Raw genomic sequence first — 118,702 nt, forward strand, 5'->3', positions numbered from 1 at the left:
GTCAGTGCCTCCATAAGGCTACAGAAAGATGACATTATTAACCTTAGTGTTCTAATTATCAAAATAAAAAGCTTTTGGATGAGGGCTTGCACAAATTTAGGCAACTGGTGAAACATGGAAATATGGCCACAGGGACCCCTTGATCAAAAAGGTGGGAAACTTGTCAGCCATCCTATGATAAACCCGGGGAGGCTACCAGGAGGAAACAATTATTTACTTGATACTTGAGAAATATTTCATGTTATCATCAAGGACATATTGGTAGAAATTGGCTCTGTCTGCTACAAAATGCTTAAGAACATTTCTGACTAGAGAATCCTGGTTGCCAAGTTTCTGAGTGAGGCATGGAAGGGTTGGCAACATTTATGGAGTCAAGGACCCTCTCGGCAGTCTAGTGATACCCACGGAACCCCTCCTGAGAGTGATGTTCTTAAATGCATAAAGTTTAATGCACACTGTTGGAAAAGAATCTTATTATATTAAAGTGTGTGTTCAGTCACTCATTCATGTCCGACTCTTTGTGACCCCATGGACTGTAGCCCTCCAGGCTCCTCTGTCCATGGGATTCTCCAGGCAAGAATATTGGAGTGTGTAGCCATTCCCTTCTCTAGAGGATCTTCCCAACCTAGGGATCAAACCTGTGTCTCCTGCACTGTGGGTGGATTCTTTACTGGTGAGCCACTGGGAAAGCCCTCTTTATAATAAAATACACTTCTGCAAAATGTTTTAAAAGTTTAATATAGTACTACACGAGGTGTTTTAAAATTATTAAATAATAAGATTTAACTGTGGGTCTAATAATGTCAAAGCTTCAATGTGATGAACAATATTTTGAGGTATTTACTACAGTTTCTTAATGTGACATGAAAATATTATTGATTCTGTTTTTGAAAAACTCCTGTGCACTAGTAAAATTACTGCACCCCTCATAATCTAAGGAACTTCAGTTAGAAATTGGTGAAAAAAGATATATTTTCCCCATCTATGTTTACAGATTCCTAAGTTATACCTTTTGGAGTTCTGGGGACACCGGTTCAAGAACCTCTTGAACTTAAGGCACGCCAGCTTCCCAGACTTTGGTTCAGCAACTCAGACCCTGTGTAATTGTGACCGTTGCAAGACTTCCCAAGCCTTAGTCTGTCACCTTCTCCTGAATTCATGCATCCTTTTGGGTTTTAAGCAGGCATATGGACATGAAGACATTTAGTCTGGAATTAGAAAGATTCTGAATAGCTCTAGAAAAGGAGATCGGTGGGGTATTTGGGTCTCGCTTAGTTTCTCTCTCTGGAGCAGAAAAGAGCAAACTCTTTTCTGAGTTTAAGGTTGATCCCACCTTGCTCCATAACAGGGGTTAGGTCTGCTGATCAGGGCATTTTGTACGGCTTTTGTCTGAGTGAGAAAATCTCAGAAGCAAGCTTTAGGGTCAGGGACTTGGTTAGGTCACGTTATCACTCTGGGATGCTGTTTACTTCCTTATCTGCAAAATACTGGTGTTAGACTAAAGCAGTGACTTCCAGATGATGGGCTGTGCAGAGCTTTGGGCTCTTTCTTACCCTCTGAGAGTGGGGAGAAGGCAGAGTAGCAGGGTTCTGAGTGCCTAACTCTGGCTTTGGTCATTCACTAGCTTACATACTGGAACTCTAGTTGAACAAAGGATTTTAAATGTATATTTAAATATAATAAATATATATATATTTATTTACATACTTAGTATATGTTATATATATTTAAAATCTTTAAGTGGAGTATACATGCATGCATCCTTATATATAGCACACATATCATATATATGTAAAAAATTTGAAAATCAGTGTACCAGATCAGCAGTCCTCAAATATTTTGGTTCCAGCACATCTTTACATTCTTAAAAATGATTGCGGATTCCCAGAGCTTTTGTTCATGGGGTTGTAGCTATTGATAGTTATCATATTGAAAATTAAAGTAACTATATTTTCCAAAATAAAAACATTTAGTCAGAAGAGTTGTATAATTTTGCATTTTTACAAATTTCTTTAAAATCTGGCTCAATGGAGAAAAGAAAGAATTCTCACAGCTGCTTCTACATTCAGTCTTTTGTGATAGCACATTACGTAGCCTCTGGAAAACTCCACCATATGCTCACGACAGAGAGTAAGACAGGCAAATAGCTTCTCGGTGTTTTTATGAAAATAGTTGTACCTCACAAAACTCCTGAAAAGGTCACTAAGACCTCCCAGAGGTTGATCCCTGGCCCACACTTTGAAGACTACCGCACACAGAGCCATACATTTGTGGCTACCCCAGAGCAGCTCCCCAAACATGGCCCTATGCTTATGACTCCGGTCAGCTATGAGGGAAAAGTCTGGGGTCCTTTTGACATATTCTGTCTTCTACAGGTCATATAATTTCATCTTTTCATGTATGCCAAAATTAAAAATAACAATCCCAAATATTTTTACTTAAAGAGGAAGAAAGTCATTCTTTTCTATTAAGAGCATCCTTGTTATAACATCAGTGACTGTAGATACCTACAAAGACAAGCTTGTGTTGACCTTGGCAGGTATGGTCTGGGTCTCACCAACATCTGTCCCCTCCTTGTCTTGGCAGCAATGTCACTGAGAGTTTGGCATCTGGCCTTGGAGGATGGGGTCATACATATTGTTGGTTTCTGATCTGAAGATTCCCACCATCGGTTTGCTTTTATCTCTTTCTGAGAGAAAAGAGTTCTGCCAGTATTCACTTTCCCATGCCTTCTTATTAATAAGCAATGGGAAGATGTTGGCTAACAAATTTGTCTCTTCCCTTCAAAATGTTTGTTACTTTTTCATTGGTCAGCACAAGCATGTGACCCAGGATCTTGCGGTTGCTAGTTAGCAAAAAGGGATGGCAAAGCTCGTTGTTTTCTGCCCTTTAGGAACAGATGATAGCTGGGATCATCAGTTAACGTTTAGCATGAAAGATGTCACCAGTGGGCATGGGACGTGGGGAGTGAAGTGTAAATGACCACACAAAGAATAGAAAGATCTTGCGTAACAATAAATCTCTTGGCTTGATCTTTTGCCAGGATATTGTCCCAATTTGAAATGGGATCCAGGTGCTATTTCCTCTAACAAAGGCTCTCCTGTTTTAAAGCAAAAGATAAGGTGTATACGTCATTTCAGGAATTTATAGAGGCAGAAACCAACCAAGTTTCTGTGTGTGTGTGTGTATGTGGGTGTGTAGTGGTCATACACTGAACATTTGAAGCAAATAAACTGCTATGGGTACTATATTACTTGTGTGTTGTGTGTGTTCACTCTTTGCAACTCCAGGAGCTGTACTCCACCAAGCTCCTCTCTCCATGAGATTTTCCAGGCAAGAACACTAGAATGGGGTGCCATTTCCTTCTCCAGGGGAATCTTCCTGACCCAGGAATCAGACTCATATCTCTTGTGCCTCCTGCATTATCAGGCAGATTCTTCACCTGTAGTGCCACCTGGGAAGCCCTTAGTTATATTACTTGGATGCCCTCAAAAGATGGTATACCCCTGTATATTGCTACATATAGAATATGCAATAGCCTCATATGTTGCTGGTGTAAAGGTAAAATGTTGCCACTACTTTGAAAAACTTCTAGAATTCTTCAAAAAGTTAAAGCTAGAGTTGCCATATGACTCAGAAGTTCCACTCCTAAGTATAACCCCAAGAGAACTGAAAATACACATTTACACAAAACTTGTACATGTATATTCACAGTAGCATTGTTCATAATAGCTAAAAAGTATAACCAAACCAAATGTACATCAACTGATGAGTAAATAAACAGAATGTCGCTACAATCTGTATCATCCAGCCAGAAGAAGGAGTGAAGGGGACTTCCTTGGTGGCCCAGTGGTTAAGACTCCATGCTGCCAATGCTGGGGGCATGGGTTCCATCCCTGGTCAGGGACTAATATCCCATATGCTGCATAGTGTAGCCAAAAGAATAAAAAAAAATAATAATAAAGTACTGATACCTGCAGGTACTGATATCTGCAACAACATGAATAAACTTTGAAAAAGTTATACTAAGTGAAGTCAAATTGGCCACGTACTGTATGAGTCCGCTTACACGAACTGTTCAGAATAGGCAGATCCATCAAAACAGGAAGCAGACTGGCAGTTGCAGGAACACAGGAGAGGGAAGGATAAGGCTTCTTTTTGGTATGAGCAAATGTTCTGGAATTACATAGTTGTGATGATTGCACAACTTTGTGAATATTCTAAAAAATCACTGAACTGTGCACTTTAAAAGGATGAGTGTCATGGTATGCAAATTATATTTCAAATTAAAAAAAAAAAAACTACTTTAGTTAGTGTAAGAAGAAACAAATTTTTAAAAAGATATTAGTGACTCATTGACGCTCCAGGAGGGCTAGAGTATCATGTCTATAAGCTATGTGGTCAGAAAACAGCCACGATTACCTAGTGGGATACTCTATTGCCATTTCTCTTACCACATGTCTGGAAATTTGTACCCCGGATCTGGGCATAGGATTCTACTAGGTCCCTGTTCCTGCTGACTCTGAAATGTGTCTCTCCACCATCTTGGATTCCACATGACACTTCCCTCTTCCCTCTACTTTCTTCAGATCACAGGCATAGACCATTTGCCACACCTAGGCTCCTCGCCTCTACCTTGGCTAGAAGGAAGACTGTGAAAGAGATTGTCTAGCATCTTCTCAAGATGGGAAGCCTGAAATGATACAGAAGCTTTTTAAAAAAATATTATTATTATTTTATTTTTTACCATGCTGCATGGTTTGTGGGATCTTAGTTCCCTGACCGGAGAAAGCAATGGCACCCCACTCCAGTACTCTCGCCTGGAAAACCCATGGACAAAGGAGCCTAGTAGGCTGCAGTCCATGGGTCACTAAGAGTCGGGTACAACTGAGCGACTTCACTTTTACTTTTCACTTTCATCCATTGGAGAAGGAAATAGCAACCCACTCCAGTGTTCTTGCCTGGAGAATCCCAGGGGTGGGGAAGTCTGGTGGACTGCCATCTATGGGGTCGCACAGAGTCGGACACGACTGAAGCAACTTAGCAGCAGCAGCAGCAGTTCCCTGACCAAGGATCGAACCTGTGTCCCTGCAGTAGAAGTACTGAGTCTTAACCACTGGACCACCAGGGCCAGATCTCTTGACTAGGCTTATAAAGATGCTGAGCAGTCAGAGAGCATAACAGATATCTAGTAGCAGTGCCTTCCCACTTGAATTAATGAAAAACTGAGTTATACCACGAGAAGCTGGGGAGATAAAAATGGAGAGAGAAACTGATGAACCAAGTATTATTCATTCTTTCGCTTCCTTACTCAACAAAGAGCTGTATATTTAAAAATATCAGTGGACATTGGGTTGAATGCTAAATACAGGAGATACAGAGCTGAAGAGGATGATTGAGACCCCAGCTCTTAGGCTACATGGACAGACAAGCGAGTATAATAGAAGGTGACAAGCAGGAAATCGGATATGAACAGGAACACAGAAAAGACAAACTACTGGAAGAAACCCCGCCTTCCCCCTTTTATTTGCAAAGGGAGCTTTCCTCCTGTCACAAGGAAAATGAGGGACTTTTTATGGTCTTTTGGCAACTGCACTCATCTCCTCCAATTGCCACTCACTTTATAGGGCAATAAATCGATCTTGGCAGAAGCTGACTACATCAGACTGATCACCTTTGCTCAGTGCTCCTCAAGACCCACTGAAGGACAGACACAGCACATAAAAGATACGGCTATGAGGTGAGTGCTTTTCCCTATGCAGGTCATTCTTTGAACAAGCAGTGTCCCTTTCTTCTTGTACTGGCTGGAGAGGAGAGCTGTGTGTGAGAGTCTGTATGTATGTGTGTGTGTGTGTGTGTGTGTGTGTGTGTGTTTGGGGGAGAGTCTCGTGTGAGAGGGTCCTCTCTCCTGGAGAGAAACCAAAGAAAGGATAAACAGATGGGCTCCTTCTGGTCTCTAGCTGAATGTGGTATGGATTGGGAGAAAGGTGAACTTGTCTCTTTGGGCAGAGAGGGAGATGGTTATTCAATCCTTAAGGGTTTTGGGAAAATAGCCAGGATTTTTATTATTCTAAAACGTTGTTTGATACAGAAAAGTAACTTTGGGCTTGGAGGGTATCTAAGCAGGGAAGAATTTCTACCTTCAGGAATCCCTACTCCTACCCTCTGCGTGGATGACAATGGTTCCAATAGCTGGAAAATTCCCAGGGTTGTCCCCAGAGTGTCTGAACCTCTGGGAATTACAGGTGCTGAAACTGCTTCTCCACAAGGATTAAGGAGCTATGGAAGAGGTGCTTGCTTTTGGTTTGAGGAGGCTGGAGAGAAAAATCTCCCCATGGAGAGAATTAAGAGAGATTTGGAGGAAGAGGCTAACTGATGGATAGTGTGTTCACTGTGGTAGTGAGTCCTGGGCGGAATGGAGGAGGAACTAGTCAGGTTATTGTGAACATGTGGGCTGGGTCATTCAAATTTCTCTTCCTGCCTGAAATTCCACCATCGGAGAGTTGGCCTCTAGAACTTCAAGCTCTTCAGCCTAGGAGACATTGTGGAGAGAGTAAGACTGTGCATCTGCGCTCTTGGTTGTGTCTGACTCTTTGCAACCCATGGACTGCAGCCTGGCAGGCTCCTCCATCCCTGGAGCTTTCCAGGCCAGATTACTGGAGTGGGTGGCCATTTTCTTCTCCAGGGGATCTTCCTGACCCAGGGATCTAACCCAAGTCTCCTCTGTCTTCTGCATTGGTAGGTGGATTCTTTACCACTGAGCCAGCTGGGAAGTCTGAGAGTAAGAATATTCAAATTCTAATTTAAGAAGTGGGGCATTTCAGTTTTTACATCAGTTCCACAACTAACTGTGATTAGACAAAGTTCCTTAACTTTCCCTTATAAAATAGGAGTCATGACGCCTGCCTGATCAACCCTGACATAAGAATTTTATGGAAACATAGTCATAGGAGATGTATCTTATGGGACTGAGAGTAACTCTTTGAATAATTTAGGCCAGTGGCAGACACCTGACAAATCTAGGCAACTAGGAAAGAATGGAGAATAAAGAATCGTTAATAAACCCCAGCTTCAATCCCAAACCCCAGTCCTCAACTCCATGTTGGCAAGTTGGCTGTAGATCTTTGCTCCTCACTCCCATTTCACAGTTAAGGTGCTTCTTTTCTTGGCTTATTAACTATTAACCTAAAGGTAGACTCAGATGAAAAGTGAAGCTATACGCATAAGAAAGTGCTTGCAGAAATGGTCATGGCATTGGGCTGGGGTTGAGAAGAGCAGGGGTGCGAGGGAATGGAAAGTTAAAGGAGAGGCAAAGTTAAAAAGAGAGAATTCTTTATCTCTATCAATTTATAGATTGTCACTGCATAAATGTTGGTTTGGTGCAGCTGAAACCCAGGGAATGAAGAGGCTGGGGGGCTGGGCATGGGAGGTGTCATGAAGACCTTTGGTTACACAGCTAAAGAATTTGTATTGTTTTCTGGAGAATCACTGAAGACTTGAATACAAGAGAATAAAACGATTTTGTTCATGCTCTAGAAAGATCAGTCCGGCTGCAGTGTGTTCAACGGATTTCAGAAGCAGGGAGAGCGGAAGTAGGGGGCTATGGGGAAAGTGGTGGTGACAGTTCAGGCCAAAAATGATGGTCTGAATAGAGTGTTCCCAGTAGGAATGGAAAGGAAGGGATATTTGAAAGATATCGGTAAAGTATTTGACTGAACTTGTAGCTGGTTGGGAGAACTAACGGGAGAGGAGTCAGAAAAGGTTTCCAGGTTTTTGAAGATGTGATTCTGTTCCTTAAGGTATTAACTGTTTGAGAAGGAGCCAATTGGCAGAATTGGTGAAGCTAGGACTGGGCTATGGGGAGAGATGATTTCATGTTTAAACAACTTGAATTTAAGCTTGTGGGAAATCCAAATGAGACATCTAACAAACAGCTGAATATATGAATCCAAATCTCTGAGCTAGAAATACAGGTTGGATTGTCCTCAGATATTATACAAAGTCACAGGAGCAATGAAAATCACTAAAGGAGAGTGAGCAGTGGCTCCACGATGAAATACAGGGAATGTCGCATTTCACAAAATAGGAGACTACAAAGAAAATTGAAGAGAAGCCAGAAGAGTAGGTAGGAAATTAAGATTGAGTGATATCAAACGATCCAAAGCCGAAGAATTTTACAGAGGAGGAAGTGGTTGGGAGGGCTGGGTGATTAAGACAGGGCTCTTTGTATTCAGCAGTTAAACCCCTAGTGATCTTGGCAGGAGCAGTTTTAGTGGAATGTGAGAAACAGAATTCATGCCATTAATATGAGAGGAAGGTAATGCAGAATGTGTGGAATTATCATTTTGGAAAGTTGCCAAGAAAGGAAAAAGAAAGCTATAATGGTCTAGAGAAGAATACAGAGTCATCAACAGAGTTTAAGGTGAACTTTTTGCCCAGCCTAATATTTATGAGAGGAAAGAGCAAATTCAGAAGGAGAGGTGGATAATATAAGAGGGAAGACGCGTACCTGGTAGAATAAGAAGTTTGAAAAATTCAAAGGCTCTGAGATCTAGGGAATAGATACTAGGATTATACTGAGACAAGAAGAGGAAAAACTCTTTCATTGCAAAGAGAGAGAAAAGGACCAGAACTTACCCAAATATGGATAATTTTTATAGAAAAGCTCGAGTTGAGAAGCAGGGAGATAAAATAGTTGCTGCAAAATAGTTATCTTGTCTGGAATGTTGGAGATAATATGGGAAATACACATCCAAATAGTTGAAATACCCATCAGTCAGTATGAAAACTAGGATAAGAATGTGAAGTTCTTTGATTCCTAGTTCAGTTCATACCCTCTAAAATACCAAATATTTTAAAAGTTGTATCTATGCCTGATGTTTAGAACTTGGATCTGGGCTCAATATTTAGAGCTACTGTGAGCCACTACATTTACATGGATTTGTGTGCCCTGACCATACAAGTAAGCATTATATTGAAGATCAGGACTAGTTTCATTTCTGTTACCCTATTCTTAAAAGGCTTAGTGAGCTCTAAACAGTTAAACACCTCAGCATCACCGGCATAGGAATTGGAATAAGAAGACCTGGATTCAGGTTTTGTTACCTTCCCCCTCCCTGAGTGGACCTTCGTTTCTCTGCCCAGGGAGGGTGTGAAGATCAAAGTGGCTTTTGGAGCCATCTCAACCCTTCCTGTCTCTCCCATGCTCTGTTCCACTCCTCCTTCCCTCCCTTCAGTTCTTTATGTCTGATGTATTTTTCCTTAGACAGTAATCGATCCCTTTGCAGACAAAAAGGACAAGAGTCCTACATGTGTTGGATGCACTGACCAGAGTTTCTTGGAGACACTGTGATGACCTGGAACAGATACTTCTGGATTGCATAAAGAGGAATGCTGATAATCATGTCAGCTGGCAAGGAGTTGGAGACTAATCAGGATGCCTACCTATTTTTTGGAATGATGGGGTTTTGCAGTTTACTTTAATCCTGTTGCCTGTGTTCATCTAGATGGCGAGGAAGCTTAGTGCATTGGAAATCCTCCTGATCATCTTCATCATAATTGTACTTGCTGTAGATATCCTCTTTCTGATGCTTCTGTTGGAGAAGCCTTCAGGTAAGGGAGATGCTTGTGGCTATTGGATTGGAAGGAGTGAAACAGAAGTCCCCTCAGGATGCCAAAGACATCCTTTTATTTCTTTATTCCTCAGCATGCCACCACATGGCATTATTCACAGTCTATATCCACAATTAATTTAGATAAATTTCCAAATGCTGTGTTCTTGTTCTACAACTATACCTAAAATGAAATGCTAGTAATATTCAAGGTCTTCCAAGTCCCATTTGATGTAATTTTAGCAAAATGCAAAATGAGACTCATCAGAAGCCTGTCCTTCAACCTAGAGTCATGAATGAAATAAAAAAGTCTTCAAGAAGAATAGTTAACAGTGCCCAGTCCCTTTACATTATGGAGAAAGAAATTGGGCTCCAGTAGAGTTAGGGACTGATTAACTTGACCTAAATATGTCAATTACAATTCGCCTCCAGCCCATGTTCTGATAAATGCCTATGATTTCTTCATGGATACATTTGAAATTCTTCTCTCATAGAAACATCCCACAGAATGCCTTCTTTCCTTCATCTGAGCCACCAGGGAAGCCTTCCCTGCACACATTGTACTCCAAATAATAATATACACAATACAAAAATCTTTTCTTAAAATGAGTTTGAGGTTTACTCTGCTTGATAAAGCTCACTATATCAATATAGATTTAGTGTGTAGTGAAAAGAACCTGTACCCACAGCATAATCCTACCTATTCATTCTTTTCACCACTCTTCACAGTAAACATTGAGGTATTTTCTAGGAACAACTATGATTTTGTAAGATGACATGAAAATATATACAGGCCTTCTTTCCATGGTGTAGTGGTTATCACATTCACCTTATACATGAAAGTTCCCCCTTCCAAGGTGGCACTAATGGTAAACAATCTGCCTGCCCATGCAGGAGACATGAGAGACGAGGGTTTGATCCCAGGGTCGGGAAGATCCTATGGAGGAGGAAACGGCAACCTACTCCAGTATTCTTGTCTGAAAACTCCCATGGACAGAGGAGCCTGGCAGCCTACAGTGTGTGGGCTCGAAAAGAGTCAGACACGACTGTAGCAAGTAGCACATGAAAACTATAACTCAAAATGGATCAAAGTTCAAAATGTAACAGCCAAAACTATAAAATTCTAAGAAAAACATAGGCATAAATATCAATATTTGTGACCTTGGGTTAGGCAACAGTTTCTTAGATATGATACTCAAAAAAAAAAAAAGCATAGCATCCAAAAGAAAAAAAAAAGAGCAAATTGGACTTCAAAATAAAAAAATTTTGTGCTTCAAAGAACACTATCAAGGAAGTGAAATGACAATCCACTAAAGGAGGAACATATTTGTGAATGATGTGCATGAAAATGATCTAGCGTTCAGAATACGTAAATCTTATGATTCAAAATTAGAAGAAAAATAATCAAATTTCTAAAATGAGCACAGGAGTTAACAGACATTTCTTCATGGAATGTCTATAAATGGCCAATAAGCCATGAAAATGACAGTCAATATCATCAGTTGTTTGGGAAATTCAAGTCAAATGAAATATCCTTTACACCCACTAAAATGAAAGTGCAAGTTGCTCAGTTGTGTCCAACTCTTTGTGGTCCCATGGACTACACAGTCCATGGAATTCTCCAGGCAAGAGTACTGGAATGGGTTGCCATTCCCTTCTCCAGGGTATCTTCCCAACCCAGGGATCAAACCCAGGTCTCCTGCATTGCAGGCAGATTCTTTACCAGCTGAGCTGCAAAGGAAGCCCCTTCCCTTGTGGAAGGGAACAGTCAGTAAGTTGAAAACAACCCAAATGTACATTAACTGATGAGTAGATTTTAAGGCAGAGAAAGAAATGGCACCCCACTCCAGTACTCTTGCCTGGAAAATCCCATAGACAGAGGAGCCTGGTAGGCTGCAGTCCATGGGGTCGCTAAGAGTCGGACACGACTGAAGCAACTTAGCATAGCATACCATAGCATAGATTTTAAGAAGTGTTATATTCATATCATGAAATATGATCCAGCCACAAAAAAGAATAAAGTACTGTTAAATGCTGCAACATGAATGAACCTTGAAAATATTACACCAGGTAGAAGCCAGATGTAAAAGGCCACATATTTTATGATTCTGTTTATATGAAATGTTCAGAATAGGCAAATCCATAGAGACAGAAAGTAGATTCATGTTTACCAGGAACTGGGAGAAGAGAGAAATGGGAAGTGACTACTAATGAGTATGTGGTTTCTTTTGGAGTGATGAAAATGTTCTGGCATTAGATGGTCATGGTGGGACAACTTTGTAAAATATTATAAGCCGTTGAATCGCACACTTTAAACACGTGAATTTTATGGTATGTGAATTATGTCTCAAAAAACTCCCAGCAAAACAAAAAGTAAACGTGTTGAACCCTTGGAGAAGTGTTAAACATTCTATGCAAATGTAGATCCCAGTTACTAGCGATTAGTGACTGGAGAATTGACTAAAGTCTAGGACTGTTTCTTCCCTAGGACTGTGAGTACACACCACATTTTCAGTTTTGTCCTTTAATTTCTCTGCAGGTGCTTCATTTGTTCCAGAGTGCCCAGAAATCCCCGAATCAGAAAGGATAGACTGTGCCCCTGGCCAGGAGGTGACAGAGGTCAGAGAAAAATGGTCCTTGCTGTGGGCCTGCTGGGTTTTATTGAAAAGAGGAGTATGTGCCGTGGGGAGAGGGTGGTGATAGAGTGGATTATGGGCCTCTTGACTTATTTGGAGTACTTTCTTTCTTGCCTGATGAAATGAACAGCTGTTGCTGCTGCTGCTAAGTTGCTTCAGTCGTGTCCAACACTGTGCGACCCCAGCAGCCCACCAGGCAACACCAAGGAAATCAGGGAAGCAGCCAGGGGTAAAAGCAAGAGGAGGAGGAACTAACAAAAGGGTTGGCCATGGGGTCTGAAGTCCAGAGTAGAGGGAGAGTTCTCCATGTTGCTGAATGTATCCTACCGTGATTCCAAGGAGTCATGGAAAGGTTAATGTTTGAGGGCTTGAATTCACATTCCTTGAGAATAGAGGCCATCAAGCATATATAAATGACTGAGTTGTTGTAGAGCCCAAATGACTTGTTATAATAAGAATCTTCTGAAATCATGTTATTGGCAAGTCATCCCAAAGAACATATGTTAGAAAACATAGATTTTCTACTTGAGTAGTTTCCATAAGAATGTCAACTATTGGAAGCCTTCTTAATTGTAACTTAATGACTTTATCATAAAGGTATAGATATTTAGACTGTATTTCTTTATCTCATATTCTATATTCTACATCCCATAATTAGGACTGCATTAAATTTTAGGTTTAATTTAGGTAACAGTGACATAATTTTAAACCTTCTCATTTTAAAAACATGTTCAATACAACCTCTTTTCATTTCAACTCTTTTATACATATATGCATATTTCTCAACTGTTTTCATATATATTTCGTTCAGTTCAGTTCAGTCGCTCAGTCGTGTCCAACTCTTTGCGACCCCATGAATCCCAGCATGCCAGGCCTCCCTGTCCATCACCAACTCCTGGAGTTCACTCAGACTCCTGTCCATCGAGTCAGTGATGCCATCCAGCCATCTCATCCTCTGTCATTCCCTTCTCCTCCTGACCGCAATTCCTCCCAGCATCAGGGTCTTTTCCAATGAATCAACTCTTCCCATGGGGTGGCCAAATTACTGGAGTTTCAGCTTTAGCATCATTCCTTCCAATGAACACTCAGGACTGATCTCCTTTGGAGACAGGGATCAAGACCATCACCATGGAAAAGAAATGCAAAAAAGTAAAATAGCTGTCTGAGGAGGCCTTACAAATAGCTGAGAAAAGAAGAGAAGCAAAAACAAAGGAGAAAAGGAAAGATATAAGCATCTGAATGCAGAGTTCCGAAGAATAGCAAGGAGAGATAAGAAAGCCTTCCTCAGCGATCAATGCAAGGAAACAGGAAAACAACAGAATGGGAAAGATATATTTCATTACAGATGTATTATGAAATATTTTTCCTAGATGTTGCATATACAAGGTTTTTGTTGTAAATATAGTTTATTATATTTGCTAACTGGCGCTTCTTTTATTACTAAAGATTATTTTATTTTTATCAAATATTATTTATAGTAAATATTATATTTATTAAATTTTATTATATATTATATTGATATAATATATTATGCTATAACATATTATATTAATTATACAATTTGACCAACTTAAATTTCTCATTGTTTCTAAAGTGGTTTATATAGCTCATTTTATTGTCATTGAGTATATATTTATATGGGCTTCCCTGGTGATTTAGATGTAAAGAATCTGCCTGCCAATGTAGTAGACCTGGATTCTCCCCTGAGTCGGGGAGATCCCCTGGAGAAGAAATGGCTACCCACTCCAGTATTCTTTCCTGGATAATCCCATGGACAGAGGAGCCTGGCTGGCTATAGTCCATGGGGTCGCAAAGAGTCAGACATAACTGAGAGACTAGTACAGCAACCCTTATAGTTATACCCTAGGCAAATAATTAAACAATGAAAAATCCAGTTCATAGGATTTTTATCTTAATTATCTTCCATGATAATACAAAAATGTTTTCTCAAAGTATTTGTACCAATTTACATTCCCTCCTGAGTTCATTTGCTCTATATCCTAACCTACTCTTTGTATGTTTTTCTTTTTCAATATAACTGTTCTGTGGCTTTAATTTGTTTGTTCCTCATGACTAATGAAGTTAGACACTTTCATACCCTGATTGGCTAGATGGATAATCATATTTGTGAAGGGTCTTTTCCATTTCTTGTTTTTGTCTAGTTTTTTCTATTGGGATATTCATATTTTTCTTATCACTTTGTAGTATTTACATATTTTGGATACAAATCTTTTGTCATATAAATTTTAAGTATTTCCTTACACTGTGGTTTGACTTTTAACACTCTTCATGGTGACTTTTGATGAAAAAGTTTTTAATTTTAACAAACCTACTTTATAGTTAGTGAATTTTGTATTCTACTTAAAAATTCTTGCTTACTCCAAGGTTAGAAAAATGTATTTCTATTTTTTTTTCTCTAAAGGCATTGTTGTTTTTATCTTCCACACTGAGATCTTAAAATAAGTCTAGAGTTGACTTTTGTGTATGGTGTCAGGTAGGAGTCCAGAATATTTTTTTCCTTGAATTTCTAATAGACCCATCACTGCTTACTGAAATTACCATCCTTCACCCTCTGCATTGTAATGCCACCTTTACTATAAATCATATATCTTTGTTTATGTTGATCTATTTCTAGAGTCTCTTATTTTGTTCCAGTGTTAGTCTGTCTGCTGTTTTGCTAATTTCACATTACCTTCATTACTGTTAGTCAGTCGTGTCTGACTCTTTGTGACTCCATGGACTGTTGCCCTCCAGGCTCCTTGTCCATGGGATTCTCCAGGCAAGAATACTGAAGTGGGTTGCCATTCCCTTCTCCAGGGGATCTTCTGGATCCAGGGATAAAACCCAGGTCTCCTGCATTGCAGGCAGATTCTTAACCTTCTAAGACACCAGAAAAGCTCTTTATTATAGCTTTATAGTAAATCTTGGAGCTTCCCTGATGGCTCTAACGGTAAAGAATTTGTCTGCAATGTGGGATCAGCAGAGATGCGGCTCGATCCTAGGTCAGGAAGATCCCCTGGAGAAGGAAATGGCTATCCATTCCACTTTTCTTGCCTGAAAAATCCCATGGACAGAGGAGCTTAGTGGGCTATAGTCCATGGGGTCACAAAAGAGTCAGACCAGACTAAGCAACTGAACAACAGCAACATAGTAAGTCTTGACATGTATTTGAGTAAGTTCTCCAAATCATTATTTTTCTTTAAGATTGCCCTGCTTATTTTTGACCCTTTAGATTTCTGAATTAATTTTAGAATCAGCCTGTCAGCTTCCTCTCAAAACCCACCATAAATTTGATTCTGATCACATAAAATTCATAGATTAATTTTGGGAGAATTGACATCTTTATAAGTGAATATTCTAATCCATGAATGCAATATATTTTTCTACTTATTTATTAAGATTTTGGTTTTGAGATTTTTGGTACAGAAGACATAAGTTTTTTCCAAAATTTTTCTAAGTACTTTATGTTTGATTTTATTTAAATATTATTTTTAATTTTCCATTTAGCTGTTGTTGGCATATAGATTTAAAGTTGATTTTTTAAATATTTGCTGGTCTTAAAACAGAAATCACACTAAATTTACTTATTAATTCTCCTAGTTTGTCTATGGCCTCTTGGATTTTCCTTTTACAACAGTGTTACCTGCAAATAATGACCATTTAAGATTTTTTCAAATGTACATTTTTCTCCTTGTAACACTAAGGATACTTTTTCATTCTAATTTTTCTGTATACTTTGGGATATGCAGCTATAGTAGGTTTTAGAAAATGGAGACTGATTTTAAATAATATAAGAAATAACATTTCAGTAAACATTAAAAGTAAAAGTAAAATATTAACTCTAAAGAGGAATCTCTGATTTTGAAAGAAGTTGGCTACAGATCTTTCACAGAATTAAAGCATCCATCAGAGACTCTACTGAAAAAAAAAATCCTTGCCTCAAATGGAAGTTGAATAAGATAATTTCCAAGCCTATTTTCAGTTCTCAAGTTCCATTAGTCAGTAATTTCTGAGGGCAAAATGACATAAAAGTCTATGAGAAAGACAACTGAAGAGTACTCTTTAGAAAAGTTTGGTGCTAAGGAAAGCATAGAGATAGATTTGTTATGAGTCAGTTGCCATAATCCAGGTGTGAGTTTATGAGGATCTGTGTTATTGCATAACTATGGAAACCAAAAAGGCCGTATGTATATCTCAAAGGTTTCACTTCACTTCTGGTGTCTGGGATACAGGAAGTGCCTTAAAACTGAGACAGGAATGTTAGGGCAGACTTCATGCAGAAGTGCTGTGTTTATCTGACTGTATTGGATTTCTTGTCTTACCTGTTTTTTTTTTTTTCTTTTTTTAATAGAGGTTGGTAGACTTTGGAATGATTTATGGCAATGTAACTGATCTTTTGAACTCTAAAGATCTCAGCCTCAGAGGTAGCAGGGCTACTTAAATATCTGTCTCAGAGTTAGGAAACTCAACAGCCTAGAAGTTACCCAAAATTCCCAAACTTCTCCACTGATCCCTTCCAACCTATTTTGTATTTAAAGAGGATGAAGCAGGAATATCAGTTATATATTTGGAGAATTAGTAAGTACTTTTAAGGAGATTGTATGGCTATAATCTAATTTTTGTTCCATCTAAGTTGTGTCTGTCCTTTATCGAGCCCATCTTTGCATGAAATGTTCCCTTGGTATCTCTAATTTTCTTGAAGAGACCTCTAGTCTTTCCCATTCTGTTGTTTTCCTCTATTTCTTTGCATTGATCCCTGAGGAAGGCTTTCTTATCTCTCCTTGCTACTCTTTGGAACTCTGCATTCAGATGCTTATATCTTTCCTTTTCTCCTTTGCTTTTGGCTTCTCTTCTTTTCACAGCTAAGGCCTCCTCAGACAGCCATTTTGCTTTTTTGCATTTCTTTTCCATGGGGATGGTCTTGATCCCTGTCTCCTGTACAATGTCACAAACCTCCATCCATAGTTCATCAGGCACTCTGTCTATCAGATCTAGTCCCTTAAATCTATTTCTCACTTCTACTGTATAATCATAAGGGATTTGACTTAGGTCATACCTGAATAGTCTAGTGGTTTTCCCTACTTTCTTCAATTTAAGTCTGAATTTGACAATAAGGAGTTCATGATCTGAGCCACAGTCAGCTGCCAGTCTTGTTTTTGCTGACTGTATAGAGCTTCTCCATCTTTGGCTGCAAAGAATATAATCAATCTGATTTTGGTGTTCACCATCTGGTGATGTCCATGTGTAGAGTCTTCTCTTGTGTTGTTGGAAGAGGGTGTTTGCTATGACCAGTGTGTTCTCTTGGCAAAACTCTATTAGCCTTTGCCCTGCTTCATTCCATACTCCAAGGCCAAATTTGCCTGTTACTCCAGGTGTTTTTTTACTTCCTACTTCAAGAAAATTAGAGATACCAAGGGAACATCTCATGCAAAGATGGGCTCAATAAAGGCAGAAATGGTATGGAGCTAACAGAAGCAGAAGATATTAAGAAGAGGTGGCAAGAATACACAGAACTGTGCAAAAAAGATCTTCACGACCCGGATAATCACAATGGTGTGATCATTCACCTAGAGCCAGACATCCTGGAATGTGAAGTCAAGTGGGCCTTAGAAAGCATCACGACGAACAAAGCTAGTGGAGGTGATGGAATTCCAGTTAAGCTATTTCAAATCCTGGAAGATGATGCTGTGAAACTGCTGCACTCAATATGCCACCAAATTTGGAAAACTCAGCAGTGGCCACAGGACTAGAAAAGGTCAGTTTTCATTCCAATCCCAAAGAAAGGCAATGCCAAAGAATGCTCAAAATACTGCACAATTGCATTCATCTCACACGCTAGTAATGCTCAAAGTTCTCCAAGCCAGGCTTCAGTGATATGTGAACTGTGTACTTTCAGATGTTCAAGCTGGTTTTAGAAAAGGCAGAGGAACCAGAGATCAAATTGCCAACATCTGCTGGATCATGGAACAAGCAAGAGAGTTCCAGAAAAACATCTATTTCTGCTTTATTGACTATGCCAAAGCCTTTGACTGTGTGGATCACAATAAACTGTGGAAAATTCTGAAAGAGATGGGAATACCAGACCACTTGATCTGCCTCTTGAGAAATCTGTATGCAGGTCAGGAAGCAACAGTTAGAACTGGACATGGAACAATAGACTGGTTCCAAATAGGAAAAGGAGTATGTCAAGGCTGTATACTGTCACCCCGCTTATTTAACTTATATGCAGAGTACATCATGAGAAACACTGGGCTGGAAGAAGCACAAGCTGGAATGAAGATTGCCGAGAGAAATACCAATAATCTCAGATATGCAGATGACACCACCCTTATGGCAGAAAGTGAAGAGGAACTACAAAGCCTTTTGATGAAAGTGAAAGAGGAGAGTGAAAAATTTGGCTTAAAGCTCAACATTCAGAAAATGAAGATCATGGCATCCGGTCCCATCACTTAATGGCAAATAGATGGGGAAACAGTGGAAACAGTGTCAGACTTTATATTTTTGGGCTCCAAAATCACTGCAGATGGTGACCGCAGCCATGAAATTAAAAGACGCTTACTCCTTGGAAGGAAAGTTATGACCAACCTAGATAGCATATTCAAAAGCAGAGACATTACTTTGCCAATAAAGGTCCATCTAGTCAAGGCTATAGTTTTTCCAGTGGTCATGTATGGATGTGAGAGCTGGACTGTGAAGAAAGCTGAGCGTCGAAGAATTTATGCTTTTGAACTGTGATGTTGAAGAAGACTCTTGAGAGTCCCTTGGACTGTAAGGAGATCCAACCAGTCCATTCTAAAGGAGATCAGCCCTGGGTGTTCATTGGAAGGACTGATGCTGAGGCTGAAACTCCAATACTTTGGCTACCTCATGTGAAGAGTTGACTCATTGGAAAAGACTCTGATGCTGGGAGGGATTGGGGGCAGGAGGAGAAGGGGACGACAGAGGATGAGATGGCTGGATGGCATCACTGACTCGATGGATGTGAGTTTGGGTAAACTCTGGGAGTTGGTGATGGACAGGGAGGCCTGAAGTGCTTCGATTCATGGGGTTGCAAAGAGTCGGACACGACTGAGCGACTGAACTGAACTGAACAGAACTGAAGTTGTGTCTGAGTCTTTGTGAGCCCATGGACTGTAGCATGCCAGGCTTCCTTGTCCTTCCCTGTAATTGCTTTGTTTATAATAAGCGTGAAAGATTGATCTGTTATATTTACTTAGTTATTTTAATTTAATTAACTTTTAATTGGAGGATCAGTTCAGTTCAGTCGCTCAGTCGTGTCCGACTCTTTGCGACCTCATGAATCGAAGCACACCAGGCCTCCCTGTCCATCACCAACTCCCAGAGTTCACTCAGACTCATGTCCATTGACTCAGTGATGCCATCCAGCCATCTCATCTTCTGTTGTCCCCTTCTCCTCCTGCCCCCAATCCCTCCCAGCATCAGAGTCTTTTCCAGTGAGTCAACTCTTCGCATGAGGTGGCCAAAGTACTGGAGTTTCAGCTTTAGCATCATTCCTTCCAAAGAAATCCCAGGGCTGATCTCCTTTAGAATGGACTGGTTGGATCTCCTTGCAGTCCAAGGGACTCTCAAGAGTCTTCTCCAACATCACAGTTCAAAGGCATCAATTCTTCGGCACTCAGCCTTCTTCACAGTCCAACTCTCATATCCATACATGACCACAGGAAAAACCATTGGAGAATACTTGCTTACAATATTGCATTGGTTTCTGCCATACATCAACATGAATCAGTCACAGGCATACACATTTATACTGTGATTTTTCAGAGCAATTATAGTAGATGTTGTTGCTGCTGCTGCTGCTAAGTCGCTTCAGTCGTGTCCAACTCTGCTCGACTCCCACCAGGCTCCCCTGTCCCTGGGATTCTCCAGGCAAGACGACTGGAGTGGGCTTCCATTTCCTTCTCCAATGCATGAAAGTGAAAAGTGAAAATGAAGTTGCTCAGTCGTGTCTGAATCTTAGAGACCAGCATCTAAAATACTTGCTAAATGAGTAGTATTGTGACATATTCTTTTGTTTTTTAAATCACAAAATCTATACTTGGATATATTCCTTTAGTATGAAAGATTCAGACATTATAGTTATGTACAAAATAAAAATAGGAAAGTCCATATTTGTAATGCTTTCTCTTTATTTCCAAATCACCTCCCCAGAATCAGGTCAAGAGCTTTGTATGTAGCCTTCCCTTGAATTTTCTAAGCTTTTGCCTATGTTAACACAGGTATTTATATATTTTGTACATATATTTATATATTTTTGGTTTTGTTTTCACCTGAATTTAGTTGTTCTCTATATCTTATTTAATAACTTCCTTTTAAAATTTGGGTCATTTTTATATATTAAAAAGTGCTTGAGATGATTATATAATTTTTTTTTGTCAATGTTGTGAATTATACTAAAAAGATTTTTTAATTTTGAACCACTGTAGCATTCTCTTGAGAATCCTCTCTTGACTATTATGAGTTAATTCTTTTAATACCCTAATGAATTCAGATTGCTAACATTTTATTAAAATTTTACATATCTATCTTTTTATTTTTTTTTTTTCTTTTTTCCCCAGGTTTCCCTTTTCTACCTATAATCCCCTACTGGGACTTTTATAACTACCTGTATAACTATTCTATTCTATCTCCATTACTTGGGCAAGCCTCGAACTCCTTATGCCTCTGTTTTCTCATGTATGAAATGGGTATAATAATAGTGCATATATCATATGTTATTTATACTATTTATATTTCTTAATCCCACATAGTACTTCTCCCCTCTACTGTCTCACCTCTCCCCCTGTCAGAGAGAGAGAGAAAAATTCTCACCACGGTCTTCTTTTTTTTTTTGAAAATATGTACCATGAGGTACTTTAGTTATTTTCAGTATTCATCCCACTTGCATAATATCTAAGACAGAACTATGTCATACCATATTCTTTGTTTTTCTGAAAAATTTCACAATATAATGTTGATAGTTTACCATGAAGAAATTAAGAAAAGAGAATAGTTTCTAATGTTTATCCATGTATTGACTGTTCATAGTGCTCTTTACTCCTTCCTGTATTTCCCAGTTTTGTTTTGATATTATCATCATTCATAAAGGACTTTATCATTTTTTATAGCTCGTGCATGCTTCCTTAGCTTTCATTTCTCTGAAGGTGTTTTCACCCCCATTTCAAAAGATACTTTCAATAAATATCTATTACAGAATTGACAGCTTTAATTTTTCAGCACTTTATTATTTTGTTTTTATTTGATAAATTTAACGCCTTTTATTGCCATACCTCATTTTACTGTGCTTTGCTTTAGTGAGCTTTATAGATACATGTTTTTTGTTTTTTTTTTTTTCCTTGTTAATTTTCTGTTTAGTTGATCTATCCATAAGTGTGAGTGGGGTATTAAAGTCTCCCACTATTATTGTGTTATTGTTAATTTCTCCTTTCATACTTGTTAGGATTTGTCTTACATACTGCGGTGCTCCCATGTTGGGTGGATATATATTTATAATTGTTATATCTTCTTCTTGGATTGATCCTTTGATCATTCTGTAGTGACCTTCTTTGTCTCTTTTCACAGCCTTTGTTTTAAAGTCTAATTTATCTGATACGAGTATTGTGACTCCTGCTTTCTTTTGGTCCCAATTTGCATGGAAAATCTTTTTCCAGCCCTTCACTTTCAGTCTGTATGTGTCCCCTGTTTTGAGGTGGGTCTCTTGTAGACAACATATGTAGGGGTCTTGTTTTTGTATCCATTCAGCCAGTCTTTGTCTTTTGGTTGGGGCATTCAACCCATTTACGTTTAAGGTAATTACTAATAAGTATGATCCCGTTGCCATTTACTTTATTGTTTTGGGTTCGAGTTTACACACCATTTTTGTGTTTCCTGTCTAGAGAATATCCTTTAGTATTTGTTGGAGAGCTGGTTTGGTGGTGCAGAATTCTCTCAGCTTTTGCTTGTCTGAAAAGCTTTTGATTTCTCCTTCATACTTGAATGAGATCCTTGCTGGGTACAATAATCTGGGCTGTAGGTTATTTTCTTTCATCATTTTAAGTATGTCTTGCCATTCCCTCCTGGCTTGAAGAGTTTCTATCTTCAAAAGATACATATCTATCTTTTTAAAGTGAAATTGGCTTTTATATTTTTATTTGATTGTTTGCTTGGCCTCTCCTTATCTAGTTTGTTGCCAGGATTATTCTAGTTTAATAAAATTAATCAGAACGCTTTTTTACCTTGTTCTTAATATATATATATATATATATATATATATATATATATACACATGAGAATATTCTATTCCTTAAATCATAAGGGCAAAATATAATTGTTTTAGGGAAAGGCCTTTGACTACTTTTTACAATTTTCATGGTTAATGGTCATTTGATTTTTTGTCTCTTCTAATCTAATCTTGATTATCTAATGTTTCACTATTTTAAGATTCAAATTACAGTTTCCCATTCATTGGTAAATATTTGTGCAAACAGTTTTCTCTTAATTCTTATTTATGTTAAGAAATCCTAGTATCTGGTGTCATTCTGCATTTTTTTGTTCCTAATCTTGTTTGCTCCCCTCCCTCTTTGTCAAAATAGGACTTGATAATGTTTTCATATTCTTAGATCTTTTCAAAGAGTCTCCTTTAGGTTTATTGATCTGCCAAACTAACACCAAAACATGTCTTCACACTATAATAATTATCAGTGTGGAATTATAGCAGGAATTGATATGTACACCATTAGAATATAATAAGAAGTCCCTAAACACATATTCATATTCTCATATTTGTACACTTAAATTTAGTTTATAATAAAAATAGAATTTCAAAGCAATAGTAGAAGCTAGGTCTATTTCATGGGGATGTCTGGCTTACTTTACAATGCTCGCTGACAACACAGTAGCACATATTCTTAGATTATTACCTGGAAAAAAAATTTCATGTTTTGAATTGACTGTAGGTACTTGCTTCTTTTCTCTTTCATTAATTACTGCTTTTACTTATTAGTTTTTCATGTAGCTTTTATGGCTTTATTTTGTTCTTTTCCAGTTTCCTGTGTTGTATATTAAGTTGCTCGTGATATATAACATTACTTTCTCTCTTTCCTTGGTTCCCCCTTTCCTCCTCTATTTCTCTTTTCACCCCTTTTGGAATCTTCTAGCTGAATGTTGCTCTGTGAGTCCATTGGCCACTTGACTTACCCTTTCTACTTCCATTTATTTATCTTTGTGTATTATGTTCTTGGATAATCTTGAATTGAATTAAAACTATTTTCTTGCCTTGATGCTTCTTTCTTTTATTGTTTCCTTTTTGTTATTCAGTACAAATACTGAATTTTAAACCTTGCTGTTAGATATCTTCACTTTCAGCACTATTTATTGCTTTTCTTAATGGAAGCAACTGCTGTGTGCCTGTGTCTGAAGGTAGTAATTACATTTATTTTGAAGGCTAATAATATTTTTTCTATCAACTGCTTCCTCCAATTTGTTTATTAAGTTTGGTCCCTTCCTATCATGATGTTCAGTTCAGTCACTCAGTTGTGTCCGACTCTTTGCAACTCCATGGACTGCAGCATGCTAGGCTTCCCTGTCCATCACCAATTCCCAGAGCTTACTCAAACTCATGTCCATTGAGTTGGTGATGACATCCAACCATCTCATCCTCTGTCGTCCCTTCTCCTCCTGCCTTCAATCTTTCCCAGCATCAGGGTGTTTTCAAATGAGTCTGTTCTTCGCATGATGTGGCCAAAGTATTGCAGTTTCAGCTTCAGCATCAATCCTTCCAATGAATATTCAGGACTGATTTCCCTTAGGATAGATTGGTTGCATCTCCTTGAAGTCCAAGGGACTCTTAAGAGTCTTCTCCAACAGCACAGTTCAAAAGCATCAATTCTTCAGTGTTCTTTTTTGGGCTCCAAAATCACTGCAGATGGTGACTGCAGCCATGAAATTAAAAGATGCTTGCTCCTTGGAAGAAAAGTTATGACCAACCTAGATAGCATATTAAAAAGCAAAGACATTACTTTGCCAACAAAAGTCTGTCTAGTCAAAGCTATGGTTTTTCCAGTAGTCATGTATGGATTATGATGTTAGTTTCTCTCAAATGTTGGGTGGCTTGACTGTCATCTTTGTATTTCATTATCTATGACTGCCTGCCCTATTTGCCTTAGCTTATGCTGAGAATTGAGGAGGAGAGGGCTGCTGGAGAGAAAAATGGATACTTATCTTGGGGTGGTGCTGGTGGCCTGTGTGGGGGCAGTTTATTAGCTGCTGCGTTGCCATACCTTCTGGCTCCCAGCATGTCTCCTCACTCCCTTACTCAGTTGCTCAGTTATGTCTGACCCTTTGTGACCCCATGGACTAATAGGCCACCAGGCTCCTCTGTCTATGGAATTTTCCAGGCAAGAATACTGCAGTGGTTGTCATTTCCTCCTCCAGGGGGATCTTCCTGATCCAAACCTATGTCTCCAGCACATCGTGCATTGGCAGGCAGATTCTTACCACTGAGCCACCTGGGAAGCTCCCTCAGTCCCTTAACCTATGAATAAACACTTTCAGATGCCCACCCATTAGCAGGAGCTAACCAGTAGCTGTGAGAGCTTCCCAATTAATCATCCAGGGCTACATCCCAGGTTTCTCTTCCACTTCTTCACACCTACCCAGCTTGGAGCAGTTCTTTTTCTTCTCTTGTGTTTTAAGCTATAAATATGTGTTTTCCCTAGAGCTGATAAAGTTGATTTTCTGTGTTTCAGGAATTTCATAACTTTTCTGGTCTGCTGTACTGAACTATATTTTGCTGTTTTACAATGGAATTGTAATTTCTTTCTTAATGATACTTCTGTCAATTCATGTAGAATCAGTTGGGTGGAGAGGTGAATACCTGTGCTTATTTCAACATTTTGGTTCAACTTGCCATCCATTTAATTTATTATAACAAAACAAATTTTTATGTAAATTAATCTATCATTGAAACATGTATATTATCATATGTGAAACAGATTGCCAATCCAGGTTTGATGCATGAGCCAGGGTGCTCAGGGCTGGTGCACTGGGATGACCCTGAGGGATGGGATGGGGAGGGAGGTGGGAGGGGGGTTCAGGATGGGCAACACATGAAAAAGAAAATTTGTAGGAACTTTAGAAAATACATCTCACCAAATGATAGTAATTTTTAAAAAATCTATAATCAAGGCACTGTGAAAGACCAAGTGTGGTTTATTTTTTATCTTGTGGACACTGTAAATTTGTTTGACATCACTGTCTATCCTAGTTTGATCTTAACTTTCTCTGTGTTCCTTTGCTTTCCTTTTCTTACTTCTTAGAAATGCATTTCTTCATGCCGTGTGCATGCTAAGTCACTTCAACTGTGTCCAACTCTTTGCGATCTCATGGACTATAGCCCGCCAGTCTCCTCCATCCATGGGATTCTCCAGCCAAGAATACTGGAGTGGGTTGCCGTGCCCTCCTCCAGGGGATTTTCCCAACCCTGGGATCCAACCCAATCTCTTATGTCTCACCTGCATTGGCAGGCAGGTTCTTTACCACTAACTAGCGCCACTTGGGAATCCACATATTGTTAGCTATTTCCATGACTCTTCCTCGTGAGAAAGTCCATAGTGCTTGGTCCAGCATTCAACTCACTGTTGGTATGGATACTGTGAGCCTCCAGTCTCATTTCTCTCCCTTGGTATTCTTGGCACAATGAACTTACAGATTTACTGAGTCTCTTGCGCAATGCTCCTTTCTCTGCTTGGAGTCCTGCTCTGCTGGTCACGTGTCTAACCCCTCCTAGTGAATTAGGGCTGGACTTTCCTTTCACTTACCTGGAATCCCACCCTACACCCATCCCCACCCCAGTCTTCTAGGCTGGACATTGTGGCTGGTGTGTGTGTCCCCTCAGCCCCTGGGCACACCATTGCAGCACTCATCATATTGTAAGTACCTGGATTTACAAGAAGATTGTAAGTTTGCTAAAGGCAAGAACTGGGTCTTATTTATCTGTATTATTATTAATAGCTCCTTGTTGAGTAGGTAATACATGTATATTGGATGGCTGGATAAATGTATGAATAAAAGAAGAATAAATACATGACTGAATGGAATTGTGCCCCATCAGAAATTCTTCTTGGCGTAAAATTTGTTACAAATAAATAGATGACTAGTATTTTCCTTCATTTCATGTAATGCTCATTCTGTGATGTTGTTATAGGATGTCTGCCGACAGAGATATAAGTGCTGCTGGAAACCTGTGCCAGATACTGCCATCCCCTGGTGCTTCTTCCCCAGGAACTGGGGCTACGAAATCAGCAATTTGGTTAAAAATACAAGCACAGGTGAGCACTGCTCTAATGTTGCCCCCGGGATCACTTTATATGGACCAGATAAGTTAACTGCAAAATAAAGACCAAATACTTCTCTCTCCTTCCTTGACGTCTAGAGTATGAGGCCCAGTTGAGAAGGCTGCCATCACCATCTCTGTTTGGATATGATGTAATCGACACCCTCTTCAGAGCTGAATATCAGACATCCAATCGTTTCCATTTTAAGGTTAGCTTGATAGTTATCACTGAAGACATCTCTGCAGAGAGCGGAGCCTCCATGCTGTGTTCAGATCATTCTCCTTTATAAGCTCTGAAGGCAGGAGGTGCCTTTGATTCTGTCTGCAGGAATTTCCTGATAGGATGGGCAGACTGATGTTTATTTGATGGGGGACTCGTGATTTTTTTATTTCCTTTTCAAATCAGGAAACCAAGGGTCAAGAATTAGAAGTTGTCATTACTGGGGGTTATTTGAGAGTGAAAATTTTTGTAGAAGCTCTAAAAGGAAGTCTCCTTTCTGTTTTCCGTCCGACAGATCACTGATTTCAATAACATGCGCTATGAAGTCCCCCATGAAAATGTTAAGCTCTTTGATGGGAATGCTGATGCTTCCAATTTGAGCTATCATCTAGAAGTCATTCACAAACCCTTCAGCATCAAGATAATGAGGGCCAGCAACAAAAGAGTCTTGTGAGCTTTTCAACCTTCTTTGTGTACCTTTGAATATACCTCCCAGTGAGTGCAATTCATTCTGACTTAATTGCAGGTAGTTGAAGAGATGAGTATGACTTGGGAAAATGTTTGAACCTCAAAAATGTCAAAGCTCTTACCGTAAATCATTAACACTGGTAATCTGTCATGATCGCAGAACAAAGAATACTGAAATGTAATGTGCTCATTTGCTCAGTTATGTAAATACCCTTGTGATTCATGTATGTTTTTAAAAGTGGTAATGTTATTCTTTTAGATTACCATTTACACTGGAACTCAACTTCACTATTTATCATTCCAAAGTATTATTTCCTGAAAAATTTACCAGTGAGCACCTATCAGCAGCTTAAACTTAAACCAGAAAATGTACTGGAGAAAATATAAGGATAATAATGTCAGTGAAATCTATGCAATCTTGTCACACGTGAATTACCACTCAGCTGTGTGATCCTAGGCAAATTACCTCACCTCCTCAGTCTCTGTTTCCTTGGAATCAAAACAGCCACTGCTGCTGTGTGTGCTGAGGTGCTATTTATAAAGCATCCAGAGTGGTGCCTGGCAGGACGCTGATGGAAGTAGATGGGTGAGGTTGCACTGAATAGCTGGCCTCATATCTCCAGGGCTGTGCTCCTTGAGAATCAAAGAATCGGAGACACCCTAGAAGGGCCTTCAAAGGTAGCATATAAGCAGATGATGGTAACACCTGAAACGGCTGTTCCCCGAGTGGACAGGCAGGGAAGCAGAGAGATTGCTGGCACAGACAGCTCTTACTCCATGGCCCTTTCTCCAGGTTGGACACCAGCATTGGGCCCCTCCAGTTTGCCCAGCAGTACCTGCAGCTCTCCATGCGACTGCCCAGTGCCAACGTGTACGGGCTGGGCGAACACGTGCACCAGCAGTACCGCCACAACATGACCTGGAAGACCTGGCCCATCTTCACCCGGGACGCCACCCCTACCGAGGTGAGGCTCCCAGCCTCCTGCCGATGGCTCACAGCAAGCAGTGCTTGCTCTTCTTTCCAGGAAGTAACCCACAAAGTAAAGTAGACCATCAAGTGATGTAACCTACGAAGTTACATTGATATTTTGCCCAGTTTATATAGATCTGTTTGTGTTGAAGAATATTTGTTCATAAGGTTTATAAACTCACAATCAGTCATATACAGATTTTGGAAAGCATCTCACTTTTAAAGGAAAATGTAGTTTTTTATGAGAAAGTTTTCTTACTTATTTATGGCTGCACTGCATGGCATTGGTGAAGGAAATGACAACCCACTCCAGTGTTCTTGCCTGGAGAATCCCAGGGACGGGGGAGCCTGGTGGGCTGCCGTCTATGGGATCGCACAGAGTTGGACACGACTGAAGCAACTTAGCAGCACTGCATGGTATGTGGGAATCTTAGTTTCCCCACCAGGGGGTCAAACCTGTACCCCTGCAATGGAAGCGTGGAATCTTAACCACTGGACTGCCAGGGAAGTCCTAAAGGAAAATATAATTTAATGATTATATTATAGCCTAATGTATACTAGAAAAAACATCTGCAAAATACCTTTGTTTGTCTTCAGTAACTGAGTAGTGTCTAGGGAAAAGCTTCAGCGGGGGCCATTCTCAGTAAAACTTTGTAGACTAAAAAAAAAATGCCTCTTTTGGCTGCTTTGTTATGCTGATTGACGTGTATTCCAGAGACAGTGAGGTTGGCATCACCTGGGAGCTTGTTAGAGAAATGCAGAACCTCAGGCCTTAGTCCAGACCTACGAAGCAGAACCTGCATTTCAACAAGACCCACAAGTGAATCACATGCACATTAGAATGGGAGAAAAGCTGGTTTAGAGCAGTAACTTATTTGTAGTACAGGAGCCCTTCCTCCATCCCTCTCTCCCTTCCTTTCTCCTCCCTCTCTCCCCTTCCCTTTCTTTTCTCTTTCTTATCTTCCCTCATCCCCTCCACCTCTCCTTCTTTCTTCTTAATATTTTTAAAAACATAGCCTGTTTTCTCTCCAAGTGAAGCTTCCCTGATGGCTTAGTTGGTAAAAAGTCTGCCTGTAGTGTGGGAGACCCAGGTTCGATCCCTGGGTGGGAAAGATCCCCTGGAAAAGGAAATGGACCCACTCCCATTCTTGCCTGGAGAATCCCATGGACAGAGGAGCCTGGTGGGCTGCAGTCCATGGGGTCACAAAGAGTCAGACATGACTGAGTGACTAACACTTTCACTTTCTTTCTATCCAAGCACTGAGTCTTCCTGGCTATAATTTCAAAACCAGCCTAATTTTGCATAGGCCTGCTGGCCTTCCGTCCTTTGCATATCATGCTCACTCTCTTTCTCCTCATTTCCTGGAATTTACTGTAATCAGTTCTGTACCAGGGGCTAAGTTTGCCACATCATACCGGGAGCTTTCATTAAGCTTTCTGTGTGTTATAATCTCAATATCTTCTATTCTTATAGCACTTACATTTATACACAGTCTCTCTTTTTATATCAGTGCTCATCACAGCCTTGTGAGTGATACAGTATCCTTTTTAAAATTTTAAACTTTTGTATGTTATTTATAGAAAAATTGGAAAATAGACATAAAGAAGAAATTCAAAATTGCTCATCATATTCTCTTCTTCTGCCAGCATTTTATTGTGTGTTGTTGCCAGTATTTTCCAATTAAAAAATAATTTGGTGGTGGTTGTTGTTTAGTTGCTCAGTTGTGTTCTGCTCTTTGAGACCCCATGGACTGCAGCACACCAGGCTTCCCTGGCCTTCACCAGGCTTCCCTGGCCTTCACCATCTCCTGGAGTTTGCTCAAACTCATGCCCGTTGAGTCAGTGATGCCATCCAACCGTCTCATCCTCTGTCGTCCCCTTCTCCTCCTGCCTTCTATCTTTCCCAGCATCAGGGTTCTTTTCTAATGAGTCGGCTCTTTGAATCAGGTGGCCAAAGTACTGAAGCTTTAGCTTTAGCGTTAGCCCTTCCAATGAATATTCAGGTTGATTTCCTCGAGATACGATTTATAACATATTTATCTGTTGAGTGTATGGTTTAATAACTTTATAATTTAATAGTTTTAGTTTCAGTGTACAGTTTAATAATTTACTGAGTTGTGCAACCGTCATCATAACCCAGTTTCAGAACATTTTCGTTATCCCAGTAGGATCCTCCTTCTCTTTTAGATTTAATCCCATCCCTATCCCAGTTGCCTGCTCCAGCCCCAGTCACTAATCTGCTTTCTGTCTGGATAGATTTGACTTTGTTGGATGTTTTACATGAATAGAATTGTGTAATATGTGGTCTTTTGTGTCTGTTCTTTTCACTTACCATAGCGTTTACGAGGTTGATGAGACTTCCCAGGTGGTCCCGTGGTTAGGACTCTGCACGTCCACTGCAGGAGGCACAAGTTCAATCCCTGATTGGGGAACTAAGATCCCACATGCTGCACAATGTGGCCAAATAAGTAAAATTAAATTTAAAAAATTCTTTCAGAAAATTAGTTTGGCCTGGCTCGGTCAAAAAGAAAACAACCAAAAAAAAAAAAAAAAAAACCATTTATGAGGTTGACACTTGTATCATGAATCAGTATTTCAGTTCTTATTTATTACTAATAGCATTCCATTGGATGGACGTACCATATTTTGTCTATCCATTTGCCTGTTGATGTTACCATTGCAAAACCTTTTTGGTACAGTATTAAACTACATCAAATGTTGACAGAGTATCTATTGTGCATGGCTTTTGATTTTATTTTAGGATGAGTAAAAATGCTTTCAACAGGTACTACCATTATTTCTTTTTGTTTTTGTTGTCAGGGCATGATTAATCTATATGGAGCTCACACATTCTTCTTGTGCCTAGAAGACACCAGCGGCTTCTCTTTCGGGGTTTTTCTGATGAACAGTAACGCCATGGGTAGGAAACATCTCTTTATCTTAGCAGCAATATGTCTTGGAATGCTGCTTTTATAAAAATGGTTTTCATAGTGAGATCATTCTTTAAAGTTGAAGGTATTAATATACTAGACCTATAATATATTTCTATAGAAACTGAAACTCAAACATAGATTAACCTGTTTACAAATCCAGTTCAAGCTGGAAGCTATTTTCATTGAAAACTGATTCAGTATTCTCTACTGATGCAAGTTACCCATAATATTTTATAGATAATAGACTCCACTGATAAACACCTTCCAAAGATACCTGTGGATTTCAACATCAAACCATGCTGTCTGTTTGTATACAACAAGGCTGTGTTTGGCAGGGTTTCTCATAGGCCACCCCATCTGTCTCTAGTTTCTGCACTAATGGTACTAGAATAAGAGTTCATTTTTATTTTTTAACTGTAAGCTCATCTAATAAGGTTTTAAAAACTTTTCCTTCAGGCTAAATCACTCACAGATCCCAGGCATTTGTATTTTTATATGGTCAGATAAGAACAGATTTTGTCCTTCTTTCTCTTAAAAAATAAATTCATTAGTATTTTATTCATTTAATATTTTGATATTCTGGTGAACTGAATATTTTGATGAACTGATGAATTGATATTTTTATGGGCTGAATGTTTTGATGAACTGATGAATGATATTTTGATGATGAATATTTTGATGAACTGAAGAGCCTCTTGATGAAAGTGAAAGGGAAGTGAAAAAGCTGGCTTAAAACTCAACATTCCAAAAGCGAAGATTGTGGCATCCAGTCCCATCACTTCATGGCAAATAGATGGAGAAACAATGGAAACAGTGACAGACTTCATTTTCTTGGACTTCAAAATCACTGCAGATGGTGACTGCAGCCATGAAATTAAAAGACACTTGTTCCTTGGAAGAAAAGCTATGACAAACCTAGATTGCATATTAAACAATAAAGATATTATTTTGCCAACAAAGGTCCATCTGGTCAAAGCTGTGGTTTTTCTAGTAGTCATGAATGGATGTAAGAATTGGACTATAAAGAAAGCTGAGCCTTGAAAAATTGATGCTTTTGAACTGTGGTGTTGGAGAAGACTCTTGAGAGTCCCTTGGACTGAAAGGAGATCCAACCAGTCCATCCTAAAGGAAATCAGTTCTGAATATTCATTGGAAGGACTGATGCTGAAGCTGAAAGCCCAATACTTTGGCCAAGTGATGCGAAGAACTGACTCAGTGGAAAAGACCCTGATGCTAGGAAAGATTGAAGGCAGGGGGAGAAGGGGACAACAGAGGATGAAATGGTTGGATGGTATCACCGACTCGATGGGTGTGGGTTTGAGCAAGTTCCGGGAGTTGGTGATGGACAGGGAAGCCTGGTGTGCAGCAGTCCATGGGGTTGCAAAGAGTTGTTAGACTGAGTGGCTGAACTGAACTGAGTATTTTGGTAAACTTCAGCAACCATCCAAAGAAAAGAACATGTGTGATTTTCAACTCTTTAAAAATGAGACTGAGCCTGTTTTGGATAACTCAGGCATTCATATTCCAGAGATGGGTATATTTCCAACTATAACATTCTAAGAACTCTTATCTTACTGCTTTCAGAGGTCACCCTTCAGCCCGCTCCTGCCGTCACTTACCGCACGATCGGGGGTATTCTTGACTTCTATGTGTTCCTGGGAAATACTCCAGAACAAGTGGTTCAGGAATATCTGGAGGTACGGGCTTGGTGTTTAGATAATTAGAAGGTCGCATGGAGTTGGACACGACTGCAGCAACATAGCACGCCCACATGCACGCACAATCTTTATTGCTGTTATCTCATACATTCATTATAAATTAACAGGAGAACAATTAAAATTGTGAGTGAATTATGGATTCCGAAAGCTGGGACTGCGAGTCTTTCATTAGATGGAAGCATGTTCATTTGTTTGGCTGTACCAGATCTCAGTTGTGTAATGTGGAATCTAGGTCCCTGACCAGGGGTTGAGCTTGGGTCTTCTGCACTGGGAGCTCAGCGTCTTAGCCGTGGGATCACCAGGAAAGTCCCAGCTCTTCATTTATTTTGATGCACATTTATTGAGTGCCTTCTACATGCTGAAGAGGCACTGTGCAAGCCTTGAGAAATGCAAAACTAAGTTAGCTGCCATCCTGTTCCTGTTTTCAAGGAGCTCAGAGTCCATCTTTGTATGATGAATCATTCCAAAGATAAGATCTAAGGCCACAGATCAGCAAAATCTATTCATTCATTCAACAAATAAAAAAAATTAGTGAAAAGAAACTGTGTAAAAGGAACTGTGCTACTTACTTTTGGTTCAAACTGTAGGGCAGGAAGGAATTTTAGACACCATTTAGCCTAAACTTTCTATGCTACAGACAAAAAGCATCAGGTACAGAAAAATGAGGTGATTTGTTCAAAACGGCACAATTTATAATAACAGAGGAGAAATATAACAAAGGCTGAAATAATAGTAATAGGAAACACCTTATAATTAGTGCTACTAATAAGATGCATATACACTGCATGGGGACTCAGCGTGAGAGAGCCTCCCTGCTGAGGCGACTCTCATAAGGAAGGACAAGACAGTGGCTCTCAGGGAACATTTAAGACAGAGCTGTATGTGAGATCTTCTCAGAATGTTGGCTTGAGCAACCTATAGAATTGGATTTTAAACATAGTCCATTATTTCTTCATCCATCCCATTCAATATTAGTCCTGATGCTTTATGCCTAGCACTTATCGCTGTCTGAAATTAGACACTGATGTGAGAGCAGGAATCACTTTTGCTGTATGCCACTATATCCCAAGTGCCTTGTCAATCCTTTGCCACAATATCAACACTTAGAAAAGATTCACTGAATGAATGAATGTTGCTTCTTTCTTTCCCCCAATATTATACTGTGATTCAAGCATTACCTGCAAATCCCACTGTTTTCTGATGTTGCTGTTGTCAGGAATACATTTAGGCAGTTAGGTGAGCTGTAGAATTTTGCAAATTGCCCTAGGAGGTTACTCTTGGCTTCAACATTTTTAGATCTGAGGGCTTAAGAGAAAATGAAGTGAAGGGAGTATTTTCTGTGTCAGATGTGGTGCTACAGTGTGTATTCTAAATGCTTAGACACTTCTTTATTTATTTTTGCAGCTTGTTGGACGACCATTCTTGCCTCCCTACTGGAGTCTTGGGTTCCAGCTTAGTCGCAGGAATTATGGTGGTATTGATGGATTGAAAAATGTTGTAAACCGAACTCGTGAAGCTGAGATCCCTTATGTAAGTTGGAACTTCTCTTATCAACTTAGAAGAACTTCATATGTTTTGGAGTATGTAGTAGGTTGGAGAAAAAATAGCATCTGGAATCCAAGAGCCTATCAACAAAGCCCCAGTCGACCCCCACAGGCTCATGCACCCATGACTTTAAATGTCACTTAACCCCTTCACATTTCAATCTTCTCATTAAGAATAACACCTATTTCTCATAGGATGGGATGCAAACACAAAACATACACATGCATGAGAGTTTGGTTAATTAAAGTTCTATGCTTTTGTTATTTATCTTTGTTAATTATTACTCTGGCAGTTTTAGGGCAAGAAGACCAGTTTCTCCTCTTATCATCTATTCTAGTTCTATGTTTAGGCTCCAAGTTAGAACATGGTTATAACATTACTAATATACTCATTCAAACACACTTTAAAGAGAACTTGTTTTATGTCAAGCATCCAAGTTCTCAAGTTACAAGGATGAGCAAGACCCAGTCCCTACCTCAAGTTCTTCTCAATTCCTCATGACACGCTTCTGTTGGTATGAAAAGGCAAACCTGCAATCTGAGAGTGCTGGTAATCTTTCAGAAAGAGTTTCTTTACTCCTAGAATATAGCCAAGTCTGGACAGTTCTGGAATCGTTAAGAACTATGGCTTCAGTTTTAATCATCAAGAACCAGAGCTATAATATCTTCCATCAGCATGATCCTATTTCTCAGTTGGCCAGCCCTGTCTTTCAGGATGTCCAGTACTCTGACATAGACTACATGGATGAAAAGAAGGATTTCACTATTGATGGAGTGGCCTTCTCTGGTCTCCCAGGTTTTGCCAAAGAGTTACATAAAAATGGACTGAAATATGTAATTATTATGGTACGTTCAAACACTTATTCTGTTGCCTAATTTTTCCTTTCAAAGTGGAAAAAGTTACTAAACAGTACTTGTTATTATATTCACTTATTAGAATCCTGGCATCTTAAATAACTCTGACTACCAGCCTTATGCGAATGGAAGCAGAAAGAGAGTGTGGATCTTGGGGGACAAAGGCTTTGTTGTTGGGCAGGTAATTTCTCAAGAAAATTGGAGTAATTATAATCATTTTGGGAAGTTTGTACTTTTGGTATGAAGATGAGTAGATAGAAAACAAGTTACAGTATCATTACTGTTTTAGTGGTTTTTTTATTATTACTTTTAGATCAGTAGATGGAATAATAGAATGATTAAAATTCTGAAGGATTTTTTAGTTGAAATATATATATATATATAAATAATATGTATAAGTTTAAAGTATATAACAGGTTGATTTGATCCATTTATATAGTGCAATGTGACTGCTGTTGTAGTAATAATTAGTATTTCTATCACTTCAATATTATGATTTTTTTATTGTGGTGGGAAAAGCAGAGCTAGTCTAATTAAAAAGCTATATCCTGACTCTCCAATACTACAGATGATTGAGAAGAAATACTTTTTAGGATTTATTTGTTTATTCTATTTTTTGGCTGTGGTGAGTCTTCGTAGCTTTGCACGGACTTTAGTTGCAGTGAGTTGGGGCTACTCTTTGTTGCGGTGTGACTTCCACTGACCAACAAATAACACGAATCATTTGATCTAGGATGTTGGCAGAGGTAGTCATAGTGGGGGTGGTTGGGTTCATTATAAAGGCATTCAGTTAGAATAAAGTTTGCTGGCCCTGCTCTGGGTGGAATGTTGCTGCAAGAGACTTCTTTGCCTCATGTCTGTCCCCTGAGGTCCAAAATTATCTCTAATTATGATCTGCTGTCATCACCTAAAACGAAGGACCAGGAGTTCAGTCCACTTAAAGGAAGGACTTCAAGCTCTTATCTTGAGTTTTAAGAAACTTCTGCATTATAAATATATATTAATTGTATACATTATATTACTTGAGCATAAAATTGTCCCTAAATTACAATCTATACATTTGCTGGGGAAATGAGCAAGAAAGTATGCACAAAAGCTTATATCTCATAAATTCATAATTTACAATAATTTGGCTATAGCTGTATCTTTGTGCTACTTGTAGAAAAGGTTCAAAGCTACACTTTGATAGGAATAGATAGGAAGAGAAGATAGGGTGAGAAATAACTGGGCCTGAGTAAGAAGCATGAAGTTCACTTAACCACTTAAAAAAGATTGCTTATATGCTGAAACCAGTGTATTAATAACACATTAGAGAAATTTAATCATTCTCTCCTAAAATATTATCTAGTTAGATTTCCAGTATTTTAAACAGTTTTTCTCCCAACTGGCCTGACATAATGAAATTTTACCTTTTTTTTTAATAGGAAAAAGACATTTGATGGCTTCTTATCTATTTAATGACTTATTTTTCCTTTTCTTTTTTCTTTCCTTGGCTCTTTGCTCCTATTTTACTATTAAATTTTAGGAAGAGAGTCACAAATTTTGATTCTTAAGTGATAAGATGCATGGGGCTTCTTGTAGAAGAAATGGTAGCCAGAAATAAATCCAAAGTGAACCATTGAACAGACTAATTGCCACAGCCTTCTTTCTTCTCTAGGCATATCCTGGCTGGACAGTTTTTCCTGATTTTACTAATCCAGATTGTACTGAGTGGTGGAAAGAGCAGTTCAGTGAATTTTATAAAACTCTGGAGTTTGATGGAGTGTGGATTGTAAGTTGTTATTTCAGGATCAAACTTATTTTGGGAACAAATATTCCAAATTGTGAGATAAACTTTGACTCTGATCTGTAATAAAATAGTTTGCTTGACCTAGTGGTATTTAAAATCCTTTTACTTAATGCTGAATTTATATGCAGTAAGTTAGACTCCTCAAAACTCTGGGAAGTTTAACTCTGGATCTGCCACTAACTGGTTATTTCTTTTTGAGAAAGTCCTTTGTTTTCTCGTGGCTTCAGCTTTTACCTCCATTAACTGTATTTTAACTTAAAAAATACTGTTTTATGAGAAGCTATTAATATAATTATTGTCACACTGATTCATTAAAATTTAAAATTAATTATTAGAGAATTATTTCACGAGCATCTTTTATTTTTTAGGTGGGGATAGCTGGTGGGGATAGTTCTTTGAAATATAAAAAATTAACTGTTTATAAAATCAGGCATCACCTACTTTTAGTCCATATTTAAAGAAGTAGATAGAAAATTTGGGGCTTCTAATTCAGTAAGCACTACTCAACAGCTAACTGTGCATCAGTAACCTTTTCCATTTTGTGTATTTTGTGTTTTTGTAGGAAATGGATGAAGTATCTAGCTTTCTACAAAGTTCTGATCAAGACTGTGAAGTAAACAACTTCAACTTTCCTCCTTTCAAACCTCGTAAGTTTCAACTTGTTTCCTAGTGATGGAGGGATGAGAGGTGTTTAAAAGAACCTCAAGTACTTGGTGTGGCCAAGAGCAATCTACTTCCTGTTCAAGGGACTCCCCATCCAAACACCCTGACCACCCTGACCACTCTTTTGCTGGGGACCTTACTTCATTGTTTGGTCTCTGATTACCTTTTTGTTGCCATAATCCATACCTCCTGTAGTTGTAGAGTTTTGCATACTTCCACCCTGTTCATTGTCTCCAAACCCTTCATGCAAGTGGTTCAATATTAAACTTTATAATCAGAGAATATCAGAATACATTAAGGTACAGATTACCTGCCATTAAAGTAAATCTTTATTTTGTTAACTTTTTTCTTTTTTTAAAAGTTGTTGTTTATTTATTTTTGGCCATGCTGGGTCTTCACCGCTGCGTGCAGGTTTTCTCTAGTTGTGGGAGCAGAGGCTGCTCTCCAGTTGTGGTGCATGGGCTTTCAATCGCTGTGGTTACCCTTCTTGCAGAACTCAGGCTCTATGAGTTCAGGCTCGGTAGCTGTGGCACACTGGGCTCAGTTGCCCCATTGCATGTGGGAGCTTCTTGGACTAGGAACTGAATCCTTGTCTCCGACGTTGGCAGACAGATTCTTTACCACTGAGCTACCAGGAAAGCCTTTAAAAAAAAAAAAAAAAAAGCTCATTAGCAACAGTTTAGAGTATGATTCCTTTTAGGTCCTTCCTATTTTTAAGGCCTTCTCCTAATGAGTTTTCCAATCTCTGATTTTGAAAGAGTGTAAGTGTGTGAGAGAGACGAAGAGGGAGAAACAGTGTTTAACAGATTATGCTGGAATCTGGAAACAAGTGAACATCTCAGTGGATAAACACAAGTTTATTCACGTAGTACTCTCATGTGGGACGTGTGACTCTCATCCAGCAATGGTTCAGGGATCTAGTTATTTCCACAGTCTGTCTCCCATCCCAGGGTCCTTTGCTTCCAACTTACTGGGTGAAAGAGAGGGTAGAGGGACTCTTATGGACACTCCTGGAAGTGGGGTGTATTTAATATGCTCACATTCCTTTGGCCAGACTCCAATAACGTAGTCTCAGCTTAATGTCAAGTGAAAGCGTGAAATATTCTCCCAGGAAGAGAATGCAGGCCTGCTGAGCCGCTGGCCAACTTCTGCCACTTGATTCTGATTTGTCCACTTCGTGTGCACCCTCGCACCAGGGTTTAGCCGTTTCGTTAGTCCCTTTTGGTCACTGCAGGAGTGGAGAAGTTTTCAGGCAGAGTCTTGACTTTCAACCATTTAACTTTTTGTAAAATCTACTGTTTGCTTCTCTCACTTATTATTTTTCCTTAATTAAAAATTTTTTTAGCCATGCTGGGTCTGCATTGCTGCTCTCGGGCTTTCTCTAGGTGCGGTGAGTGGGGTCTACTGTTGAGTGCCTTTCAACGGGTTTCTCATTGTGATGCTTCTCCTGTTGCAGAGCAGGGGCTCCAGGCAGGCGGGCTTCAGTAGTTGTAGGGTGTGGGTGCAGGAGCTGTGGCGTACAGGCTTGGTTGCCACACTAAGTAAGTGAGGTCTCCCCAGACCAGGGATCAAACCTGCGTCCTCTGCATTGGCAGGCAGATTCTTAACCACTGGACCACCCGGGAAGTCTCACTTCTCCCTAATCTCATCTTCATCCTACTTTGCTCAGTCTATGTTCCCTCAATTTTTCTTCCCACTCTGAATCAGCTTATCATGTTTCCCTTTTAATCTCTTAATTTTTTTCTTGGCCCAAACCGAGTGTTTTCCTCTACAGGAAATGGCAGTCCTATCGCCTTCTACCTGCTTCTGTTGAGCACCACATTCTCTACCGGCTGGAGCTTAGTCGCCCTATGTGTATAACCAGCTGCTTTGTCTCATAGCTGGTTTGCTTCTTGGATTTTCAGGACTGGACAGTATATATTAGTGTGATAAAGATTTAGGTAAATTAACTTTGACCCTGGGAAAATTTTAGGGTCGTTTTTTATAATTGAAGTCGTCGTGAATCTCATTCCACGATCTGAACTGTGCCAGAAACAGAATTTTCTTTATTTCTGAAAAAAACTTTCTGAAACTGTGCCTCATATTGAGGTCCTATGTGCAGACAAGTCTTCATGAAGAAGGGTCCCCAGTCATCAGTCTTCAAGGAGAAGGGAAAAGAAGCAGGTGCATAAATTAGGAGTTTGGGATTAGCAGATACAAATTACTTTGTATAAAATAGGTAGCCAACAAAGTCCTACTGAATAACGGGGAGTTAGATTCAATATCTTGTAATAAACCATAATGGAAAGGAATATATATATACACACATATACACATATATATATCTGAATCACTTTGCTGTATACTAGAAATGAATACAACATCATAAATCAACTATATTCAATAAAAGCTAATAAAGAAAAATTTTTTAAAAAGGCAATTGCAGATAAGGCAGAAAATACTGAGTATCTTAGGCATGAGAAAGGGAAAATACAGAAATAGTAGTGGTTTCTAGAGGCAAGATCTAAATATTTATTCATGAAACCATTCCACTATCTTATCTCACTTTTAAAAGAAAATCTAACTGGGGTGTGAATGTCTACAATATAAAAGTGAAAACGTTCACACTGTCATACCTGTTCTCTATTCTTCTTGACAAAATACATTGTTCATAAATGCAAGTGCTTTGTTTGTATTTAAACTCAGATGAACCATTGCTCTGAACACGTTTTCTCACTTGCCTAAGTAGCATTCTTTGTGAGCTGATGGAAATGCAGATTAATTTTAATGATCTAGCTCAGGGTAGGCCCCCGGTGCGTGTGTGCTCAGTCGTGCCTGACTCTGTGACCCCATGGACTGCAGCCCACCAGGCTCCTCTGTCCATGGGATTCTCTAGGCAAGAATACTGGAGTGGGTTGCCATTTCCTACTCCAGAGGATCTTCCTTACCCAGGGATCGAACCCACATCTCTGGTGTCTCCGGCACTGGCAGGCAGGTTCTTTAGCACCAAGTCACCTAGGAAGCCCAGGCCCCAGGTAGGAAGTACCATTTAGGATATTTAAAATCTGGAAAGGATTTTCTCAGGTGGAGACTGTCAGGGAAGGTCAGTAACCAGGAAACAAGTGGTTGGGTAGCTCTTTTGTTACAGTTGGTGGACAGGGATATGCCTCACAGATGGGTGTTTTCCCACAGGAGTTCTGGATCACTTGCTTTTCGCAAGAACCCTCTGCATGGACACAGAGTTTCATGGGGGCTTTCACTACGATGTCCACAGCTTGTATGGCTACACCATGGCAAAAGCCACAGACTCGTAAGCATGGGTTTCCTCCTAATTCCATCTGGGGAGGTGGGAGGTGAAGCGTTTCTCTTGTCTTTCATCATTGTATATTTCAAATATTTTTGTGGTTATAGGCATATGGAAACTCAGATCTTACAGTACACTTAAGAGGTTTTCCTCATATCCCAGGTTTTTATGCAGGATTTCTTTTGATTGGCTTCATTATTTCAAAGATTGGCTTCATTATTTCAGGAACTTCATTATTTTGAAGACACTCAAAGGCAATAACATACAAGGTATTTAGAGGTCCCAGTTGGACATTAGTACTTTCTTTGGTCCTATTACTGAATGTACTAAGATCACCACTCTAAGGTTGCCTGATTCAGCCAATAAAAATACAGGCTACCCAGTTAAATCTGCACTTGTTGTTATTATTGTTCAGTTGCTCAGTCGTTTCTGACTCTGTGACCCCATGGACTACAGCACACCAGGCTTCCCTGTTCTTCACCATCTCCCAGAGTTTGCTCAGACTCATGTCCATTGAGTCTGTGATGCCATCCAACCATCTCATCTTCTGTCATCCCTTCTCTTCCTGCTCTCAATTTTTCCCAACGTCAGGGTCTTCTCCAGTGAGTGACTCTTCACATCAGGTGGCCAGAGTATTGGAGCTTCAGCTTCACCATCAGTCTTTTCAGTGAATATTCAGGGTTGATTTCCTTTAGGATTGACTGCAAGGGACTCTCAAGAGTCTTCTCCAGCAACACAGTTCAAAAGTATCAATTCTTCAGCACTCAGCCTTCTTTACGGTCCAGCTCTTACATCTGAACAAGACTACTAGAAAAACCGTAGGTTTACAATATGCTTAATGTGCCAAAATCTTATTATTTATATATATATTTTTTTTCTTGCTGGACTGTCAGTTTTTAAGATTAAAGGTGCCCATGTATCCCTAGTGTACAAACTAAAAACATATTTGTTGAATGAATAAATGCTGGGCCTGAGGAAGAGAAGATCAGGATGGGCCCCTGAGGGACCCAATTCTAGAGGCAGAGTCTGTGTTGACTTTGTCTTCCAGCACCATTTTGCCATCATGACTTTTTATTAATGCTGAATCATCCAGATGAGAGTAGATCCTTGTCTAGTAAATGAAAAAGTGTTTATTTCAATGAAAGATACGCTTCAAGAAGGACACATATTTCTGATTTTCTGTCTTGTCTTTTCTGGCTTCTTTTTCTCTTTCTCTACCTTTCATGAGAAATAAACTAGATGAATAAGACTCAGTTTCCCCATCTTTGAAATGAGAGACTTGGATCAATGTTTTCTGTAGCAGCAATAGTGTTAGTCACTCAGTCATGTCCGACTCTTTGCGACCCCATGGACTGCAGCGCACCAAGCTCCTCTGTGCAAAGAATTCTCTAGGCAAGAATATTGGAGGGGGTTGCCATTTCCTCCTCCAGGAGATCTTCTAGACCCAGGGATTGAACCTGAGTCTTCGGCATTTCAGGCAGATTCTTTATTTACTGTCTGAGCCACCAGGGAAGCCCATGTTTCCTATAGCACCTTCCTAGTTTATCTGTACACTTAGATGTGCCAATCTAAGGATGGAAGGCAAGAGGGAGAGGGCATAAATGGCCAGGGCAAAAAGGAAGAGTAAGGAAGGGTAGTAGGAAGGAAAGAGACTTTAAGTTGCATTATTGTTAGTGTCTCCATGTGACAAAGTGCTTTAACATCATGATGGGGTTGATTAAAACATTCTACTAGCTGTGGTTGAGAGTTAAAAGGTAACTATGACTGAGTAAGGAGTAAGCACCCTTCTAACTTCCCTATGTCAGGCAGAATGACCTAAATTTCCAGAGAACTGTGGAAATAACCATAACTTAGCCTTCAGGTTGGGGGCAGAGATGTCTGGAAAACAAATGGGATCTGGGCATCAGGAGAACTTAAGTCTTGTGGCTTCCCTGGTGGCTCAGAAGGTAAAGAATCTGCCTGCAGTGCAGGAGACCCGAGTTAGATCCCTGAGTTGGGAAGATCCGCTGGAAAAGGGAATGGCTACCCACTCCAGTACTCTTGCTTGGAGAATTCCATGGACAGAGGAGCCTGGTGGGCTGCAGTCCATGGGGTCACAAAGAGTTGGATACAACTAAGCGACTAACACTTTGACTTCCACACTAAGTCTTAGATATAATGAGTATTTGGCTCCATCTTAGCTGGCAGTCCAGTCTGGGGAATGTGTTTGCTGATATACCCAAAGGAGGAAATTCACTTCCATATAGGCTGAAAGCAGAAGACCAGATTCTCTCAGAGATCAGAACCTGATCATAAATAAGTCAAACTTGAATGGTGGGAAAGAGAAATGAAAAGATCTCTGAGCTGGGAAAAAACAGTTATCTCCTCTGTGTTACCTTAATGGCCCAGCTTAAGTAAACTAACTGCAGATAATGTCATCCCTGTTTGAGTTTCACTCTATAAAGCTGAATGTGTTTCTTTCATGACTGATGACTGCAGAAGGCAATAATCCCTCTGACCAACAGCAATAAGGGCAAAGTGTCCGCCAATCTAGATCAAAAGAGAGACAAGGACGAGAATTGAAGAGTGTGTCCTCTCCTCCAACCTACTCCCATCTTTTGGTCATTGAATTGTCAGGATGGAACACGTCTTTTTCATGAATCAGCCTCCTAATTCAGAATTTTCCTCCTGTTGTCATTATAAGTCATTCTGCACGTAGAGACTCTCCATAAAATCCTTAGGAATGTGAAGTAAGGAAGCATTGGTGGTTGTGTTGGTGTCTATGAGGAATTACTTGATGCCTGGTGATAACTTTTTCTCAGACCATGTGTTGAAAGGAAAGATAAAAGAACTGGCCTGCAAAGAGCTAGCAGCAATTGTGTTTCTATCAAGTGTTACTGTCTTACAGTTGTATTATTGTTCATTTTTGGAGTCTAAAGGAAGGTGTGAACTATTTAGTGTGAAAGAAGAAAGATGGCAGAGGCCTTTTAGTAAAGCACCTACGTAAGAAAGTATGCGGAATAGAAGCTAAGAAAATAGCCTACATCTAAAAAAATATATAAATATTTTCCTTGTATTACATATAAAACATGTAATAAAATATTACATATCAAATGAAACTATATAGAAAAGACAGCAAAGGAATTAAAAACAGAATTCAAAGATAATAGCTTCAGGATTTAGGGTGGGATAATATATAGTTAATAATATTAACTATATGCAATTATCTTTCTGAATTCTGTTTTTAATTCCTTTGCTCTCTTTTCTATATAGCTTTATTTGATATGTAATAGTTTATGTGTAATACAAGGAAAATACTTTATATTTTAGTTGTTTTTAACGTTATAAAGAGTGCCATATATCATTTCACTTGTCAGTTCATTTGTTTCAATTATTATTTTGTTTCAATTATTATTTTGTTTCAATTATTATTTTGTATAGATTACAAATTTCTTGTATTGGACATTGCTAATGATAAGTTGTGAAGCTTCAGAGGAACCAGGTGCTTGGAGCCCAGCTGGTGTACACACTCTCTTCTTGGGCCAGCAGTGGGTACAGGGTTCCAGCCTGAGCTGGTGTTGTCCTGAACAGGATTACTGATGGGCAGCAAGGCATGGGGCCAAGGAACACTGAAGAAACCTTGTCTAGAGGGAGGAGATAGGGCCAAGAACCCCAAACATGGCTGCAGGGTAGTTTTGACCCAAAAGGCAGAGCACAATGAGTTCCAACAAGATAGAGAAAACATAATCAAGAGGATAGGAGCTTAGAGAAATTCCTTGGTGGGGGGCTGATCTGTAGAGGTTTGTAATGTCATGTGAGATCTGAAACTTTATCCAGAAGAGAGAAAGAAGCTCTTAAACACACTAAACTAGTTTGCTTTCCTGATTCCTGACACTTTGGTGTTTTTCTGAGTTTGATTGGAAAGCCCATTACTGCCCTGGGGGTAGGGGAGTCCTAGTCATTCCAGTTTACTTACCTGTATTCCTTTTAAGGGCCATGGAGAATATCTTCCGCAATAAGAGACGCTTCATCTTATCACGTTCTACTTTTGCGGGATCTGGCAAATTTGCTGCTCATTGGTTGGGGGACAATGCAGCCAGATGGGACGATCTCCGATGGTCCATCCCTGGTATCCTGGAGTTCAACCTATTCGGCATCCCCATGGTGAGTTCCATTCTGAAACAAGGAGCTTTCACCATTTGTCCTTTGACATTGTTTTCATCACCAGACTTTGAGGGTGTCTGAAAACCAAGGAGCATGTATTTCACTGTCATATGTATTGGGAAAAATCAATTTGTTTTTTGGCTGTGCTGCCTCTTCATTGCTGTGTATGGGCTTTCTCTAGTTGCCATGAGTAGAGGCTACTCTCTAGTTGCGGTGCTCGGGCTTCTCATCTCAGTGGTTTCTCATTGCAGAGCACAGACTCTAGGCCCGCAGGCTTCGGTATTTGTGGCTTTCAGGCTCAATAGCTGTGGCGCACAGGCTTCATTGCTCCACGGCATGTGGGATCTTCCTGGACCAGGGAGCAAACCCACGTCTCCTGCATTGGCAGGCAGATTCTTAACCACTAGACCACCAGGGAAGCCTGGGAAAACCAATTTTTATGTGCCTTGTGAGCTGTCTTTGGAAGGTAGAATGGTAAACGTAACACATATTAGTGTCACAGAAAATCCCATCAGCAGAGCATCTATGAATGCCAAACCTTGAAAGTGAAAGCTGAATGTTGAAGAAGAGTCCTTAATAAGACAGTTTCTTCTTGTTAGTAGATTTGCCATGCATACTTGTTTCTTTCTCCCATTTGGCTCCAGCCAAATGGGACTTCCTTATGCATGGAAGGATGGAAATAAGAGATGCTATTTTTCCTTATCATATAGGTACCCAGCCAATGCTCTCTCTTCTCTCACTGACCATGTGCTTGTGTGTGTGTTAATTCTCCAGGTAGGTGCCAACATCTGTGGTTACAGAGAGAATGTCACAGAGGAGCTTTGCAGACGGTGGATGCAGCTGGGAGCATTTTATCCACTGTCGAGGAATCACAACGGGCCTGGATTCAGGGTAAGGTTCCAAGAGAAATGATGGAGACTTCTTGAATTTTATGATCTACTTATACTCAAAGAGAGATTGAAGAAAATCCTACAGGGTGGCCCTACATGCAGAGGCAGAATAGATAAACCTTAGGTAATAGGCTTCAAAAACAGGGTGTGGGGATGAGAGTATGTGGGGAATAGAATGTATGTAACTAAATGGTTCCATTGCTGGAGACTCACCAGTAAGGTGAGAAGCATCGTGAATGTGTCCATGGCGCTTCTATTGCTTCTGCTGTTTGTTGCTGTTTTGTCTCTAAGTCTCGTCTGACTCTCTTTCGACCCCATAGGCTGTAGCCCTCCAGGCTCTTCGGTCCGTGGGATTTCCCAGGCAAGAATACTGGAGTGAGTTGCCATTTCCTTCTCCAGAGGATTTTTCAGACCCAGGGATCAAACCCACATCTCCTACATTGGCCTGCAGATTCTTTACCCCTGAGCCACCAGGGAAGCCCTATTGCTTCTGTTACTACCTTATATAAGTTGAGACAGAGTCCACTGGGTTTTTCTTCGTTAATACAAGGGAAACTCCTCCAAGATAAGGGACACTGGGGAGGAAGGATTTAGGGAGAGACAGGCCAGGGACTTGAACTTTGTTTTCACCTTGTTACACATTCTGTCTTTCTACGAATGGTTCGTGAGACCACCCCACTGCTTCTCATGACTCATCATACTTTTAGCCTCTTCTATATAAGGTCCTATTTTTGATGGGCAAGTATAGCTATAGGTTTGAAGTCCCCTTTTTAAAAGTATATTAAATTTTATAATATAATATTATTATAAATAATATAATATAATATCATTATATATTATTATTATTATATGTTGCCATTATATGTTGCTAGACTGTTTTCCGGAATGACTGTAAAATTGACATTTCACCTAGTAGTGTGTCTCCTTTCCCCCTACATTCCACTTTTGTCTTTTTTAAAGGTGGAGTACATTTGATTTACGATGTGGTATTAGTTTCAGGTGCCCAGCAAAGTGGATCTATTATACATATTCATATACCCACTCTTTCTAGAATCTTTTCCCATATAGGTCATTACAGAGTATTGAGTAGAGTTTCCCGTGCTATACAGGAGGTCCTTGCTGCTGCTGCTGCTGCTGCTGCTAAGTCACTTCAGTCGTGTCCAACTCTGTGCGACCCCATAGACGGCAGCCCACCAGGCTCCCCCATCCCTGGGATTGTCCAGGCAAGAACACTGGAGTGGGTTGCCACTTCCTTCTCCAATGCATGAAAGTGAAAAGTGAAAGTGAAGTCGCTCAGTCGAGTCCGACCCTCAGCAACCCCATGGACTGCAGGCTACCAGGCTCCTCCATCCATGGGATTTTCCAGGCAGGCGTGCTGGAGTGGGGTGCCATAGCCTTCTCCTCAGGAGGTCCTTACTAGTTGTCTATTTTATATACAGTGATGTGTATATGTCAGTTCCAATCTCCCAGCTTATCCCTGCCCCCACCCCTTCCCCTCTCATAATCATAAGTTTGTTTTCTACATCTGTGACTCTATTTCTGTTTTGTAAATACATTCTCCAGTACCATTTGCTTAGAATCTACATATAAGCAGTATCATATATTTGTCCTTCTCTTTCTGATGCACTTCACTCCCTGTGACAATCCCTAGATCCATCCATGTTGCTCCAAATGGCATTATTTCATTTTGCTCTGTTTCATGGCTGAGTAATATTCTACTGTGTATATGCACCACATCTTTATCCACTGCTCTGTCGATGGACATTACTCCAAGTGCCCCTTAAGGAGATGTCTTTGGTGATGCTAAGGATGAGTACTGTGGGATGCTCTTTCTTTTAACGACCTCATCCGCAGTTTTCATTTGAGTGGGTTAGCTCTTAATAGACTAATTAGAGTAACGTATTGATGGTCACTTTAGTTTCCATTCTCTATTTTATCCAATGACATGTCTCTAACCTGGGAAAGACTCACAGCCAAGTATTTTATCCCTGGCCTTTCCTAGCTATTGGTGATCCATAGAGAGATAGACTATTTCTGGACTTCTAAGTAAGGGGCTGGGAGCAGGTAGGGTGGGCTCACTTTCTGAAGAGATGGCCTGGAAGCACTTAATACAGAGAAGTGCACTCAGAGCTCTTAGGTTCATGGGTTCCAGAGCCTTTTTCCTTTCCTCTCAACGAGTGCTGTTCCATAGAATAATAATGAGAGCCATACAGCTACCTTTAAGTGTAAATTTTTTTTAAATGAGAAGAAATAGGGTCAATTATTCTTAATATATTTTATATAATTCAATATATCCCTAACATTATAATTTCAATCTGGATTTGACACATAATATTAATGAGCTATTTTATATTCTTTTTTTTCTACTAAGTCTTCAAATTTAAGTGTGCATTTTACATTTGACAGTGCATTCAATTAGGATGCTAACTTTTCAGTAGTTGGAGTTAAGCGTAATCCTACCAAAATAATAATGTTTAATGGAAAAAATATTTTATGTTGATTCCATTTTTAGGTTTATATTTAAATGGGTTAAAATAAAATAAAATGAAAAGTTCTATTCTTCAGTCTTACTAACCACATCGCAAGTGTGGAGTAGCCCCATGTACCATGTAGCCACCATAGTGGATGGTGCAGCTCTGGACTTTCTCTGTTGGAGACCAAACTGATAGAGGCTATGGAGTGTTGTTTTCTTTGGTGTTTCGCCTTAGGATTTTCATGAGTCACACACTGGGGCAACCACACAGAGGTCTCACGGAATAGTTCTATGCGGAAGGAGTGAAATGGGCATCTTAGGGACAAAAGAAAAAATTTAAACAATTTTCTCTAAAGCAAGATGACTGATCTAAATATGGCACTCATATCTTTCACATCTTTCTAGTTATAGTGAGAATGAACATAACGACTGCTCATCATTAATGGAAAATTTCTGTTTCTGGGAAGCAAATTAGATTTTTCATCTAAAGGGTTTTTTGTTTTTGTTTTTTTTTTTTGGTCTGTTCTTGGATAAAATCTACTAGGGGCTTCCCAGGTGGCTCAATGAGCTCGCCTGCTCAGCAGGAGACATGGGTTCGATCCCTGGGTCTGGAAGATCCCTGGAGAAGGAAATGGCAACCTACTCCATTGCTCTTGCCTGAGAAATCCCATGGACAGGAGCCTGGCAGGCTTCAGTCCATGGGATCATGAAGAGTTGGACATGACTTAGTGACTAAAAGACAACAATATCTAGTAAAAGCTGTACTCATGATTTTTTTTTAACACATTGTATATTGAAGAACAAACAGAGGTCACTGTCTTTGGAATAGAGAAAATAAAACATATTTTGATGGTGAAAACATTACAGACAAAACCAGGCATAAAGTTTAAAATTGCAAATTTCTAAAACTGTAAGGAAGGGGAGAGAAGGATTGCACATCATGGTGGTAGGCAGTGTGGCTTAAGGCCATTGGTTTCAAATAGTATTTTAGTAGGAGTGGCTCAGATGGGAAAGAATCTACCTGCAATGTGGGGGACTTGGGTTCAATCCCTGGGTTGGGAAGATCTTCTGGAAAAGAGAATGGCAATCCACTCCAGTATTCTTGCCTGGAAAACTCCATGGACTGATCAGCCTGGCAGGCTATAGTCCATGGGGTCACAAAGAGTCAGTCATGACTGAGCAACTACACTTTCACTTTTCACAACTTTATTGCATTATATGCCAAATGAAGTATTATCAGAAACCTTAATAAATAACATACATTACAGCAACAGCTCTAGGGGAGCAGGGCCCACTTTAGCCCCTTTATCTCCATGGCCACTTTGAGGACCTCTCGATTACCCTGAGGCTGCAGATGCGTCATAGATTGGCAGATCTATCAAATTTAAACTCTGCCACTCGCTTACAATTTGACATTGGGGAAGTCATGTAATCGTTGATTCTATTTTTCCATCTATAAAATGAAGAAGGAGAACCAAGATCCTTGCAGTTCTAGAAATGCTTTGACATCCTCTGAATGGGGAAACATGACTACTTTCACTTGAGAAAGCTTCTTATCCCAAGAGCGCTTCAGAGATTTGATGGAAATATTTAGTAATTGCTTACATTTCCTTCTAGGACCAGGATCCTGCTGCCTTCAGTGAAAACAACGCTATGCTGTTGGAATCCTCCAGATACTATCTGAACATCCGCTACACCCTGCTGCCCTATCTCTACACCCTTTTCTACCGAGCTCATACCCTGGGGGAGACCGTAGCAAGGCCCCTCGTCCACGAGTAAGCCCCCTGACCTGCAAAGACTCCCCTTCGGATCATAGCGTCACTGGCCTTGCTAGCAGCAGCAAGGTCAGCTAGGACCCTGCTGCCCCACCATGTGCGGCTGCTTTGTATTCAGGCTTTACCTGCCTTCTCTGTTTTCCAGGTTCTACCAGGACCCAGCCACCTGGGAGGTGCACGAGCAGTTCCTCTGGGGGCCTGGACTCCTCATCACGCCTGTTTTATATGAAGTGTGTTTATAATCTGAACAATGGGGTGGACTCTCCCACTTGTTCTCGTGGATTTACAGCTGAATAAGCTGGGGCCCGAGTGTCTGTGTTTAAAGATAAATCCGACTACAAATAGGAGGGAGAGAGCACGAAAATTTGGAAATTAGAAAAATAGTAATTATTGATCTCACCCTCAATTTGCCAAGCCAAACAATCTCCATTTTGCAAAATTACCTTAAAGCTTGTTTCCTTAAGCATGTGGCCTTGGTACTGATGGGGGCTTTGAATATCTGAGAGTTCAGGCCGATCATCTGTCTGTGCTTCCTGTTCACCACAGGGGCTGTGTTTCTTAAAGTCAGGGTCGGGGAGGAGAAGAGGTGGGGAGAGGAGTGTGGAGGGAGAGAGGGGTGCTGGGTACGGGGACAGTGTTATTCTAGAGTCCCTGTAGGAAGGACCAAGTAGAATCAAGGGCAGGGGTGAGTAGGGAAGAATAGGAGAGGGGTCAGGATTATGCTGATCTGTTTATAAACATGAGAGATGGCTCATGGACTCAAGTCAAAGGCCCTTGGAGCTGACATTTTAGCCCCAGCATCTCATGGTAGGTCCTGCTGGCTCACAAGTAGTCCTCCTGCAAAGCTCTTCGGAGGGCCTAGCTGCTTCATTCTCCTCCTATCAGATTACACAAGGGACTCAGGGAATACACTTTCTCTGCTTTTCTCAGCAGTCTCCAAGCAAAACAATCTTCACTTCTAGGAACAGCTCTGTTTTGGTTAATCTGCCCAGTTTTTCTGAGGCAGCTTTCTCTCAGGAGTGTTGCGATGAGGACGTGCCACCATGGGTGAGGGTGTTGTGTAAACTGTAAAGGGTTGTGCCAGTGTTGCTCACTGTTATGTTTCCCCAGGGTTTGAACTATGCAAGAGCATACATACCTGACGCCATCTGGTACGACTATGAAACGGTGAGTGAGTGAGTCCTGGGTGCTTGGGGTAGGCTAATAAAACAAGGTTTTACATTTTGTTGCTTACGGGTATGTTCCTGGGAAGAAGGCCTTTCCTGGGGTACAATGAAATAATTTGAATAACTAGAGTAGGTTTATGGAAATTTTCAGTCGATTTGACTGGCTATTCTGCAGCTATGTGGACTAGTAGTGGGCCTTAGGTTGTGATGATCTATAGAATTAAACCCCAGTGGGAAATCACACACAGCATGGTGTAATATAAGGAAATAGGATTTCCTATGTGCTTTGGGGAAGTCACTTCACTTTGGGAGGTGTGGTGGCGGGGCTTAAAATGAAGCAACGGAACTAGATAATTCCAATGTCACTTGTAGCCCAAACAACGTATTTTCTGGTCTTTTCCCCTTTTGTTGGCTAGCAAGTAGCCATAGAATGGAGGAAACAATTTGTGGAGATGCTGCTGCCAGGTGATAGGATAGGACTTCATCTCCGAGGGGGCTACATCTTTCCCATCCAGCAGCCAAACACAACCACAGAGACCAGGTAAGCTCCTCACTCTTCTGAGGGTGCAGAGTGTTATGGGAAAGAGAAATTGGAACTAAAAGTGGATCAACTAAGGGAAAATAGCTTCAGTAACTCATCTTTCTCACTTCCTCTCAAGGTCAGCCCAAAATTGGCATCTTCATTTAGCAGGGGATAGCTGTAGCCTCAGTTCCTTTACGTTCCCATTGTCTTTCACTTGTAAATTGCATCAAATTGCAAGGATGGTCAAAATAATCACTCATGAGGATTCCCCAGGTCAGAAAGTATCCTCAAGTAGATTTCCTTAGGCATGAGACAATGCAAGTTAATGGAAGGTAAGAGATACCATATGAAAGTCAACATAGGTTTAAGGTCAAGAGCCAGAAAATTTGGGTTCAAGCCTCAGCTCTGCTACATACAAGAAGCGTTACCACGGGCAACTTACTTTGTGTATCTCTGCTCATCATTAGTAAACTGGAGATGATGGTACTTCAACTTCTTAGAGTTATTAAGAGGCTCAGATGAAATAATAAATATGGTTTAAGGCATATAGGATGCTTAGAAGATTGCCTGCCATGTGGAGAGCATCCAGTAAGTACTAATTGTTAGTATTATCACAAGTGCGGTTCTCAGCAGGAACTGCCTCCATCTACTGTTCTTCTTAAGCTCATTCACTACTCGCCTCTGCTGTCTACCCACACCCTGCTTTCGTGTTTTCAGATAGCATCAGTATTTACTTAATATCTGAGATTGACTCCAAAATGGTCTGTCCCTGGGGCACGAAGGGGGCTGGCTTAAGACCATTCTATCTTTTCTTTATTCTCTGAAACTGAGAATTGCTCCTTTACAGCCGGAAGAACTCTCTGGGACTCATCATTGCCTTGGACTCTAAGCGAGAAGCAAAGGGAGAGCTGTACTGGGATGATGGTGTCTCTAAAGGTAGACTTCCTTATGGTACCATCACTGCGCTTCTCCTTGGCAGTTCATCTAGGCAGACTGCCCAGTATGGCACGAGCTTTGTTACCACTGATGCTCATTTCTATAGCTTAGAATCAATGCATTCTTAAAGTTCCACTAGCCAAGCACATACATTAAAATAGACTTCAAATGAGCAACTTGTGTGTTATTGACTCTACCAAAACAAAAGATATGACTGGATTTAGTTTCTTCCTTTCTCTGGATGTCATTATTAATGTCAGAATAATACATTACATTAATGTGTATATGTGCTCAGTTGCGTCTGACTCTTTGTGACCCCATGGCCTATAGCCTGCCAGGCTCCCCTGTCCGTAGAATTTCCCAGGCAAGAATACTGGCACAGGTTGCCATTTCCTACTCCAGGGGATCTTCCTGACCCAGGGATCAAACCTGCGGCTCTGGTGTCTCCTGCACTGGCAGGCAGATTTTTTACCACTAGCACCGCCTAGGAAGCTACAATTTATTAATAGATTGTAAAATATTGCCTTGGTTGCTATTGAGAGGCAAGTATCTAATTTGTGTGGTGTTTTTTCACATATGAGTATCTCACATAAGCTTTGGGTCTCATTATATAAAAATATGCCCTACATAGAATTAGCATTTATTAATAGTTCTTGGCTATTTATTATTGCACTGTGTGCAGGGCCTAAACTTCCAGGTGACTCAGTGGGTAAAGATCCCACCTGCAAATCCAGGAGATATACGTGATGCAGGTGCAATCCCTGGGTCGAGAAGATCCCCTGGAGGAGGGCATGGCAACCCATTCTAATATTCTTACCCAGAGTATCCCCATGGACAGAGGCACCTGGTGGGCTACAATCCATGGGGTCACAGAGTCAGACACGACTGAAATGACTTAGCACACAAGACATAGCCGTTGCCCTTGAGGAAGTCCTGGTCCAGAGAGAGGGAGGGCATGTAGATAACTACAGATACAAGTCAAATGTTTTTTTTTTTTTTTTTTTTAATTATTTGTTTATTTATTGTACTGTTTATTTTTGGCTGTGCTGGGTCGTCATTTTTTTTTTAATTATTTATTTATTGTACTGTTTATTATTGGCTGTGCTGGGTCGTCATTGCTGTGTGGGCTTTTTCTCTTGTGACAAATGAGGGTTACTCTCCAGTTGTGGTGCATGGGCTTCTCATGGCGGGGGAGCACAGGCTCTAGGGCACGTGGGCTTCAGTAGTTGTGGCTCCCAGGCTCTAGAGCACAGGCTTAGCAGTTGTGGTGCATGGGCTTAGTTTCCCCATGGCATGTGGGGTCTTCTGGGACCAAGGATTGAACCCGGATCTCCTGCCCTGGCAAGCAGATTCTTTACCACTGAACCACCAGAGAAGCCCCCCAAATGCTTTAAACCTGACAAAATGGTTCCACCTATGCCATGGAGTTCAGAGGAGGGAGTAGTTACTGGTGGTTGGAGTGGTCCAGGAGACCTCTGTGGAGTCTGCAAAAAACCAGGTAGAACTTGGGTGAGCAGAGCTAGTTGGCAGAGGTGTTCCCAGTGGAGAGAAGAGGATACCCAACTGTTCTGCTTCCTGTAGTAACTGTCCCTCCTCCATCTTTCTCTTTCAGATGCTGTAACTGGAAATAATTATATTCTGTATAACTTTTCCATCACCTCTGTAAGTACTGTTTTGGGGGAACCCACAGTGCATGCTCTTTTTTGTGACTGCTTTTTTGAGTTTTGGGTTTTCTGAGTTGCTTGCTTTTGTGGGCAGTGCCTCATTGCCACAGCCCAGAAAGGATTAGCATTAAAATGAAAATTTTTAATCTGTGTTAGAAACATTAACCAATAGAAAATCAGCATGAGTTTGGTGAAGAAATTGTCTGTTTTTCTGGGGAAAAAAAAAATCACTGTTTTTGAGTTTTATATGATGAGTCTGGGCTTCCAAGATGTGTCCTTATTTGAGAGAGTACAAGTGGGTGGGGGTGTGGATGGGGGGTGATGAGGTATGTAGAGCCTTTTTGAAGTTGTTCCATCAAGGAACTTCCTTTCTAGCCCCTAAAGCTTGGCCTTGGGCACAGGTATTAAGTGGTGGTTTTGAGAGATTGGGAGATGCAGTGCATTACTTGCCTGGTGTCTGCTTCCCAAGGGGACCAAGAGGAAGAATGGCAGTAAGGCTGGAAGGGGATGGGAGAACCCTGAATTGGTTTTCTTAGATGTCTGTTTGTGCATGGGCAGAACTTTCTTGTGTGGGACTCTCGCTCCCTTATTTGTTCTTTCTTTTAAATTCATATTGCCTTTTATTTTTTAAATGTTTATTTATTTGGCTGCATTTGGCCCTAGTTGCCATGCATGGGCTTAGTTGCTCCATGGCATGTGGGATCTTAGTTCCCTGACCAGGAATCAAGCCCTCATCCCTTGCATTGCAAAACAGATTCTTAATAACTGGACCACCAGGGAAGTCCCATGTGCTGAGTTACTCAGTCCTGTCTGACTCTTTGTGACCCCATGGACTCTAGCCCACCAGACTCCTCTCTCCATGGAGATTCTCCAGGTGAGAATACTGGAGTGGGTTGCCATGCCCTCCACCAGGGGATCTTCCCAACTCAGGGATCGAACCCAGGTCTCCTGCATTGCAGGTGGATTCTTTACCATCTGAGCCACCAGGGAAGTCTGGGAAGTCTTGGTTTTTAAATGATACTTTTTATGTTGACATAATTATAGAGCCCCATTTTAGAAGAAATAATACAGAGTTCTCTTGTACTCTTTACCAAGTTTCCCCTAATTGGAACATCTTATAAGACTATAGTACAATTTTACAACAAGAATATTGACGTCTATATTATTGCAAGATTGTTGCTGAGCTGTGAAAGATGCCGGGATTCTTGGCCTCCAGAGGAAAGGAATTCAATCTGGGGCCAATTCGAGGCTTGATCACTTAGAGCTTTTGTGTATTAAAGTTTTATAAAAGTATGAAAGATATAGAGAAAGCTTCTGACATAGATATCAGAAGGGGGCAGAAAGAGTTCTCCCCCCGATAGTCTTTAGCAAGGAGTTATGTAGCTACTGCTGCTGCTGCTAAGTCGCTTCAGTCGTGTCCGACTCTGTGCAACCCCATAGAGGGCAGCCAACCAGGCTTCCCCGTCCCTGGGATTCTCCAGGCAAGAACACTGCAGTGGGTTGCCATTTCCTTCTCCAGTGCATGAAAGTGAAAAGTGAAAGGGAAGTCACTGAGTCATGTCCGACTCTTAGTGACCCCATGGACTGAGCCCACCAGGCTCCTCCGTCCATGGGATTTTCCAGGCAAGAGTACTGGAGTGGGGTGCCAGCTACTAGCAGTCTGCTAATTAGAGAAAAGAAATGTCTCAAAACTCAAGAGAATGGCACCAGGCCCCTCACCCACAACATGTATTTTGAGATAACATTGGCACAGGTGAGTCATCCCAGGCCATAAAATGATTAACATGAATCTTGAAGAAAGTCAGGTTTTCAAGCAAATACATAGTCTCATTAACATAACTTAAGACAACATTTGCATGAGTAAAACACACTGGTTTGTCAAGTCGGTTGAGTCTTAGGCAGAACCAACTTGAAGAAAGACAGTCTAGGGTACATACGTAGTTCATTAACATAGCTTAAGAAAAACATTTCCATAAGAAAAACCTCATTGGTTACCTCAAGGTTTGAGAAAAGTCAACTTCAGGTGGAACCAGGTGTTGTCATGGCAACACAGAATTTTAAGAGACACCTCCTTTTAATTTTGTATATATAGAGAGACAAAAAAACATCTGACACTTGCAGCCTATTTCCTCCCTTTGGAGACCCCTAGCCTTCATGCATGTTACCCTCTCACTATCAAGATGCAGAATATTTCCATGGCCAGGAGGATCCCTCCTGTTGTCCAATCTCCTTGACTCCACTTGCCCCAAGCCTCAACCTCATCCTTAGTTCTTGGAAACCACTAATTTGCTCTCTATTTCTATAATTTTGTCCTTTCAAAAATATTATGTAAATGTAATCATACAGCATGCAGCCTTGGGGACTGGCTTTTTAAGTTCAACATAATTTCCTCGAAATTCATCCAAGCTTTTCCATGTCAAAGGTCAGTTTGTTTTTATTGCTGAGCAGCATTCCAAGATATGTTTAACTATGCCCTTAAGTAAGGGCATCTGGGAGTGTTTCCAGTCATGGGTTATTACAGATAAAGCTGCTAGGAACAGATTTTTATGTGAACACAAGTTTTCAATTGTCTGGGATAAATGCTCAAGAGTGCAGTTGCTGGGTATTATGTAAGTATATGTTTAGTTTTATAATAAACTGCCGAATTCTTTTTCAGAATGGCTATACTATTTTACATTTCCACCACCGATGTATGTCACCCAGTTCCTCTGCATTGTAACCAGCATTTGATGTTGTCACATTAAAAAAAAAAAATAGCCATTTTGATAAAGGTGTAGTGATAGCTCTGGAGGAGGCACTGGCACCCCGCTCCAGCACTCTTGCCTGGAAAATCCCATGGACGGAGGAGCCTGGTGGGCTGCAGTCCATGCGGTTGCTAAGAGTTGGACACAACCGAGCAACTTCACTTTCACTTTTCACTTTCAGGCATTGGAGAAGGAAATGGCAACCCACTCCAGTGTTCTTGCCTGGAGAATCCCAGGGACGGGTGAGCCTGGTGGGCTGCCATCTATGGGGTTGCCCAGAGTCGGACACGACTGAAGCAACTTAGCAGCAGCAGCAGTGATAGCTCATTGTGGTTTCAATTTGTTTTTCTCTGGCATTTAATGATGTTGACCATCTTTTCATGTATCTTTTCATTAGCCAACTGTATACTCTCTAAGATAAAATGTTTCAGTTCTTTTGCCTATTTTCTAATTGGCTTGTTTAACTTATTTTTCTATTCAGCTTTGAGAGTTCCCTTCTTGGCTACATGGTTTGCAAAATTTTTTTTTCTTTCAGTCTGTAGGCTGCTCTTTTCATCTTCTTAACAGTCTTTCTCAGAGGAAAAATTTTTAATTTTCAAAGGTCCTAATTTATCATTTTTTCCATTTGTAGATCGTGTTTTTGGTGTCTAGTATAAGAACTCTTTATAGTTCTTCAATACTTCCATTTTTTCCTAAAATTTTTGTAGTTCTGCCCTTTATATTTAAGTTTATTACCTATTTTGAGGTAATTTTTTAGATTAAATTTAAAAGAAAACTTTGGGCCACACTGCAGGTCTTGCAGGACTTTAGTTCCCTGATCAGGGACTGAATCCAGGCCATGACAGTGAAAGTGCCAAGTCCTAACCACTAGACCCCCAGGAATTGCAAATTTTGAGGTAATTTTTATATGAGACATGAGGTTTAGGTTGAATTTCACGTTTTGCCTATGGATGTCCAATTGCACCAGCATCATCTGTTGAAAAGCCTGTCCTTTCTCCATTACATTGCTTTTGTTAAAAATCATTTGGACATGAATCTGTGGGATGCTTAATTTTTTTAAACATCAAAGTGTCCCTTTTTTTCTTCAGTCATCGGTTCTACCTTCTTTGTCATAGCTCAACTTTGTCACTTTTGAACTGTGGTTCCCTGGATAGGTTTTCCACATGATCCTGGCTTTAGGCTCCTCATCTGAAGAGCGGGGATCATTCGAGCCTCACCCTCATAGTTTGCTGTGAGAATTAAATGAGATGATACCTGTAAAATGCTTAGCACAAGGTCTGGCACACAGTGAACATTCATAAATTTTAGCTATCATCATTATCATTAAAAGAAAAAATAATTATTTGGGCATTATTTTGTATGTGTATGAATGTGTATATCTTTGCGTGACTATGGGTCTCCTTTTGTACGTGTGTCATCTTGTCTGTTTGAGAATTCCATGGTGTCAGCAACATATTTTCTGAGCAATAGAATCAATAAAGAACCAGTAAACTAAAACAAATACATAATATTACTAAAAGATTACTTAAAGACTGTTACGAGTCTTACTTGAAAAATTCCCTGGGGATGACCACCTGGCACCATTTAGAACCTCAGAGGTAAGGGATCTCTTGGGATCTCAGAAAGATATGGAACGGTATTTGGACACAATCAGAATGAGATATACCTGCTCTCTAAACTGACTTCTTTTCCCCACAGAACCGTCTACAGGCAACGATTATACATGCTAATTATACAGACCCTGACAAACTCACATTTACAGATATCATGATCTTGGGAATGGACAAGGAACCTACTAATTTTACTGTCTCCCTAAATGATGTGACCACCTCCATTTCAAATGTTGTCTACACAGAATCAACAAAGGTGGGATATTGTTCCTTGCTGTGGTGCCCGTCAACAGCCCTCGCCTGAGCTTCTGATAGCCAGCTTGTTCTTGCTCTGTTGACTTTGGGTGGGCACAGAGACAACTGGCTTGCTGGGGAACCATGGGGAGAATGTAGAAGGAGAAATCTGTGCATGCTCGATATGGACCCTGGAGTTTTGCTTGCATTGGGATTCTGAGGCAGGTGGTAGGAGTTGATACCCTTGAAGAAGGCAGTTCTTCTCTGGGCTATTTAAAAGTAATTGTGCTAATGTCAGATGTGATAGAGAAAATATGATTCAATGCATTGGCCTCGTTCTGGAGAATATGGACATCTGTGTTCTCATTCACATTTAGGACTTTCTTTGAGACAGTTGCTATTTTTCCTTCCTATTCTAAACTATTTTTATACCATTTCAGAAAATGATAACTTAAACACAAGGAGTTTTTATTCTTTTTGTTCTTATGGAATGCTTCCCTTACACGATAATCTTTGAAAAAGAAAAGTCCCAATCATTAGCTAATATTTCAAGCACTGGGAAATTCACTGTTCCTTATGGCAGACCTTTTTTAATTTTATTTTTTAAAACTTCTTTTGGCCGCACAGTGTAGCATGCATGATCTTAGTTCCTTGATGGGGGATCAAACCCTTGCCCCCTGCATTGGGAGTGCAGAATCTAACCACTGGACCACCAGGGAACTCCCTGCCCCCTTGCACTTTGACAACACATATAGAAAGGGACAACAGCTTGCTTTTTAGGATTAGGCAGAACAGGGTTCTAATCCTAGCTCTGCTGAGCCCTAGCTGTGAGATCTTGAGGAAAACAGTAAACCTCTCTGAACTTCAGTGTTCTGATTTGTAAAACTGAGATAGTTGTATTATATTAAATATATATAATAGTATATATAATATATTATTATTTGTATATTATAATAGTATATATTATTTATATTATATATATAGTACTGACTATAATATATATAGTCAAATATATTATTATTCATAGCATAGGATTGTTTTACAGGACTCATAGAGATAATGCATATGAAGTGGTTATCATAGTGCTTGACAGACTCAGTAAAGTTTAGCTCTGGTTATTACTGCCATTGTTAGTAAAATGTCTGAGCACCATACTCAGGGGGCAATGAATCTGAAATGCCCGCCCTGCCTGTGATATGTGTTCCTTAACATGACTGAAGCTCTTTCAATTCAATATCCCACATTGGCTCCATGAGATCAGAAAGGTCTGGAGGAAGTCAGATTCATTTTCCTGACAGAGAGGTCGAAAGACCCAGAGGAGAAAAAAGAGGATTACGAATTTTCCACATCAAAGTGGTGTTGGTCAAAGGGCTGGTTTCCCCTGTCCTAACTACATGACCATCAGAGAATGACATTATCCAGGCAGCTGCACCTCCTCTCGTGTGTCATCATGGCCCTTTCTCTTTCCTCAGGTGGTGAACATCACTGACCTTGAGGGACTGGTACTGGGACAAGCATTCTCCATTCAGTGGGATCTTCCAGTCAGTGACCTGCAGAAGTTCAACTGCTTTCCTGAGCAGCCCGCTGTCTCCGAGGAGAGTTGCAGGGAGCGGGGGTGCCTTTGGGAGGTAAGGACCAGGAGCAGACTGCCTCAGTGAGCAGGAAGCTGTAAAAAGTGTCCCGCAGGTAATTGGGCACCCAGGAAACATTTTCCAAATGTTGATAGATTAAACTGTAATCATCTTCAGGAAGCAAATGATGCTATGGCAGCTGATGAGGTGTTTTTATCAGTTACATGTGATAGGCGATCAGTGTTTCATTCAGAGATCTGAATAAGGATCAACTCACTGACTCTTTCCTATAATCACAGCATTTCAAATCCCACTTTGTTCTGAACATGGCTGTAATGCAGTGGGAATGCACTGAGTATTTTAAGTGATTTCGCCCCCCCATCTATTGGAGAGTCCAAGCAGAAAGGTAAGGTAATGCTGTTTCTCTCCCTTTGAGAAATAGAGAGAATGAAGGCCAGAGAAAATCATTGATTTCCTCGAGATCACAATAAGGGACAGTAAGGACATGGGGAACAGAGCCCTGCCTTAGGACTCAGTTTCCAGATAGGTCTCATGCCAGCCCTTCACCATTAGATGAGGCCTGTGTGTGTGTGTGTGTGTGTTTATTTTCTCTATTTTTATTTGTTTATTTGGTTGTGCTGGGTCTTAGTCGTGGCATGTGGGACTTTTAGCTGTGGCATGTGGGATCAGTTTCTCTGATCAGGGATCAAACCCAGGCCCCCTGTATTGGGCGCTTGGAGTCTTAGCCACTGGACTACCAAGGAAGGCCCTGTGTATGTTTAAATGGATATATTCATTTGCTAGGGCTGCCATAGCCAAGTACAACAAACTGGGTGACTTAGAACAACAGATATTTATTATCTCAGCATCTGGGAGCTGGAAGTCTGATATCAAACTGTCTACAGAGTTGGTGCTTTCTAGGGGCCAAGAGGGAAAATCTGTTTTGTGTCCCTTTCCTGGGCTCTGGTGGTTTGCTGGCAATCTGCAGTGTTCTTTGGTTTGTACAAACATCACCCTGACCTCTTCATCTTCACATGATGTTCTCCCCAGGTGCATGTCTGTGTTCACTTTCCCCTTTTACTAAGGACACTAGTCATATTGGCTAGCTCCGTCCCAATGACCTCATTGAACTTGATCACCTGCAAAGATCCTAGTTCCAAACAAGGCACCAGGTACCTTGTTCACAGGTACCAGGGGTTAGGCCTTACCATGTCTTTGGGGAATATAGTTCAACTCATAGCAATGGACATAGGGTAAGAGACTGAGTCTGGTTTAACCACCTTCTTTTGTAATTAGAGTCTCAAAGCGTGGTTCAGAGGCTGACCTTGAAGTCCTCCTCTTGTTCCAGCCCACGACTGTTCCTGGGGTGCCCACCTGTTTCTATGACACCATCCCTAATTATGCTGCCAGCAACATTCAGTACCTGCCTACGGGCATCACTGTAGACCTCACCCACCTGACAGCCTCAGAAGCTGGACAAGCTACGGTGCCAGCACCATCATCACGGGACAAGCTATCCCCACCTGCAGCCGCAGCGAAGGCCGCCTCTGCCTCTGACACTCTCTCTGCAACCATCGGCTTTCTCCGCCTGAGCGTGACCTACCACACAGAGAACATGCTGCAGTTCAAGGTAATCCTATGTCTCCATGGTTGGAATTCTTAGCTGACAGCTCCATGCAGTTGGAAGACATTGAAACATCTTTAATCCAAATCCCTCATTCTACAAGTGGGGCTGCTGAGGCCCCAAGAGGTGAAGATCAGAAAGTTAGGAGAGAGTTGGGGTGGGATGTAACCTTAGATCACTGGGGGTGGTAATTTCTTATAACAGTGAGTACTCTAAGTCATGAACATCCTTAAAGAGTCCTTCTTTAGCCCTGAGAAAAGTGTGTCTGCTGTGTGGTAAGTCACATAAGTGGCAACAACCCTCTTCTGACATCAGAGTTATTTCTCTAGCTGTGGTTCTTAAGCTTTAGCACCTGTACCTATATCAGAATCACCTGCAGATCTTGTTAAAAGATGGCTGGCCTGACCCCCCAGAGTTTCCAACCTGAGGATCTGCACTGCTAGCAAGTTTCCAGGTGGTGCTGATGCTGTAAGTTAAGAGGTCACTCTTGGAGACCTACTCAGCTCAGTTCAGTTGCTCAGTCATGTCTAACTCTTTGTGACCCCATGGACTGCAGCATGCCAGGCTTCCCTGTCCATCACCAACTCCTGGAGCTTGCTCAAACTCATGTCCATTAGCTGGTGATGCCATCCAGCCATGTCATCCTCTGTGATCCCCTTCTCCTGCCTTCAATCTTTCCCAGCATCAGGCTCTTTTCCAATGAGTCAGTTCTTCGAATCAGGTGGCCAAAGTATTGGAACTTCAGCTTTAACATCAGTCCTTCCAATGAATATTCAGGGTTGATCTCCTTTAGGATTGACTGGTTTGATCTCCTTGCAGTCCAAGAGACTCTCAAGAACCTTCTCTCTGCTCTAATAGAAATGCAGTCTGAACCACGGTTCTTCATTGCCACATGTGGGGTCTTTTGTTGTAGTACACGGACGCTCTAGTTGTGGTACAGGGGCTTGGTTCCATGACCAAGGAAGGAACCCACATCCCCTGCAGTGCAAGGCAGATTCTTAACCACTGGACCACCAGGGAAGTCCCCACATGTTTTCTAATAACTATAGTTTTAAAAATATATTTGGAAAAAAATTAATGAAATTTATTTTAGTGACATTTTATTTAACCAATATACTAAAATATTATCACATCACCATGTACTCCAAATACATTTTAACCATACTACGTCTTCAAAATTTGCTGTGTGTTTTGTACTCATAGTGAGTCTCAATTCAGACAGCACATTCAAGTGCTTCAAGGCCACATGTGGTGGGTACCGCCTTGGACAGGTCAGCTCTAGATGTTGCTTTTCACACTTTAGTGTTTGATGAGTCACCTCAGAGATCTTACAAAAATGAAGAGCCAGATTCAGAAAGTCTGGGGTGAGGCTGAGATTCTGTGGTCTTAACAAGTTCCCTGGTGATCCCGTTTAACATTGTGAAACATTGTGAAAGCTGCTTTTGGCTTGACAAACACAATATTGAGAAGCAAAGCTTTAGAGAAAACTTGTCTGAAACAGGAGGGAAGAGGACAGGGCATAAAACAATAACAAAACCTGCGGACAGGACATAAACTGATTAGATCCAAATGGGTCCAAAATGGCAGACAAGGCAATTTCCACTAGACTTTGAGCCTCAATATAGGATCCTTGTAACACATCAGCAAGCTAAATGACACCCACAGGCACCATGACAATTCTGAGGCTGACTATAAAGGGCTGAAAAGTGGGCGGTGGCTCAATTCATGGAAATCCCTGCCCATTCCCTGAAATAGTTGGAATAATCCTCCCACTCATTAACCTATGAAATTACCCAGCCCATAAAAACTAACCATGCCATATTTTGAGGTGGTTCTTGCCTTCTGAGGTGGCCCACACTCTGTCTGTAAAGTGTGTTTCTCTCTAAATAAATCCACTTCTTACCTATCAAGAAAAGAGACTTGTCTGAAGTGTAAAAAGTTGACTAATAATATGATAAGGAAGAGGATGCTTGCTCATCCTGGCAATACTCCAGGGCTTCCAACAACACTCTTCCCTTCTCTCATTTTTCCCACACATTTTTCTCTGATTTTCCTACCTGTCAGGTAGATAGGAACAAGCAGTGAGTACAAGAGAGCCATCTTAGGGATGGAAAAACTGTACAACATCTGGAAGTTCCACCAGTAAGAAGTCCTCAGTGTCCATAAGTAAATTCAATTCTCTAATTTCTAACATATACTCATGTGCTCACACATAAGGTACTGTATACACATGCATGTTCCCATACCACACCCTCATAAATACACACACACACACATTCTGTCCATGAGATTCTATATCCTTATATCACAAATTTTTTAGAAGTGCCCTTGCTGGCTTTGAATAGGTCATATTGAGGCATTTTTGGAGTTCAGGCTCCCTCTTGGGCACAGTAGGTGTGTAGGCCTCACAGCTGTTTGTTTCAGGATATTTGATGCCTCCTGGTATGATTCAGACCAGCCAGAAAACATGGAAACTGAATTGTATTTGATATAAGCTGGCACAAGGAATTGTAGGCCCAAGATTCCATGAAGAAGCTTCCTTCTCTCTTCTTGGCAGATCTATGATCCCACTAATAAAAGGTACGAGGTCCCAGTGCCTCTGAACACCCCTTCGTCTCCAGTGGGCTCCCCTGAAAACTGTCTGTATGATGTCAAGATTCAGAACAATCCTTTTGGGATCCAGATTCGAAGAAAGAGCTCCAGCACTGTGATGTAAGCACTCTTTATTTGGTTCTAATTAGAGTGGTTCTAGATCTAATTGTAGTGGCTCTCATGAATGCAAGTGAAATATTAATTTTAGAGACTCTATGTCAATATGTTCAATGAAGAATGTATCTATTGCCCCTACTTCAATAAGGATTTTATTTTCCACTAGACCTTAACAAGAAAAATGAATCAACCAAAGGTTTGCAAAAGCTAATTAAGTGGTGCTTGCTTTTAGAGAAAGGAAAATACATGTTCTATTTTTTGTTCCTGTTAAGTAGGACGGGAAACTCTATTTAATAAGTATGGCATAACCTGTGATAGAAATCAGTTCTATATACCCTCATTAAGAAATAACAGAAGAGTCAGGAGAGAAGGACAAAGGTTACTGTGGAGGGCAAAATGGCTTCTTACAGTCTTTGCCTCTATTGACACTCGAGACTCAAAGCCTCTTCACAGTGTTAAGCATGAAAGGAGTTGTCGTCTCTCATCCCTTGCCCTGCTGCTGAGTGGAATGGAGTGAAGGTCTAGATTTTGCCTGGGGCTGAGGTTCCCCATCCATGTAGAAACTGTGACCGGGGTGTGCACGTGTTCTTTCAGCTCTCTCTGTATGTCTGACTTTATGTCTGTTCCCTTATTTGGTAATGTCAGGCGAGTGTATGCTCCTCGGTTTCTGTCTCGTCCACAACAAAGATTTGGAGTGATGGACATTAAAGCCCTCAGCGTGTCACAGCTCTCGGGTCTTGGACAGACCAGGTTACAGCTCTCAGGTCTCAAACGGACTGTGTTATAGCTCTTAGACAAATCAGTGTTACAGCTCCGTGTTACAGCTCTATTTTAATTAAATAATAGCAGGAAAATCCATCTTCGAGGCGTAAAGGCATGTTGACCCAAAGACGTGAAGAGAAGAACGCCCCAGCATGCAGGAGGAAGAGAGAGAGAGAGAGAGCCCTTTGGCTCCTCTTTTTATATGTTTTTTCCTCCCCCTGGGCCTGCCCTATGCAAATTGGGCTAGCCAGAAGTGCTGTTTGTTCTCCCCGAAGTCCTCACTCTGGTCCTCGGACCTTCCTTTGACCTTCCTTTGTTCTATTTTTGCTGGCTTTTCCCTTCCTTGTCTTTTAGCCACCACCATTTTGGACTCCTGTTTCCTATTCTAACTACCTAACAGTAAGAAGTTCTTTGGCCAATCCAGAAAACCATTCTAAGAGTATCACATTTTCTGCAGAAAAATGTGCTTCTTTCTTATCCATTCATTCATGCATTTATTCAAGCTGATATGTTGGGCAAGGAGAAGTAGAAATACAGAGAGGAGGGGGATGTGGTCCTTGTTGTCCAGGAACCCAGGACCAAGTAAAGGAATTCTCAGCCTTGCAAAAGACAGATAACAAATAAACATGCCAGCACAGAAGCTTGGAAGCAAATTATGGCCCTTGTTATGACCTGAGTCGTCTCACAGTATTTGAACATGGATCCAGATATTCAGCCACTCAGGAGGCTTCAGAATTGATCCCCATGGAGCTCGTGTTTGTGCTGGCCTGTGTCCAACTCTGAACCAAGGTCTGCTCTCATGTTGCAGTTGGGACTCTCAGCTCCCTGGCTTCACCTTCAGGGACATGTTCCTTTCCATCTCCACACGCCTCCCCTCTCAGTACCTCTATGGCTTTGGGGAAACTGAGCACACAACTTTCAGAAGAAACATAAGCTGGCACACATGGGGAATGTTTGCCCGAGATGAGCCACCAGTGGTAAGCACAGACTAAGATCATCAATATTTTTACTGTGTATAAATTTAGTTTAATCCCTGTATATTCTGCTCTCAAATGAAATACACCATATTTAAGGTTTTCTTTCCTTTCTCTGTCTAAACTACCTATTTATATATATTTCCTGTGGACTATGGATTTTTTGTATTTCATAAACTTTTATTTAATATGTTCTACATGTCAGGCACACATAGAATGAGACAGTGTCTTATTAAGATACTGTCTTTTTCTCCAGATGCTTATAAACTAGTAAAAGAGAGAAAGAGAGAGAGGCAGAAACAATGGTAATGCAGTGTAACCAGTGCTACAATAGATTTGTATAGTAATAAACAAGGAAGGCATAGGAGGAGAGGGCACTTGGGTTTTCACTTGGGATGGAAGGAAGGGTCAAGGAAGTCTTCACAAGAGACATGACATTGTACTGAATCTTCAATACTGCACAGGAGTTTGCTGTTTGGGTTATGATGTGAAAATGATTTCTTGGATTTTCTCTTCTTGATTATCCACCTGCTCTTCCCACAACTCTCCTAGTATAAGAAGAACTCCTATGGTGTCCATCCCTACTATATGGCACTGGAGGAGGATGGCAGTGCCCATGGAGTGCTCCTGCTGAACAGCAATGCCATGGGTAAGACAGATACACAATCCCTGTGTACCACCAGAAACATCTGTGACCACTTGTGGTGATCTGGAATATCAACAGAAATAAGGAAAGTCAAGGGCAAGGGAAATGAGACAGATAAACTCATCTACCATTCATTCATTTATTCAAGTTTTACTAAGAGCACTAGGCCAGGTTTAAGGGGTACAATTTTTACTAAACACAGGGCCTATCTTGTATGACCTTGTTTTACTGTACACTTTAGCTCTTTTTCACAAAGTGATGTAAGATGTTGAGACTGAGATTATGTTTGAGGTACCTGAGTATCCCTCTCTGATTCCACTGCATGGGAAACAGCTTATTAGAGGAGGTGGGCATTAAAATAAGAACATAAGAAAATGAAAATAGCAAAATGTAGGGCAGAGTCCCTGACTGGGTGATTTGTAGTTCCAGGGATACTCCTCACCTTCTTTTTTCTTTCTTTTTAACAGATGTGACATTCCAGCCTACTCCTGCCCTGACATACCGCACCACAGGAGGCATTTTGGACTTTTATATGGTTTTGGGGCCAACCCCTGAGCTTGTAACTCAACAATACACTGAGGTTGGAAGTTATTCTACCCATCAATATATCATCCAATGTTTGCTGGGTATTGCCATGTTCTTAGCACTGAGAAAGGCCATTTCCCCCCACTTAAGACTCTTAGATGTCCCTAGTACATTATTGCTGTCTTTTCTGAAAGTCAGGATTTAGTGTTTAGGGGCTCTACAGACATATTGATATGCCATACTTCTCTTAACTATTTGCCTTTCTGAGAATTTCAAATCAGTGATAATCACTGAGTTCTCAGGTTTCCTAGAGTGGATACTGTTTACAGAGAGACTTTCTATCATTCTGCATCTCTATGGTTAATCCATATTTATTTGACTTTTTTATTTTTCTTGAGTGAGGCCTCTTAGATGAGATAGCTTCATAGAAAAGCTCAAGTTGCTTCAAGTAGAAGCCAATCATCTTTTCTTCCCAAAGAAATGTACTTGAGTCTATTTTTCTTTTTTATTTTAGTTGATTGGTCGGCCAGCAATGATTCCTTACTGGGCCTTGGGATTCCAACTGAGTCGCTATGGATACCAGGATGATTATGAAATCTCCAGTTTGTATGTTGCAATGATGGCTGCTCAGATTCCCTACGTATGATACCCTCATTCAGTCTGTGGTTTAATTAGTGGTGGGAATTTGTGGCTAAGTATAGATTGGAAAATCTTCATAGAAATTCATTCAAGTAGTGATGACTACTTTAGCATGAAGAAAAAATGTAGCTGTGGAGCTAGAAAACATTACCTTTTAAATTCATTTCAGGCAACCCTTTAAAATCAAGGGTTGCAAACTCAGAGTTGCATAAATCCTTCAGCAGTTTGAGGGATGCTGGGGGATACTGTTCCTGCCTCTTGCCAGGAATATCCTGCAGTAGCCATGGCTGGGCTTTGAGACATGACTTTTGGGACCTGAAAATCATCTCAAGATTATAGCCATTTTAGGAAATTGTACTGTGGCTATTCTTGGAGAGAGTGGATATAAAAGGACAATGTGAATGAAACCAGTTAATACTAAGCGTTCACTTTTTCTTAAACACACACATACACATAAGCATATCCTACAACTACAATCTACCCCCTAGATAAAACTCTGGAAGTGCAGTCATTTGCTGTCAACAGGCAGAATTCCATAAATAGCGTGCTCTTTATCCTCTTGTAATGATCAGTTTCTCATCACGCAGTTGTTTTGCTCTCAATTCACCTCCTAAGGTTTTGGAGGACAATTAATGATTGGCAGCTGAGAATAAAATAAAGCATTACGATATTCTCATCAAAGATAATTTGAAACATTCATCCAGGCTTAATTTTTCTTTTTATAGACTGCTATTTTAGATACTTATTAAACATAAATTAGAAAAGATGGGAAAATTAAAAGATTTTTAAAAATCCATGGATTTACCTCACAGAGACAATTAATGTTAATAATGTATTGATTCATTCTTTCTGAGTTTTGGCCTATGAACAAAATCTCTCCTCCCTTGAAGAAGTTTTACTTAAAGTCTTAAGGCAATACAGGTGGTTATCACTTTCATCTCCCCACCAGGAACTGAATATTAACCACTTGACGTCATTATCCAACAATCAAGGATTAAGGCAATTTCATGTGCCGAAACCTGAGTTGGCGCTTTATAGAGAAGAGAGAAGACAAGGTTCTCACTCCAAGGCTCATCCAGTCAAATGAAAGTGGCAGAAATAAATACATTCTAGAAAACTAGAAAATAATGTAGTTCTAAATGTGAATAAATTCAGTCAGGTTTACTGGAGGGGAGGGGGAAAGACACAGATATGTTTCTCAGGCAAGTATGGCTTTCTACCCTTGAACATTCAACCAGCATTTTGTTTAATAGTCTCACTGAGTTTGAGATCTGAAGACTGGAAAAGACATAAATTGAGGGAAGGAGAGGGAGGAAATACAGTTGGAGGAGCAGAATGAGAAAGAATGGGGACCGGTGAGCTGGATGTAGGGATCAGAAAGCAATTTCAATCAGCAGAATTGAAAAGTCAGTCTAGGAGAGTAACAGAGAAAGATTTCATGAAGGCCTGGTCTGGAGTCTGCAGGCAGCAGGGCCAGAGCCTGGCCAAGCAGTTTGTGTCCCCTGAGGAGCTCCTGCTGCATGGGCCCAAGTATCCTGCTTGCTTCCTTCTACAGGATGTCCAGCATGTCGACATCGACTACATGGACCGGAAGCTGGACTTCACTCTCAGCCCCAGCTTTCAAAATCTTGGCCTCCTGATTGAGCAAATGAAGAAAAATGGCACAAGATTTGTTCTTGTTCTGGTAGGTGTTTAGAAAGATTAGATCTGTTTTCTGCTTCTATAGTTCAAAACTAGTACCGTTGAGGGAATCTGGATGAAAAATACAGAAGACTTCCCTAAACATTTTTTGTAACTTATGAATCTATAATTTTTTAAAGTATTAAAAAGCAAATAAGCAAAGGAAGAATGAATGACAATGGCTTTTAAAGGTGATGGATTGCAATATTTATTTTTCATAACTGTGTTATTGGGAGGTAATTTATTATTACATTCTTTTGGTAGAGTTAGAAAACTGAAATACTAGTTAATAGCCAAAAATACAATAGAGTGTGTAACACTAGATATAGCCTCCAAAAAAAAAAACAGTAAAGAAAAAAGAGAGTGTGTCTCACTGTTTCAGGCTATGCCTCAGAGAAAATAGCTGTATCTTAATCTCATTTTTCCCTTAGGTGCTCAAAAACCTTTTAAGTTACCATTACCAATACTCAACAATGGTGAGATTTAAGGGACTTATTTCTTCTTAATTAAATTCACAAACAACTGATTTAAGATCCAGAATATCAGTTTATTATTTCATATTGGGGGCTTACCAGGTGGTACAGTGATAAAGAATCTGCCTGCTAATGCAGGAGACAAGAGGCAATGACTTGATCCCTGGATTGGGAAGATCCCCTGGAAGAGGAAATGGCAACTCACTCCAGTATTCTTGCCTGGGAAATCCCATGGGCAGAAGGAGCCTGGAAGGCTACAGTCCCTGGGGTCACAAAGAGTTGGGCTTGACTGAGCAAGTGAGCACACATTTTACATTGCAAGCTGTATCTTGTCAAACACAGAACTAGTTACCTACAAATGATCCTTCCTTCTAGCTTCCAGAAATTACAGCTTTATTTTCTGACTTTTGTTCATTCATTCATTCAAGTATTGACTAAACATTGGGTCTTTGAAAATCACTCTACTAAAAAATGTATTTATAATCTAAGCGAATAAGATGTCCTTTTTCTTACAGAGATTTTATTCTTTTGGAGGGAGACCCCCAATAAATAAACATTAAAAAAAAGAGAGTTTCCGATAGGTAGTGACAATTTCTATGACAGTTGTGAAATATGATGCTATTTAGAGAGCAGTTGAGGCAGGTATGAGATAGATTGAACTGGGAAGGGAACTTGAGATAGACAAGCTGGGTCACAGAATAGAAGAAAGGAATTTCATGTTCTTAAGGACTATTGCCATTACATTGTGGAAACACAATCAGTTAGACTTCTCCACTTGAGAGTAATGTTTTATTAGCCTGGTTTATCTCCAGGAATGGTTTTCAAACTTTAGCATACTTTTTTCCTCAAGAATGTTATAGAGAGGGACTTCCCTCGTGGTCCAGTGGTTAAGACTCCACACTTCAATGCAGGGGGCATGGGTTTGATCCCTGGTTGGGGAACTAAGATCCCACATGCCAGCCAAAAAAATAACAGAATAATGTTATAGAGAAACATCAATATGGTTTTTTGCTCTCAGTTATCCATGGGGTGTGTGTGTGTGTGTGTGTCTGTGTGTGTCTGTGTGTGTGTGTGGTGTGTTGTATTTCTTTCTCACCATTTCTTTCTGTACTGTGAATTGCTAAAAATTTAGAGAGGAGATTTCTTGGTGACGTTTTTCTCATGTCTGCTGTTTTGAACCCTTTCGCTGCAGGACCCAGCCATTTCTGGCAATGAGACCCAGTATCTCACATTCACCAGAGGGAAGGAAAGTGATGTGTTCATCAAATGGCCAGACAACAGCGATATTGTCTGGGGAAAGGTAAGATTTTGGATAAGGTGCCTGTAATTAATCAGTATCACAATTGATTAAGAGAGATGCAATAACTCTTGGAAAAATATATTGGGTAATTTATAAATTATGAATGAGTAGAAATCTGTCTGATACTGATTAGCTCAATAAACATTAATAAGGCTGAGGTTTCAGGTCTAATCCTCTAAAATATCAGTGAGCCTTGTTTTATTGTCTGGAAGTATTCCAATGACCCACCCCTTATATATGCCAACTGGTCGTTTAACAAAGATAAAGAATCCCTTTGAAAAGGACTTTGAAATCTGTCTCTCAGTCACCCACTCTCATCTTTGACCCAGGATGCTTAATCTGTATCTAAATAAATCACTGAATGCTATGAATTAATCTCCTTCTCTTATCTCCTTTCATTCCCTTTTGTGGCCTCAATCCTCAAACTCATTGTTCGATTCTTAGCAACAAGATTTTAAGTGGACTTCCTGACTCTGGATGACAGTAGCTCTTAGCCAGGGTTGCTCTGTAAATATCCCATGCTGCTTCATCTTGTTGCCAAAATCTTGGCTCCTTGTCTACCGATGCTGAATAGAAATACAGAGACAACATTTGGAGGAAATAGAAAAGATTAGCTTTATTATTTTTACCAGGCAAAAGGGAAAAACAGCGGACCAGTGACTCAATAATTGTGCCCTGCTCTTTTAGGAATAGGGAGAGGTTTTATATCTTCTTGAATGTCTTAATTTTTTTTTTTTTTTCTGCTGCAAAGTTTCAAAATGGCCACAGCTGGCATCAGGCAACTCAGCAGCCAAGTCTGGTGTCCCTGAAGTTATCAGCCCAGGACCTTCTTTCTGAAATGGAGAATGCTACAGGGAGTTTTGGAGGAGAAGAATGCCAAGTGTATAATCTATATGGAGTCAGAGAGTAATTAGCTTTGTGAAGGACAAGTCCAGCTACAAGTGTCTGTTAGTTCAGTTCAGTTCAGTCTCTCAGTTGTATCTGACTCTGCAACCCCATGGACTGCAGCACACCAGGCCTCTCTGTCCATCACCAACTCCCAGGGTTTACTCAAATGCATGTCCATTGAGTTGGTGATGCCATCCAACCATCTCATCCTCTGTCGTCCCCTTGTCCTCCTGCTTTCAATCTTTCCCAGCATCAGGGTCTTTTCCAATGAGTCAGTTCTTCACATCAGGTGGCCAAAGTATTGGCATTTCAGCTTCAGCATCAGTCCTGCCAATGACTATTCAGGACTGGTTTCCTTTAGGATGGACTGGTTGGATCTCATTGCAGTCCAAGGGACTCTCAGGAGTCTTCTCCAACACCACAGTTCAAAAGCATTAATTTTTCAGTGCTCAGCTTTCTTTATAGTCCAACTCTCACATCCATACATGACTACTGGAAAAACCATAGCTTTGACTAGACAGACCTTTGTTGGCAAAGTAAGGTCTCTGCTTTTTAATATGCTGTCTAGGTTGGTCATAACTTTTCTTCCAAGGAGTAAGTGTCTTTTAATTTCATGGCTGCAGTCACCATCTGCAGTGATTTTGGAGCCCCCTAAAGTAAAGTCTATCAGTTTCCATTGTTTCCCCATCTGTTTGTCATGAAGTGAGGGGACCAGATGCCATGATCTTAGTTTTCTGAATGTTGAGTTTTAAGCCAACTTTTTCATTCTCCTCTTTCACTTTCATCATGAGGCTCTTTAGTTCTTCTTCACTTTCTGCCATAAGTGTAGTGTCATCTGCATCTGAGGTTACTGATATTTCTCCCAGCAATCTTGATTTCAGCTTGTGCTTCATCCAGTCCAGCGTTTCTCATGATGTACTCTGCATTTAAGTTAAATAAACAGGGTGACAATATACAGCCTTGACATACTCCTTTCCCTATTTGGAGCCAGTCTGTTGTTCCATGTCCAGTTCTAACTATTGCTTCCTGATCTGCATACAGGTTTCTCGAGAGTCTGTTAGTAGTAACGGCTAAAGAATAACCAAAACGATTGTAGGCCTGTTTGGCTGGTATGTGCCAAAGGCTGTTCACTTGTTTCTGTTTTGCTGCAACACTCCTGCTCTGGGTTAATGCCCTGTTCAAGTGCCTTTGAATGTTTCCTTCCTAACTTACCCAAATAATACCTGCACTTCAAGGCCAACTTAAATATTCACTCTTAGGAAGCATTCAAAGACCAGCTTTGTTCTCCCTTTTCTATATTGCAACTCTCAGGAAGTGTAACATACAACCTAGTGCTTATGTTCCATCTGTGAACTTGGAGAAAACAAGGCTCAGCATATACAGATTATAGAAGTGAGCCTGGCATATAGTAAATGTTCAGTATTTGTGGAATGAATGAATCAATGTATATAGTTGAAAAGTGAAAGTGAAGTCACTCAGTTGTGTTTGACTCTTCGTGACACCATGGATTAGAGCCTATCAGGTTCCTCTGTCCATGGGATATTTCAGGCAAGAATACTGGAGTGAGTTGCCATTTCCTTCCCCAGGATATCTTCCCGACCCAGGGATTGAACCTGGGTCTCCCTCATTGTAGGCTGACGCTTTATCATTTGAGCCATTAAGGAAGTCCAAACTGTATATAGTTAATGTCCTTCTAATTATGGATGAAATTGGTTGATACTATGAATTTTTTAATGCTGTGTATACTTGGGATCCCTAGTAAGTTGTGATACTGCTTAAAAGCATTGAGGCTAAGCGTATGGGTTGTGAACAGAAATCAATCTTATTCCTTTAGAGTACATACACTTAATATGTATTTTTTATAAGGGGAAATTTGTTGTAAGCCTGTGATAGGCAGATCAGCGAAAAAAATCATCATTTGCAAAGTGATTGTACAGAGGATGTGCTTAGAAGGGATTTAGTTAATAACATTCAAAAGTAAAATTTTGAAAACTGATGGAATGAATCAAGAGATCCCAACCTATATTCACCTAACAAAATTTCATATATTCAGACTTTGCAATTTAATTAATGGCAAATATCCCCCAGAATTATATGGAGATGCGTGTCATTAGGGAGAAGGCAATGGCACCCCACTCCAGTACTCTTGCCTGGGAAATCCCATGGATGGAGGAGCCTGGTAGGCTACAGTCCACGGGGTCGCTGAGAGTCGGACACGACTGAGTGACTTCACTTTCACTTTTCACTTTCATGCATTGGAGAAGGAAATGGCAACCCACTCCAGTGTTCTTGCCTGGAGAATCCCAGGGACGGAGGAGCCTGGTGGGCTACTGTCTATGGGGTCGCACAGAGTTGGACACAACTGACGTGACTTAGCAGCAGCAGCAGGAGCATGTCATTAGAGTCTAACATATGAAACATCTCATGGTCTGTGTGCAATGCCTTTTAAAGGTTTTAATTTTTCTTTTTCTTTTTTTTTCTAGGTTTGGCCAGATCTGCCCAACGTGAATGTGGATGGGTCCCTTGATCACGAAACTCAGGTTAAGGTACAGTAACACATGGATTTTTGTCTACATGGTTCTAAACATCTGGAAACTTATGAGTTTTACCTTGTTGTTTGGTTAAGTAGCTCTGAGTTGAGTATACTTGTCAACAGGTAATTTTCTGGAAGCAAAATTTTCCCCAAATGGAAAACCCAACAGGTAGCTAAACTGGAATTGTATAGAAGGGAATCATGTATGAAAATACCTTTACATGTGCACCTTCAACGGGTTGTATTTTGTTTGAACTTAGTGTTGCTTGAAAAATAATGAAGGAAAGTCTGGAATCTTTCCACTGGCAAGGTTATGAACAGATTGGGTTTTAACGAATCGTCTACATATAAAAGAAAGTGCTGGCCGGTTGAAAGGAGCAATGGCCTTGACTCAGCACTTGATGCCGCATCAGTCTTGGGCCTCCAGCATCCCATCCACACTGCAGCTCACACTTCCCTGCATGGCTGATCTCCTTGATTTGACCAATGGGGAAAAAGCACTGTGCTCTGAAGTTTGACTCTTTAGACACTGACGGTTAATTTTCCTGTTTGTATGATGACATGCCTAATCGTAAAGCGAATCCCATGTTTAAAATGGGACTTAAAGACTATTTAACCTACTAGGAAAAGAGAGAATGGAGTCACCTTCCCTGGTGTGTGTGTGTCCACAGTAAACTCGGTGCAGCTGCAGCCACTGATATGAGGTTAGGGGGAACACCGAGTGAGCAAAGCCTTGCACAAATACCTGCTTGTCTCCCCTTCCCAGTCCTCGTGGACCCCCCTTCCCAGACAGGCTGAGACCCCCCATAAGAGCATGTGTCATCCTTACAGTTGTACAAAGCCCACGTTGCTTTTCCTGACTTCTTGCGGAACAGCACTGCTGCCTGGTGGAAGAGGGAAATAGAAGAGCTCTACAGAAACCCTCGAGAGCCAGAGAAGAGCTTGAAGTTTGATGGATTGTGGATTGTAAGTCATCTTTCATGCCTTTCTTTGAAAATATTAGCAGTCAAAACACAGGGAGATAACTCAGAACCTACTAAAGCAGCAAGCTAGGGCTGGAGGAGTGGAGGAGAGGGATGCTGCTATAGAGCTGAGGTGCTGGGACCACCAGGAAGAGCAGAGAGAATTGTACGTCTGCCCAGGGACATCCTGCCTGGTGGAAGTTGGAGTCCCTGAAGGCAATGAGCCACCGCTCAAGTTGCTGCCTGAAAAAGAAAGAGGGACGCATACCTGACTTCTCTTAGCTCCCACCCTCTAACCTCTTGCCAGTGCTTTCCATTGGCCAGACCTACACAGAGGCCAGTGCTAAAGGAGCCCAAGAGCCCATCATGTGATACAGGGCAGGGCCAGGGGTGGGCAAGGCATGGATCAGAGGCAACAGATATTCATCACAGGGCTGGGAAAACTCTGGCTTCAAAGGTCCATTCCAATGCTTGCTATGCTTGTTGGTTGGGCTTAAGAGCAGGGCTTCCTGAGATGTCTCTGGGACACACATTCAAAGGCTCCTCTATTGGTATTTTTCTAGGAGTGGGAAGCATATCAGTGCCCCAGTTTCCTCCTCCACTGTGCATATTCCAGGTCACCTCTGGAGCTGGAGGTGACCTGGAGCAGAGCTTCTCCAGTCTGAGCCAGGCTGAAAGAAGTTTGCCATTGACCCAGAGACAAACCTCTCAGCCCACTGGTGGCCCTGGGGCTTCCCTGGCCACCACCAGGATAGGCAGACCCAGAGCAGGTGCACAAAAGGACACAGATTAACCTGAACTGTGAAGAGATGGGGGGAGCCCTGAGGAACACAGATCCCAACAGCTGTGTGGTATTTGTTCCACTGCGAGAAAGGTGTAGCTGAATAACTCCAGTAGCCAAGAGTCCTCCCAAACAGCTTGCCTTTGCATTTTAGTGTGTCCTACTTAAGATCACCAGGGGCTTCCCTGGTGGCTCAGACAGTAAAAGTGTCTGCCTGCAATGTGGAGACCTGGGTTCGATCCCTGGGTCAGGAAGATCCCCTGGAGAAGGAAATGGCAACCCACTCCAGTACTCTTGCCTGGAAAATCCCATGGATGGAGGAGCCTGGTGGGCTACAGTCCATGGGGTCACAAAGAGTCGGACACAACTTCACTTTCACTTTCACTTAAGATCACCTAATATACAATATTTTAAGTTTTCCATTGGTAATGTAGGCTGTGAATATTCACCTCAGGAACTGCTATTTCTTGCATTTAAGTAATAGATCCCTGCAAGTATTATTTGATTTCTAGATTTGTTTCTGAGTTAACTTTTTAGGACGGTATCTACTGTAGAAAGTTAGAGCTTTCTCCTGGTTTTAGGTCTATGCTGTTGTCAGAATCAATAATCTAAACTATTGATAATGAGGAGATTATGATAACCATTAGCCATGGATAAAAAGTGAGTCATCCACACATAGAAAAGATGGGCTTGTGTGGGGAGATGAATCAAAAGGAGATTTACTTAGGTCATGATTCCAGCCTAATTTCAGTATTTTGTCACTATAAGGCAATCCTCACAAGTCTAAAAATGACAAGTAAACAAGAGGTTTAACACTCTTCTTAAACAAAAATGATTTCTTAGAATCCTTTTGGGTTGGGATTACACAGAGTCAGTGATGCAACTAGCTGTCGTAAATTTGACCCCGTCTCCGTGAGGTCAGTGTCATCTATAGGAAGGTCCATGCTGCCTCTGACCCACAGAATTTTTTTTTTTTTTTTTGCTATCTCATTGCAGAACATGAATGAACCATCGAACTTTGTGAATGGATCTGTCAGGGGCTGCAGTGATGAAATTCTTAATAATCCACCCTATGTGCCATGTATGTAAAATGATGTCTTCACCAAATTACTTCTCTGCTCAAAAGCCTTGCAAATTTTCCAGTTATTGTCAAAGTGAAGCCTAATTTTGGCAAGAAAACACTTTTAAATCTGACATAAAATCCCAAATAGAATAACTTTGAATAAGTGCAAATAAACAACTAATCAAGCATAGAAATAATAGCATGATGTGGTATGAAAGAAACCAAGCAATGATGTGCATCTGATTATAGTGATGAATATGAACTGGAAACTGAAACTCCAAATCACCCCCTGCACACCACACACACCATACATGCATACCACACATTACACTGCACACACACCACACATGCACACATACAGACATGTCACACACCACGCACATCACACACACTGCAACATACTACACATACACCGCAAAGACACACATATACACATACCACACACACACACACACACACACACACACACACCCGACATACACACTTCACTCTTTTGATTAGATGATGGAAATCTAGTTCCGTCACTCCTTCTGCCCGTGTTCACAGAACCTACATGAAAGATATTCCTTGTTTGTCCCGTGGTAAAACCAGAAACAGAATATCAATGGACCTTGGGTTTAAAGGTGTCTTAGGAGTTGAACACCTTACAAGTTGAACTCTTTGCTTACCTTGAACTCGTACCTTACTTGAACTCTTGCCTAGGGGAGGAAGTGACTCACTTCATTAAGAGCACTGTCCCAGTAATTTGTGGACTCCACATTTCCTGAATTGTGGGTCACTGCTAGGCTTCCTATGGCTCACTAGCTCCTTCCTGCCTTCCTCTCTCCCTCCCTCCCTTCTTTTCTCCTTCCTTCCTTTCTGCCTTTTTCTCCTTCTTTCCTTAATTTAGTATCTGTGTATCAGATAAGTGATGACAAATCAGAAAGCTTTAGCCGTATTAGTGCAGTGATGAAATAGGACCTGTTCCCTTGAGAACATTACCATCTAGTGGAAGAGACGATCATAACCACAGAGGGGTTTATTGTGTCCTAACTGGGCTATGGCAGCCCCGGTAGCTATTGGAGTCGGAGCGAACAGAAGAGTGCCCTTCCTGGCTCCATACCCTGTCCTTACCTTTCATTAATTAAGCAGCCACAGGACCCTGATAACAAAAAGTCTTAAAACTGGAGCTGTTATTGGTAACAAGGTTGTTGGCTGAAGTCGAGAAATGTGAAGATGATGGGCATTTCTGGTGAATGTGCAAATCAGGTTTTGTAAGAATTAACTCTGCATTTCCTCCCAGACTTGGAGTCCCGGGACCGGGGCCTGAGCAGCAGGACCCTGTGCATGGAGAGCCAGCAGGTGCTGCCCGATGGCTCACCGGTGCGCCACTACGATGTGCACAGCCTTTATGGCTGGGCCCAGACCAGACCCACGTACGAGTGAGTGTGCTTCTGTCATTGGCCAGCAAGACAATTTTCATTTCTTCCCATGGCTGTAAATGTCTAGAGTTCTGACACGGTCAGAGACAAAATTCTTTGCATCACGGGCATCCACCCTTATTCTTTGTGTATGTGCTAAGTCACCTCAGTCATGTCCGACTCTGCAACCCTATGGACTGTAGCCTGCCAGGCTCCTCTGTCCATGGGGATTCTCCAGGCAAGAAGACTGGAGTGGGTTGCCATGTCCCCCTCCCCGGGATCTTCATAGAACCTGCATCTTCTCTGACTCCTGCATTGCAGGAGGATTCTTTACCGTTGAGCCACTGGGGATACCCCTGCCTTATTTCTTGCCTTCATTACCTCTCACTGGGGTGTGTGTGTGTGTGTGTGTGCACATGCATGCCCACACATCCCTGTCCACTTTTGGACTCGTGTGAAATATTGGCAGTAACCTAAATGGATTCGTTTCCCCTATAGCTAGCTTCTTTTCCTGGCATCACTTACTGAATACTTTATCTCTGCCTATTGATGTGATGCTTTCTTTAGCAAATATTTGGATTACATCATACACCAGCATCTATCAATAGATTTTCTCTTTTGTTCCACTGATTTTTCTCTCATACCTTGTTTTCATTTTTGGGCTAAAGCATTTTACAGAAGACTGACCTTCCATTGATAAATATTTAAACATCTTTTATGTGTATTTGTCCCTCTATGCAAAGTTTTTCTTGCGTTTTGAGGATTAGCCTAGTAGACAGCATATTACCAAAGGGAGCTGTAGTTGTATATACTTTTATTTGGGTGCCAGATCTACCTCTTTGCTCTTTAAATGACTGACAAATTATCTCTCTTCTTTGAGTCTCAGTTTCCTGACAGTAAAAGGAGGCCAGGGTTGTGAGACTGCACACGTGAACATGACCGGTATAATACCTGGGGTAGAGTAATTGTTCTATGAATACCTTACACCCCAGCCCTCCTCATACCTAGAAATAGACAGCTAATTAATTTTTTTAAAGAAAAGAAATCCACATATTGTTAATCAACTATATTCCAAAATAAGATAACATTTTTTAATTAAAAAAATTTTTTAAAAGAAAAAGGAATCCATATTTTAGTTGACGCTCTATCTGCAGTTGTTCTGCTGGGAAGTTGATTGGGACTCAGCATTACTTAAATAGCAGATGCTTTCTGGTTCAAAATGGAGCAGCACTCTGCTGACTTACACTCCAGGCTGCAGCTACTCTTTATGCTAAAGTTCCTCAACTGTCCAGCCTCAAATTCACCCTCAGCTCACCCCCTTGTCCCTCTCTGAGCAGAGCTGTGCAGGAGGTGACGGGACAGCGAGGGATCGTCATCACTCGCTCCACTTTCCCTTCTTCTGGCCGCTGGGGAGGACACTGGCTGGGTGACAACAGGGCCGCGTGGGACCAGCTGAAGAAGTCAATCATTGGTGTGTGGGCTCTCATCCTGGGGCCTCTCCAGGTGGGGAGGGGACTGGAGTGCTCTTCAGTGGGGTTGGTCATGTCTAATCATCGTCCATGCAGTCAGTGAAAGCCACGGGAGCTGAGTGCTCTCTGTGTGTGTGAGTTTTAATGCACACCCGTCTTTTGACGTTTTCACCACGAGGGGCTCAGAGCTTCCAAATGTGGAACAGAAGAGACAGGTCAAACCTACCCTTCCCACGGTCTGCTCTCCTGTGTCCAATGCAGCTGTATCTTCTCCCTACAGGCATGATGGAATTCAGTCTCTTTGGAATCTCTTATGTAAGTCCTACTGAGGCTATGATGAATCCCCTAGTTCAGATTTCAGTGTGTCTGAAACCCACAAAGTCCCACCTAAAATATGCTCTGATTTTGCATCTTCTCAGACAGGAGCAGACATCTGTGGATTCTTTGGAGATGCTGAGTATGAGATGTGTGTTCGCTGGATGCAGCTGGGGGCGTTTTATCCATTTTCCAGGAACCACAACACATTCGGGACCAGGGTGAGGGAAGCGGGTTACGGTGTGGGTGTTTCGTGTCCTCACATCACAACTTCCTCTTATAATTTTATTTGTGTATTTGTTTATTTTTGGCTGTACTGGGCCCTCATTGCTGTGTGGACTTTTCCTCTAGTTGCGGCGAGGAGGGCCTAGTCTCTAGTTGCCGTGTGCAGGCTTCTCGTTGCGGTGGCTTCTGTTGTTGTGGAGCACGGGCTCTAGGGCTTGTGGGCGTTAGTGGGTGCAGCAGCTTGGCCTGTGAAGTTTTGGCTCCCGGGCTCTCGAGCACGGGCTCAATAGCTGTGGTGCACCGGCATAGATGCTCTGCAGCATATGGGATCTTCCCAGATCCGGGATTGAACTTGTGTCTCCCAAACTGGCATGTAGATTCTTTACCGCTGAACCATCAGGGAAACCCCACCACTTCTTCTTAACGCTCAAGAACATCGTACTTATTTGTATGATGAAAAATTATAAAATCACCAGCAACTCCATTGCTTAGAAAATCCACAGAGTTCAAAAGCCCAGAGTACCAACCATTTTTCAAGAATATACTTGTTCCCATCTCTTGGGTTATTAATGCCTATGAGGAGAAATGTTTATGGCTCCCTATGGAACCGAAATAAAAAGAGGCTCCCTTTGCTTTTAGAAATGATGGGTTTGTATTTTACTTAAATCTCACTGAGTTATGTCAGTGCTGCATGGAGACGCATTTCTCTCTACACATGTGCAGGGCCAAGGCTAGACCCCATCCTGAAGGGTTCATGAAAAAAAAAAGGAAGCAAGAAACTCCAGTTTATAAAGATGGCAGATGGAGGGAAAGAGGAAGCTAGAAGTTAGAGGAAAAAGGATGTGTAACCTACATATGGGATATGTGCCTGTGAGTGCATGCTTAGTCACTAAATCCGACTCTTTATGACCCCATAGACTGTAGCCTGCCAGGCTTCTCTGTCCATGGGATTTCCCAGGCAAGAATACTGGAGTAAGTTGCCATTTCCTTCTCCAGGGGTTACTCCCAGATTAGCGATCGAACTCATGTCTCCTGTATTGGCAGGGGGATTCTTCACCACTGAGCCACCAGGAAAGCCCATATGTGTGTGCTGGTCCTTTTCTCATACTGCCAGGAAGGAGGAGGTAACCTTCCACTTGCTCCTTTACCCTTTTAGAGACAAGATCCTGTGGCCTGGGACTCAGACTTTGAGATGTTCTCAAGAAAAGTCCTCCAGACCAGATATACTCTGCTGCCCTACCTCTATACTCTGATGCATAAGGCTCACGCTGAGGGCAGCACTGTGGTCCGACCCCTTCTCCATGAGTGAGTAGAGCTGGCTTCCCCAAGTGACAAGTCTGGGATGTCTTGGGAATAACCCTCTGCAACCGTCATAACAATACAGGCATACTTTTCACATTTTTCCTTTAAGGTTTACAGAGGAGCGCACAACATGGGATATAGACCATCAGTTCATGCTGGGCCCTGCCGTCTTAATTAGCCCTGTGCTGGAAAATGTGAGTTTTCCACTGTGGCTCAGATACCCTCCAATCATATCATCTAAAGAACAGGAAGGGCGTTTTATGATCTTTGTGGGGTTTTTTGGCTGTGCTACGTCATTGTTGTTATGTGGGCTTTTCTCTAGTTGTGAGCGGCGCCCACTTTCCAGCTGTGCTGTGAGGGTTTCTCATTGTGCTGGCCTCTCTTGTGGAGCACGGGCTTTAGGACACGTGGGCTTAGTAGCTGGGCTGCAGAGCACGGGCTCAGTAGCTGTGGTGCACAGACTGAGTTCCTCTGTGCTTAGTGGCAAGTGGGATCTTCCCTGACCAGGCATTGAACCGGTGTCTCCTGCATTGTCAGGTGGATTGGATTCCTTATCCCTGAGCCACAAGGGTAGCCCTACAGGTTGTCTTATCCAGCTCACTGTTTTCAGGCAAATGCATTTCTAGAACGTCTAAGGGAGATCTTGATTGTTTTTCAAGATCTCCATTAATGGAAACTTTACCCCCACAAAAGGATTCTCATTTTGGTGTCTTGTCATGTTGCATCCTTGCATAATCTACCTTTTCATAAATGTTATGTTTCTTTGTGTTTAAAGAAGAATTTCCTAGGATCTTTCTCAATAAAACCTTTCCAACTCTTAAAGTCATTAATCAAGTTCCCTTTTTAATCTTATTTCTACAGAGATATTTTTAAAAATTAAAAGTAAATTATTGGCATATTCGTAACGACATGTTGATTTTGTGTTTCAGAACACTTTTCAGGTCCAGGCTTACTTTCCCAGAGCCCGTTGGTATGACTACAGCACGGTAAGAACTAATGTTGTTTCTGGACCTGGGTTGGTCCCTGCAGGCAGAGAGAGGGGCCTGGAACTTTCTCCTGACTTCCAAGCACATATTTTCTAAGGCAGTAAGTTTCAGTCTTTCAGCCATGCAAAGTTTGCTTAAATAAAAGTATCCATAAAACCATAAATAGTAGAAAATCTGATGCCTATGTTACATTGACTCCTCCCCAACCACCTACCTTTTCTGGACTCTAGAGAAAAAGGCTAGATTTTTAGAGGTTTTAGCAAAGCTGAAAACCAGAGATTTCCTGCTTCAATTTGCAGTATTTTGCTGATTTTCTTGGAAAGGAAGGATTTGTGATAAAGCAGGCACTGATTTCATCTATTTTTCTGGTCATCATTCCTTGCCTATTTTCTCCCTTCTAGGGATCTGGCAATGAATCAACAGGTGAGTGGAAAGTCCTGGAGGCTCCCCTGGACCATATCAACCTTCATATCAGAGGAGGCTACATCCTGCCTTGGCAAGAACCTGCGATGAACACTTACTCCAGGTAAGGGAGAGGTGGTGTTTGTTGGCCTCACTTTCCCATAATGAGGCAGCCTTTTAGGAAGTGGCCCCCCTCAACGGAGGATAAACTAAATATGGACAGTTTCATTAATCTGATTCTGAGAGTACCTTCCAAGAGGGATCTGGGGGAGAATGAGTTCATGAAGTCAGTCTTGGGGAGAACTTTTATCTGTTACAGAAACTACAGAGCTTCTGTGTCAAAGGTTTAAGGTATGTTTTCCCGAGGGTAGCATCATGTACCTTTCTCCACAGTACTTAAAAATTCGGGAATAGGAGTGAGCTCTTTGATTTGTGATGTCTACCCAGAGTTTTAGTACTTACCCTGAGGTCTACTTTGGTGAACTCAAGAGAAATTATACACACACACACACACACACACACACACACATACACACTACACAAAATAGAACATGTTATGTCAAGGGAGACGTACATAACAAGAGTAGTAGCCACTCAAAGAGGGAAGTTAGCTTTCACTCTTGTGCTATAAAAATCATGGTTTCAGCTCTGGGCTGAGTCTTGAATAATAGAATTTGAATGTATGAAAACAAGAGAAAGGGATATACTGGGAGGATTAAAGAACTAAAGGTGAAAAATGAGCTTAATTTGGAGGACAGTAAACCATTCATGCTGAGTTTAACTGGAGCACTGATAAAGGAGATAAAGTAAATAAAAATCAAGCTGGTTAGTATCAGGCCATGGAAAGTTGTGAATGCAGAAGTACACTGCATTGTTTTCTATAGCAATCTGGAAGCTACTAAATGATTGTTTTTCTGTGGGGGGAGAAGCTTCTTATATTACTTATAATATGTATGTAAGTAACATGTATGTATTTGATTTTTGGAGATTAAAGTTGTATTGAATGTTTCATTAAAATATAAACATTTTATTCTGTTAGCTTTTATTTATTTATTTTTTTATTCTGTTACCTTTTAAATATATTTTATTTGATCTCATCTGTTTTTAGAATTTTAGGTGTATTTTTAATGCATTTACTTTTTTTCTGGATGACTATAAATTTTCAAAAGAAGCTGTCTTCATCCTTACAACCTGCAGTCTATAGAAAAATAACTTTTCTTTTAATAGCCGACAGAAATATATGGGATTGATTGTTGCTTTGGATGATAATGGGAGAGCTGAAGGTCAGCTGTTCTGGGATGATGGACAAAGCATTGGTGAGTAGGAACTTTCCTGGGTCCACATACAGCATTCAGGAAAGCCATACATGGAGGTTCAGGATATAATTGGCATGAACTGAAAACCTGTTTCTATTACTACTATTAATAAAACGGTGGTGTTGGGAGGATTTTTGCAACTTTTGTTTCTCATATATATTATGCTGCAATTGTAATAGAAGGGTATAGGGTCCCCAGCTTTGTAAGATCATAAATTTGATATTATAGATTCAGCTGGGGGACTTAATCTCCCTATAACTTTCTTGCTCTGATAAGAGTGTTACTGCAAATATCAAGCTGACCATCCACTCTCATAGATCTGCCTCTATTTGGGCCAAACATCTAGAACCAGGCACCCTTTGCCTCCAAAGTGGTGGCTCAAACAGTAAAGAATCTACCTGCAATGCACGAGACTGGGTTTGATCCCTTGGTTGGGAAGACCCCTGGAGAAGGAAATGGCAACCCTTCTCTAGTATCCTTGCCTGGGAAATCCCATAGACAGAGGAGCCTGGCAGGCTACAGTCCAGGGTCTCAAAGAGACAGACATGACTGAGTGACTAACACTTTTTTAACACAGGCCCACTCAGGAAACATATTAGAGCTTAGAAAATTTCTTAGTGTCTCAGAATTTGGGAATTAAAGTTGTCAAAAGAATAATTATGTCAATGAAATATTGCTTTGTGTACTTTTTCTTCCCAGTCTAGGAACACAATAGTTCTATCTTAGATAATTGGTGCTTGCCACTATAACTGGAATACCCTCTTCCTCAGGCATTGTTGTAGATTTACAATCTCTCACCAACTGATGTCTGTTTTCCAATACTTTATTACTGTGGACCAGAACATTCTAATCTTGTAACAGGTAGCAGTTACTGAATTTATAGTTTTTTTTTTTTTTCAATAAAGTAAAACATTTTTTCTTTATTTACAAAAGTAAAATATTTCTAAAGGTTTCCTCCTTTTGATTTTATTCATTACAAGGATAAACATATTATCATTAAAGAAAACATTTTAGAGATTAAAAATTAGAAAAAAATTAAAACCAGTTAATATTTTTGCAGTAGCACCTTTTGCTTTCATTTTACTTAAAATAATGGTTAACTTTCAATAACGCTGAAACTATGCATGCTCAGTCACTTCAGTCATATCCAACTCTTTGCAACCCTATGGACCATAACTCCTCAGTCCATGGGATTCTCCAGGCATTAATTCTGGGGTGGGTTGTCATTTCCTCCTCTGGTTGAAAACATGAAGTGAAGTGAAATGAAGTGAAGTCGGTCAGTCGTGTCCAACTCTTTGCGACCCTGTGGACTGTAGCCTATCAGGATCCTCCATTCATAGGATTTTACAGGCAGGAGTACTAGAGTGGGTTGCCATATTTAATTTGTGAATCCTGTTTCTTTGCACTTAAAAATAATGACACAAATATGTCTAGATATTATTTTATATACCTTATCAATATCACACCTTATGATTATCACATTGCATTGAAAGGATATTCCATAATTTATCTTTCTGTAGTTATTCCCTGTGCAGGATGTTTTCAGTTTTTATTGTTATAAAATAACAGAATTGAATATTAACATTTGTTTGTAGTTCAGATTAGTTCCATAGGGTAGATTCCTAAAAGTAAAATTATTGCTTTCTAATTAACTTGATACACCTACATACAGCGTATCCATTTTACAGTTCTATTAATACATGTTTTGACAAATGTATACAATTGTGGTTTGCTACTATCACAATAAATATGTAGAATATTTTTGTAAACACAAAGCCCTTCTACTTCTTTCCAGAAAACTGCCCCCCACTCCCAGTTTATATTTCCAGTCTCTGACAACCGCTGATCTTCTTTCTGACGTTACGAATTAGATTTGTCTTTTCTAGGTTTTGTGTAAATAGAATCCCACAGTATGTCCTCTTTGTGTTTAGCCTCTCCCACCTAGCAAAATATTTTTAAGGATTCATCCATTTTATTGCATATAAGAGTTCATTACTTTTGACTCCTGAATAATCACCTTGTGGGAGTACCACAATTTATCCATTTACTTACTGATAAACATATTAGTTGTTTCATATCTTTTACTATTACCTATAACCTGCCATAGCATATTCAAAAGCAGAGACATTACTTTGCCAACAAAGGTTCGTCTAGTCAAGGCTATGGTTTTTCCTGTGGTCATGTATGGATGTGAGAGTTGGACTGTGAAGAAGGCTGAGTGCCGAAGAATTGATGCTTTTGAACTGTGGTGTTGGAGAAGACTCTTGAGAGTCCCTTGGACTGCAAGGAGATCCAACCAGTCCATTCTGAAAGGAGATCAGCCCTGGGACTTCTTTGGAAGGAATGATGCTAACGCTGAAACTTCAGTACTTTGGCCACCTCATGCGAAGAGTTGACTCATTGGAAAAGACTCTGATGCTGGGAGGGATTGGGGGCAGGAGGAGAAGGGGATGACAGAGGATGAGATGGCTGGATGGCATCAGTGACTCGATGGACGTGAGTCTGAGTGAACTCTGGGAGTTGGTGATGGACAGGGAGGCCTGGCATGCTGCGATTCATGGGGTCGCGAAGAGTCGGACACGACTGAGTGATTGAGGGACTGATCTGATCTGATCTGATACACCCCCACCCTTTACCCACTAGATGCTAAAACACTGTTTCCAACTCCAAAATGTAACAACCAATGGGTCTCTAGATAACTGCTACATGTTTCACCATCAGAATTGCTGCTGGTTGAGAACCAATGTTTTAAGTGAATCTGGAATCCTTTCCAGCTTCCCTGATGGCTCAGTGGTAAATAATCCTCCTGCCGGTGCAGGAGACACGGGCTTGATTCCTGGATTGGGAAGGACATGGCAACCCACTCTAGAATTCTTGCCTGGAAAATCCCGTGGACAGAAGAGCCTGGCAGGCTACCATCCACGAGGTTGCAAAAGAGTTGGACATGACTTAGCAACTAAACAACAAGAATCCTTTTATACCGCTTGAGCTGATTAAGACTAGATGATTAATATCATATTGGGTTTATAGCACCAAAGTTAGTATGTAAAATCAGCTCACTATGAGCAATATGTTTCCAAAATAGGAGGGAAAAAACAATTTTATATAAAACTTTGTTGTTGTTTAGTCACTAAGTCACGTCTGACACTTTTTGTGACTCTATGGGCTGTAGCCCGCCAGGCTCCTCTGTCCATGGGATTTCCCGGGCAAGAATACTGGAGTGGGTTGCCACGTCCTTCTCCAATAAAGCTTTAGGTTCCTACAACAAATATATTCTAGCCCTAAAGTTAAAAATTAATACTCCCAGCAAGTTTTAAACTTTTTACACTGTTTAAGGTCTATGCAGAAGCACTTTTCCCTTTTTTGCCAGCCCTAGAAATTAAAATTTAAAATATGAAGATACAAGTATAGATTTAATTTAATTTTTCTCTTGACTGTTTGTAATTATTTTTAAAAATTTACTTAGATTTAAGGAGATTCAATAGTTAGCTCAAAGTTAATCTTAAATAGCTTATATGAACAGAATCTCATTCTTTAAAAATTTTATATTAAAACTGCTAAAATAGGCTATGGTGTTTTCTTATGCTCACTTTCTAGCCAAAGTTCAGTTTTAAAATACGGGTTTACAAGTGTTCATTTCCACAAGAGTGGAGTTAATTTAAAAAACAAAGACTATTATTGGGTTCAGGGAGAGACTATGTTGGCATATTGATTAGGGATGAAATGTTGACTAGGGCCAAGAATAAAACACGAAATGAAACGGACTTTTATGAAACAGGCGTTTAGCCACATAAGGAAAATGAGTAAAGCAGATATCAACTAAAGAGGCTAAAAATCTTGAACATCATGATAAGATATTGAAATTTAATATACTTTATCACTGGTGATTTTGAAAGGACTAGATTCAGTGGGGGAAAACAAAAGAAACACAGGAGCTGAAGAGTGGTGGATATACGGTTGAATTATGAGTTGAACACACAGATGTAACAAGCTGAGGCCGGAGGCCTTAGGATCTGGAACACTGTGGAAGGATGAGCTAAGAGTAGGGAGAGAGGAACTAGGAAGGTAGAGATGATGATGACTTCGATGATGATTGTAAACAACAAATTTTGAGCACTTATCAACACAAGTGGCATGTTGTAGACCTCATTGCCTTGAGCCGGGTATTATTAGCATCTCCAGTCTACAGATGATGAAATGTTAAGTAATTTGCCAGAGTTTTCACAATAATACAAAAGTGGAAATTTGAATCTATGTCAATTTCACTTGAGAGCACAAATTCCTAACCAATCTCCCCAACTCTAAGCCTTTATCATCACAGCCATATGAATTCTCATGGCTATGTGCTTGCTGTGTGTTAGTTGCTCAGTCGTGTCCCACTCTTTGTGACTGCATGGACTGTAGCCTGCCAAGCTCCTCTGTCCGCAGAATTCTCCAGGCAAGAATTCTGGGGAGTGGGTAGCCATTCCCTTCCCCAGGGGATCTTCCTTACCCAGGGATCAAAGCCAGGTCTCCTGTACTGCAGGCAGATTCTTTGCTGTTGCAATCAGTAGCCTCCATGCTTTTTCACCTATGGTGTCTATTAATCCAGATTCTCTTGTATTTGCAATCTCCTGATGCTCACCTCAAAAATACCCTCTTCCACAAGTACATCCCCACACTAACCTGGGGCAAAATATTCCCTCAACTACTATCTTTAGTGCTGCTCTACAGAGGTCATGATTTATGGATCAGTACTTGTGATCCCAATGAAATATTTTCTGACTGCATGAAAGATTATCTGTTATTGTTGAAACAATGAGCAGTTGCTTATTCTTTTTTTCTTGCTTGCAGATACCTTTGAAAATGGAAACTATTTCTTGGTAAACTTTACAGCAGCTCAGGTAAGACAGTTTTATTGAATTTTATAAATCCTTTCCCAGTTAGCTACAGAGTAAATGTAATCAGTGAACCGTAACATATCCCACATCTTCCTGCCTTTACATTTATAAATCAGATCTACTGACATTAAAATAAGGGAGAAACAGTTCTTATTTTGACAATTGCCCAGTATACCATCACTCTATTAAAAAATTGTTATTCATTTTTTTAATGGGGAAAAAAATGAGTCCTTGAATATATGACATATTTATAGGAAGTGAGACACTTTCTGGCTGATAAAAATTTGAAGGATAAATCCTAGATGGCTATCTGTTGCACAAAAATGGTGCATAAAAAACAACCTCATAACTTCAGCAGCATGTAGTAATTAATGCTTATTTAGCTTATAACTTTGCAGTGCTTAGGTGATCTAAGCTGGGCTTGGCTGATCTTGGCTGGCTCACATTCATCTACAATCAGTCATGGGAATGTCAATTTGATCCGGTGATCACATATCTGGAGGGGGCGGTCACGTGTTGGAGGTCAGCTGCTCTTGGATGATATAAGATGGTTTTACAGGCAGGTCTGGGCATGACATTTCCATGATTATGCAAGAGGGCAAAAATAGAGGTGGAAAAGCCTATGTGAGTGAGGGCTTTCTGAAATCTCCATTTCTATTAAGTTGTCAATAGGCAAAGTCATATGGCTAACCCCCACAGAGGTTGGATACAATGCCCCATCCAGAGAGGGAGGTCATTGCATAATTGCATGGAAAAGAGTATAGACAGGGAGGGACAAATCACTGGAGGTCATAATACAATCAATCTACTAGGCATGTTAAATGATTCCATGGAAAATCCATATAGTCTTAATTAGAGTAGGAGGATCATTCTCTATCAAACCTATAATCTGCTTCTCTCTAATTTTTACTTGTGGACTTAATTAAGGAATAGTACAACATAAATCTATTGTGTTTTTTCTACATAACAGTGCTTCAAGTGTTTGAAGATATCTGTCACATATTCCTTCTGTCTTCTTGGAATTATATATCTCCAGGCTAACTTCATACTTCCTCTGTTTTGTGCCTACACTGGTTTCCATATTAGCTTATTCTCTTTGGACTACAATTAGTCTAGATTTCTCTTAAAGCGTGGTCCCAGGATTGAGAGATTATCTTAGAGCTGCACTCTAGTATGCAATGATAGTCACTAGCCTCATGTGGCAATCAAGCATTTGAAATATGGCTACCTTAATTTTAAATATTTAAAAAGATTATAAAATATCACATTAATATTTTATGTTAAATGTATGTTAAATAATAATACTTTAAATGTGTGTTAGTCACTCAGTCATGTCCGAATCTTTGTGACACCATGGACTGTAGCTTGCCAGGCTCCTCTGTCCATGGGATTTCCCAGGCAATAATACTGGAATGCGTAACCATTCCCTCCTCCAGGGAATCTTCCTGACCCAGGGATCATACCTGGGTCTCCCTCATTACAGGCATATTCTTTACCATCTGAGCCACCAGGGAAGCCCACTATTTTGGATATATTGGGTTAAAGAAAACATCATCAAAGCATTTTTTCCTTTTTCTCTTGTTAAATTACATATGTGGTTTGCATTATAGTCTATAAGACAGCATGGACTTTCTATTCCAAAACAAAACAAAACAAAAAACTCAAAACCTTAGTGGTATGCAACAATAAATACTTATTTAGTTCATTACCTAACTCTTAGCTCCTTTTAGCTAAACTGTTTTCTTACTGTTATGGCATCACACTATGAAGGCGATGGCACCCCACTCCAGTACTTTTGCCTGGAAAATCCCATGGACAGGGGAGCCTGGTGGGCTGCAGTCCATGGGGTCACTAGAGTCAGACACGACTGAGCGACTTCACTTTCACTTTTCACTTTCATGCACTGGAGAAGGAAATGGCAACCCACTCCAGTGTTCTTGCCTGGAGAATCCCAGGGACGGGGGAGCCTGGTGGGCTGCCGTCCATGGGGTCGCACAGAGTCAGACATGACTGAAGTGACTTAGCAGCAGCAGCAGCATGTATTTTTTTAAACACATGTATCAAATTATCTTCATAGACATTGTTATTGGGTCATGGTGTTGACATCCTGCTTTTGCCCTTCTGAAACAAAATACAAGACTTTGTATACTAATTAAGCATGTAACTTCTCTGTTCTTAGTTTAAGAAAAGAATTGAAGATTATATCATTTTCCTCTGAAAATATTGCTTTTTAATGAAGCTGTTCATCTAGAGGTCCTGGATTTTAGTTCTCTTCCTACTGCTAAATAGTTATTCAAGCTAGGGAAGATAGTTCTCCTATTTCTTGATTATAACATATTAGGTTTCTCATAAATATTAATATCTTCTAATGCTAAAATTCCATTCTTCTGTTATTCCAAGGTAGTGATAAATGGATTCTTATTTCTATGCGATGTTTGATGCAGTTTTTCCTAAGGATCAATGCTTTGACATGAAAGAGAGCTTCCCCTGGGAGTAATTTTTATCAGTGGTGTTCTGGCTGGTATGAGGTTATGGGGGTTGGTGGCTGTTTGCAGCATTTGTTAATTTCTGTGTGTGAAATCTCCCATCACGTTAGTCAATTTCAAGCTATCGACTGGCTTGCAAAATCCCAGACAACTTAAAAATAGGCTCTCCCAAATCATAAGAGTTAGCTCCAAAACACCCATTTACTTCATGTTATATTCCTTTTTCTTAATTTTCTCTTGATTCTTGTTGCTCAATCAGTCACAAAAGTCTGGTTAATTCTCCATAATGCCAACTGAACATCATTTTCTTTCTACTGTTGCTATCAGAGTCTAGGAGTTTATCGTTTCACTCTACTGCAGCTGTCTCCTTAACTGATTGCATCAAGTCATCATCTTATGTACTTAACCAGTAATTTCTCTGCTTAGTGCCAGCTACAGGAGGCTGTGAACTCAGTGCCTTTGTTCTCTGCCTTTGTCAGGAGTATCTCTGCCTCCCTCCACCCCATTCCCTTTCCTGTTCATTTTGTCTTCATCAGCTCTATCCATCCTCCCAGGACTTCTCACATTCCACGTCTTTCCCAAGTCCTTTCTTGACAACCCTATTCCCATGGTGATTCTTTTTTTCTTTTAACACCCATAACAAATATGCATGATGATTTTCATTTAGGCTTTAATCTTCCAACATCTCATGACTTCACTCACATTATTGTAACCCTTGTGTTGATACTTAAAATAGTTCATAATTTAGATTTGTTGCAAACTATCCTTAGTCTATGCTAAAGCCTTTGACTGTGTGGATCATAACAAACTATGGGAAAATTCTTTAAGACTTGGGAATACCAGACCACCTGACCTGCCTCTTGAGAAATCTGTATGCAGGTAAAGAAGCAACAGTTAGAACCAGGCATGGAACAACAGACTGGTTCCAAATTGCGAAAGGAGTATGTCAAGGCTGTATATTGTCACCCTGCTTATTTAACTTATGTGCAGAGTGCATCATGCTAAATGCTGGGCTGGATGAAGCTCAAACTAGAATCAAGATTGCTGAGGGAAATATCAATAACCTCAGATATGCAGATGACACCACCCTTAGGGCAGAAAGAGAATAAGAACTAAAGAGCCTCTTGATGAAAATGAAAGAGGAGAGGGAAACAGCTGGCTTAAAACTCAACATTCAGAAAACTAAGATCATGCCATCCAGTCCCATCACTTCATGGCAAATGGATGGGGAAACAATGGAAACAGTGACAGACTTTATATTTTGGGGCTCCAAAATCACTGCAGATGATGACTGCAGCCACGAAATTAAAAGATGCTTGCTCCTTGGAAGAAAAGCTAGAACAAACCTAGACAACATATAAAAAGCAGGGACATTACTTTGCCAACAAAGGTCCATCTAGTCAGAGCTATGGTTTTTCCAGTAGTCATGTATGGATGTGAGAATTGGACTATAAAGAAAGCTGAGCACCAAAGAATTGATGCTTTTGAATTGTGGTGTTGGAAAAGACTCTTGGGAGTCCCTTGGACAACAAGGAGATCAAACCAGTCCATCCTAAAGGAAATCAGTCCTGAATAGTCATTGGAAGGACTGATCTCAAACTGAAGCTCCAATACTTTGGCCACCTGATGCCAAGAGCCAACTCACTGGAAAAGACCCTGATGCTAGGAAAGATTGAAGGCAGGAGGAGAAGGGGACAATAGAGGATGAGATGGTTGGATGGCATCACTGACTCAAAGGACATGAATTTTAACAAGCTCTGAGAGTTGGTGATGGACAGGGAAGCCTGGCATGCTACAGTCTATGGGGTCGCAAAGAGTTGGACACGAGTGAGTGAGTGAATTGAATGACTGATCCTTAGCCTAGGGACAAGTTGCCATAATCGTTTATTCTTACTGTGCTAAGTCATACAGTGCTATGCACATAAGTTCATCATGATTCCAACCATATAAATGCCTTTAAGCTATATGACCTTGACTTTCTCATTTTCTCTCCTGGAGCCTCAGTTTTCTCATCTGAGAAACAGACATAGGGATTCTTTCTTTTCAAAATCATTGTAAGAATTAGTAATAATGTAGGTAAAAAAACTTTCATAATGTTGACACACAAACCTGTTTTGAGCACCTCAAATTTATTGTCTTAAGTACTCAGGAAGTATGTCTTCATGAAGTATTTAAGAATAAAACCAGCATTTTTGTTAACATTGTAATATAGAATTTAGTCTATTACCAGATGTATTATGTATCTTTTCCTCTTTATACATTCTTTGCAGAGTGTACTGCAAATCCAAATGATACATAATAATTATTTGAGTGACACTAATTCACTGAAAGTTGGATATATTAGAATCTGGGGCATAAACTCTACTGATATAACACAAGTGACTGTCTCCTATGACAATCAACAATTCATGGTGATGAATTTCAAGAGTGACCCTTACAATCAGGTATGTCTTAAAGGAATGTTATCATATCATACAGTAATTTTATTTTTCTGTAAAGTTATTAGCACTATTGTTATATTTACATATACTTGAAAGGTTATATACATTATATATATACATATATAAATGTTGACTCATATTGTACAGTGCACATTAGTGATCCTTTCAGGAGAGTCCAGGGATCAATGCTCAATGATCTGATGGAATCCTCTCCATATGTTTCCCAAAGAGACTGTGCTGTGTGTTAGATTGGTCTTAATAAGTTGCATTGCACAGTTGTTATACTGTAATGTGAGGTTTAACTTGAATGTGATATTTAACAAATTCTAAAATACCAACTTCATCTCTTCTTTTCTGGCAGACACTAAATATTCAACTGACTGACAAGATTATCAGCCTGGAAAAGTTAGCTGAGATTACTTGGATTCACGGTGGTCCTATAGTTTCTACTACAACTATGACGAGTACCTTCCCAATGAGTTCTTTACATCCTCCTACAACTTCTACTACTGCTGCTACTTCTGTTACCACTAGTTCTTCTACTCCAAGTAGCACTAGTACTACTGATAGCAGTAGTGCTGCTCTTCCTATGACAACCACTTCTTTTCCAACAAGTGCCACTGAGGTTTCAACTGGTACTACCGTTCCCAATACCAGTACATCTTTCCCTACAAATACTGCTACTGATAGCACTAGTGTTATTCTTCCCATCACAACCATGCATTACCCAACAAGTGCTACTGAAGTTTCAACTAGTGTTACTGTCCCTAATACCACTATATCTTCCCCTATACATACGACTCTGGATAGCACTGATAGTACTCTTCCTATCACAGACACGCCATACACAACAAGTGCTACTCAAGTTTTAACTAGTACTACTGTCCCTAATGCCACTATATCTTCCCCTATAAATACTACTACTGATAGCACTAATGTTACTCTTCCAATCACAACCATGCCTTACATAACAGCTACTGCTGAAGTTTCGAGTACTACTGTCCCTAATGCCACTGTATCTTCCCCTATAAATACTACTACTGATACCACTGATATTACTCTTACTATCACAGACACGCCATCCACAACAAGTGCTACTCAAGTTTCAACTAGTACTACTGTCCCTAATGCCACTATATCTTCCCCTATAAATACTACTACTGGTACCACTGATATTACTTTTCCTATCACGGACACGCCATACACAACAACTGCTTCTCAAGTTTCAACAAGTACTACTGTCCCTAATGCCACTATATCTTCCCCTATAAATACTACTACTGATACCACTGATATTACTCTTCCTATCACGGACACGCCATACACAACAACTGCTTCTCAAGTTTCAACAAGTACTACTGTCCCTAATGCCACTATATCTTCCCCTATAAATACTACTACTGGTACCACTGATATTACTTTTCCTATCACGGACACGCCGTACACAACAACTGCTTCTCAAGTTTCAACAAGTACTACTGTCCCTAATGCCACTATATCTTCCCCTATAAATACTACTACTGATACCACTGATATTACTCTTCCTATCACAGACACGCCATCCACAACAAGTGCTACTCAAGTTTCAACTAGTACTACTGTCCCTAATGCCACTATATCTTCCCCTATAAATACTACTACTGGTACCACTGATATTACTTTTCCTATCACGGACACGCCATACACAACAACTGCTTCTCAAGTTTCAACAAGTACTACTGTCCCTAATGCCACTATATCTTCCCCTATAAATACTACTACTGATACCACTGATATTACTCTTCCTATCACGGACACGCCATACACAACAACTGCTTCTCAAGTTTCAACAAGTACTACTGTCCCTAATGCCACTATATCTTCCCCTATAAATACTACTACTGGTACCACTGATATTACTCTTCCTATCACAGACACGCCATACACAACAACTGCTTCTCAAGTTTCAACAAGTACTACTGTCCCTAATGCCACTATATCTTCCCCTATAAATACTACTACTGATACCACTGATATTACTCTTCCTATCACGGACACGCCATACACAACAAGTGCTTCTCAAGTTTCAACAAGTACTACTGTCCCTAATGCCACTATATCTTCCCCTATAAATACTACTACTGGTACCACTGATATTACTTTTCCTATCACGGACACGCCATACACAACAACTGCTTCTCAAGTTTCAACAAGTACTACTGTCCCTAATGCCACTATATCTTCCCCTATAAATACTACTACTGATACCACTGATATTACTCTTCCTATCACGGACACGCCATACACAACAACTGCTTCTCAAGTTTCAACAAGTACTACTGTCCCTAATGCCACTATATCTTCCCCTATAAATACTACTACTGGTACCACTGATATTACTCTTCCTATCACGGACACGCCATCCACAACAACTGCTTCTCAAGTTTCAACAAGTACTACTGTCCCTAATGCCACTATATCTTCCCCTATAAATACTACTACTGGTACCACTGATATTACTTTTCCTATCACGGACACGCCATACACAACAACTGCTTCTCAAGTTTCAACAAGTACTACTGTCCCTAATGCCACTATATCTTCCCCTATAAATACTACTACTGATACCACTGATATTACTCTTCCTATCACGGACACGCCATACACAACAACTGCTTCTCAAGTTTCAACAAGTACTACTGTCCCTAATGCCACTATATCTTCCCCTATAAATACTACTACTGGTACCACTGATATTACTCTTCCTATCACAGACACGCCATACACAACAACTGCTTCTCAAGTTTCAACAAGTACTACTGTCCCTAATGCCACTATATCTTCCCCTATAAATACTACTACTGGTACCACTGATATTACTTTTCCTATCACGGACACGCCATACACAACAACTGCTTCTCAAGTTTCAACAAGTACTACTGTCCCTAATGCCACTATATCTTCCCCTATAAATACTACTACTGATAGCACTAATGTTACTCTTCCAGTCACAACCATGCCTTATACAACAAGTACTGCTGAAGTTTCAACTACTACTACTTTCCCTAATGCCACTATATCTTCCCCTATAAATGCTTCTATGGATAGCACTGATATCACTCTTCCTATCACAGACACGCCATACACAAGTGCTACTCAAGTTTCAGCTAGTACTACCGCCTCTAATAATACCACTATATCTTCCACTATAAATACTACTATTGATAGCACTAATGTTACTCTTCCGGTCACAACCATGCCTTTCCCAACAAGTAGTACTGAAGTTTCAACTAGTACTGCTGTCTCTAATACTACTGTATCTTCCCCTACAAACAGTACTGTCTAGCACTAATAGTTTTCTTCCTGTCACAATCATGCCTTTCCCAGCAAGTGCTATTGAAGTTATTAACACTAATGTTCCTAATTCTACTGTGCCTTTCCCTGCAAATACTACTACTGCTAGAACTAGTGCTACTCTTCCTATCACAGCTACTTCTTTCCCACAAGTACTACTGATACTAGCACTGGTACTACTCTCTTATTACCACTACTCATTCTTCAACAAATACTACTGCTACTAGCACTAATAACACTCACCCATTACCACTGTGTTCCTACAGATACTGCTGCTGATACTACTAGCAATAGTTTTCTATTGTGACTAGTTTCTCTGAAAGTATTTATGATAAGAACACTACTTTTGCTACAGTAACCTCTCCTCCTACAGTAACCACTTCTCCAACTGCCAGCCTTGGTAATGATGCTCTGATTACAAATTATCCTTCCCCTACAACACCTGGGGACAATAGTACTAGTAATGCTTTTTCTACAATGACTACTTACCCTTCATAAACTCTTGCCGTTTGCACTAATACTCCTTCTCCTGTGACTACTTTTTTTCTGTATGTAGGGGGGCTGCCAGCAATGGTAATATAATTCCTGATGAGTACTCTTTCTTCTCCAAGTACTGATGCTATTAGTACTTATTTATGAGATAATACTAGATTGTTGCTGTTCCCTCTAATGGTTGAATTAACTTACAAAGTGCTAACTCTTCTACAGACCAGAAATCACCCAGACAGAGATAAGTGTGTAAAGATATGACATAGGGGAGACAATCTCTACCCTGGGATCAGAGTTCATAGTTTTGTTTGCTTTGTCTTCTACTTACCAGCTTTTCCCTTCTTGTTTTACTATCTAGACTCTCCTTCAGTGTGCTAAGACTTTCAGCATGTTCTTGGACTTTCATACCCACAATCACCATTTATTCCTGGTCTATTATTTTCTAAGATCACCCCTGTGCATAGGCTCATGGTCATAACCAAATATTGCCATTTAGGTGCTATTGAAGGCTTAACCCTAGGACAGTATTTTGAAAATGTAGTTTGGGGAACCAGGGGAGACCCCAGAACTCTTTCTGGGGTCTACAAGGTCAAGCCTCTTCTCACATAAATACTCTGTTGTTTCTGACATTTTCACTCATCCTCTCATTGATATACAGTGCCACTTTCCAGACACTGTGCTCTGTGGTGTCACAATAGATGAATACGGAAACTGATGCAGGAATCCAGCTGTCTTCTATTTAGCCAGACATTAAACAGATTTACAAATTATACAACAATGTCATTCTTCTCACTAACTGTTTTTGCTTTGGAAAATATAGTGGTCTTTCATTAAAATATATTATTTATGTCAACATGTATTTGATATATTGTTATTTTTAATGAACGAAGAAATAAATATTTCGCAAAACATTTTACAAATGACTCCATTTTTCTTAATGCAGCAAATGTTTGGAGATATAATCCACCCAAACAAAGCACAGGGTCTTCACTAAATTTGAAAGTAAAGAGATCCTGAGACCAAGAAGTTTGAGAATCACTTCTCTAGGACAACAGTGTCCCAGCTTCACTGTCAGGTCCTGGTCACACATAGTGTGAAAACAAAACCAAGCAAAACTCATCATTCTAAACTGTGTCAAGGGACTTGCTCCCAGGCTCCCTCACGTGTATGTTTATTGAGGGAGCTCCAAGACATTTCTCTTGTTGGCACCATGAAACCTGATCCTGGACAAAGAGCTCTGTGTCCCATGGCACACAGGACCCTATGGCCAGGCTGCCACACGGGGGCAGATTCATTGGCCAAAGGCCTCACTTTTTTTTTTTTTTGAAGCCCTTGGGACTTGAAACACTGAAGAGGAATTTGTTCAAACAACCATAGTTCTCTAGTTACTGGACTTCAATCCCATTGTGTATATAAATGGATTGTAATTATAAGTATGGAATTTTGAAAAGGTAAGTGCTCCTGAAAAAAGAACAACAGCCCAAACCAACAAATACAGAGCTATATTTAGAACAGACAACCAACAAGTCCTACTGTACAGCAAAGGGAACTCTGCTCAATATTCTTTAATAACCTGAATGGGAAAAGAATTTTAAAAAGAATAGATACACGCATATGTATAATTGAATCACTTTGCACTATACCGGAAATTAACATACTATTGTTAATCAACTAGACTCCAATAAAAAATAAAGTTTTTAATAAAATAAAAAATCATGATCACATAAGCAACAACAACAAAAACAGAAAAAAAAAAAGACAATCTGGCCTTACTTCAGACATTTGAAGAAACTTGAGAATTGAAACTCCAGTCCATGTACAAGATGTGGTCCTGGAACCAGGTTCAGAAAGCTGGGAGACGCAAGGGGTGAAAGAGAGCATTAGCTTGCTGCTTCTGAGCGTTAGGCTTTGACGACGCCTTAGTCGTCATGGTCTTAAGATGACACCTATGCTTACTTCTAAAATGCACGGTCGCCTTCATTGGACCAGTTCTAGAAGCACCACCTGTACAGACTGGTCCAGGGACGACTGCTTCAGGTGGACACCACTGTCTTTTACTTGTCTCAGTTTCCTCATCTACAAGGTTGAGTCAACATTGGAAATGCATTTTCATTCTGTAAGACACTATACAAAGTTTTATTATGATGATTATATAATCCCTTGAGTCTTCTTATATCTATTTAAACTTTTTCTCACAGTAGTCAAAATCTCTTGCTTAGAAAAGCTGGCATTTTTCTAAATTGAATTTTTTTCTAGCTAACGCTTTATGTGTCTTTAAAATTTTCTTTTGCTCCATTTTCATACTCTCTTTGTGTAGATCTCATGCTTATTTATTTTTTAAAAAATTAACATTTTTGTTTTGAAATAAGCTTGGAGAAAAGTTGCAAAAATAGCTAAAGACCTTCACTATCCTCTTCACCCGGTTTTCCCAAATATCATCCACAAATTGTATATTATGTACCATGTTTACTCTCTCTCACACACACACATACTTAGACACACACGCACCTGTGTAATTTGAGAGTTGTAGACACAATGTCTCAACATCACAAAATGCTTTAGTATAAATTTCCTAAAACACAAGGACATATTCTCACATAATCACAATATAATCAGACAAGTCAGAAAGTTGATATTCATACAGTGCCACCATATGATGCAGAGACATTAGTCAAATTTTGCCAATCACCCCAATAATGTTCTTTATAAAGAACACTACACACGGACTTCCCTGGCGGTCCAGTGGGTGTCCACTGACGTGGACATGGGTTCAATCCCTGGTTGGGAAACTAAGATCCTGCATGTCTTGTGGCACAGCCAAAAACATTTTGAAAAAGAAAGGAAAAAAACCTAAACAAGAATAATGACAAGGCACACATGTTGCATTTGCTTAATAGAATTTTTTTTGTTTTTCAGTCTTCTCTACTGTGGAACTGTTCCTCAGCCCCTCTTTTTCTTCTTTGATTTTGATGATTACAAGTCAGATCTCTGTAGAATATTCCTCACTGGGGGTTTGTCTAATACTTTCTCATGATTATATTGAGGTTGTATATTTCTTGGACAGATATAACATAGGATTGATGTTATGTCCTTGCTGGTATTCCTGTCAGGAGGTAAGTGATGTTTGTCCATGATTGGTGATGCCAACTGGCTGACTTGGTGGAAGTGGTGACTCTCAGTCCTCTCCATGGGAAAGTTACAACTTTTTCTCATCATAATGAATAGCTATATTATGTGGAGATACTTTGAGGCTATGTAGCTATCTTGTTCCTCTTCTAGTAGTTTTTATCACCATCTATTGATGATTCTTATCTGATTCAATTATTACTATGAATTTATTAAATGGTGATTTTCTAACTTCACATTTTTTTCTGTATTTGTTACTTGGCATTATAAGGGCTCTTCTTTCTTTGCTATTTATTTTTTTAATTAATTAATTTATTTTAATTGGAGGCTAATTACTTTACAACACTGTAGTGGTTTTTGCCATACATTGACATGAATCAGCCATGGGTATACATGTGTTCCCCATCCTGAACCCCCCTCCCACCTCCCTCCTCATCTCATCCCTCAGGGTCATCCCAGTGCACCAGCCCTGAGCACCCTGTCTCATGCATCGAACCTGGGCTGGTGATCTGTTTCACATATGATAGTATACATGTTTCAGTGCTATTTATTTTTTGAGTGATGTTTAGTAAGTAGCCACTTCCCTGAGTCCCCCACATGCACCCCTTCTCTGAGATCCCCATACGCCCTCACAATCTAGCAATTAAAGGTCTAGCTCTTGGAATTCAGGGAGCTTCCAGGGCTCCTCATTGCTGGTGTTCACTCAGACTGGTCAGCCCTTGTGCTGTCACCCCAACATGTGAAGCCAGAGTGGGATTCCTGCCCATTCAGGAAGTTGACTAGTTAAGAGCAGTGGAACTTCTGGTTCAGTGGTCCTCAAGCTCAGGTGCATATTGGGAACACCTGGAGAGTGTAATGATGGATGCTAATGCCTGGACGCTGCCCCCATCACCCGGATGACTCTAACATGCCATCAAGGTTGGCAGCCACTGGGGTGGGGGAGCAATGGAGTTGAGAAGCTTTCTTGCTCAATCTCAGCTATGTATAGCAGGAATTGAGATGTGATGAGAACTCTAGCAAACAGGAGTAACAAACTAAGTTATCAACTTCATGAAGGAGAGGAAGACAAAAAGCCAGGGGAAGGACAAAGAAGTGGGTAGTGGGGGTAGGGGCAAGGAGCAGAGAAAAAGAGAAGAGATGGCAAGAGAGGAGAGAGAAGGAGAGAGAAACAGGGCAAAATGTAAATGCATAAAGCTCGTTTAAAGGGCTTATGGGAATTCTGGTGATGATAAATTTGAAATTGTATCAAAATATTATTCCACGGGAAAGACCAGAATCCTTGTAAACATTATGGGCCCTCTTGTCTTCTAGGGCTTCCCAGGTAGCTCCAGTGGTAAAGAACCCTCCTGCCAATGCAGGAGACACAAGGAGATGCAGGTTTGATCCCTGGGTCAGGAGGGTCCCCTGGAGGGGGGCATGGCAACCCACTCTAGTATCCTCGCTTGGAGAATCCCACAGACAGAGGAGCCCAGTGGGCTACAGCCCATAGGGTCACAAAGAGTCGGACGTGACTGAAGCAACTTAGCACGCATACACCTCTTGTCTTCACACACGAAAAAGCAATGAGGGAATAAATAATTTATTTACCCTCCACATTTAAGATGGAGTTTTGAGTAGAGGAGGTAAGATGGAAAAAAAGTTACAGTCTCAGAGTCACTCAGAACTGACCTGAACTTAGAGACCAACTGAGGGGTGAGATGTGACAGACACCCAAGTACCAAGATGTTCTAAAGAGGAAGTAGGGGTCATCCTTTTCTACCTCAACACTGAGCCCATCTATTTGGAGTATATCATTAGGCTTTCTGGAAATAGTTACAAAAAATATAAATTGGAAAAAAAAAAAACTTGAGGTCATATAATTCCCAGCAGTATTGTCTAACGTTCCATCGCCCAGTCATGTCCGACTCTTTGAGACCCCATGGACTGCAGCATGCCAAGCTTCTCTGTACTGTCTAAAAGTGAAAGTCTCTCAGTTGTGTCCCACTCTTTGCGACCCCACAGATTATACAGTCCATGGGATTCTCCAGGCCAGAATACTGGAGTGGGTAGCCTTTCCCTTCTCCACGGGACCTTCCCAACCCAGGGATCAAACCCAGGTCTCCCACATTGCAGGTGGATTCTTTACCAGCTAAGCCACAAAGACCCCGGTATAATACATATGCATAAGATAAATGCATCCCCTTTAAATATAGAAGCACGTCACTATCCATAAGTTAATATAAATTATAGTTTCTCTCTGGAGGCAGTCAATGGGGAGAAATGGTCCATGTACTAGGAAAGGCTTAGAGGAGTGTGCCCTGAACCCAAGGAAAAAATGGCCAGCCAAGGGCTCCTAGAAGTTTGATCACAGCTCCACAAGGGTGGGGCAGAGGGGCAGGGAAGGTAGTGCTGTCCATTTCCTGTTCATTTCAGTAGCTCCTATTCTGACCTAATGTCAAGCTCACAGGTGGTGCTCAGTGAATATGTACATGATGACTAAATGCTGAGATCAGGAGATGGAGAGGAAAATAAAATGAAAGAAGGAAAACTAAAGTGGGTACAGAGGAGTGCAATAGTGTGAGGGATGTGCACCAGTCTCTGGGCTGGACAGATGAAGCACTGGAAGATTCTGACTGCAGAACTCTGGGGAGGTCGCTCAGCTGACTTGAACTTATCAGGACAGACCTGAGAATAAGGCTGCAGCACAGACTGAGGTTTGACATCAGAAACCCATCCAGGAGGTTCTTCTATTTTCTTTTTGTTTTTATCTGAAAGATCGAGGGTGGAAGAATTTGTTTGCAGGGGTTGGGGGTGGGGGCGCTTGAAGTAACACAGTTTTGAATAGAAAGGTCAGACTTTTTTGTGAATTGGGCAGACCAGAGAAAAAAGGTCTGTTTTGCTTTTGTTTAATGTTTATTTATTTGTTTGCTCCAGGTCTTAGTTGTGGTACTATGGATCTTCAGTTGCATCATGTGGGATGAAATCTGTTTCCCTAAGGAGAGATTGAACCCAGGCCGCCTGCAATGGGAGTGCAGAGTCTTAGCCACTGGGCCACCAGGGTGATGCCCAAAAGGTCTGTTTTGATTGTTTAAGTTTCAGTCTAGATTAGTTTTGATCTGTGTGTTTCTTCATGCTGTAGAAAGTAATTTGTGGACCTCAAACTACTGCCAAAGGGCCTTAACCATGTTTTAATATTATTACTTAAAGAAAAGCCTCCATTTCCCTTGAATAGTGACCACAGCAAAGCCCAGTAGTGAACTCTGGCTTCGGGTAAGCCATGTTTTCTGCTTTTCTTGGAAACCCACTCCAGTATTCTTATCCAGAGAACCCCACGGACAGAGGAGTGCAGCTGGCTATGGTCCATAGGGTTGCACAGAGTTGGACATGACTGAAGCGACTTGGCATGCACACACATGAACTCAAGCAGCGGCAAGAAATTTAGAGACCAGATCTCTAAGGCAATTCACAGGCTGGCATGCCCTCGACCTGTTTTCAGAGCCCAGGTCAGCCTCCCTGGGCAAGCAGGCTCTTGACACCTGGTGATCTGAGTGTTGAGAATGTGATACATATTGAGGAACTAAAGATCACCTGGCAGTCAAGGCACAATTGAGGCAAGCGAACGATGCATTAGAAGCTGTGTTTGGGGCAACCGGATCCTCAGATGCCCTCTGGATGCCTCAGCCTAGGCCTTTAAGAGACCACCTTAGTGGTAGCTGCTTCACCTGGACCAAAGGCTCAAAGGAAAGAGATGGCACTGGGAAGTGATTTGAATTCTGTTTAATTTGGAGCCTTAAACTTTGTCCCTTATAAACAGAGCCTCTCCCTTCACCACAAGAAGCACACATGTGGCTGCCTCTGCCTCACAGGGAGGGTTGGACAAAGCTGTCAGCAGAAAAGAGAAACAGGAGCCCCTCCAGGGCCAGCATGAGCTGAGGAGAGTTTACAGGGCTCCCTCTACGCATTCAAGCACGCTCCTCCCCACATAGCATCTCCTTGAGTGAGCCTGGGTACCGGACTGCTCAGAGACCCAGTCCCTCACTCAGCCTTGAATTCAGATTTCGTTAGAGGACGTGTGGTCCTACCAGTGCTTCTAGGATGCTTTGAAGGATGGATTGTCAAGCTTGTCATGGGACAGGCTCTGTGGTCTCTGTGCCATGCCCAGGCCTCCAGTCATGACTGAGGTCATGGGAAGGGGCACAGATGGGGACTTTGGGGGCCAAGGGGGAGTTTGTGTGACGATAAGGGGAGGTATGACCAGGGAAGGGGGCTAAGTATGTAGCTGAGGAGGCGGTATCAGATTCCAGACTGCAGGGTGGCAAGGAGCCAAGACAGGGCCCCCTGCCCAAACAAGAGGGCGGCCAGGGGGAGGCACCTCAGGGTGGCACTGCTGGCCCTTGAGAGGACAATGGGGGCCGCCCTGAAGCCTGCAGGGGTTTTGTCCTGGGGTTCCACTTTGCCTCCAGAGGACTCCAAACAAGGACCCCGGGGAGTAGGGTTGATGTCCTGAATCCAGCCTGTTGTGTTTTCCACTAGCTCCTGCAGAAGAAGGAGGAAAAAGGGTGAAACTAGAAGCGCCCCCACCTCCTTTCATCTTCTAAGACCTTCCTTGGTCACCCCCAGTCCCTGCAGCCTCACAGGCTGACTGGGAGATGCCCACCCACACCCAGAGCAGCATCAGCCCTCCTCTGCTCGCTCAGCTTCTTCTCTGATCCAGCATTCCTGCCATTGTCATCCACACCCCCTTTCTCCTCTTTTCTTTCATCCAAACCATCCCTCACTCCTTTAGCCCTAACCCTGAGAGCGCAGTGTCTCCTGGGACACTTACATCAATGGTCTTTATTATCACTGTCTGCTGGGCCTCCTTGCAGGCCTTCTCAACCTTCTTAATGCTCTCCGGGGTCCACTCCACATTGCTCATGGCCATCATGCCCTCCATGGAGCTGCCAATGGGCAGAAAGAGCAGACACTAGTTCAGGGGTGACTTAAAGCTTTGCCAAAATGTGTAAAAAGTAGCCTCACTTTTGTTAGCATCAGTTCGATATCGGCGTAAACCATAAGGAATGTCTTACAACTCAGTAAGACAACCGTGAGCATGGCAGAAGGTGAAATCATCAGAATTAGAGATGAGAATTTTTTAAAAGTGAAAAAGAGGAAGTGCTGACTCTTTTAAAGAAGTGTTTCTTGATCTGGGGACCATGAAGTCCAAGAAGGTTGATGGGATGACTTATGGGAACCTATACATGTCCTGAAATTGTCTGTGAAATGGAATGTGTTTGCAAATATGTGCATTTTTCTTGGAAAGGAGCTTCAGCATTTTCATCAGAGCCTCAGGGAGGACCTTAGTCCCAAGTAATTAAAAGGTTACTGCATGCGTGCTCAGTCATTTCCAACTCTTTGTGACTCCATGAACTCGATAGGTCTTGATAAGTATCATGGTGAAGGCATTACATTAGTCAATGATTATGCATTAAAATTATTAATGTATGAAAAGTGAAAGTTGCTCAGTCATGTCTGACTGTTTGCGACCCTGTGAACTGTAGCCTGCCAGGTTCCTCTGTCCATGGGATTGTCCAGGCAAGAATATTAGAATGGGTTGCCATTTCCTACTCCAGTGGATCTTCCCAATCCAGGAGCTGAAATCGCATCTCTTGTGTTTCCTGCATTGGCAGACAGAATCTTTACCACTGCACCACCTGGAAAGCCCCAATTAAAAGTCATTCCTTGAAAGCAAACAGTGTTCGAAGCAGGTAAATACATGAGAAAAAGGCAAATACTTTGCACACAAGTGATCTAACTTCTAGAAGTCAGTCTTGATCTTATCTTCCAGGATGACTCACTCTGATACCTCCTCCCCCAGCTCGTGGGCCACGTAGATGATGTCAGGGTACCCCTGGCAGCTGGAGACGTTGTTTCGGGGATAGTAGAAGAAAAAGATGAGGCACATCTCATTGATGGTGCTGGGACCCCCCTGGAGAAGAAGAGAGAGCTAGCGACAATCTTAGTGAGTCACTGACTGAGAAAATGCGAATCCTGGTACCCATCTTATAGTCATGGGATGTGAGAGCAACCCTAACCATTGGAGAAAGAAACGGGTTTCAACTGGAATCATCTGAGTCATGGGATAGCCAAGACCAGGGGTAAAGCTATTCTGAGGCTTATTGTCATTAACCACGGTGGGGAGATGGGTACTTACAAATGTCAAGGAGTCGCGGTCCAGCGTCTGGTAGCGACACTCTACCAGCAATTCATCCCCCTGTGCAGAGAGAAACAAACGCTGAAAGTAAGAGGCAGAAGGACCGGTCCAGCCTTAGACCTCTTGGCTAACAATAACAAGTGCTGATCCTGCCTTCTCCAGATGTCAGCCATGCCTCCCCCAGCCCGGCTCGCACCGGCTTGATCACCACTCGATAAGGTAAATCTCGAGTCTCCTGTAGGTTGAAGTCGTAGGCATCATCTTTACAGATTATGCGGAGTTGAGTTCCGTTTCTGGAGGGAGACAACGTGGGGAGAGGAGTAAGGTGAGGCCGGTGCGGGGAGGGGGGTCTGTCAACAAAGCAGCAGCATGTGGGCTCGTTCTGTGGGCACAGATAGCCTGTAAAACAAAAACCTCCATCCTCCATCATCTCTACTCCAGGAACAGTTCTTGCTTCTCCTGCTCCAACCTCACGCTGCAGAATAAACAACTGTTCCTAAAATTTATTTCCAAACACAGAAGGGAGTGCTTCCAATCTGTGTCTTTCTTACCTGTACTGCACCGCCTGTATAGCACGGCCAGCCAAGTGGGTGTGGAGCAGGTAGCCAAAGACCTGGATATTGGGCACTGGAGCCCCGTTCATCTGTGGCAGGGAGGAGACCACCTGGTCCGTTAGGAACTCTCCTCTGCTCTTTGGTTTCCTCCTTTACTATCTGACACCTTCCTCTGAAGACTGGAACATACCCCTTTAGTCTCTGCTGGGCCTCCTGGCCCAGCCATGACTCCCGCCTCCCCTGCACCAGCCAGGTTGGGTCAATTGCCCAAAGGACCAGGTGGTGGCCCTTCTCCGGCTTGGGGACTCGGGCTGCACGCTGGTGGATCACACTAGATCTATGATTGGGAACGGGGAATCTCAGGGGAAGTGGGCGGTGGGGGGAACACCTTCTGGCTTCACCTCTTCAAACTTCTCCGTCTTACACAGTCCGTAGGACATGAAGGACTCGGCGCCGGGGGGGATGAAGTGGATGGGGAAAGTGAAGACGCCCAGCTGCAGGACGCCCATGTCAAACTTGCGCAGGTGTGCGGTGTAGTATACTCGGATCCCTGAGGAGTCGTACAGACCTGGGGCAGGCGGGACCGATCAGAGGAGGCGGGGAACGGGTCACAGGCTGTGGAGAAAGAGGCCTGGGAAGGCAAGGGAGGGGCTGCGAGCAGGAGTCAGCAGGCCTCCTGCATCAGTGCCTAGAGGACTCAGCCAGCCCCATCCACAGGCGCTTCCATAAATGCTCTAGAGGCTCACCAGGCAGATTGTGAAAATTGCTGTAATGAATCTCCAGGCGGATCCACTGGGGGTCCAAGGGCGTCCCAATAGAGATGCCCACGTCATCTGGAAACTGGTAACTCTGGTGGAAGGAGGGAGGTTTGGCAGCAAGAATGGCTGGGAAGTAGATGCTGGGGACCCCCAGGGGCTCACCCGTGTCTTCTCGCCTCCATCCCAGACCTCCCTTGTCTCCATCTTCCACCCATCCACCAATCCCCATTGCCTGACCACACATGTCCCCTTAGCCACCAATTTCCCTCATCACACAGACTCACTGTGCCCCCGACAGCCCAGCCCACGATGACCTGTGTGCAGAGGGAGAAGGCGGGGTCGGCCCCATAGCAGTCGCTGATGCCCGTGGGGAGAGCGCTGGCATTGCCACAGGCGTACACCAGGATGTGGTGCACAATCGTCTCCTTGTGTTGGACCAACTTGGGCTCGAACTGGGCACCGGATGCAAGACACAGCACAGTCAAGATCTTCCAGGTCAAGTCCTTATCCCTCGAGCCCCCACCCCAACCTTGCTTTCTTTTCCCCAAATATTAATAAAACTATGCCCACGTCTCTACCCCTCTTCCATTTCCTCTGTTTCCTCCTTCCCCAACCTGTGATTTCCCTGGCACTCCACCTGACTCCTCTCTCAGCCCTCATTCTTTTTAAAACCCTTTCCTGAGAACACAGCACAGGTCTAGCCAGGAATATCCCAAGACTTCCGATTTTCCTTTAATAACCTCATCAGTTCCCTATATCTGAGCATGTGGCCACAGCTTACTGGAGTCATGCTCTAAAGAAAACCATGGCTCGCACACTTTGGCCATTCACGATAAGGCCACACTTTCATTTATTCAATCAAAACTGTAATCACTCAAATGTGAAATCAGGTGACCGACCCGAGTCTCCTCTAGCCACACTTTGCCGACCTGACAGCCTTTGGCCACGTGTCCCCACCCCCACCCCACGCCCCGCCCACCAACCTGCACTTCCTCCAGGGCTAAAAGAACACATTTCTTGGCCCAGGGTAGGGCTCATCCTTTGGTCTTTGCAGGAACTTAGTAACTAATGACAATCATCAAAATCACTGCTGCACCATGGGACATGGGTAAAACAGTGCTGGGAGCTGTAGCTCTGGGCTCAGGAAATCCTGGAACTGCCACCTCCACCAGACCTGGCCTGGCCCCCAGGTCCTCCTGGACACGTTCATCCTACACCTCTTCAGAGTCAACCGTGCCCACTGCCTGTCTCAACCACCTAGACAACGTCCCGTCGTCTGGTTCACGGTACCTTGTAGATGTGGTGCTTCTTGCTAACGATGGGGAGAGGGAGGAAGGTGCAGGCGTACGTGGTGTCATCCTCTGGGATGAGGAACTAGAGGGGGACACGCAGAGGCTGAATGGGTGGGAGGGAGGCTCCCAGAGAAGCAGGGGAAGGGACAGGTCAGGGAAGGGCGACCACTTGAGGGCCAGTTTGACCATCCTCGGGGACCAAGGGGAGTCAGAGGAGCCTGGGTTCCAGGAATGTACTGAATATTGGGTGCAAGAGGAAGGTCTGGATTGAGTGGAAGGCACGGAGGGGGCTGGAGGTGACTGGGCAGGAAGGAGGGGGTCTTACATCAGTGATCTCCAAGTCATGGATGATGGTGTCCTCAGGGGCATCGAGATCATCAGGGTGGACGATTTGGAGCAGGAAGATGGACTTCACAAAAGTACGTTCCCGATCCATCTTTGGGGTGTCATCCAGGCCGTAGGCGGCCAGTACCCTCACAGTGTCGCTCTGTGGGTGTCAAGGGCATCCAGGTGCTGCCACCCACAAGCAGCACTTTGCACACACCCACACCCAACCACTGACACAAGTCACCGGCTGACAGTGCAACTGATAGGGACAGAGTGAAGGGACAAAGTGGGTGATTAAATAGTTAATCCCACTAAGGGATTAAAAGTATGAGAGACCCCTGTGAATTAAAGATTACTCAAGAAAACAGGTTTGCGTATGCTAAGTCGCTTCATTCATGTTTGACCCTTTGCAACGGTATGGACCAGAGCCTGCCAGGCTTCTCTGTCCATGGGATTCTCCAGGCAGGAACACTGGAGTGGGTTGCCAGTGCTCTCTCTAGGGGATCTTCTGGACCCAGGGATGGAACCTGGGCCTCTTGCATCGCAGGCAGATTCTTTACCACCTGAGCCACCAGGGAAGCCCCTATAGGCCACCAGGGAACTCTGACCAAAGCAGGTTTACTTAGTCACAAAGCCAAAGAGGCTTATTTAGCAACAAAACTGCAGCAGAAGCAGGAGACACGCACCCAAACAATAAAACAATGGTGGTGTGAAACACATCCTGCCGGTGAGATCAGTTAGTTAATGACCACCTAGGACATACTCTCTCCACACACAAAAAACAGTAATTTGTGGAAAGGTGACATGTGAAAGTGAAAGACCCTCATTGTACTGAGACCCAAAACAATTTTTCCATAGCACCATGACAGTCCTGCCTTGACCACGTAGAGACAAGCAAACTCCCCCACCTGATGCGGAGGAGGAACTGAGGATGGAAGTGTGATGTCTACTCAAGAATGAGGCAGAAGGTGGTCTTCCCCCCGCCTTCCCACTTTGCCTTTGATTATAAATCTGTAGTGCACTAGGTTCTCAGGGGCAGCACCCTATCACCCACCCGATGTAAGCGGGTGTCCTCTTCTAGGAAATCCCTTCTCATCTATCACTTTGCCTTTTGCTGAATTTTGTTCTGTGCTGAGACATAAAGAACCAGAGTTCCTTGGAGCTCTCCCCAGAATGCCACGTTGTAGTTTCAGAATGGAGAGGGCTTGAGATTAGGGATCAGAACTAGTTGGGTTCTGGTTCTGCCTAGAGGCTGACCTGTTGGAGATTCTGGGCAAGCCACACCCCCTCTCCCAGCCCATCTCTGAGCCCACAGGTGTTGGCTGTCACAGGTGGTCACCTGTCCACAGGTGGTCACCTGTCCACAGGTGGTTCAAGACACCCTGCAGTTCAAGGAGATCAGGCAAGGTTCTTCAAGAGGCGATGCCAGGGAAGGAGGCATGGGCTGTCAGGGGGAGGCCCGTAGAGGGCTGGTGGAGTCACAGGCGGCAGGATTGGGGGGTGGCCATGCTGGGGAATGCTGAGAGAGATGGCGGCCCTGGGAACCGAGACTGGCTGCCCGACGGGCACGGCCACTCCAGGTTGGGGTGATGTCACCACCCAGGAGGAAAGGCTGCTTGCGACCAAATGCTCGTCTCCCCTCTCTCTTTTACCGTGATGTCTTGGTCGTGAGGGTCGCAGGAGCGGAAGGGCCTGGAGAAGCGCATGGTGGTGTAGACGGCATCTTCTGTTAGCCCCTGCAGTTCTGCATCCTGGCTCCCATCCTCCTCCAGCGTGTTTTCATCCACCAGGTGCTGGTCCTGGGGCCCAGGGAGGGTCACGGGGTGAAAACCAGGAGCCCTAAGTGCTCACGGCTTTGGAGTAGCCTGAGTCCCTTTAGCCCCGCTAAGGTACCAAATCAGCAGAATATACAATATAGTTCACCCCTGGGACAGAGCATGGCGTCAAGGGGGGATTCATGAGGAAGAGGGAAGGCTGGTATCTGATCCCGCTTTACTTCTCCCATTTCAAATCTCATTTCCACGAATCCTAATGTTCCTATATCCCCAAGTCTTAAAAACCCACTTATTCTCCGAAAGCTCTATGCTCTTCATCTTTTCAGGGGGCTCTTAACATTGACCCTTCCCCATATAAATGCAGTTCAGAATGAGACTGGGAGACAGGTGAGCTGCTTCTTCATCCATAAAGTGGAAGAATAATCATCTACTTCCTGGTGATGCTGGGAGGTTTAATATGCAAAGATTTGGACCAACCCCTGCTTAACCAAAAGTGCATAATAATTTAAGCTATTATTATTGTGGGCACTGACGTCATTACTAGACTATTTTATGTTGTGGTCTCTCAGCCTAAAGGTAACAGAAGATGACGACTGTATCCTAAACAGCTTGGATTCTCCCCCAGTGACCTGCACTGGGACTGTGGCCCAGGATGCTCTCTCTTTCAGTCCAATGCCTCCATTCCCTGGGCACTGTAGGGACATTCAGTCTGGAAGACCTAGATTCAACCTCTCCAACGGACCATTTCTGTAGGGAGAGGTCAGCCATCAGCTGGTGTTCTGGGCCTATGCTCGAATATGTTTGGAAAATATGGATCCTTCCTGGATTCAGAGTCATCTTCCACCCAGCAAGAGACCCAACATGCTTGGGAGAGAGCCACCCTCAGACTCACCGAGAAATAGACATTGCCGTCAGGCGAGACGCCTCCGACAACCAGGTCGCTTCCCGCTCTGCTGTAGCGATCTGTGACACCCAAACCCACCCAGCCAGCTGTCCGGACCTGGAGCTCGAAAGTGATGATCTCAGCCTCAAAGTCAAAGTCCCAGCGCAGGAAAACAGCGTTAGAAGGGTCTAGAAACCTGGAATAACGCAGACGCGGCATGGGGCCAAGGCGATTGCATTGGGAGGGAGTTGCAAGGGCCGTAAATAGGAGAAGCCAGGAGAGAAGGGCACAGGCCATGGCTTCTGGGGTCTGGAGCACCTCTCCTTAGATGGACACTCAAGAAGTACGGACTTATATGCTCCTGCATCTGCGCCAGGCACCATGCCACGGGGGAGGGGCAGACTGGGGCCCCTCTGATCTGATTATCTCTGGGTTCAGAGTGGAGCCACTTACATAACTCAGGAGGTGTGAGGTGTTCAGAGAGAAGGTGCTCTTGCCCTGGAGTAGGCACCTGGCATGGAATGCTCTGGAATGAATCACTCTGGCTCTCCCCTGCCAACCCGAGGCAAGTGTCCTGCCCGTGGGGACTCCGTGGGATCAAGGAGGTTTTGCTTCTCCCTTCCTCACTTTCTCTCCCTCCTTTTTTTATTTTTTGCAATGCTTCTCTCCCTTTATTTCTCTCTCTGCCTCCCTCCATTCTTTCCCTTCCTGCCCCCCATCCCTGTATTCCTGGATGTTCTTACTGAGCCCTCCCTCTGCCCTCTGGCACATGTTCCCCACCCCAGTTTTCATGAGCGTTTCTATTTTGTCTTTGCCCAGAAGTGATGCACAGACCGGGAGTGGGGGTGGGACTCCAGCCTCCCTACAGCGCAGGAAGGAGAAGAGGTGCTGGCAGGGGGCGAGGGGAAGGCTTCGATTTCCATCTCCCGGAGGAGTCTTGACTACTAATCCCTGGAAGGACATGTAGAGGTGAGGGAGACATAATCAGCTTTCCAGATGGGCAAGTCTGGGGCAGCTTCAAGTTTCTGCACATCACTGGGGAGAAACAAGGAGGATGAGATGGAGAAAATGGGGAATAAACATGAATTTGCCTTTGGGATGCTCTGCACTTTCCCCTTCTTCCCATGAATTGCCTTTCAGAGAAATCATATTCAGGGACCCTCCACCAGAGGCTTGGCCAGCTTCCCCGCTGGCAGCTGGCAAGCTGTTCAGTGCGATGCAAACCACAGAAGCCCAGAAGGAATATTATAGCATCGGAACACTGGGATGAAAAAGAACTTCAGATCCACTTGATTTTCCAAGCACCCCAGCCCATTTAATTTTTGGATGAGGAAATGGAATCATCAAGGAGTGACTTGATCAGTGTCTGAGTTCCATCCAGTCAGTGGCAGAGCAAACATGAGACTCCAGGCGCCCGGGAGAGTGAATACACCCTTAGGTCACCGACAGGCACCAAGAACTCCTCTCCCTGCAGGCATTTCCACCATAGCTTGTCCTGGTGGAGGCAGCTGGTGTCATTCACTGGCTGCTCCTTAGGAAAGGGACAAAAGTCTCTCACCCTAGAGTTCTTTCTTCCATTGTCTGATAGACCCCGTCCTCACCTGACCCTCAGTGTTCTTCCGTCAGACAATGGAGAGGATCTGAAAAAACAAAACAAGGCTAGCCTGGAAGGCCTCCTCCATCAGAGTCCAGGCCACACATTTCTACAGGAATTCAGCTTAAATGAGGGTGGATAGACACTGGAGCCTCTTTCTGAGCCTCCAGATAGGGCAGATGATTCTTCTCATCACCTGCTGAGCTCATCAAAGCTGGTAAGAACCTAGCTGAGGTTGTTTGCAGCTGCTGGGAGCACCTGAGTAGCAGCTGGGGTGCAGCTGGGAGAAAGCACCTTTCTCAAGAGGACAACCGTACCACCCACCCTGAGCAGGGCAGGGAAGGTAAGGAGCTAGGCAGCCATCTGGAAGGAAGAGGCTTACCTTGGCCCTGGATAGGAACTGGGCCAAGAGCAGAGCAGGAGCTTGGGGAGGCACCGAGCTTGAAGAGCAGGAGCCTGGGGAGGAGATAACAGGGGTGTCAGAGACATGCTGATCCCAATCGCATTTGGGGATTAAGGCGAAGGGAAAAGGGAGAAGGGGCTGGGAGACAGGACAGCCAGGCCTGTAAACCGAGATGGGCCCAGGATCCCTTTCCCTGCAATCTGCTCACTGGCCAGAGCACTGGCCTGGGGAGAGCCAGTAACCACTGCAACGGAGGGGATCCCTGCTCCTGGGTCCCCTCTGTGTGGCTTTTCATGAGGCTTTTCTCTACTCTTTCTCCCCTTTTCCCCGAATTACCATTTTCTCCCCTCTCCCAGCCCACTTTCCTCTCATCGTCTAAACCCCAGAGTGACTCTTATGGGAGCAAGCATCAGGATTAAGTGCTTGAGTCTTGTGAGGGTGAGCACATATCTTGGCATGCCTGTTAGCCTGGTATTCAAGAGGTGTGATTTTGGCAATGCTTCCCTAAGCTCATTTCTCTCCTTCTCTGGAGTCCTGATGCTGGGAATAGGTAAGGGGGCTGAAGGCAAGAGTGACTCAGCACAGGAGATCAGAGGAGTGGTTACCTGAGAGAAAGGACATCAACAGCACAGTGATGGATGCTTACCAGACTTGTGATCACTTTGCAGAGTGTGCAGGTGTTGCATTATAATGCTGTACATCTGAAACAGGTCTTCCCAGGTGGCTCAGATGGTAAAGAATTTGCCTGCAACGCAGGAGACCCAGGTTCAATCCCTGGGTCAGGAAAATCCCCTTGAGAAGGGATGGCAGCCCACTTCAGTATTCTTGCCTGGAGAACTCCATGGTCAGAGGAGCCTGGTGGGCTACAGTCCATGGAGTCTCAAAGTGTTGGAAACGACTGAGTGGCTGACACTTCCAGGCCTGAAACTTCTGAGAAATGGAATATTTCCTGCCATGTTGGTAAACAAAGGATGTCACAGTCATCAGAAATTTCAGCCACCACCATATGGTGAGCTGGTGAGCTCCAGGCTACTCAGAAAGAATACCTTCTATCTAGCAGCCTTCAGACTATAGCTACTTCCTACCGTGAGCCCTGAAGAAACTCAGGAAGTGAAAACACAGGATACTGGCCCCAGATAGCTGAGGTGGATTTCAAAAGAATGATTTCCAATACAAAGAAAAGTGCTCAATTCCTTAACTCTAGATAGCTGGTTTTCTTTAATTAACAATTACCTATTGATGCTCAGTGGAGAAGGCAATGGCACCCCACTCCGGTACTCTTGCCTGGAAAATCCCATAGGCAGAGGAGCCCGGTAGGCTGCAGCCCATGGGGTCACTAAGAGTCAGACACGACTGAGTGACTTCACTTTCATTTTTCACTTTCATGTATTGGAGAAGGAAATGGCAACCCACTCCAGTGTCCTTGCCTGGAGAATCCCAGGGATGGGGAAGCCTAGTGGGCTGCCGTCTATGGGGTCGCACAGAGTCGGACACGACTGAAGCGACTTAGCAGCAGCAGCAGCATTGATGCTCAGACTACCTGAACTTTGTTGCAAAACTCCAAATACCTTGGCTCCCTCCCTTGCTTCCCCCGCAGCAGTTCTCAGGGTTACTTGAGATGTACCCTCCTTGGCTTGAAGTCATAAAAATTCCCATCAAATGAACCATAACTCTCAACTTTTAGGTTGTGAATAATTTTGTAGTCAACAGTTAAATATAAAAAAGGTAGATCCTTCCCCAACAACAAAAAAAGGGGGGAATCAGCACATGTTACTTAGAATATAGTGCAATTCACATTTTGTGCACATTTAGATTATGCAAACTTGAAAGTGTGATATAGAAAATATTAATGAAGTTACTTTATACATGTTGTTGGTGTTGAGTAAGTAAGCTGTATCTATCTCTTTGCAACCGCATGGCCTGCAGCATGCCAGGAGATTAAAGACCAATATGGGTGTGTGCTTAGTTGCTCAGTCATGTCCAACTCTTTGCGACCTCATGGACTGTAGCTCACAAGGCTCCTCTGTTCATGGGGATTCTCCAGGCAAAAATACTGGAGTGGGTTGCCACGCCTTCTCCAGGGGATCTTTCCAACCTAGGGACTGAACCCAGGTTTCCCACATTACAGGCAGATTCTTTACTGTCTGAGCCACCAGGGAAGCCCACAAAGACCACTAAAAGTGACTATAATTGTCATATTTTTATTGAATTGGAAGTGTACAATTGCAACATTAGAGGTCAACTCCTACTAAGTGAGTCTTAGTAGGAGCTCTATTCTAAGAAATGTTCATGTATTAACCCACTTACTCCTATGAACTAGCTTCCAGGATTATTTCCATCTTACAGAGAAATGAACTGAGATCCAAGGCCATGCTGCCAGAAGGTGGCAGCACTGTGATTTGCTGGGAAAATACAATCAAAAATAAGACTGACAGTTAAAGTCGTGCAGTCGTGTCCGGCTCTT

The 118,702-nt window shown here is 41.8% G+C and overlaps 2 protein-coding genes across 2 annotated transcripts; one reads left to right on the forward strand and one right to left on the reverse strand.

Annotated features, from left to right (window-relative positions):
* Positions 1–9,506: 9,506 nt before the first annotated feature.
* On the forward strand, positions 9,507–100,213 carry LOC109557962 (probable maltase-glucoamylase 2). Its single transcript, XM_070788278.1, has 48 exons — positions 9,507–9,612; positions 12,151–12,230; positions 26,451–26,574; positions 26,679–26,788; positions 27,095–27,249; positions 28,061–28,232; positions 31,058–31,157; positions 32,755–32,867; positions 34,293–34,418; positions 35,147–35,278; positions 35,370–35,468; positions 36,945–37,058; positions 37,639–37,723; positions 40,911–41,028; positions 44,994–45,165; positions 45,940–46,056; positions 50,146–50,303; positions 50,449–50,533; positions 51,414–51,470; positions 51,886–52,010; positions 52,840–52,928; positions 54,541–54,590; positions 59,035–59,202; positions 60,653–60,808; positions 62,100–62,381; positions 64,933–65,087; positions 66,655–66,823; positions 67,373–67,469; positions 67,934–68,046; positions 68,506–68,631; positions 70,186–70,314; positions 71,976–72,083; positions 75,455–75,517; positions 76,336–76,470; positions 78,244–78,328; positions 79,593–79,731; positions 81,048–81,181; positions 81,460–81,494; positions 81,599–81,715; positions 82,876–83,024; positions 83,131–83,215; positions 83,951–84,007; positions 84,409–84,533; positions 85,637–85,725; positions 90,559–90,608; positions 95,362–95,535; positions 95,894–96,524; positions 96,636–100,213. Exons 1-48 carry the CDS (start codon positions 9,507–9,509, stop codon positions 98,855–98,857), a joined length of 8,280 nt encoding a protein of 2,759 aa, XP_070644379.1. The 3' UTR covers positions 98,858–100,213.
* A 6,539-nt stretch (positions 100,214–106,752) lies between these two features.
* Positions 106,753–114,538, reverse strand: LOC109557963 (putative DBH-like monooxygenase protein 2). The gene is made up of 13 exons (XM_019959485.2): positions 114,251–114,538; positions 113,236–113,382; positions 111,582–111,743; positions 111,255–111,338; positions 110,249–110,416; positions 109,953–110,055; positions 109,608–109,774; positions 109,204–109,295; positions 108,849–108,945; positions 108,653–108,712; positions 108,297–108,427; positions 107,285–107,399; positions 106,753–106,995 (listed from the first exon to the last, which is right to left on the reverse strand). Exons 1-13 carry the CDS (start codon positions 114,536–114,538, stop codon positions 106,753–106,755), a joined length of 1,857 nt encoding a protein of 618 aa, XP_019815044.2.
* Positions 114,539–118,702: the final 4,164 nt, after the last annotated feature.

This window comes from Bos indicus, chromosome 4, assembly GCF_029378745.1.
Source record: "Bos indicus isolate NIAB-ARS_2022 breed Sahiwal x Tharparkar chromosome 4, NIAB-ARS_B.indTharparkar_mat_pri_1.0, whole genome shotgun sequence".
Lineage (NCBI taxonomy): Eukaryota > Metazoa > Chordata > Mammalia > Artiodactyla > Bovidae > Bos > Bos indicus.

What these genes read in the sequence shown, in the direction of transcription:
- LOC109557962 (XM_070788278.1), top strand. Translation starts at nt 9,507, where the DNA reads ATGGCGAGGAAGCTTAGTGCATTGGAAATCCTCCTGATCATCTTCATC. An exon ending in AGTTTGATGGAGTGTGGATT is followed by an intron (nt 37,059 to 37,638) that starts GTAAGTTGTTAT and finishes GTGTTTTTGTAG; the next exon opens with GAAATGGATGAAGTATCTAG. An exon ending in ACCTATTCGGCATCCCCATG is followed by an intron (nt 45,166 to 45,939) that starts GTGAGTTCCATT and finishes TTAATTCTCCAG; the next exon opens with GTAGGTGCCAACATCTGTGG.
- LOC109557963 (XM_019959485.2), bottom strand. Translation starts at nt 114,538, where the DNA reads ATGGCCTGTGCCCTTCTCTCCTGGCTTCTCCTATTTACGGCCCTTGCA. An exon ending in ATGACTTGGAGATCACTGAT is followed by an intron (nt 111,339 to 111,581) that starts GTAAGACCCCCT and finishes GTCCCCCTCTAG; the next exon opens with TTCCTCATCCCAGAGGATGA. An exon ending in ATCGAGTGGTGATCAAGCCG is followed by an intron (nt 108,713 to 108,848) that starts GTGCGAGCCGGG and finishes CTCTCTGCACAG; the next exon opens with GGGGATGAATTGCTGGTAGA.